General features: G+C 41.7%; 3 protein-coding genes, 1 non-coding gene and 4 pseudogenes across 4 annotated transcripts; 5 read left to right on the top strand and 3 right to left on the bottom strand.

Moving 5' to 3' along the window:
* Nucleotides 1-22,180: 22,180 nt before the first annotated feature.
* LOC106567861 (uracil phosphoribosyltransferase homolog) lies at nt 22,181-32,331 on the top strand (annotated as a pseudogene).
* A 15,596-nt stretch (nt 32,332-47,927) lies between these two features.
* LOC106568040 (retinoblastoma-associated protein-like) lies at nt 47,928-82,365 on the bottom strand (annotated as a pseudogene).
* Nucleotides 65,855-68,743, top strand: LOC106567862 (lysophosphatidic acid receptor 6-like). The gene has a single exon (XM_014137689.2). It carries the CDS (start codon nt 66,732-66,734, stop codon nt 67,947-67,949), a length of 1,218 nt encoding a protein of 405 aa, XP_013993164.1. The 5' UTR covers nt 65,855-66,731; the 3' UTR covers nt 67,950-68,743.
* Nucleotides 82,366-82,422: 57 nt separating the features above from the next.
* Nucleotides 82,423-90,924, bottom strand: LOC106568041 (sodium-dependent proline transporter-like; annotated as a pseudogene).
* Nucleotides 90,925-102,003: 11,079 nt separating this feature from the next.
* Nucleotides 102,004-121,600, top strand: LOC106567863 (ribonucleoside-diphosphate reductase large subunit). Its single transcript, XM_014137690.2, has 18 exons — nt 102,004-102,280; nt 103,989-104,077; nt 104,178-104,355; nt 107,299-107,459; nt 107,553-107,592; nt 107,784-107,946; nt 109,512-109,653; nt 109,903-109,986; nt 110,206-110,367; nt 110,502-110,581; nt 110,672-110,873; nt 116,465-116,614; nt 116,736-116,957; nt 117,092-117,168; nt 117,307-117,442; nt 117,576-117,671; nt 117,821-118,009; nt 118,298-121,600. The coding sequence occupies exons 1-18, from the start codon at nt 102,262-102,264 to the stop codon at nt 118,484-118,486; spliced, it is 2,379 nt and encodes a 792-aa protein (XP_013993165.1). The 5' UTR covers nt 102,004-102,261; the 3' UTR covers nt 118,487-121,600.
* LOC123726270 (uncharacterized) lies at nt 109,686-109,807 on the top strand (annotated as a pseudogene).
* Nucleotides 110,032-110,109, top strand: LOC123726257 (small nucleolar RNA SNORD83). Its single transcript, XR_006758648.1, has one exon. It is a non-coding gene; the product is annotated as a small nucleolar RNA SNORD83 (small nucleolar RNA).
* A 2,840-nt stretch (nt 121,601-124,440) lies between the features above and the next one.
* Nucleotides 124,441-133,531, bottom strand: LOC106567864 (short transient receptor potential channel 2). Its single transcript, XM_014137691.2, has 13 exons — nt 133,239-133,531; nt 131,493-132,185; nt 131,001-131,201; nt 130,654-130,818; nt 130,330-130,504; nt 129,960-130,160; nt 129,442-129,604; nt 129,200-129,292; nt 128,900-129,092; nt 128,561-128,688; nt 128,192-128,264; nt 127,971-128,103; nt 124,441-126,161 (listed from the first exon to the last, which is right to left on the bottom strand). Exons 1-13 carry the CDS (start codon nt 133,251-133,253, stop codon nt 124,972-124,974), a joined length of 3,423 nt encoding a protein of 1,140 aa, XP_013993166.1. The 5' UTR covers nt 133,254-133,531; the 3' UTR covers nt 124,441-124,971.
* Nucleotides 133,532-144,179: the final 10,648 nt, after the last annotated feature.

Here is a 144,179-nt window from a genome sequence, read left to right as displayed (position 1 = left end):
CAACATATATCTTTCAACTCTGCTGTGATGTTTAACGAACAATTTCAATCTATCTAATCGAATATAATCCAAAGATTGCGAGTTGAAGATAAATCATTTTACTAAGAATATTAGTATATTAGTAATTGACTGACCCAGTCTCTCCAGATCTCCTAACAGTACTATTTCTAGGGTCAATTTTAGATCAATGCTATGCATTTTCAGCCATTCCTGAACCTGAGACCAGAAACAGGCTACCTGAGGGCAATACCAAAATAAATGGTCTATTAATTCTGTGTCCTCATAACAAAATCTGCAGAGCTTTGATGATTTTATGCCCCAAATATTCAACATTTTGTTAGTGGCAAGAATTCGATATAATAATTTTAGCTGAAAAGCACATAGCCTTGAATCTTGCGTTGTTTTATATATCAACTCATACACCCTGTACCTTCGAATCAGTACATCAAAAGTCTCTTCCCAACTATTTTTCAATCTGTATGGCACAGTTGTCAACATCCTGGTCCTCAAATGAAACTGGAATACTTTCCTATTTATGCTATTTTTATTCCTCCACCAGTTTTGATCCTTTAAATTGGGCAGACAGACCAGTTCCCTACCTCCTCCCGCTGCCACCTGCCTCCTCCATTTTTGGGGTAATGCTGTAATCAATTGGTGGTACTCTTGGATTGAACAGACTTTCCCGTACAATTCTGATAACTCCATGAAGGACATAACACTATGATTCCAATTTACAATATAATTTAAGAACAAAATACCCTTTTCAAACATCTTTCCCATAAATACAGGTATTTTATGAACCAGCACATTTGAGTTTAGCCATAATATTTGTTGTAATATTTGTTCTATCTTTTCAGAGGGATGAAATTTAAATTGTAGCCAGCTCTGCAATGCTTGTTAGAAAAGAGAGATACTCTGAAAAAAGTATCATTTTCAATTAATCGAAAATGAGACATGGCAATCTGCACAAAGGCAAAAAGGACATTTTTAAACAATGGATGAGCTTTTCTTAGTGGTCTACTTGAGAACCATTTAGGGTTATAGTAAAACCTTTGAATAGGTGAAGCTTTAAAAGAGAGGTTTAGTGCTTTTATATTTAATAATCTCAACCCACCCATTTCATATACATTATATAGATAGGCACACTTTATTTCGTCTGGTTTAACGTCCCAGATAAAGTGAAATATTTTTTGCTCATATGATTTGAAAAACGAATCATCAGGAGTAGGCAGCACCATAAGTAAGTGAGTGAACTGAGATATGACTACAGGTATTTACCTCTCCATGGCTGCAGGATCTTGTCTATTTTTACGTTTTCTACTGAAATTCACTGCGGAGAGCTTATTTATATATTTTGTGATATGAATACCAAGTATGTCTACTTCACCATCAGCCCATTTTATAGGTAAACTGCAGGGTAATGTAAAAAAAGTTTTTTAATGATCCAATACGTAATATTGTACACTTATCATAATTAGATTTTAGTCCAGAGAGTACAGAAAAGTTATCTAGATCTTCAATGAGACATTGCAGGGATCTAGCTTGCGGGCTTAATATAAAACTTGAGTCATTGGCATACATGGACACCTTTGTTTTTACGCCTTGGATTTCTAATCCTCTAATGTTGTTATTGGATCTGATTTTAATAGCTAGCATTTCGATGGCCATAATGAATAGATTTGGTGACAGCGGACACCCTTGTATAACTCCTCTTGACAATTCAAAACTATCTGAGAAGTAGCCGCTATTTACTATTTTACACCTATACATTATTTTTAACCATTTTATAAGAGAATCATCGAAATTGAAAAAATCCAGGCATTTATAAATAAAATCTAGTCTTACTTTATCAAATGTCTTTTCAAAATCCACTATAAATACCAGGCCTGGCTTCTTAGATGTTTCATGATGTTCTATTATGTCTAGTAGTTGTTGTATATTATCTCCAAGGTATCGTCCATGTAAAAAAACCTGTCTGATCAGGATGAACAATACCTGGTAAAACCCTTTTAATTTTGAGTGCTATGCATTTCACTAGTATTTTTGCATCACAACATTGAAGTGTAAGGTGCGCCAGTTTTTTAGATAGACTGGATCTTTATATTTGCCATCTGGGTCTTGTGTTAATAATAGAGAAATCAGACCTCCTGCTGAGTACCTGACAGACTACAATTTCTATAGGAGTAGATGAAACAATCTAACAATGGATCTTTTAGTATATAAAAAAGGATTGATATACCTCTACCGGTATGCCATCAAGCCCTGGGGGTTTTCCAGACTGAAAGGATTTAATAGCCTAAAAAAGACAACATCTGCCTACAATATTTAGCTTCCTCTTTTAAAATATAATTTGGAGAATCATAGATGACTCCGTCTTCAGTAACAAGTTTCTGCAAATTATTTTTGTTAGCATTCTTGTATTGGAGATTCAGGAAGAATTTTGTGCATTTTTCTCCATATTCCATCCAGTTTGCTTTATTTTTGTAATAGATTACATTAGATCGTTCTTGAATAAGTTCCTCAAGTTCTTTTTGTTTTTACTCTAACTTATTTTGTATCTCTGTAGTATCGTTTTTATTGCTATCTATTAGTTAATGTATTTCCCTTGTTAGTCTTGTCTCTTTAGCCAGAAGCTGCTTTTTCATTATTGATGAATATTGAATTGAATGACCATTTAAACGTATCCCAAACAATAAGGGGATTTGCTGAACTTATATTATACTGGAAAAATTCAGTTATAAATTGTTTTGTTTTTAGTTCAAAAATAAGTTGTCCTCCACTAAACTTTGATTAAATTTCCAATATCCCCATCCACGTGGAAATTCTGAAAGAGTTATGTGAAGCCCAATTAGATGATGATCCGATCGCATTCTGTCTGCTATAAAAAAAATGTTACCTTTGATGCAAGAGAGAATGAGACAAGAAAGTAGTCAAGAGGACTACCTTAATTAAGTCTCCTCCATGTATATCTCACTAGGTCGGGGTTTTTTAGTCTTCAAATATCAACTATTTCTGTGTCCAGAATATTTGTGATTTCCTTAAGGGCACGGTGGTGATAGTTTGTAGTGTGATTACCTTTACGGTCTATTGAGGTACTTAACACTGTGTATTATGACGGTCAAAATTAGAGCTTTCAAATGTCTGATATTTAGAATTCAAGAAATAGGTTCTAGCAATATTTGTTTTATTCCCCTGCCTGTTTGCCTGTGAGCAAATGCCACAGATTTTAGAAAATTGAGACAAGATATTATTTGCGCAGTAAATCTGAGTAGGTTGATGTGTATGACATTGGATGTGATTTAGTGAGAGTGTGTACAATGTCTGTATAATGTTAAGACTGTAATGTTTGCTGTCCAAATAAATAATAACTCTGCCAATTTGCATGGTTGAGTGTCTATGTGTGTAACACGTAGTGCGTATAGCCTTAATATTCATGATGATAATTGTAATCCATATTGTATCACCGTCAAAGTTGCATCATAATTACCTTTAACATCATTGAAAAACACATCCCAGTATTTCCATAGCAATTGACATTTCACATGATCATGAAAGAGACCTTGCATTACTTTGTACTACAGTACAAATGTATTCCGTACAATATGTTATTATTCCCCAATGCCCCTATTCTGATATCTTCCCCTTGCTTGTTGTAAACATATATAAACTTGTAGACAAATACATAAAAAAGACAGTGTCACGTTCTGACCTGTAAAGGTGTTATTTGTTAGTGTTTAGTTTGGTCATGACGTGGCAGGGGGTATTTGTTTTATGTGGTTCAGGGTGGTTGTGTGTTTGTGTCCATGTAGAGAGGGGTATTTGATTTATTAGTCCAGGGTTTTGGTTATTGTTCTATGTTAGTTTATTTCTATGTTCTGTCTAGTCATTTGTATTTCTATGTTTAGTTAATTGGTGTTGGGGCCTTCAGTTGGAGGCAGCTGTCTATCGTTGCCTCTGATTGAAGGTCCTATAATTAGGGGTGTGTTTTGTATTGTGGATTGTGGGTAGTTGTATTCTGTTTTGTGCTTGTCACCTGACAGAACTGTTAGTGTCGTTTCTGTTAATTGTATACTTGTTTATTTTTGTTTCTCCTTTTTATATATTAAAAAGAGAAGATGAGTATACACTTCCCTGTTGCGTCTTGGTCCTCCACACACGACACTCGTTACAGACAGACAAACAAGAAACATATTAAATTATAAACCAGTTCTCGACAATAGAGAGAGAGGAGGGAGAGAAGAGAAAAGAAAGAAAGAGAGAGTGAGAGAAGAGAGCGAGATTAGGTGTGTGTGTGTATGTATAAGTCCGTATGTGTAAGCGAGCATGTAATTGAGTACGTGTGTGTTCATATCCACTTCATAGTGTTCAGATATTTTTACAGTTCCCAAACTTCCTTTTTTTTGTAACCTGAAGTCCCGGTAGAATTTAGTACAGCCATGGTGTTATGGAGCTGTCTCGAAAAAGCTGTCCATCTATAAAGAGTTTGTCCACAACGAGAAAGGCACGCTTACCTTTCTCCCTCTGTTGTCTCTGTGCCAGATACAGTCTCTTAGGACGTTTGTTTATCTCCCTTGGAAATTGGTAATTGAGACCGAATTTGGTCCCTTTATGCTCCTTTCCCCTGCTTTTGATCAGCTCCTTTTGTTGGTAGTGTTCAAATTTTGCGATGATTGGTCGGGGACCCTTGGTCTTGTCGCTCCAAGTCTGTGTACTCGGTGGAAAGCCACGTTGTTGACAGTCTCTATAGGAAGTTTGAAGGCGGATTGCATGAATTCTCTGATCGCACCCTCTGGATTATTGGATGCGTCCTCAGGAATCCCAGAAAAAAAATGATTTTCACGCATGCTACGACTTTATATGTCTAGTAGCTACTCCTTCATCACCCTGTTTTCTTGAGTAGACAATCCATGTTGGAATCGTGGATTTTAACCTGGGCTGTGTGTGCCTTGTTCTCTCCTTGGAGCTTGAGAATTTCACTCTGGCTAAACTCCGAATTCCCCTTCAGCCCTGCTACCTCCTCACACAACTTTTCCAGTGTTGCATGGATTCCAGCCAGAGCACTAGCCTCTACTTCAATGGTAAGTAAATCGTCTGTGTCTGTAGATGAATCTGTTTGAATTTTTTTGTTGGGTTAAACTTATTTTGTGAGGTAGTCGGATCTTTCCATGATGGAGTATGTTGTTCCTCCATAGAGTAAAGCTGTTGGTACTCGTCGATTTCCCTCAGGATCTCCTTAGTATCCAGGTTGGCTCTTTACTGCAACCAGCTGTTTTACGAAAGATATCAATGAGTCTTTCCCACGACGACGACAGGTACAGCCAGCTAGCACTCGCGGAATCCACACAAATTACGTTTGGTATTTGTATTTCATTAATAGCGGTTTCGTTTTAATCAAAACTAACAAACCGAGTGTTTTTCCAGCATACAGTGTTCAGCCTGTTGTAAACTTTAATTCATAGGCTAGGTTGTAGCAACTTCATGATGGGTATAGGGAAAATGTGAGTATCATGTAGTAGCCTAAACCTATCGATATTACATTGAGTTGGGGGAATGGAATATGAATGACAGTCATCCAATATGGTGTAATAGAAATAAGGCCATGCTTGTAAAAAAAAAAAAAAAGATTGTCCTCCCTCATCTTAAACGTCACCGACCGCCACTGTTTCTAATGCGACATATGTTAATATATGTTATTTTTAGCCCTTTCCTGGGTAGCTTATCAGAGCTAGACATATGGAAAAGAACAAACAAAGCAACAAAAAAAACAATTCAGCAGTCCATCAACCAGTTGGTGTGTGTAAGTGTTTGTGTGTTGTGATGTTGACATTACGAACCCACAAACTTGGCTCTCTCATCCCTTCCAGGCTTTTGGGAGGGAGGGTGGACAATGAGCCTGTCATAGCGATTGCAAGCAATGTCCCCACGTGCTCTGGCAGCTTTTGTGGCTGGGATAAGTTCTTCCTCTTCTGGAAAGAAGAGAAAATAGACCCCTGGACTTGGCACCCTCAACTCAGACGATGATAATTGTCGAACAACTAGACCTGCAATTAGGACTATGTTTGGAGAGGCTGCAGGATCCGCTTGAATTAAGTGAACAATAAATGTATTTATGTCACGTAATAGCACTCCATACTAATCTATACTAACCGTTCCTCTAGCTAACAACCTTTCTTTCCTTTAAGCAGCCTTTTTCCCAGGTATCCTTGAGAGTTCACATGAATGTACAAGGCAACTGAGCTCTCCTCATCAATGATGCCTCACTCACTATAACCACATGATACATATTTTATAGAAATAACACCAAGAGAACTGAACAAGCAGTTCTGATAACCTGCAGTGACAGTTTGAGGAGAAAAAATATATATTGTGCAGATCCGTTGTATCCCATTTTATGATGACAATACATTAATATATTAGTCCTACTGAATGATCATCTTAGGGATCCCCCATTTCTTTAGCACATTCAATGCAAATATCTTTTTTAATGATTAATTCAAATGACATTTGAAAGAAATGAAAGGGTCTTGGATCAATGAGCGGAGCAAAGGAAAGCAACTGGTTGATGATATTGGTGCTCAAAAGCTTCGGATTTCAATATCATTCACCAACTGATTCAGTTGCATTGCAATCCTCCTCGTTTTGGTTAATACATCAGCTTTGTGTATACTCCAACACACCAGAAATCTTTTCATAAATAGGAATCACCATGAAATCGATGATTCAGCATTGCATAATATCTCTAAACTGTTGTTATTGTGATAACGCTCGCTAGACCACCAGCGTGATGCTGCCACCCTCTTTGTTTGACCGGTATGGTCCGGTGACAAAGGATAGGACACTAAAACTCAACACAGATATAGCAAACAATGATCTTTATTAACTACACAATTTCATAAGACAGTGTGCTTGCAATACTAGGCAACCTACTAAATACCTGCAGTCTCTGTAACCCAATCTGAAGAAGGTGTAAAGCACTCAGGCTATTAAGTGTGATAACACACTTAAACATGACACTACACACACTAGTGAGTTATACGGTTAAGTAGAACTGAACATCCAAGGTTCTACTACCACTTCACTCCAAACCGAGCCTAGCCCAATGAAACGCAATTGTACACACATGCAAATTCACTGCACACAGGTGCATAATAACCTACTCACAATCCAGACCCCCCCCCCCATGGGGTCTGGGTGTGTGCACCACCTTTGGGTTGGTCAGCTTGGCTAGTGGCAGACCGGCAGTGAATATGGTGTACTGAATAGGCTACAAACTGGACAGGAACAACAACTAGGCTATACTCGGATTCAGGCTAATCACCATAGGTTGTAGCCTGATTGATTACGTAGAAAAGAGGAGCGCACTACATTCACAGCGCGCTCTGTTTACAAACACTGATAAAGCCTAGCTAATTCATTTGAATATCCAAGAACACGCTACAATGCGCAGCGCAGTCTCTTCCCAAAAGCTCACACTCTTAGCAACCCCACTAGTTTATCTGGTTTCCAAAATTCCCCCTCACAACCTGTCTTCATCACCGGCCACCCTACCCAGCAGTGAACGACAACCTCCCCCGTTAAGTTGAGTGCAATGTGGATCCTTGCAAAGGCTACAAGCCCAACATTCATCAAAGCACAGCTCCCCCACCAAGACCTACCTAAACTCTCTGCCTTATATCAGATTCCCAGAGTCCAAGGCAGTCTTACAAGCAGGCACAGGTGCGAGCAATTAGTTCATGATCTAGTGGCGACCTCCCTTACAAGCTGTCCCACAGCTTCACCACACTATGTCGCCATGTACTTTCTATATATTAACACTCCTGTTGCTAGCAGCGCACTCCCATTTGGGTTCAAAGTAGGAAGCTGTGATTCAGGAACCCATGCGGGGCACAGCGGGAAGTCATCATGTGACCTCCATTAGTTTCAATACCATGGTATACTTTTGCCAAGCTGGCTGGGCAAGTCTCCAAGCTCAGTAAACAAAGCTGGCTGCTCAGTTCTCACCTCCCTGTGGAGAGGCTGGAGAGGGAAATTATTGCCCTGTCCTCATTGGCAAACATGCTCTGTCCACTCAATATCATGTTCACTGAGGCCGTGTCTAGACTTGACGGTTCATGCAGCTTTAGTATTCAGAACTATATGATCGTGGAATTCCGAACGTGCATCTACACCTACATTTAAATGTGTCTACCGTGTCCACAGTGTGTCCGGATGACCTTTTCCGCGCTATATTCAAATGCCAGTATGCATTCTACAAAATATGATAATAACACAAAAACAACTGATGGCAGTTGCTAACTACTGTTGGTTACTAGCCAGCTAACATCTGTAGCTAGTCAGCAACCTAGCAAGCAATGTTAAAGAGATTGCAAATGGGTTAGCATAACTAGCCTCTCGGGCCCAAAACACAGGTTTTCTGGAGACTTCTGGGAGGAGTGCTGATGACATCGGCCACTGTATGAGCTATTGGTAGCCTGATTGCGTCCAGACTGAGGAGAAATCTGTACACAATGCATCCCTGACCACCTCCTGAAGTGGTCAGCCAGATCGGAACACACCCGTCTTTTCAATGCAATCTTCGTATTCTGATAGCAGAAGTGTCAAGTGTAGGCACAACCTGACTGACACAAGGCCTTGTGGTGTTCTAACTGAAGAAAATTGACAGAAGGAACAAGGCTATTGCTTATGATGAAGCTGCTATAGAGCAATGCATGCATAACCCATGAACCTAGCCTATGCAGAACTATAGGAAGAATAGCTCAGCCTTCTCTTTGGAATCATGCGAGTAGGAAACAGATGCCTGCAGGTTCAATAAGTGACCTTGGATCTATTTATCTCTCATTCTGATCAAGAATGCTGCTTCTCCTACTCACAGCCAATAAATGAATCTTGTCTTTAGACTCCTTTTTGAAATGTTCCATACTGAATATCTATGCATTGTTATCAGAAAACAACAGTAATTCTGATGATTTATTGAAAGAATGGTTGAAATATACTACTTGTATACGTGTTATTCATATCTTTCTAAAGTGGTCACATTTTTATGTTACTTTTTTGTAAAGGTGATAATATGTTTTCTCACATGCCGGAGGAATGCTATGTCTGACTTCACAGAAATCCATTGACCGGGTATGAATTCATAGGCCCTTTAGTTGTGACTCTCACCATGCTGCTCAGGTTATAAACTGTCATCTAAACCATCAATCCCATCCTCTCCCCATTATTTTCCACTTGTCTGATGTGTTTTTATATGTCAGGGGAACAATTAAATGGACTTAATAGAGCTTAGTAAAGGCTCAATTCTGACTGTTGACTGAGAAAGACAACTGAATTTCGGTTTGAAATCAATCCATCGCTAAAATGTTATTAATAACAATGTCATAACTCAATTTAGTTGTATGCTGCATAGCCTAGACACAGATATAATCAGTCTATTTTGTCTGAGTAAGATTATCCTTATGAGATATCTTATGAGAGAGATGGTCCTGTGGAACAGAAGCAAGCCATGCTGGCAGACTAGGAGTTTGGGTTTACAGTCAACCTGCCCCCTAACCTTCTCCATATTTAATTTACTGAAAAGCACCACTCAAACATCTGCTATATTCTGTACCACAGATGCTGCAGGTGCTCTCTTCATACCATGCCCTGAGTAGTGGCCTGTCTCTTTTGGGAACTTTATTTAATACTGCCATGCTGTTGTTGTTGTTCTTATACTGCTCTGCCAAACTATAAGTGTTCATACTGTTACGATACTTTTCTGCCCAACTAAGTGTTGGTTCTCCCTTCCTCATTACCCCACAGAGTTACACAGACTGTGAGTGGGCGGCTGGCCCTTTACAGTGGCAGCTTTAAACTGGGTCTTTAAACCTGCTCAGCACTTGGATGGGGGCAAAACAAAGCCTTCACTGAGGGAACAGTTGCTTCTGAGATCACAGATGCAGAGTGGGAGAAAGGAATGATTGAGCAAGTAAAAATGTATGTATCCCTGTATCTACAGTGTAGTTACATATTTCTGATTGTCTGTCTATCGATTCATATGATTGACAACAATAATGTCATATATCATAACAGCACATGGCTTATAAAATCTATCAAGTTACAAATTCCCACCGAATTCTGGTCCAGTGTTTCTTGTGTGAACTCATAAAAACATGTACATATTGTTAAAGGCCCAGTGCAGTCAAAACTAGATTTCCCTGTGTTTTATACACATTTCCATACTGAGGTTGGAACAATACTGTAAAACTGTGAACATGCCTTTTTAGTGTAAGATCTTTTTTTAAAGACCGTCTGAAATTTCTGCCTGTTTTGATGGGATGGAGTTTTGGCCTGCCGGTAAATTAGTTAGATATAAAAACCAAGAGAGTCACAAACTCTATGTATAAACTCTGAAGATCCTGAAGAAGGCACAGTTATGCAGAAATGTTGGTGGTTTCCCCAATAAATTACTGGGAGTTTATACATAGAGTGTGCGAGTCTTTGTTTTTATAGCTTATAGTTTATTCAGCATTAGTCAGCACCTCTACACCAAATAATTTTCTCTGGGTGTGCGCCAGCTCATGATTTTTATTGGTAAATTAGTTAGACAAATAAGGCGAGTTCCAAACCTCTTTGCCAATAACAGCTAGTTTTAAGTTTCCCCCTCCCCACTCAGACCACTCCCAGACAGTCCTATCAAAATTATTTCTTTAGAAATTGATCTTCGATAGGAAGCTATTGTCTATTTTTGATTGTTTTCAATAAAAACAATCACAGTATGTACTTAATTGCTATCCGGAAATGATTTAATATTGAGATAAAAACTGCTGCATTGGACCTTTAAATACATTTGTTAAACTATACATGTAACCTCCCCCTCAAGGCGACACAGCGATTTTACTAATAACTGGGCTCACAACAGGCTACCCTCTGGTTACCATGTTCCTAATCCTTAATGATCTAAACTTCCATAGACATTAATGCAGAGTTATCCCCAAAGGCTTAGACGTATAATGGCAACTTACGCGTTAAACAGCCATTTTAAATAGCATATATTTATGATGTTCAACTACCAGTAACCACATGCAGTTAGTTTATGCCGTGTCCTTTGTAGAAGAGAGTTACTAAAGCCTAACAAAAACCTGGTTGAAATGTTGCACTCAATAAAACAGAAGTAAAGGACTAGGACGGACTGTAAGGTAGGTTCAGGACTGTTTCTGCCACCATGGTGCATAAGTCAGAATGCTAATCAGGAGATGGAGCATCAATCCAGGTTTAGGGGAATTTATTACACAGAAATGAACAGAGGCACATGGGGAGGGTTTGGAACAGAGGTATGGCTTGTAAGGCCGGTAGGAAGGATATGCTTTAGGATGTGGCTTGTAAGGCCTTGGGGATTGGATGTGGTGGTCTGGTGGTCTGGAAGGGTGATACAAAAGAGAAACAGTTGGAACACATCAACATAAAGGTGCAGACATGACAAAGTAGTGCCAGGTGACTTACAGGGAATGGGCTTAGCATAACTACAAACCAAGGAGGATGCCAGAACTAAACATAAAAGTGGCATTAGTATAGCATGGATATAAAGAATACAACATAAGTAATACTACAATATAAGGCACTTACTTAAGCATATCATGCACAATGGAAGGCGGAAGGCTAGGGCCACCCTGTGGCATCACCAAGCAAACTATTCTAGTGTATAGGAAGGAGCATGATGCTTAAATAGGGAACTGAAAGGGGTAAAAAGGGCAGAGGAGAGGTGATTTGGGAGTGGAAACAGGTGTGGAGGAAAGGGGCGTGGTCTAGGGTAATTGGAAGCAACTGGAGTCCTGTAGGGATACGATGACCCTTCACAACAAAAACAAAGAATGCATTCAACAGCGTGCAGGGAAATGGGAGAGATGGCGGAAGCGGAAGTGCTGGTTGATGGTGTGCGGTTGAGTGAAGTCGGTGAGAATGAATGGCAGACAGTGGCAAAAGAAAATGGAGCAAAAAGAGCAAAAGTTTCTTGTAGGAGTGCGATTCATAAACAATGATGTATTTCTGGGTGATCCATTTGAGGTCACAAAGATGGTTAAGGAGGCACTAGGAAAGCTAGAGTGAGTCAGAGTGACCAGGAGTGGTTTTGTTTGATTTCCTGGGTCTCAAAATTGCAGAAGTCATTGTGCCTCCATAAATTATCAGGACTTTTGATCACAGATAAAAGGTGTTTTTACTGCAGTCTCGTTGGACATTGTGACTAGTTATCGGACGAAACAGATTCCAGGAGGGATTGGAACACATCATCTAAACCATGTACTAGATGAATAGAAAGAGAAAGTCAATCGGTGTTACTGATGTTTGAAGAAGAGTATCTGCCTACTCATATGAAGCTGGGATACATAAGATACGCAGTGAGAGCATTTGTGAATAAACCTTTACAGTGTCGAAATTGCAAAAGGTATGGTCATGACTCATGTATCATGTGTGTGCCTATGGAAGCAATATCTTGGTGAAGTAGGTGATGATCTAAGGTGTTGCAATTGTGGTGGAAATCACGTTGCTGAATTCCCAGACTGCCCTGCTAGGGTGAAGGAGTTTGAAGTAGCACGGATCCGGCTGTACAGCAGGTCTCCTACACGGAGGTGCGGGAAATTGTTGAAGGAGTGAGTAGAGCTGAGGAAGTTATGACAGTGGATGCTCAGCAGCCAGTTGAGATTCAGAATGTTGTTCATCAGTTGAAGGATACATATACATTGATAGTGAAGAAGGTGGATTTTGTGGTGTTTATTGCGCAAGGGATTAATTGTACTGGCCAAATGAGCAAGAAGTCCAAGAAGCTGGACATTATTGTATTTGCAGCTGCAAGGTTTTGGGGTATTTAAGAATTAACAGCTGAAACATTGCAGGGAATACTGACTGAAGCGCGTCGTTGTAGACCTCAGGCTGAAGCGCTTCGCTGTAGACCTCGGGCTGAAGCGCGTCGCTGTAGACCTCGGGCTGAAGCGCGTCTCTGGCTGCGCCGATTCCGGACTGTAGGGCGACTCTCGCTGCGCCGATTCCGGACTGTAGGGTGACTCTCGCTGCGCCGATTCCGGACTGTAGGGTGACTCTCGCTGCGCCGATTCCGGACTGTAGGGTGAATCTCGCTGAGCCGATTTCCGGACTGTAGGACGACTCTCGCTGCGCCGATTCAGGACTGTAGGGTGACTGACGCACTGGAGGCCTGGTGCGTGGTGCTGGATTTAGAGGCACAAGCCTAGAGACACACACCTCAGGGATAGTACGAGGAGCAGGAACTGGATACACCGGGCCATGGGTAAACACTGGAGGTCTGGAGCGCACCGCCTGCACAACCCGTCCTGGCTGGATGGTAATAGCAGCCCTGCACGAGCGGAGTGCTGGCATAGGGCGAACTGGGCTGTGCAGAGGCCTGATGGTTGCCGTGCGTAGAGCAAGCGTAGGGTAGCCTGGGTCTAGGAGGTGCACCGGTGGCCAGATGCGCTGTGCAGGCATCCTCCTTCCAGGCTGGATGCCCATTCTAGCACGGCACTTGCGAGGGGCTGGGATCGCTCGCACCAGACTGTGCGTGCGCATGGGCGACATCGTGCGCACTTCCGCATACTCCGGCACTCTCCACTCCATACGCTTCCCATAATAAGCACGGGGAGTTGGCTTAGGGCTCACCCTTGGCCCAGCCAAACTACCCGTGTGCCCCCCCAAAAAATGTTCTTGGGGGTGCCTCTCGTACTTGCACCTCGGCGTGTATAATGCCTCATAACGTCGTCGCTCCGCCTTGGCTGCCTCTATTTCCTCCGGTGGGCGACGGTATTCACCAGCCTGGTGCCATGGTCCAGAATTTCCTCCCATGTCCATGATTCCCCATAGTCCATATAATTCCTCTGCTGCTCCTTACCCTGCTGCTTGGTCCATTTGTGGTGGGAAGTTCTGTAACGGTGGTCGTATGAAGTGGACCAAGGCGCAGCGGGTTGAGTGCTCATTTTAACTTTTATTTGAACACTGACAAAACAAAACAAGAAAACAAACGAACGAACAGGACGTGACAAGGTGTGATTTGGATTTGACTAGGATGTTTATTTTTTAATCTATTTATGTATTTTGTGTGATGTTGTTTTATTTTTCCTTTGCGCAATGGATTTCTCCAGTTCACTACCTGTACATTTGGTGGCGGCATGCACATTAAATTAGTGCAAACGCCATTATACAGAGAAGAAGAAGAGTGTGCAGGTATGTTATTTATTTTTTCAGGGTGGAAGTTAATAAGCCCAGGTATAAAATATGAGCCAGGGAGTTTTTCTGTCTATTATACTCATTTAGTAGTATAATCAGAAATAGGTTGGAGCTGCAGAGTTCCATACCCCATTCCGAGGGGTTATTTCTTAATAACGAGGGTTATCCATCCACATCAGATTTCTTAGAAACCCAGTGTACAGACAGACAGACAGACAGTGAGAGCTACAGCAGTCAGTCAGGTGACACTGGTGAACCCAAAGCTCGTTATGACTGGAGCAGCAGGAGCTGTTACAGGAGGTGGGACTCAGGTAACCTCTGACCCTGGATGTTGTCTGTACACAGTGTCCACGCAGGGGCCTTTTGTAGACAAGGCTCCTGTAGTCAATATCATTGTCTACAAAGGTCAATTTAATGCAGATTTTTTTCACAATCATTCAATTTCTTTTGCCATTTTCAACATGTCATTTAGAAGGCTTAATTCACAGTCAACTAACATGGGATGTAAGGCAAGGTTACTATAGTAAACAAAAACTGAAACTAAAATAAATAAAAAGTAATAAAAAACATTTGAAAAACTAAAACTGTTCTGAAACTATTATCTTTGACTGCAAAACTAACTAAAATAAATAAAAACATCATAAATGTAATTTATTTTTCTAAACCTTGGGCAAAAATCAAATGGGTTTTCCAGCTTCTGAATCTGGCGGGTAAATGCTGCCAGTAAATGCTGATGTTTCAAATAGCTCTAGCTTGTGCAAAACTATCACTAGCTATAACTAGCTAATGGAAGAAATCTGAAGGCGAGCATAGGGTGACTGGGCCAAACTAAAACAGCTTGTGAAGTTGCTGTAGCCGTTCACAATCCACACCGACTAACTTCAAACTGACAGCCAGTCGCTGTCTGATGTGGTACCGTACCTTCTCAACCTTGGAGGCACACTTGCAGTCAACTACTGCTGCAAAACAGTTGGCACAGGTCCTACTGAAGTCACTGCATGAGGGCTTTGCATGCATACTGGGCCTCCCTGTGGCTCAGTTGGTAGCGCATGGTGTTTGCAATGGTGTTTGCAATGCCTGGGTTGTGGGTTTAATTCCCACGGGGGGCCAGTACAGAAAAAATAATAATATATATGAAATGAATTGAAATGTATGCATTCACTACTGTAAGTCGCTCTGGTTAAGAGCGTCTGCTAAATGACTAAAATGTAAATGTAATACTGAATCCTCTGGCAGCCAATTTCAAGCCAACCGATGCAGCAGCTTGCCTGACGGACCCAAGTGTGTCTCTGGCACTTCACTCAACAGAGATGGAGCCACTGACGAGGGAAGCAGAGTCTTTTGTATGTACTTTAGCAAATCTGAGAGTACAGCCGCAGGAACCCAGGAAGATGCCAGCACAATGAATCCAGCAATCATCTTGACCACAGTGCTTCATAAATATAGTTTCCTCGCATCAAAGATTGTGTCTGAGGTCACTGTGCAGCTGGAGGGTCAACCTGACAGTGCATTAAGTGCCCAGTGTGAACTGCGAAAATACCTGGAATAGGTAAAGGGTGCATGTTTACAGAGTCACCTCTCCAGATCTGGCAGGCAAGAATGGCTATTTATCCAAAGCTGTACCCTGTGGCACTGGATCTGGATTCTGCATCTCAAGCGTTTGCAGAAAGAATATTCCATGACACGGTTGGAGTCGTGATAGCCGGGTCATCGGGAGGAATCAGCCAATTAATTTTACTTTTGAAGAAAATTGAATAATTCAAGATAGAGATGGCCTCAAAAACACTATCCATGCTCTCACAGACGCCATCATGACACAGATACAGAGATGCTATGTCTATCTAAGTTTATGGTCCTGGCCCATCACCTTATGAATTACAGTCCCCCAGTGGAAAGAAGTGACATCCAAACTAAAAGCCACATAAATGGCTCCTAGCCTCCCACGCATAGGCTATTTTCTGTCCTTAACACTAAAACTGAAACTAAATAATATTCAAACAAAACAATTTTTTTTTATCAAACTGAAACTAAATAAAAACTAGTAAATCAAGTTTGAAAACAAATTGAAACTAAACTGAATTTCAAATACATTTCAAAACTAATTTAAAAAAAAATGAATATTAAATCACAAAACCATAATAACCTTGATGTAAGGGCACTGAAGTTGTCCTATTATGTAGATATGGGATTGGCTGTTGGGATACTGTAAGTGTATTCACTGCTGACTTTGGGACTGCCTTGCCAGATATGGTTACTCAGACCTGGTCCCATTGAAGCCAGCCAGGATTTTTGCATCTCTTTTTGCTTTCAGTGTTGATGGTTTATGGAAATCTGAAAACCCACAAGTTTCTACAGGACCAGTGTGTGATGAGATTTCATACTTTGTATGGCTCACTGTGCCCAGTGTTTTATTGCACAAATGTAACATATTCAGACATGAAACACACAGCATGCTGACATAATCTGACAAAATAAACTCTCCTGTTTACTGTCATTAAAGAACAGAAAAGTCAGCAGCACAATTCCACTCAGATGCTGAGGTGATTTGGAAGCATTTCAAATAAGCTGCTTACATGAATTCTATTTGAGGAGCCAGGCTTTCTGTCATATGTAAAAAATTCCAAATACATGTTTTGCCTTTGTTTCCAGCAAGAGCCATTCCTCCCTTTTCACAGAACCAATTAATCTCCACAGAGTTCCATGAACAAGACTTAAAACGGTTTCATAAAAATATTCAGCAAAGGCAAAGATTGAAAGTGAGGCTGCTGTGCTGCATGTTATTCTACAAAATACTCTTATACATCAAGAAATACTGCTGTCGATAGATGCTGTTTAGAATGAATTTAAGGTATTTGAAATTAACAGAATACTATTAATTTAAACGTTACAGAATTTATTGAATGCATGCACAGATGCTACAGTGGGTGTCTTTATTGACCTCCATGTATATTGCCATCCAAATCAAATATACAGTGCATTTGGAAAGTATTCAGACCCCTTTGCTTTTTACACATTTTGTTACGTTACAGCCTTATTCGAAAATTGATAACATTCATTTTTTCCTCACCAATCTAGACAAAATACCCCATAATGACAAAGCGAAACAGGTTTTCAGAAATTTTTGCAAATGTATTTCAAATAAAAACAGAAATACCTTATTTACATAAGTATTCAGACCCTTTGCTTTGAGACTCGAAATTGAGCTCAGGTACATCCTGTTTCCATTGATCATCCTTGAGATGTTTGTACAACTTGATTGGAATACACCTGTGGTAAATTCAATTGATTGGACATGATTTGGTAAGGCACACATCTGTCTATATAAGGTCCCACATGTGCATGTCAGAGCAAAAACCAAGCCATGAGGTTGAAGGAATTGTCCATAGAGCTCCAAGACAGGATTGTGTCAAGGTACAGATATGGGGAAGGGTATCAACACATGTATGCATCATTGAAGGTCCCCAAGAACCCAGTGGCCTCCGTCATTCTTAAATGGAATACGTTTGGAACCACCACGATTCTTCCTCGAGCTAGCTGGCAGGCAGAACTGAGCAATCGGGGGGAAGCGCCTTGGTCAGAGAGGTGACAAAGACCCGATGGTCACTCGGACAAAGCTCTGGAGTTCCTCTGTGGAGATGGAAGAACCTTCCAGAAGGACAACCATCTCTGCAGCACTCCACCAATCTGGCCTTTATGGTAGAGTGACCAGACGGAAGACACTCCTCAGAAGGCTCATGACAGCCCACTTGGAGTTTGGCAAAAGGCACCTAAAGGACTCAGACCATGAGAAACAAGATTATCTGGTCTGATGAAACCAAGATTGTACTCTTTGGCCTGAATGCCAAGAGTCACTGCAGGCACTGGGAAACTAGTCAGGATCGAGGGAAAGAAGAACGGAGCAAATTACAAGAGATCCTTGATGAAAACCTGCTCCAGAGCGCTCAGGACCTCAGACTGGGGCAAAGGTTCACCTTCCAACAGGACAACAACCCTAAGCACACAGCCAGGACAACGCAGGAGTGGCTTCGGGAAAAGTCTCTGAATGTCCTTGAGTGGCCCAGCCAGAGCCCGGACTTGAACATCTCTGGAAACCTGAAAATAGCTGTGCAGCGACTCTCCCCATCCAATCTGACAGAGCTTGAGAGGATCTGCAGAGAAGAATGGGAGAAATTCCCCAAATACAGGTGTGCCAAGCGTTTAGCGTCATACTCAATAAGACTTGAGACTGTAATCGCTGCCTAAGGTGCTTCAACAAAGTACTGAGTAAAGGGTCTGAATACTTATGTAAATGAGAAATTTGCTAACATTTCTAAAAACCAGTTTTTACTTTGTCATTATGGGGTATTGTGTGTAGATTGATGGGGGACAACAACAAAAAACAATTTCATCAATTTTAGAATAAGGCTGTAACGTAACAAAATGTGGAAAAAGTCAAGGTGTCTTAATACTTTCCAAATGCACTGTACATCTCTAACCAAAACAGCAAAAGAGAATTGGATAGTATATAAAAAGCCAAAGCCACTTATTTCCCCATGTCTACAGGTACATTTGGCTTTGAAACCGAACAACCCTGCAGTCACAATGAAGCACATTAACAGGTAGGTGAACAATTGGCAAGCCAGACCCATGCTATATTAAGTGACAGGAAAGGGACAGAAATAAGAGCAACATTAAAATTACTTTTTTGGAAGAAACCAACTGTTGCGTAACATTCAGGAACCTTTTTGAGAGGAACCAGCACCTGCCAAGGGACAACTAAGCTAAGCTGGCTCCCCAGCCATGCAGCCAGCCAGGGGAGAGGTTGTCATGAGCAATGCGGTTTTGGTGACTTGGTGCCAATCCAGTGTATTTCAACATGACATCTGGAACTGGCCCTTCACTGCCTGCAGATCAAAACATGGCAGGCACCATGCTGATCACCTCTTGAATAGAAATCAATAAAACAGAGGGGGATAGTTTTCATTCCCTGACACAAAAACATGCTTGTTATCTCTCTCATTCGCTCCCTTTCTCATTACATGTATACACCCTGCTTAAGATGAACCATAGATCGAGACTTTAATTAATATCTTTAAAGACATGTTCAACTAAATTAAAATTGGGCGGTGAAATGGTGAAAGAAAATGGTTTAGGAATATGTTGTCTTTGTGATTATTGGCCAGGTCAAATGAAGACCTTTCATTGAAACAGAGCACAGGTCTATTCACAGGCTTTTCACACACATGCAGTATGGTGTTAATCGTTTAGGAGCTACTGCGTGATTGGGGCCATAGGAGCCTTGGGCACATTCTATGGTGTTAATGGTCTGTCGTCAATTTTCATTTGGCCCTCTACTTTGGCAAGGCGCTCTACGGATTTATCACACAATAATCTCACGCCATGAACAATACCTCCCACATTCTTGAAATTCAGTCGCCACCTTTTTCCATACAATAAACATTCATACAATTCAATCATGTCAGTCAATTTGACAAGAAAGGTTGACACCACATGAAAGTAAAGGACAGGTGAATGGAATGTAAGTTTCTCTTATCACCAGAGTGCTTTGAAAAGCACTAACTCCCACTCTGCCAATGTTGCTGTCACATACTGGGCTAATAACCCCAGGGGGATGACATCTAATGCTTTAATATTGGTTTGAAAAGGATATACAAACAACTGTACCGTGAGCAGACATCCTACTCAAAACAGTAAAACAGTTAATTCATCAAAAACATGAATGTTCATCATACATTAAATATTTAATAAGCATTGTTTGTGATACGTAAAAGGGAACTGTTTGCACTATCGTGGCATTCCATCAGTATCAAATCAAAAATAAGCTTGATTTATATAGAACATTTCAGACATGAATGCAGTGCAATGCGCTTCACAGGAAAAAACGAGGAAAATAAAAACAGAAATATCAATGGCCTCACATTATATCAATCAAATGTATTTATAAAGCCCTTATTACATCAGCAGATGTCACAAAGTGCTGTACAGAAACCCAGCATAAAACCCCAAATAGCAAGCAATGCCGATGTAGAAGCACGGTGGCTAGGAAAAACTCCCTATAAAGGCCGGAACCTAGGATGAAACCTAGAGAGGAACCAGGCTCTGAGGGTCCTCTTCTGGCTGTGCCGGGTGGGGATGAGCATTTACCAATTAAATAAACCACAACAGTAACCTTCCTTCCCCTCACTGACTACAACTCTGAAGGACACAACCTACAGTCTGGTCCAAAAGATCCAACACCATATTTTACAGTAGGTTTGGGGTTATTTTCTGCTTCTCACATCCTTCTTTCGACGCCAAACCCACCAAATCAAATCAATTTATAAAGCCCTTCTTACATCAGCTGATATCTCAAAGTTATGTACAGAAACCCAGCCTAAAACCCCAAACAGCAAGCAATGCAGGTGTAGAAGCACGGTGGCTAGGAAAAACTCCCTAGAAAGGCCAAAACCTAGGAAGAAACCTAGAGAGGAACCAGGCTATGAGGGGATGGGCCAGTCCTCTTCTGGCTGTGCCAGGTGGAGATTATAACAGAACATGGCCAAAATGTTCAAATGTTCATAGATGACCAGCAGGGTCAAATAATAATAATCACAGTGGTTGTCGAGGGTGCAACAGGTCAGCACCTCAGGAGTAAATGTCAGTTGGCTTTTCATAGCCGATCATTCAGAGTATCTCTACCGCTCCTGCTGTCTCTAGAGAGTTGAAAACAGCAGGTCTGGGACAGGTAGCACGTCCGGTGAACAGGTCAGGGTTCCATGGCCGCAGGCAGAACAGTTATATCTCTCTGGTCACCCCCAAAGCCAATTCCTCCTTTGGCCGTCTCTCCTTCCAGTTCTCTGCTGCCAATGACTGGAACGAACTACAAAAACCTCTGAAACTGGAAACACTTATCTCCCTCACAGATCACTGCACCTGTACATAGCCCATCTATAATTTAGCCCAAACAACTACCTCTTCCCCTACTGTATATATTTATTTTGCTCCTTTGCACCCCATTATTTCTATTTCTACTTTGCACTTTCTTCCACTACAAATCTACCATTCCAGTGTTTTACTTGCTATATTGTATTTACTTTGCCACCATGGCCTTTTTTGCCTTTACCTCCCTTATCTCACCTCATTTGCTCACATTGTATATAGACTTATTTTTCTACTGTATTATTGACTGTATGTTTGTTTTACTCCATGTGTAACTCTGTGTTGTTGTATGTGTCGAACTGCTTTGCTTTATCTTGGCCAGGTTGCAATTGTAAATGAGAACTTGTTCTCAACTTGCCTACCTGGTTAAATAAAGGTGAAATAAAAATAAAAGTTGAAACTGGAGCAGCAGCACGGCCAGGTGGACTGGGGACAGCAAGGAGTCATCAGGCCAGGTAGTCCTGAGGCATGGTCCTAGGGCTCAGGTCCCCCGAGAGAGAGAAAGAATTAGAGAGAGCATACTTAAATTCACACAGGACACCAGATAATAAAGGAGAAATACTCCAGATATAACAGACTGACCCTAGCTCCCCGACACAAACTACTGCAGCATAAATACTGGAGGCTGAGACAGGAGGGGTTGGGAGACACTGTGGCCCCGTCCGACGATACCCCCCGACAGGGCCAAACAGGCAGGATATAACCCCACCCGCTTTGCCAAAGCACAGCCCCCACACCACTAGAGGGATATCTCCAACCACCAACTTACCATCCTGAGACAAGGCCGAGTATAGCCCACAAAGATCTCCGCCACGGCACAACCCAATGGGAGGCGCCAACCCACCACTGGTGTACATGGCTAAAGAGTTTTATTTTCACGTCACCCAACAAATGTAAACGCCTGGAGTTTGCTAACGACATTGGCACTTGGATTGAAACCAGTGGTATGGTCTGATGACATGAAAATGGAGCTCTTTGGCCACGCACACCAGTAGTGGGTTTGGCGACGAAAGGATTTGATAGGCAGAAAATAACTCCATACTTACTGTAAAATATGGTGGTGGATCCTGGGGCCCTAGTTAAAGTTAACAGCATCATGATCTTTACCCAGTACCAGGACATTTTAGCCAAAAACCTGGTTGTCTCTGCCGGGAGGCTAAATCTTGGCCACAAGTGGATATTCAAGCAAGACAATAACCCCAAGCACAAAGTGTTCTCCATGTATATTGAAAAAGGCTCAGTGCCGTTAGCTCGCAAGGTGAGGTATATTGAAAGATATTGAAAACGGGTGCAAATAATTTTGACCCCTATCTTTTTTAGAAGAAAAAAAGATTACTTTTTAAACAAAACCTCTTTCTCTGCGCAATTGTATTATTATAAAATAATACAATTTCCCAATTTTTTGGAGCATACAGTATAGCTCAGTATTTTTATTATTTATTTTATACAGTATTTTTTACTAATCTTTATCAAGGGTGTAAATCATTTTGGACTTGACAGTAGGTTGTTCCTTGCTTCTTCTTCTAGTGTGGCAGCATTCCAAATCAGATTTTTCAAACACACACACACATGTTTGATTTACTATTCTTGTGGGGACCAAAGAATTGATTCCCATTCAAAATACTATTTTCCATAACCTCTAACCCCAAGTGGCTCCCCAAGTGGCGCAGCAGTCTAAGGCAATGCATCTCAGTGCAAGAGGTGTCATTACAGTCCCTGATTTGAATCCAGGCTGTATCACATCCGGCCGTTGCGCACAATTGGCCCAGCGTCGTCTGGGTTTGGCCCCCGGCCTATGCCGTCATTGTAAATAAGAATTTGTTTTTAACTGACTTACTTAGTTAAATAAAAACATGTAAATTAAAATCCTAACTCTAACTATAGCTAAATAGCCTTTTTCCTTGTGTGGACCAGCTCATATTGTTTTGTTTTACTATACTTGTGAGGACTTCTGGTCCCCACAAGGAAGGTAAAACCAAACACACAGTTAGCAAAAGGTGAAAATATGGCTAGGTTTCCATCCAAATTATAGCTAGGTTTCCATCTAAATTGCAACAGATTTTCATGCGAATATTCTCATCTACCTAAAACAATATGAGCATTTTCCCACCATGTGTTTACATTAAATTACTGTTTGCGGATAAAAGCATGTGCGTGATGACGTAGTGCACATAAAAATAACTTTGACAGTTAAATTCCCATATATAGAATGAAAAATAGAAATTAAATGGGTTTCCATCACATTTTTAACTCTCCTGATGGTTTTGCCACAAAAACTGTTGGTATATTGCAAATGTCCTCACTCTGGTCTTGGCACATGCATTCTAGCCAACAGCTCGTAGATAAATTGCGGGAAGGCTACCTACATTATGAGATTATTATGGATAAGAGAGATATTATTTGTATTTGTCAAACGGCAGCCAAGCATCGATCATGTCACCAGAATAATTGTAACGGTCGTCATACGTAGTGGACCAAGGCGCAGCAAGTTGAGTGCTCATAATGACTTTTATTGAACACAAACAAAACGATCGCACGAACAGGATTGCAGGCTAAAACACACAGCTATGCAACCACAACTTCCCACAAAGGGACAGGTGAAAACAGGCTACCTAAGTATGACTCTCAATCAGCAACAACGATGTACAGCTGTTCCTGATTGAGAGCCATACCAGGCCAACAAAGAAATACACAACATAGACACAACATAGAAATACGAAATAAAGAACATAACCCAACCCCGGAATACTCTAACCAAACACCCCTCTACATAAACACATATACTAACAAACCCCGAACCACATAAAACAAATACCCCCCTGCCACGTCCTGACCAAACTACAATAACAAATAACCCCTTTACTGGTCAGAACGTGACAATAATACCCTCGATATTTATTCCAAGCTCATTACCTTGCACATTCACCACCCTGTGAAGTTCATCATCATTTATTTCATCTGTAGCCTAATAAACTGCATGTTTTCCCAAGTCGTAGTGGTAGGACCACACAACATAACATCGCGTGACTCCAAGTTTGCTTCGATATGATGGTTATTAATGTGTTTATCAATATTTGCGCATAAAGGCGTTTCCACCGCCATTACTCGCATAATTAATTTTACCGACACATAAAGATCCTACCATGTCGAACGACCAAATTATCCTACGGCATTTATAAATTGTACCGGCATTTCATGTTTCCATCAGCCCGGTCGTGACTTTTTTCGTGGACAGATAATTCATCTGGATAAAATGGTTGGATGGAAACGTGTTTAGTGAGCTTCAACCGAAAACTCATCAGTTGTGAGAATATCACCAGTACTAATGTCCTTTCTGAAAGTTGAATCCGTAGTGCTACAAAACAGAACAGCAATTCAGGTTCCAGATGATCGGGGTACTTGTCTGTTAATAGAGACACAAGCAAGCAGGCAGGCAGAGGGATACCAACATGACTATATACTCTGCCGCCTATTGTCTAACGCAGCTGCCACTGGGACGACTGCGGTCGCAGATGCAAGTGCAAATTCCTCTAATCCAGGCAATATGGCACCCTACAACTGTAACACGGTGTTAATATATCTAATCTAAAAATAAACTAATTTACGAAAGCACTCCTGAAAGAAAACGAAACCTTCTAAACTAAACCTCCAAAGACCAAACATCACTACTAAATTAAGTGATGATGAGTCTATTTTCCTCAAGCGGGTAGAGATTTGTTGAACTATTGTCAGGTGATCAATTTGAAAGATCTTCCATTTTCATTATTGGAACCATGTTACAAAAAAATACTGATCGTTTTTTCGAGAGTACATTTTTGTCCATGATTTATGCCGCGTTCAAGTGCTAGTCGGAACTAGGAAACTCGGAAATGTCCGACTTGCTAAATGGTTGATCGCCTCTAACCATACTTTTTCAATAAACGTTATTCAAATCCAACCACCGACTGTTTGCTGATTGTTGTTGCTCTAAGACAGAGAAGGGGCGAAGCGAGAGGTTTCACTTTAGCCTAAATCTGTACTAAATAAGCCCAATGCGTTTCTATGGACCTTATTTTGGACCGAAGCTTGTGGACCTTTGGCAAATCGTTGTAGGCCACTTGACTATCACTATCATCATCATCATCATCATCATCTCTCCCATTGTATCGTAGGCATTAAAAATAGTCTCATGCACTCATTGACAGAATGCAAGCGGTCCAGACGGACAGTAATTCTGGTCATTCAGAGGTGAGAATTAGGTGTGACCTAATTTCCTGTTTATGTGCCTGTAGCTTCATGCTAATAAGGGTATTTTTTGCTACCTCCACCCAGAAACGATGAAGACAAAAAATGTCTACCAAGACATTAATATGAATAGCAAAAGGATATAGCGCTTAAACTGCTTTATTTAACGCGTTCTTTATTCAATGAGAACGTATTTTGACAACGGATTCCTAGTACGGAAATCCAAATGCCTTGCAAAATCAGCAGCTGAACAACAATGACAGTCAATAGCACGCGGCAATGAGCAGCACCAAGCAAGTTCGGTTTAATATCTGCGGCATCAGCGTCCTGCCAGTATCGCATAGAGATGCAGAGGTCTCTGAAATTTGAGATCATGTGTTCAACAATGAACTACCGAGGAAGATTGGACCGAATGACCAAATACGAGAATTACAGACCATCATTAGAGACAAGTGAGCAATCTTTTGTCAGTACATAATAATACCGCAGAGTGCGTGTCTGGCACTGGGTATTGATCTGTATTATCATGCACCATGACTGTTTAATAATGTGGAAATTACACATTGTATACCAAGTGAATGGCCAATCGACACCATGTTATTATTTATAACTGTCATATTACACTGGACTTATAGTACCAGTCAAAAGTTTGGACACACCTACTCATTCAAGGGTTTTCCTTAATTTTTTACTATTTTCTACATTGTAGAATAATAGTGAAGACATCAAAACTATGAAATAACACATATGGAATCATGTAGTCACCACAAAAGTGTTAAACAAATCAAAATATATTTGATATTTGAGATTCTTCAATGTAGCCACACTTTGCCTTAATGACAGCTTTGCACACTCTTGACATTCTCTCAACCACCTTCATGAGGAATGGTTTTCCAGCAGTCTTGAAGGAGTTCCCATATATTCTGAGCACTTGTTGGCTGCTTTTCCTTCACTCTGCGGTCCAACTGATCCCAAACCATCTCATTTGGGTTGAGGTTGGGTGATTGTGGAGGCCAGGTCATGATGCAGCATTCCATCACTCTCCTTCTTGGTCAAATAGCCCTTAACTTCTCAGGGCTGTGTGGGACGCTACCGTCCCACCCACGGTTCACACTATTCGACAGCCAGTGAAAAATCAGAGCGCCAAATTCAAAACAACAAAATGTCATAATTCAAAGTTCTCAAACATACAACTATTTTACACCATTTTAAAGATAAATCTCTCCTTAATCCAACCACATTGTCCAATTTCAAAAAGGCTTTACGGAGAAAGCATAAAGTTAGATTATGTTAGGACAGTGCCAACACAAGAAAAACCACACAGCCATTTTCCAAGCAGGAGAGGGATCACAAAAACCAGAAATACAGCTAAAATTAAGCACTAACCTTTGACGATCTTCATCAGATGACACTCCTAGGACTCAATGTTACACAATACATGTATGTTTTGTTCGATAAAGTTCATATTTATATCCAAAAAACCCATTTTACATTGGCGCGTGATGTTCAGAAAATATTTTTCCTCCAAAACTAGCGGTGAATCAGCACAAAAATGTACAAAAATACTCATCATAAATGTTGATAAAATATTAAACTGTTATTCAAAGAATTATAGATAAACATCTCCTGAATGCAACCGCTGTGACAGATTTCAAAAAAGCTTCACGGGGAAAGCACACTTTGCAATAATCTGAGTACGGCGCTCAGAAAAATACAACAGGCAATACAGATACCCGCCATTTTGGAGTCATCTAAAATTATAAATATTCACTTACCTTTGATGATCTTCATCAGAAGGCACTTCCAAGGATCCCAGGTCCACAATAAATGTTGTTTTGTTCGATAAAGTCCATAATTTATGTCCAAATACCTCCTTGTTGTTAGCGCGTTCAGTAAGCTACTCCAAATGTAGGAAGCGCGCCAATAATTTCACGACGAAAAGTCAAAAAAAGTTATATTTACGTTTGTTGAAACATGTCAAACGTTCTATAGCATCAATCTTTAGGGCCTTTTTAACATAAAACTTCAATTATATTCCAACCGGACGATTCCAATGTCTTTAAAAACGTTATGGAACACAGCTACCTCATCACGTGAATGCGTGCCACAAAACTCATGTCATTTTCTGAGTCACCAACTTCCCGGGCCTTCTTATTCGCTCTGTGTTCACCGCAAAAGCCTGAAACTAGGTTCTAAAGACTGTTGACATCTAGTGGAAGCCTTAGGAAGTGTAAAATGAACCCTAAGTCACTGTGTGTTAGATAGGCAATGACTTGAAAAGACTACAAACATCAGATTTTCCACCTCCTGGTTGGATTCTTCTCAGGTTTTTACCTGCCATATGAGTTCTGTTATACTCACAGACATCATTCAAACAGTTTTAGAAATGTCAGAGTGTTTTCTATCCAAATCTACTAATAATATGCAAATATTTGACTCTGGGCCCGAGTATTAGGCAGTTTACTCTGGGCACGCTTTTCATCCGAAATCAAAAATACTGCCCCCTATACCTTAAAAAATTTTAAGGCTTGCCATAACAAAGGGGTTGAATACTTATTGACTGAAGACATTTCAGTTTTTTGTTTTTAATTAATTTGTAAAAAATTCGATAAACAATTCCACTGACATTATGGGGTATTGTGTGTAGGCCAGTGACAGAAAATCTAAATTGAATCCATTTTAAATCCAGGCTGTATGGCAACAAAATGTGGAAAAAGTCAAGGGGTGTGAATACTTTCTGAAGGCACTGTATGAATGAATGACATTTTATTTTTTGTCAAATCGCCAGTTGGCAACCCATCCCTTATGTGATTGATTGACAAACAAACTTCACAATAATTCACTATGATAATTCAGTGATAATTCGTCTTCCAGTGTTCTCTGCCGTGTGCATCGCATAAAGAGTGATGTGCACCACGTCATTGCTCACTCTCTTGCTCTGCTTTGTGTGTATTTTTCTAGCTGTCACTCAAAATGGTGAGGAGCTGAAGCTCATTGGCTAGAACCGTAATGCTAAGGGGCTGGCCCACATTGGGGAAAATGGTGTAGCACAGCTTCCAGAAAAACAGTCGCTTTCAAATTAGAGATTTTGTGAATGACTCATTTGTATAATTGTTTTGACCCACTCTGTTTTTTCACAGATCAGAGTAGTGGTTGAAGAGGGACTCAATCAGCTGCCATACAGCGAGTGTACAGTGACCACTCCCACAGGTTAGACATATTGAGTGAAATTCGTTTGAAATTATAGAAATTGGGCAAATATTATGCATTACTGTAAAATGTCTCACCAAGACCAGAACTGACTATTTTAATCTCTCTCTCTCTCCCAACTCTTCCTTCAGGGCATAAGTATGATGGCGTGAAGTTTGAGAAAGGCAACTGCGGTGTCAGCATTATGAGAAGCGGTAAGACACTGATTATATAGGAGATTAAAGGAAAATTACATCTGAATTGGTCTCTGACTAGAATCGCTGACTGGTAGATTTGCCTATAAGCACCTGACATACATAGTACTATCAGTCACTGTTTGAATTATCAGTTGCTCATCATTACTACGTCTTGTATGAGGTTTCATTTGAAGGAACTGAGTGGAATTCAACGTCTATCCATTTGTGTGTGTTTGTGGGTGTGTAGGCGAGGCCATGGAGCAGGGACTCGGTGACTGCTTCCGGTCCATCCGTATCGGTAAGATCCTCATCCAGAGTGACGAGGACACCCAGAAGACCAGTTTACAACGCCAAGTTCCCCCTAGATATCAACATGAGGAAAGTCCTCCTAATGTATCCCATTCTCACTAAGTATGGATCATCATGTCAAGTATGGATCACCAACAGACTCAATACAGTACTAACTCCTCCTCAGGACAAAGAGTTCAGGTGAAGTGTCGCTCTGCCCTGGGCCCAAGGAACTGTGCTGTTGGAGTCATTTTTTGAATGAACCAGAAATTAGGACTAAATTGCTCCCATTAGCAAGGCAATAGTGTAGTAGTCATGGGCATCCCCTGTTTTTATGAAGAACACTTGACAGTGAGACTTTTCCACATGATTTGCTCTTTGCAACACGATTTCTGTTAAATTACACCTTCCAGCTAAGATAATTGTGGGAAGGTGTCTTTTATTCAGCTCTGAAAATGACCTTGGTAGGTAGCGTGCTTCATATTTTTCAGCATCATTTACCCCAGGCAGATAATTACACGTTTCTGAGGGAAACCATAAAGAGCTCACTGGACGGCAATGAAAATTATGAATAGGCCAAATGGAGCCACTGAGAGTGAAGTAATGGTCATCTTTTTGTCCACTAACTAGCATCCCTCTCTGGGAGGATGAAAACCTGCCTTGAGACAGATCAAAATGACATTTTGTTCTTTTATAGAAAGTATCAGCAGATGAGTCGTAGTAATGATCACTCAAGGCTAATACTAAGCACAGACTTTTCTTCAAAACTTCATTAATGTTGCCTGTTCCTCAGTCAAGTCACTGTGATGTCTGTCCTGTTTTTATGCTATCTAATATACATAATGTTCTGCCTTCAGGTACAGGTAACACAGTGATTGAGGCTGTGAAAGTTTTGACTGAACATGGTCTCCGGGCCAAACATATCCTCCTGAGCCACTTCTCCACCCCTCACGGTGCTCCTCACCTATGTAACACTGCCTCACCTATAGTCCCTAGCTTAATATGGAAGTAGACTCCATAAGGCTCAACATTCTAGGGTTTCATTCTACACCCTGTTTTCCATTCATTCAGGGCTCTATTTGTAACTGCGCAAGTGTGAAGCGCGTGTTATTTCGCAATTTCATCATGCAAAACTGACACAGTGGCATTTTCCAGCCTTAACGCCAGGTTCGGCAATTTACCCTTTTAACATCAGCTTGCTTGCGCTAAGGTGGGAGGGGTGGCCATATTTGAGGCTTGTTTTTAAGGACACACCTCAAATATGGCCATCGGGCGAGGGGCACTCTATGAAAATAGGGATGGATAGCCTACTTGAAAAAGCCAAATGCAGGCATGTGAATTGTGAATAATTAAAAAGCATTAGAGCAAAAACCCTCCAAAATATTTCAAAGCACTCGCAGTAGACCATTTGAACCCCCTTTTATTTATAGGCTACTTTTGGCTAATGGCCAGGACAAAAAGACACACCTATGCGTTGCTGCTAAACCAGCCTTAATTAAGGGGGAGGGCAGGCTATGCTTGGCTTTTAATCAAATTAAGCGAAATTGGGGGAAACCAATAGTATTTTTATGTTTCTAATTACGAGATTCACCAGCAAAAAAGGCACACCTCTCCTTCCATGGGCACCGTGCTTTTAAAACTTCCCATTAACGCTGCTTGAAATTGTAACTTTTGTGCTTGTTTTTAAGGACATACCTGTTCAAGTGCAATGCTTTTATCATGTTGCCCCCGCTGCCGGTTGTCATGCACACCTGTCTGTCTTCGTGCGTCTTTGAGACCCTGGGCTATTGTTTCACTGGTATGGTCATCGGGGAAGTATGACGTCTTGAGGCATACATTAAGCAATGTCCATTTTTCATCTATATAGTGGACTGTCAAGCTTAGGTATGGCTCCGACATTCTGCTCGACCATAGATCGGTTGTGGTAGAAAAGTAAGACACATTAGCCAGCTTCTCAGTGACTCTTTGGCGGGTAGCTATGTATAACCGCGGCAATGCTTCTTCCGCAAAATACTTGCGGCTTGGTAGCTGATATTTGGGGTCAATTGTGTTTATCAGCTTTTTGAAGCCAGGCTTCTCCACTGTATAGATGGGGACCATATCTTTTGCTATGTGATAGGTCACCGCATCTGTTATCTCCTTCCACCTCAAACTTTTCTTGTCATATGGGATGATGTTTGAAAATTATGCGGCTATGGTATATTTAAGCAGTAAGGCCCGAGGCTAAAGGCTGTTCTTATGAACGACACAAAATAAATGTACATGTTATTCAATAATTTCATTCAAACTGCTTGCGAGCGTCTGTGTAGCCAGGCACTAAAATACAACTTGGTTCTATTTTTTATGCTTGATGCGCCGCAAGTCCCGCCTCTCCCATATCCTCATTAGTTTTTAGGAGCATATACCCACATGGGTGATTTTAAATCTGAACTGAGGTCCACACTCCAGCCCAGTTGGTGGTGGTAATGCACCTTAAAGTTGGTTGCCAACTGCCATATAAAGTCAGAAAAAGAAGAGAATGAAGGAGGAGAGATGACTAAAAACGAACTAAGTATCTGTGGATTAATTGTCGGAGTAGAGGACCTTGTGCATTTCAGGTAAAATAACAGCCCAACGTTTATATCCCAGGACAAATTAGCTAGCAAAAGCAAGCTTGCTAAATGGCCATGAATGTTTAATGCGTTTCGACCTATCCCAAAATAAATATAGGTGTTTCAGACTTCGTTTGATATTTCAACCTGCACGTCCTGATCACATCTGGTGTGGATGGACAAAATCAACATGCGCGCGATGGCATGCGTGCTCGGTTTAGTCAGCATGTTAGCTGTGCTGCCATATTTCGTAGCAATTGTCTTTCGACACACTTTGCACAGGACATTGGTTTGCTGAACATGTAACTTCTCAAACCCGAACCACTTCCTTATTAAAGAACAAACATTGCTACCCTTTTTGGGAATGATTTCATTCTCACGAGAGGCTGAGCTGGCTTCCTCATTGTAGAATGCCTGCCGCTACACTTCATGGGCATGGTTACAACTTGGGGAAAGGCTGTTCAGGATTGTGATTTGTGGACAACTTTTGTGCATGTGTTGTGACACCTTTGGGGCATGGTTCGGTTCACTATGGGTTGACAGAGCAAGATATCGCATTTGCCAACGTTATAACTCAAACCCTCGTAAAAACAACAAAACCTTGATTCTTGCCATACAGCCATTTGGTATATCGCACAAAAACATACAGTACTAGTCAAATATATTGATTTAATTTGAATGTACAGTACCAGTCAAAAGTTTGGACACCTACTTATTCAAGGGTTTTTCTTTCTTTTTACTATTTTCTACATTGTAGAATAATAGTGAAGACATCAAAACTATAAAATAACACATATGGAATCATGTAGTAACCAAAAAAGTGTTAAACAAATCAAAATATATTTTATATTTGAGATCCCTCAAAGTATCCACCCTTTGCCTTGATGGCAGCGTTTCACACTCTTGGCATTTCAATTAACATGTGTGCCTTGTTAAAAGTTAATTTGTGGAATTTCTTTCCTTCTTAATGCGTTTGAGACAGTCAGTTATGTTGTGACAATGTAGGGGTGGTATACAGAAGAGTACCCAATTTGGTAAAAGACCAAGTCCATATTATGGCAAGAACAGCTCAAATAAGCAAAGAGAAAACGAGAGTCCACCATTACTTTAAGACATGAAGGTCAGTCAATACGGAACATTTCAAGAACTTTGAAAGTTTCTTCAAGTGCAGTCGCAAAAACCATCGAGCGCTATGATGAAACTGGCTCTCAAGAAAGGAAGATCCAGAGTTATCTCTGCTGCAGAGGATAAGTTCATTAGATTTACCAGCCTCAGAAATTGCAAATAAATAAATAAATGCTTCACAGAGTTCAAGTAACAGACACATCTCAACATCAACTGTTCAGAGGAGACTTCGTGAATCAGGCCTTCATGGTCGAATTGCTGCAAAGAAACCACTACTAAAGGACACCAATAAGAAGAAGAGACTTTCTTGGGCCAAGAAACACGAGCAATGGACATTAGACCGGTGGAAATCTGTCCTTTGGTCTGCTGGTTCCAACCGCCGTGTCTTTGTGAGACGCAGAGTAGGTGACCGGATGATGTCCACATGTGTGGTTCCCACCGTAAAGCATGGAGGAGGTGGTGTTATGGTGTGGGGGTGCTTTACTGGTGACACTGTCTGTGATTTGTTTAGAATTCAAGGCACACTTAACCAGCATGGCTACCACAGCGATACGCCATCCCATCTGGTTTGGGCTTAGTGGGACTATCATTTGATTTTCAACAGGACAATGACCCAACACACCTCCGCTGTGTAAGGGCTATTTTACCAAGAAGGAGAGTGATGGAGTGCTGCATCAGATGACCTGGCCTCCACAATCTCCCGACCTCAACCAAATTGAGATGGTTTGAGATGAGTGCTCAGCATATGTGGGAACTCCTTCAAGACTGTTGGAAAAGCATTCCAGGTGAAGCTGGTTGAGATAATGCCAAGAGTGTGCAAAGCTGTCATCAAGGAAAAGGTTGGCTATTTGAAGAACCACAAATATAAAATAGATTTTGATTTGTTTAACACTTTTTTGGTTACTACATGATTCCATATATGTTATTTCATAGTTTTGATGTCTTCACTATTATTCTAAAATGTAGAAAATAGTAAAAATAAAGAAAAACACTTGATTGAGTAGATGTTCTAAAACATTTGACCGGTAGTGTATTTAGCCATGGAGCCTGTTCTGATTGGCCAGTGAGGGGCCAAGCATTGACACAAGCCTTGACACACCCACAACTTGTTTATCAAAACCCAGCCCTTTCGCGCCATCACCAGCTACTGCACCCTTAATTCCGGTTGGGAAAATAGCAATTATTACTGACACACTCCCAAACCTATAACGCATACCACCAGCGCTAAGATTTACCATGGCATTAGGTTTGTTAAAATAGAGCCCTCAGTCTTATTGAAAGCACTGCGAGTCTAATGGTTGTGTCCATCATTCAAGAGTTCCCAGAGATCACCATACTGGCCACCGAGGTGTACCCTGTGGCTCCCACACACTTTGGCAAGAGGTACTTTGGGAAAGACTAGTCAGCCCTCCAGGGCCATTCATTGGGATACCATACTATGAGAACCAACCATTTAATGGTCCCTCTCTCTGTCTGATGTCAATTTGTCCACTTATTTCAAAAGGACTTGTTACCCTGCTGAAGAATGCTGCTTTGCTGTGTACGCCGCCTTAACCTGTGCTCCTCAGTCTGACACAAACAATGCAAAGATTTTCCTGGAAACAAGAAAAGTACATTCCATGCAGGACTTTTAGGAACTAGTCTAGCGAGCTTGCATGTACTGCTGCCATTTTATTTATTCAGTTATGGTAGTTAATTCTAGGTTGTTTTCCCTCAACAGAAAGCCTAAAAAAGTAAAATAATTTAAATATTTTTTCCCCAATGTATTCCATTGTCGTCATTATTATTGCCACAAACTGTTTTAATGTATCATAAAACTCAGAAGAAACAAACCACTCGAGAAACGCTGACCAGATCTAAAGTGGAATTTGATGGTATGCACAATTTGGACATTTCAGAGTGGAAAAGTCGAGAAAAAGAAGCTCAGACATACATTTCCCTTTTGACAAGGAATACACAGATAAAACCCATAGAAATACAACAGTGAATGATTAACTACATTCTGACAAAATTCTTCAGTCTATTGGATGTATTGACAAAGCATGCCCCTTTTCTTTCAGAGCAGGTTTGAGGATGGAATATATCACATTTGTAGAGGATACGGAGTCATCTTCATGTACAGTGCTGTGAAAAAGTATTTGCCCCTTCCTGATTTCTTATTTTTTTTCTCATTTGTCACACTTAAATGTTTCAGATCATCAAACAAATTTTAATATTACACAAAGATAACCCAAGTAAACACAAAATGCAGTTTTTAAGTGATCATTTTATTTATTAAGGGAAAACAGCTATCCGAACCTTCATGGCCCTATGTGACAAAGTAATTGCCCCGCCCCCATGAATTTACTGTGGTTAATCAAATTTTTTGGAAAGCTGAGTTCAATTTCACTAGCCACACCAAGGCCTGATTACTGCCAGACCTGTTGAATCAAGAAATCACTTCAATAGAACCTGTCTGACAAAGTGAAGTAGGCCAAAAGATCTCAAAAAGCAAGACATCATGCTGCGATCCAAAGAAATTCAGGAACAGATGAGAAACAAAGTAATTGACATCTGTCAGTCTGGGTTACAATGCCAGGGTTACAAAGCCATTTCTAAAGCTTTGGGACTCCAGCGAACCACGGTGAGAGCCATTATCCACAAATTGAGAACATTTGGAAGAGTGGTGAACCTTCCCAGAAGTGGCGGGCCTACCAGAATTACCCCAAGAGCGCAGTGACGACTCATCCAGGAGGTCACAAAAGAACCCACAACAACATCTAAAGAACTGCAGGCCTCACTTGCCTCAGTTAAGGTCAGTGTTCATGACTCAACCATAAGAAAGAGACTGGGCAAAAATAGCATCCATGGCAGAGTTCCAAGGCGAAAACCACTGCTGACCAAAAATAACATAAAGGCTCGTCTCACTTTTGGCAAAAAACATCTTGATGATCCCCAAGACTTTTGGGAAAATATTCTGTGGACTTACGAGACAAAAGTTGAACTTTTTGGAAGGTGTGCGTCCTATTACATCTGGCGTAAAAGTAACACAGCATTTCAGAAAATGAACATCATACCAACAGTCAAATATGGTGGTGGTAGTGTGATGGTCTGGAGCTGCTTTACTGCTTCAGGACCTGGACGACTTGCTGTGATCGATGGAACCATGAATTCTGCTCTCTACCAAACAATCCTGAAGGAGAATGTCCGGCCATCAGTTCGTGACCTCAAGCTGAAGCGCACTTGGGTTCTGCAGCAGGACAATGATCCAAAACACACCAGCAAGTCCTCCTCTGAATGGCTTAAAAAAACAAAATGAAGATTTTGGAGTGGCCTAGTCAAAGTCCGGACTTGAATCCGATTGAGATGCTTTGGCGTGACCTTAAAAAGGCGGTTCATGCTCGAAAACCCTCCAATATGGCTGAATTAAAACAATTCTGCAAAGAAAAGTGGGCCAAAATTCCTCCACAGCGATGTGAAAGACTCATTGCCAGTTATCGCAAACAAAATGATTTCAGTTGTTGCTGCTGAGGGTGGCACAACCAGTTATTAGGTTTAGGGGGAAATTACTTTTTGACATAGGACCATGAAGGTTCAGATAGCTTTTTTCCCTTAATAAATAAAATCATCACTTAAAATCTGCATTTTGTGTTTACATGGGTTATCTTTGTGTAATATTTAGTTTGATGGTCTGAAACATTAAGTGTGACAAATGTGCAAAAATAAAATAAATCAGGAAGGGGGCAAATACTTTTTCACAGCACTGTGTGCCTGGCCGAAATTCTGTTGAGACAACACAAACAGAAGTTACTACTAGCTAATAACTAAAAAGAAGTAAAGGTTTTGAACATATTCCTCATCATGCAAATAATTTTTATTTTTAAGTACACCATTTTTATTGACACTGATACAGAGTGAAGTCACCAGATTCTACCTCATGGAATGTCTCTTTCCCTAGGACGTCAGGGAGGTCTCTCGAGCTGAAATCATGCAATAAATCAAATGAAATGTCAACACGGCAAACACCGACAGAAACAATACCTCTGCTCTGCAAACACATTCACTGAGGCGCTCATAAAAATGTTCAGAGACATAATAATACTAAGTGCTCAACGTGATAAACCCTCTGGCCACTAGGTGGCACTACAACTGCATCCTTTCTGGTGCACTGGCATGATTTTCAGGCACATTAATTACATTGTGGTGAATGTCATTCCAAAATGTGTTAAGTGGCAAGGATAGAGAGCATGTTTGATTTCAAACAGTCACCAGTTTATCATGCATTCTGCCAGTCTGGAATATAGTGAGGGAAAAGGAACCACTATTAATTTGAACAGTTAATCAAATCTAAGAAGATTAATATTGGGAAATATGATTCAATTCCATATCCATGAAGAGCTTAGAGAGCAAAAGCTGTCTTGTCCACAGACCATTTAGCAAGGCTGCCTGTCATCATACCAACCAACCTAACCTATTTCCGGACTGCTGTGACATGTAGATGACCAATAGGTACACCAGTGAGCGAACATGTGGGGTGTCTTTACAATGATTGAGTGAGTACCTGTAATTAGTGCAAATCAATATGTACAGTGGCTTGGGAAAGTATTCACCCCCCTTGGAATTTTTCCTATTTTGTTGCCTTACAACCTGAAATTAAAATAGATTTTGGGGGGGGGTTGTATCATTTGATTTACACAACATGCCTACCACTTTGAAGATGCAAAATATTTTTTATTCTGAAACAAACAAGAAATAAGACAAAAAAAAACGGAAAACTTGAGCGTGCATAACTATTCACCCCTCCAAAGTCAATACTTTGTAGAGCCACCTTTTGAAGCAATTACAGCTGCAAGTCTCTTGGGGTATGTCTCTATAAGCTTGGCACATCTAGCCACTGGGATTTTTGCCCATTCTTCAAGGCAAAACTGCTCCAGCTCCTTCAAGTTGGATGGGTTCTGCTGGTGTACAGCAATCTTTAAGTCATACCACAGATTCTCAATTGGATTGAAGTCTGGGCTTTGACTAGGCCATTCCAAGACATTTAAATGTTTCCCTTAAACCACTTGAGTGTTGCTCTAGCAGTATGCTTAGGGTCATTGTCCTCCTGGAAGGTGAACCTCTGTCCCAGTCTCAAATCTCTGGAAGACTGAAACAGGTTTCCCTCAAGAATTTCCCTGTATTTAGTGCCATCCATCATTCCTTCAATTCTGACTAGTTTCCCAGTCCCTGCCGATGAAAAACATACCCACAACATGATTCTGCCACCACCATGCTTCACTGTGGGGATGGTGTTCTCAGGGTGATGAGAGGTGTTGGGTTTGCGCCAGATATAGCATTTTCTTTGATGGCCAAAAAGCAACATTTTAGTCTCATCTAACCAGAGTACCTTCTTCCATATGTTTGGGGAGTCTTCCACATGCCTTTTGGCAAACACCAAACGTGTTTGCTTATTCTTTTCTTTAAGCAATGGCTTTTTTTCTGGCCACTCTTCCATAAAGCCCAGCTCTGTGGAGTGTATGGCTTAAAGTGGTCCTATGGACAGATACTCCAATCTCTGCTGTGGAGTTTTGCAGCTCCTTCAGGGTTATCTTTGGTCTCTTTGTTGCCTCTCTGATTAATGCCCGCCTTGCCTGGTCTGTGAGTTTTGGTGGGCGGCCCTCTCTTGGCAGGTTTGTTGTGGTGCCATATTCTTTCCATTTTTTATTAATGGATTTAATGGTGCTCCGTGGGATGTTCAAAGTTTAGATATTTTTTTATAACCCAACCCTGATCAGTACTTCTTCACAACTTTGTCCCTGACCTGTTTGGAGAGCTCCTTGGTCTTCATGGTGCCGCTTGCTTTGTGGTGCCCCTTGCTTAGTGGTGTTGCAGACTCTGGGGCCTTTCAGAACAGGTGTATATATACTGAGATCATGTGACACTTAGATTGCACATAGGTGGACTTTATTTAACTAATTATGTAACTTCTGAAGGTAATTGGTTGCACCAGATCTTATTCAGGTGCTTCATAGTAAAGGGGTGAATACAAATGCATGCACCACTTTTCTGTTAATTCTTTTTTGAAACAAGTTTTTTTTTCATTTCACTTCACCAATTTGGACTATTTTGTGTATGTCCATTACATGAAATCCAAATAAAATCTATTTAAATTTAAAAAATAGGAAAAATGCCAAGGGGGTGAATACTTTTGCAAGGCACTGTACCTCATAAGTCAATGAGTACGCGTGGTTGTTACCGTACACCCAGTAGTCATACACTTACGTTGTTGAATTAGACATTAACAACGGACATGGTGATATCCCAAAACAAGGGATCAGATTCAATCAAGACAGAGGCCCCATTAGAACAGCTTAAAATATTCACCAATGGGAGACTGCTTTTATATACAGTCATTTATTTGTTCAGTGACCAGCACCAAGACATGACGTCATTACTGGTAATTGTCAGTGCACCTAAAGAGCAACTTCGGTTTCTACCAAGTGCTATAATTACCTATTAAATTATCAGAGAGAACAACATAGCTTCCAGTTGCCATAGATACATAGAAACTACAGTATTCACCACCATTCACCATCCTATTGCTCCAAGAGCTCACTGAATGTATGGGCCATTCATCCAGTCACAGGCAGATGAACAGTAGCTGGCTATGCGATCCTCAGAAGTCAGGCACTACAGAGCTTTTCCCTGCTGGAGTGTTCAGCACCGCTCCAAGATGTTCATCTACATTAGATTCCTTTCGATTGGCTGAAGACAATACTATGGGACAAATACCCAAGCAAACAGACATACTGTTCCATAAAATCACACCCAAACCCCTGCATGTTGTGAACAGATAAGAATATGTACAAAATGTAGTTCATGCTTAAAATGATCTTAGATTCAACTAAATGAATGTTAATCTCACATGTCAAGCTGCAGTTTGATGTAGCTATAAAGGCATTTGTACTTACCCAATGTGGATCTGTTTTTGGCCACCAGCCAGTAGTGGTACCCAGAAACAACAGTCACCAAGAACATCAGAGCCATCAGCATGAGGAAGAGAACATGTAACTTAGCAGGCCTGTGAGAGAGAATAAATGAATGAATGACTTCTTCTACAGTAGATCAGCATTTGGCAGTTCGAGTATATAATGGAATTTTCGAGATCCTGAGGCCCATTGTCGTGCCATTCATCCACTGCCATCACCTCATGTTTCAGCATGATAATGCATGGCCCCATGCAAGGATTTGTACACAATTCCTGGAAGCTGAAAATGTCCCAGTTCTTCCGTGGCCTTCCACTCACCAGACATGTCACCCACTGAGCATGTTTGGGATGTTCTGGATCGACGTGTAAGACAGCGTGTTCCAGTTCCCGCCAATATCCAGCAACTTCACACAGCCATTGAAGAGGAGTGGGACAACATTCCACAGGCCACAATCAACAGCCTGATCATCTCTATGCAAAAGAGGTGTCGTGGTGTATGAGGCAGTCACACCAGATACTGACTGGTTTTCTGATCCACACCCTTGCCTTTTCTGTATTCCCAGGCATGGGAAATCCATAGAATTGGGCCTAATGAATTCATTTCAATTGACTGATTTCCTTATATGAACGATAACTCAGTAAAATCTTTAAAATTGTTGCATTTATATTTTAATTCAGTATCATTTATGAGAAATATACATAAAATGTATTCGAAGTATATATTTTTTGCTCTAATATACTATACTAAGAATATATTTAAGTCACAGCACAGTTGAAAAATATATGGCAAATAGAAATCAAAACTGGATGGTGTTCAGAGACAGATGGGAGTGGTTAAGTGGAGCTGAAGGATGGGACTTAAAAACAACAAGATAACTAATGTAAAACATACAGTGTCCGTAAAATGTATAAAGGTTCAAAACTTTTGTGTAACAGCACAGTTAGAAATATATGGCAAATACAAATTCAAACCAGATGCTCTTCAGAGACACAGTAGATGGGAGGGGTTGAGGGTAGCTGAAGGATGGGATTAAAAACATACAAAAGATAACTATTGTAAAATATACTGTGTCTGTAAAATGTATACAGTTTCAAGTTTTAATGTCACATGCACAAGTACATATAATATGTATAAGCAGGAAGTTGAAGTCTAAGTGTTGTTGTCCATTAGTTTACTCCAATTAGGGAGGGGTGGTAGTGTTAGGGGAAAATAATAAAGGAAAATATATTTACAAAAATAAAAATAATGCATATATACACACAAAAAAAACATATAGGGGGGATTGGAAATGATGCAGAAACTTACATTGATGGAAGCTACAATCTGCAATATTAAAGCTGATCTACCCCCTCACCCCAAAAAGAATATACTTATAAGTATAAAAGTGTCCCAATTTAGATAATTGTAAGTTTATTTAATATACTTAAATGCTATACACATAAAGTTGACATTCCGATTGGGATTAAAAGGCAGAGAAATGAAACAGAGCACTTAAATTCAAGCCACAGCTAATACAGTATGCTGTAGATGGGATGTAGTAAGACACAGAGCATCTGCTTCCTGCCCTCATCAAACACCTTTCCAGGATTTCTTGTGTTGACACAGATAAATGTTGCGACCGTTTTCTAGGGCTCCGGACACAGGCACAGAGAGAGAGAGAGAGAGAGCGATTGATCCTCTTTTTACTTCCCCTGCGAAGAGGAGAGGGGGGCAAAAAACAAGGACAGTTGACTTATATTTCACAGGCGGAGCAATGGTGGCAGCGTTGGCACAACCTGATAGCTGCAGATGCACAGCATTTAGATCATTGTAAGTTTATTTATTATACTTAAATGCTATACAAATAAAATTGACATTCCGCTTGGGATTAAAAGGCAGCCAGAGGGGGCTATAAGATCCCACACCCTACACTCCCTTCCACCCCATGATACAAATGTTGCAAACTGATCCCTAAGCACAGCTAGATTACTGCTAGGTAGCTGTGCTAGGTAGCTGCCATGCTTTCCTGCCCTCTGATGTCACACAGCACTTCATCTTTAAATCATAGAGCCCTTAGGGCCGGAGTGGGAGGAAAGAGGGAAGCATGCTCAGATTTCTCTGTCAGTTAGGATATTAATTTGCCAAATTGAGTGTTTTGAGCCCTGAAATGAAAGAGGAAGCTGTGGACCATAGTGGCTCAGCTACACCTGAGGGGAAGAGGTGTTGGGACACAGACAAACATGAATTACTATGGGGATTAGAGATATTATTTGCCACATTGTAACGCACCCTCCACACAAGAGGTGTCTGTCCCATTAATTGTATCCGTTTACTGTAGGTGAAGTATACCTGAACCTCGAGGGAAAACATACATTGAGGAGAGTATCCATTCAGGGCTATAGTGCTAGGTTAGGAGGGATGTGAGACTCTTTCAACAGATCATGCGCCTTCGAGCATGATTTTAGTCCAAGGCTTAATCTGTGTCCAGGTAACCAGACTCAAATGGCTGGACTGAGGTACTCTGTTTTGTATTTCTATTGTATCATTGTCATCAGCCTGCTTACTGTACCTCCGGACGCAGAGCGGGAGGAAACGAGAAGTCTCTGTGAGATCTCCAGGAGGATCTGCTGTTGGCTCTCTAGTCTCTCCTTGATGTGGTAATTCAAATAATATATCATAAAAAAAGTCCTCAGTTTGAATTACCTTATCATACTAGTTATTACAATTGTTAATATAATATATATATATATTCACCGAAAGCTGAAAAAGTCCTCAGTTTGAATGACCATATCATATTAGTTATTACAATTGTTAATTATTATCAATCTCCTTTGATATGTATGGCCCCAGTTCCATCTCTCTTATTCAGACAGACCGAGGTATGAGATCGAGGAGAGACTAGAGAGCCAACAGCAGATCCTCCTGGAGATCTCACAGAGACTTCTCGTTTCCTCTCGGTAATTCAAACTGAGGACTTTTTCAGCTTTCGGTGAATATATATATATATATATATATATATATATATATATATTAGTCAGAAGTTTACATACACCTTAGCCAAATACATTTAAACTTAGTTTTTCACAATTCCTGTCATTTAATCCTAGTAAAAATTCCCTGTTTTAGGTCAGTTAGGATCAGACACTTTACATTAAGAATGTGAAATGTCAGAATAATAGTAGAGAGAATGATTTATTTCAGCTTTTATTTCTTTCATCACATTCCCAGTGGGTCAGAAGTTTACATACACTCAATTAGTATTTGGTAGCATTGCCTTTAAATTATTTAACTTGGGTCAAACATTTCGGGTAGCCTTCCACAAGCTTCCCACAATAAGTTAGGTGAATTTTGGCCCATTCCTCCTGACAGAGCTGGTGTAACTGGGTCAGGTTTGTAGGCCTCCTTGCTCGCACACACCTTCTCAGTTCTGCCCACAAATGTTCTATGGGATTGAGGTCAGGGCTTTTTAATGGCCACGCCAATACCTTGACTTTGTTGTCCTTAAGCCATTATGCCACAACTTTGGAAGTATGCTTGGGGTCCTTGTCCATTTGGAAGACCCATTTGCGACCAAGCTTTAACTTCCTGACTGATGTCTTGAGATGTTGCTTCAATATATCCACATAATTTTCCTCCCTCATGATGCCATCTATTTTGTGAAGGGCACCAGTCCCTCCTGCAGCAAAGCCCCCCACAACATGATGCTGCCACCCCCGTGCTTCACGGTTGGGATGATGTTCTTCGCCTTGCAAGCCTCCCCCTTTTTCCTCCGAACATAACGATGGTCATTATGGCCAAACCGTTCTATTTTTGTTTCATCAGACCAGAGGACATTTCTCCAAAAAGTATGATCTTTGTCCCCATGTGCAGTTGCAAACCGTAGTCTGGCTTTTTTATGGTGGGTTTGGAGCAGTGGCTTCTTCCCTGCTGAGCGGCCTTTATGTTGATATAGGACTTATTTTACTGTGGATATAGATACTTTTGTACCTGTTTCCTCCAGCATCTTCACAAGATCCTTTGCTGTTCTGGGATTGATTTGCACTTTTCTCACCAAAGTATGTTCATCTCTAGGAGACAGAACACGTCTCCTTCCTGAGCGGTATGACGGCTGCGTGGTCCCATGATGTTTATACTTGCGTATTATTGTTTGTACAGATGAACGTAGTACCTTCAGGCATTTGGAAATTGCTCCCAAGAATGAACCAGATTTGTGGAGGTCTACAATTTTTTTCTGAGGTCTTGGCTGATTTCTTTTGATTTTCCCATGATGTCAAGCAAAGAGGCACTGAGTTTGAAGGTAGGCCTTGAAATACATCCACAGGTACACCTCCAATTGACTCAAATTATGTCAATTAGCCTATCAGAAACTTCTAAAGGCATGACATAATTTTCTGGAATTTTCCACGCTGTTTAAAGGCACTGTCAACTTAGTGTATGTAAACTTCTGACTCACTGGAATTGTGATACAGTGAATTATAAGTGAAATAATCTGTCTGTAAACAATTGTTGGAAGAATGACTTGTGTCATGCACAAAGTAGATGTCCTAACCGACTTGCCAAAACTATAGTTTGTTAACAAGAAATTGGTGGAGTGGTTGAAAAATGAGTTTTAATGACTCCAACCTAAGTGTATGTAAACCTCCGACTTCAACTGTGTGTGTGTGTGTGTGTGTGTATGTGTGTGTATATATATATATATATATATATATATATATTTAACTGTGAATAATTGTTCAAACTAAATCATATGAGACCTTGATGCATGCCAGCATAAAGAAAAATGACAATACTCGATTTAGCATGATGTTTAAAAGAGCATAGGCAAACTCCGTATTACTTTTTTTGGGGGTGAAGACAGAGGAGTAAAGATTAACTTCCAGGAAATCCAGATTAACATCCCAAAACACACATGGAACATCAAAAGGTATGCCACTGTAAACAAAAGTTAAACATGGATTAAATTCAATTTCAGACTAAGGGTACCCTAAATATAGTTTACTCAGATTTTCCTTGCAATTCTTCTGCTTCCATTGACAGAAAACATCAAACCAAAAAACTGGTTTATGTAAATACATCATGCATGAGCCTTTCAAGAACCCACAGGGCACCAGTGTTTTTCCTTCTAGAAAATGATTGATGTTGTTGAACAAAGTAAAATGGATGTAAAAGGTTTTTGGGAATTCAAGGGATTACACCACCTCAGCAGTAATTCTGAAAGGGGAACAACTATTACATCTGGAGGATTATTACACTTGAATTAGGAATAAAGCCTACTGGGGCGGCAGGTAGTCTAGTGGTTAGAGCATTGGGCAAGTAACCGAAAGGTTGCTAGATCAATCCCCGAGCTGACAAGGTAAAAATCTGTTGTTCTGCCCCTGAACAAGGCAGTTAACCCACTGTTCCCCGGAAGGCCGTCATTGTAAATAAGATTTTGTTCTTAACTTACTTGCCTAGTTAGATAAATAAAAAAATATTTACACCTCATCCTAGTTAGATAAAATGAATCAATTTTACATAATATGTTCTTTTGAGTTATGTAGACTCTTATAATGGGATGTTGTGATGATGACTGCATGAGTGTGGCAAAATATATTGAAAACCCCTTTTCTTGTCCTTCTTGCCAGTTGTTTTACCTTCCTTGAAATTGACAGATTTAAGCAGATATTATTTGACAATAACCAAAATATTTCAAATATTGTATGGTGAAAAAACAATGTACATCCAGTAGGCTAGGCTACCAAAGTCTTAATATAATATTGAACTACACACAACATTCACTCTCAACCTTGACTCTTACATGAGAATTAAAGCAACATTCGGAATACTGAAAGCACATGTTAGAAGTACTGATAGCAACTAAGTTGAACCAGGTAGGCATAATATGACCTGAACACCACAGAGGTGATGATGATGACAGGAATCCAGGAGAAGATCCTCACACAACACCTGAACATCCCTGATGGAATCATGTTTTCCCTCTATCTGACCAGTCCATTACATTCAACAGGTGGCTGCCCACTGTAGTTTGCATAGGCAAAGAATGGTTCACATTTCAGGACTATGTCAGACTGAGACAATATGTCATGTATGTAGCACCCCCTGGCAGTGTAGAAAGTTGGAATCATGATGTATTAGTGGGTAGATGTAAAGTGGGATCCTTGGGACAACACTACCCTAAAACCTAACCATAACCAGAGGTTGTCTATTATATTGAGAAGATATTGGAGTGACCACTGTCATGACGTTGGCCTCTTTGAGTACAGGGAGGACAGTTGACCCCCTCCCCCCCTTGCACCATCCCCCAACCTACCTCCCCCCACCCAGGCCCTGTGTGAAAGGGTTGTAAAATTCCAGAGGAGAATCTTACAACCACATGGCCCAGTTGAGACACAGAGGGGTCCCATAGAGAGACACAGGAAATTCTTCCAACTCACAGAATTGGGGAACCGAATGACATTTGTGTTCTGGAGAAGGTATGGAAGATTGGTAAAGATTCCAGCTACGAACTGGTCCGCTTGGTACAATTTTGTGATACTCAGAAGAGACAATATAGCCATATTACCATAAAACGGTTTATATAATTGCTTCAGCCTTGACACTTGCATCCACATGGTTGTATAGAATGTATTAATAAGGATAAAGCTATTTGTAATACATTGAGATGCTATGTACTGATGTTAATGTGATAGAATTATATTTCTGTACCAAGCTTAACTCAGTCATCGGCACGCCCCCAGGGACACAGACAGGACCAGGTGTCATGTGACATGTTCACTATAAAACCATAGCCTGATCTACTTTCTTCAGACCCGGCCTCCACTCCATTGCGAGTTGGCCAATAGGTTTGACCATCCAAGTACTCTACTGAAAGTGAACTATACCACGTGGTTAACTTTTAGACTATCGATACCGACAGAATAAGAACAAGTCTTTGATATTAATTATTAGTCTGCAGCTAAGTAAATTATATCATTGAACGCGAAGACCAACGAAACATCCATTCTATGACGACATTAATGAATGTCGCTTTGAAAGATCCATTCTAACCGAGAGAGAGAGAGAGAGAGAGAACGCGGACAAAACTCTCCAACCGAACGACGCTCCAACAAGGATCCCGACGACACACTGAGCGTAAATATATATTGATTGCAATTGTTCCCGAATGAGTGAGCGTTCAATTATCAATTGTTAATATTAATGAACTCTGTAGGGTCTTCTCAGCTGCCCTTTATGACCCATTGTTCAACAAGACACCAGCCATGCCTGTTTTAGACCACTAGGGCACATTACTCTACCAATTATTTGTGACGATAATTACTGTTTGTATACTTTCTGTGAATTAATTAGTTTAGTAAATAAATGATTTTAAGACAATTGATGTATGGATGATTTTAGTAAAGACTGGGTTCGTGCAGATACAACAATTTACGACGTTTGAAATGAGACTGGACGCGAGGTAAAATACACCATTTAAACCAGAAGATAATCGGCCTATACTATACTATAATAGAATATATAATGTTATAATATAGGAAAGTTATATTAGGAAAATTATAGCTTTGTAATCTGAATATTTTCCTTGGTGCCCCGATCTCCTAGTTAATTACAATTAAACGATTAATCAGTTTAATCGCGTGATAATAATTACAGGGAGTTAATTGATAAACGTGTCTTCAGTTTAATGGTACCCCAAAGACACGACACCACTCCAACATGTCATCAAAGATGGAAAGCAGGTGGAAGGCAAGATCAGGTGGGACCATTCTAGCCAATGAGAGTGCATACACGCGTTTGAACAGGCCATTGTGATGGAGGACTCACTTTGTATCTTTGCCATTATAAAGTAGCGTCTGCAGCATGGGCAGCGCCATTGAGGCTCTCCATTTTAAAGAAGTCAATTTTCTTCATTGGCTGATCGCTCCTAATTTATAGGAATCCCCACCCAGTAGGCTACTTTAAAATGGTGTCAATGCTAAAACGGGTTATATCCGTGATGATTCCTCTCTCTATGACAACAGGCACAACTCAAATTGTTTTTTTCTTCAAAGTTGCCGAAATGCCACGTGTCCATTTATACAGAGAACACCAAACATTAGTAACACCTTCCTAATATTGAGTTGCACATTTACCCAAAGTGTTATTTATTAGTTTCTTCGGGATTACTTGGTCTTTTCTGTACTGTAAAATAAAGTGCTACCTTTGAATTGTAAAGAATGTCCTTAATACATAAAACCAAACATTCCTCTGTAGCCATTCAAAAGTCAATGTGGAAAGGAGATTTTAATACAAGTTTATGGATTTGATATATTGAAAAGGTAACTAATGTTACTATAGCAAGACTGCAATCTTTAATGCTTTAGAAAGCAAATTGAGTTACAGGTTGTATGATTTATAAAACATGTCAGGATGTCCATGAACTTAAGATGCGCATAGTTTGTCAAAAACATACGCAGGTGTGCCTGTTCAGAATTATGAGGTTACTTCAAGTCACCTTAAAGATGCACTCCGGGATCCTAAGCCCTACAAATTCGTATGATATTGCACAAATTGGATTCATAACATGTCACACGAAATTGTATATCATACAAATTGCTAAATTTGTAACATCACACAAAATGGATGACATAGTACTCCAAAAAAAAGGGTATCCGTTTTGGCTCGTGAACACCACTTTCAAAACTAGTGGCTGAAATTATACAAAATTATACACCCTGACTTTTCAAGAAACAAGGATTTTGTATACAGTTGCGACCAAATATATTGGCACACTTTCACTTTTCTTAAAGAAATCCCCATTTCTTCTCAAACACCTGGTTATTGGATTCTTTGTCTATTTAAATGTTCATATTTATTTTAGAAAATAAAGATAAATGGCATGGACAAAATGATTGGCTCCCTGGATTTAGTTGTTGTTTGCACAGCCTTTGGCCAAGATAACTCCTGACAAATCCTGCTTCTTGTAGTCATCAATGAGCTTGGTGCTCCTTTCAACTGGCAATGAGGCCCCTTCTTCAGCAGAAAACTGCTATAATTCTTCAACGGTTGAGGGGTGCCTCCACCAACTGCTGTTTTCAGCTCTTGCATCCTTCAACAGAGACCCAGTTTTTGGACATTGGGTTGAACATTTCACTCCAAAACACCTTGATAATCTACAGAGTTCATGTCTTGTACACATTCAAGGCCCCCAGTACCAGAGGCAGCAAAGAAATTCCACAGCATTATCGAACTTCCTCCATGTTTTATTGCAGGGAGGGTGCTCTTTTCTTTGAATGTTTCATTTGGGTCACTGGTAAATATAGACCACAATACTGAAGGATACACAATAAATCCTCATTAAACTTCTAAATCCTGGGAAAAATGTTCTGTGGACCAATGAAAAACACAGCTCAGCTGTTTATCGACGATCATATTAAGCATTCAATTAAAAGAAAACCCTACCCAGAATCAAACATGGGGAAGATTGATAATGCTGTGGGGTTGATTTGCTGCCTCTGGTACTGGAGGCCTTGAACGTGTGCAAGGAATAATGAAATCAGCAGATTATCAAGGTGTTTTGGAGTTCTATCCAGTGTCCAAAAACGGGATCTCCATTCAAGGTTGTGACCCCAAACACACCTCAAAAAGCACCCAGGAATGGTTCAAGAAGAAATACTGGACTGTTCTGCAGTGGCCAGCAAAGAGTCCAGATCTGAATCCCATCCAAAACCTATGGTGAGATCTGAAAACAGCAGTTGGTGGAGGCCACCCCTCAAACATATAGCAGTTTGCTGCTGAATAGTGGTCCAAATTGCCAGGAGAAATGTACAACAAGCTCCTTGATGGCTACAAGAAGCGTTTGTATGCAGTTATGTTGGCAAAGGCTGTGTAACCAAGAACAAGCTCCATGGGTGCCAATAATTTTGTCCAAGCCATGTCTTACTTTTCAAAAAAAAAATAAGTTTACAAAAATAAAATTGGTTCTGCAATGTTGAAAAAATCCAATAACAAGGTGTGGAGACCAAATGCATTTTTCAAGTTCAATTTATTTTAGAAGAAATATGAAATAATTTAAGAAAAGTGCAAGGGAACCAATATATTTGACTGCAACTGTAGCAGACCCTTAAAACTTGTGTCTCTCTATAAAACATGGTAATATTCACAGGATATCCCATAACAATTTATTTCAATAACAAGGATACAAATATATTAAAAGCACTCATCTAAAGCATCCACAGCAAACAAAGAGAAAACACTTTTTTGAATTCACAAAATTACTCTCTCAAAAGAGTATCACTTAAATATAAAAACGGGCAAAAATGTAAAAAATCTAATGTACAGAAAAAAAGTATTAATTTTTTTAAGAGGTGGAAGGGATAGGGAGTATGGGGTAGAAAGTACATTTTTACATTTTAGTCATTTAGCAGACGCTCTTATCCAGAGCGACTTACAGTAGTGAATGCATACATTTCATTTCATGCATTTTTTGTAAAAACATTTTTTGTACTGGCCCCCCGTGGGAATCAAACCCACAACCCTGGCGTTGCACACACCATGCTGGCGTTGCAAACACCATGCTCTACCAACTGAGCCACAGGGAAGACGTATCTGGCACCTATACTCTCAAACAATGCTGGACAGTAAGTCCTTCAGTTAAATTCAAGGCTTGTCCTTCTCTGACTCTGCATCCTCCTTCATATTTTGTTCCTAAATGCAGGTCCAAGTGGAGCCTGGAAACAAACAGAGACATTGAGTTTTATTACAGTTAACAGAGACTTCAGCACTTGAGGATGAAAATAAAACGCTAACTCACTTAACTCTGCAAGCTTCTGTATCAGTGTCGAATCTTTATCAGGTTTGCTGTGATGAGAAGTGAGCAAGAAGAGAGCAACATATACCAACCATGCCTCATCTCTGCATGAACACAACATTCTGCTGTCAAGTATAACCGTAATTCAAGCTAGTTAGCTGGGGAAGTGTCCTACCTCCCGTCGGCTTCGTCCTGTCCATCAATGTCAACGCGTAACCTCTTCAGGGGCAGAGCTCATATCCAAACTCCTCTTCAAGGACCAACCACTGTTGTTCACCATTGCATTAATCTTCTGGAACTTAGAGGTCTGCAGAGGAAACAAGACGTAGAGAACGTCATTTTCGTGCACTGGACACAATTTATGTTCTGGTCCATTTTAGGAAAGAATCTTTTCTACTACGTGGATGAAAGTGATCACGTACCCCAAAGGACTTGCCGATTGATACCAGGATTCTAAAAAAGGAAAAAAAGAATGATTCATATAATTCGAAAAAAAGAAAAAATAATAATTGATAAGGCTAAAATCAAACATGGTCATAACCATAACAAAATAAGATAAATAATATAAATTCAAATTGATACTTGTATCTTTGCCAGTTTGGAACTGAAAAGTCTGTACAATGAGCTGTGCCTCAGCCATATCTGTGCATCTCACTGAGCGCATACAAACAAGCCCCCCCCCCCCCAGTGAGTCAGTCTGGTTCATGGGTGGTAGGGTACTGACCTGGTGCGTGGGGTCATGACCCCAGGAGACATGCACGATGGGCTCTTCATGGGAGAGATATACAGGTCGTTTCTGCCATGCACTCTCATGGGGGAGTTGGGGAACTTGTAGGGTATGTGATGGTTGGAAGACATTGTGGGGGGCTGGGGGAGAGAGAACATAGTGAGTGTGTCAGTGGAAAATACCAGCACATTAGGTAAGCAGTCACTTTGAACATGCATGTGAGAGATCAGGACCATGTGAATTATGTTATGATGCCACATGAGGGCACTGACTGTCTGTCTCACCCTTGGAGAGGCGTACTGCAGGATGTTGGTCGTCAGTTTCTGCATGAACACCAGGTTGTAGAAAACGATGATGGACACATACTGGCCCTGCCGGAGAGAGAGAGGTGTGTCCGTTTATGAGGGAGACAGAGTGTGTGAGGAAGGGAGGAGGGACAGTGTCGGTCTGTGTTAAGGGTAAAGGTTTCATGCAGTGTTCTCCCTTTACTACCACAATGACATGTAGATCATTATGCATGTACAGTGGCAAGAAAAGGTATGTGAACCCTTTGGAATATCTGGATTTCTGCATAAATTGGTCATAAAAGTTGATCTGATCTATGTCACAACAGACAAACACAGTGTGCTTCAAGTAATAACACACAAGGTATTGTATATCTTTCTTGTCTATATTGAATGCATCATTTAAACATTCACAGTACAGTGTAGGTTGGAAAAAGTATGTGAACCCCTAGGCTAATGAATTCACCAAAAGCTAATTGTAGTCAGGAGTCAGCTAACATGGAGTACAATCATTGAGACGAGATTGGAGATGTTGGTTAGAGCTGCCCTGCCCTATAAAAAACACACACAAAATTTGAGTTTGCTATTCACAAAAAGCATTGCCTGATGTGAACCATGCATCGAACAAAAGAGATCTCAGAAGACCCAAGATTAGGAATGCTTGACTTGCATAAAGCTGGAAAGGGTTACAAAAGTATCTCTAAAAGCCTTGATGTTCATCAGTCCAAGGTAAGACAAATTGTCTATAAATGGAGAAAGTTAAGCACTGTTGCTACTGTCCCTAGGAGTGGCCATCCTGCAAAGATGACCGCAAGAGCACAGTGCAGAATCCTCAATGAGGTGAAGAAGAATCCTAGTGTCAGCTAAAGACTTACAGAAATCACAGGAAGATGCTAACATTTCTGTTGACGAGTCTATGATATGTAAAACACTAAACAAGAATGGTTTTCATGGGAGGACACCACAGAAAAAACATTGCTGCACGTCTGAATTTCACAAGAGCAGCTGGATGTTCCACAGCGCTACTGGCAAAACATTCTGTGGACAGATTAAACAAAAGTTGAGTTGTTTGGAAGGAACACACAACACTGTGTGGAGAAAAAAGGCACAGCACAGCAACATCAAAACCTCATCCCAACTGTAAAGTATGGTGAAGGGAGCATCATGGCTTGGAGCTGCTTTGCTGCCTCAGGGCCAGGACAGCTAGCTATCAGAATGTAAAGCTATAGAATATAAGGCTATCTGTCCGCCAATTGAAGCTCAACAGAAGTTGGGTGATGCAACAGGACAACGACCCAAAACAGAAATAAATCAACAACAGAATGGCTTCAACAGAAGAAAAGCCAGAAGAAGAGTCCTGACCTCAACCCGATTGAGATGCTGTGGCATAACCTCGAGAGTGGTTCACACCAGACATCCCAAGAATATTGCTGAACTGAAACAGTTTTGGAAAGAGGAATGGTCCAAAATTCCTCCTGACCGTTGTGCAGGTCTGATCCACAACTACAGAAAATGTTTATTTGAGGTTATTGCTGCCAAAGGAGGGTCAACCAGTTATTAAATCCAAGGGTTCAAATACTTTTTACACCTTGCACTGTGAATGTTTACACGGTGTGTTCAATAAAGACATGAAAACGTATAATTGTTTGTGTGTTACTAGTTTAAGCAGACTGTGTTTGTCTATTGTTGAGACTTAGATGAAGATCAGATAAAATGTTATGACCAATTTATGCAGAAGTCCAGGTAATACCAAAGGGTTCCATTTTTTTTCTTGCCACAGTATATTTCTACCTCCCATTCCTCCAGACAAATCACAGGTAGGCCTTTGCAAATATTATCCATTATATGCAGAATTCTATTACACAGTGAACAGTGTGAAGTTAAATTCAATATGTGTTGTATTGAGTAGAAGTGTGAATATCAGTGACGGGTGTTGTGTAGCACATGCACATAACTTTAAGAAAACGAGAACAAGTGTCAGGGGACATGGTGAACAGGACACCAGGCCACTGAATCCCCCCTGTGGTATTGCGATACTACTCAGCATCGTGACACTTGGCCTGGTATCGTATCGTTAATACAATTTTGGAATCATGACAACACTAATGTCTAGTGTGTTTTGATTGCATGTCGAAATTGCATTTGAGTATGTGTGTGTGTGTGTGTACACAGTACCTGGTCCAGGTGGCGGTCTCTCATCAGTTCATACTCATGTTGTAGTGTGTGCTGAAGCAGAGTCCACATGATTGGCTCCTGCTCAGGGTGAGAGGTCAGCAGGTGTGTGTAGAGCATCTTCAGCCTCATGTAGGCCAGATGGTACACTACAGAACACAGACAACAAGTTAGAAACCTGTTACAAAGACAGACAGACAGTCATACACAAACACCTCACAGAGGACTACTGTAGACCCAACTATTATCTAGTGAAATGTTTACATTTTTTTGTAGAAGAGGCTGAGCGAGTTTGACTTGGGGTGCCAAGGGGTCTGATGGTTTGCCGTGGCAGGGGGCTGAGAGGAGGTAGGGCCTGGAGATTCAGGTGCTGACTGGGGTCGGTTTCTGGGGCGCACAGGGGAAAGATAATATCACAAGCATTAAGTCATAACATTGAGATGGATCAGTGATGCACGTCGATTTCTTGAACCACGTTGTAAAAGGTTAAATGGTCATTATCCTAGAGAAAACTTTGAAAGGTTTTCAACCTGACTTCTGACCAGTCTTTATTAAAGCTCAGGGCTTTGATATGTGTTACAGTCGGTCAGTGTTCATGTGGCCAGACAAGCCTATTTCCCCCCCACCCTTTTCAATTCACCCACTCACATACTTAACATTCCACAATTACTCAGTTTCTGCTTTGTCAGGGCTCAACAACTTTAATAAAATGCCATGTTGTTCCTAAATGCAGTTACAAGAGGACAAGGCTGAAGAATGCGTACAGTGCCTTTTTGTGAGAATTCAAGTGCAAATCAATGCATCGTTTCAACCTCAAATTGGTGATTATCAATCAGTTGGGCAGAATTACAACACTTGCCTGCCATCCCCAGCCTGGAAGGTATGCCACTTGAAAAACAAACATTTACTACTCAGATCTATGGCACCCATCCCAAATACACAGCTTGACCCCATCTTACCCCAGCTTTGTTTACATGCTAACATTCATTGACTGCATGTAAACAAAGTTTGTGAGTGTTTGAGCCAATCGCTTATAAGCCAGCATCAATTACAACTAACGGGCGATTCAGAGCATGTCTAAACCAGATAAGAACGCACAGGCCCAAAGCTGCTAACAGAGTGAGGGGCAGCCAATAGGAGTATGGGTAATGAGTTTTACTAGTCTACATAAGTTGGGTTGACATAAGATTAGGGTTGGGCGATGTCAACTTTTGTCCATGATCGCCTGGTAGACAATTATCGCCCCTAGTGGCCATCCAAATTTTTTAATAAAAAAATAATAAAAAATAAGAGTCAGCTAGCACGAGCTCGCATGCTATGAGAGGCACAAGAGGAACCATGACATTGACAAAAACTTGGGAGTATAGTGTAGCCAAATATCTTCTAGTAACCTATAACACTCTGGTGTAACCGTGGCACGAAAGAGATAAGTAGGCCTGAGCAGGGGCGAAAATCTGATATCAACTTTGGAGGGGACAATTACATGAAATTTTCTCAAGAGCAATTCCTGAGGGGGACACCAAAAGTAGTGCTGTAACACATAGCCTACATTGTAATATGGTAAATGTATATTGAGGAACCAAAGAAATAAGGTGTTTGCCATACTCCTAACTACCGGTACCCAAAACTACACAACAGCAATACCATTGCCTTTAACAAATCTTAGTTCAGTCACCAGTTTAAGTTGAGAGTGGGGGTATCCATGGCATTTTCCAATTATGTTCCTATTTTACAAGTCAAAAAAATGTAGAACCTTTCATAATGTTGCCAAACAAAGACTCAACAAACGTACCTGAGACTCCCTGTCTCTGCCAGTCTGTCCCTGCATATCTGTCCCCAACTCTGCTGTCTGTGTGCCATCTGTTGCCTGCTCTGCCTAATGACATCATTGTGAAACATTTCCATTAGAATTTCATTTCTTTCTTATGAACATTTTATCAACTAGTCTTTGAGATATTAGGCTACTAGGGTTCTTACTATGCGTTTTGGTGTACTGAAAAATACTCTGATGTCTGTCTTTTATTTTTCTGCCATTTTTCTACGTGGCTGGCTGGCTACACACACACACACACAGTGTGTAGGTTATTTACAGTAGGAGATGGGCTTCTATCATCTTATCTTTTATCATTCTATTTGGGCTTCGATCTAAAAGGTAGCTAGCAAATGTGAAACGGATTAAAATGACAAGAGTTGACAGCTGTATGAGTTCACCATTTACACAACATATGCTGCAACCTTTTGTAATTTTAATAGTTTGTTTCATATTGGCTGGCTTCCAACAATAGCTGAATTTGCAAAGCTAGCGAGCACCAATTCCGTTTCAGTGGTGTTTGCTATAATCTTTGCTACCCGGGTTAAATAAAGGTGAAATTAAATAAATAAAAGTTCACTTGCGACAATTTAGCTTTTGCAACGAGACCATTAAATATATTTAAGACAATGGTAGAAGAGAGTGTAGTTCTGTTCAGTTTGGATTTCAGTTTATCGCTAACCTTATCACAGGGACTTTGAAGCACTAACTTACATCATCTGCATGCTGATTCCATCTTTGACGACGTCACATAAATGGAATAGGTACTAGCTAGCTTAATAGTTAATATTTGCGCGCTAGCTCTGCATATTCAGCTAGTGTGTGTGTGCGATTGACTGGATTAACCTCACGTCAGTTACGTAATTTGAGTGCCTTTCAGACAGTAGATACGACCTCGCTGTTACCTAGCAAGCTAAGGAACTGGCAGTGGATCAAACCATTGTGAGGCAAAGAATGGGGGGGTTGCAATCTTTTGAAACTTAAAAACGCGCTATTAAGTGTCTATAATCAGCACAATTGCTTTCATTGCGTATTATTAATATTATTTAAATTACATAGTTATGTTTCAGTGATATATTGGGGGGGACAAATCATATTTTTTCCAGGATGGGGGGGTCGTGTCCCCCCCCGTCCCCCCCGGGATTTCCGCCACTGGGCCTGAGTGCCAAAGCGTGCGGATGGAGCGAGTGATATGCAGTCAACGGAACTCGCTGGTGCTGCCTGTGAGTCGTGTGATGGGTTGTAAATCATGGGCTACAGTCTGCAGAGCAAGCAACTCTGCTGTCCATAGAACTGTATAATTAAACTGACTCACATCCTCCTCTCTTATTAGGCCTAGGCTACTATGCAATGGAGGTAGGTTGCACATTTCTAAAATAATATGGGGGGGCCCCAGTGTTGAGGATCAGCGTGGCAGACGTGTTGTTGCCTACCCTTACCACTTGGTGGCGGCCCATCAGGAATTCCAGGATCCAGTTGCAGAGGGAGGTGTTTAGTCCCAGGGTCCTTAGCTTAGTGATTAGCGTCGTGGGCACTATGGTGTTGAACGCTGAGCTGTAGTCAATGAACAGCATTCTGACATAAGTGTGCCTTTTGTCCAGATGAGAAAGGCAAGTGTAGTGTGCGATTGAGATTGCGTCATCGGTGGATCTGTTGGGGCGGTATGCGAATTGGAGTGGGTCTAGGGTATCCGGGAGGATGCTGTTGATGTGAGCCATGACCAGCCTTTCAAAGCACTTCATGGCTACCGACGTGAGTGCTTCGGGACAGTAATCATTTAGGCAGGTTACCTTCGCTTCCTTGGGCACAGGGACTATGGTGGTCTGCTTGAAACATGTAAGTACAGTTGAAGTCGGAAGTTTACATACACCTTAGCCAAATACATTTAAACTTAGTTTTTTACAATTCCTGACATTTAATCCTAGTAAAAATTCCCTGTCTTAGGTCAGTTAGGATCACCACTTTATTTTAAGAATGTGAAATGTCAGAATAATAGTAGAGAGAATGATTTATTTTAGGTTTTATTTCTTTCATCACATTCCCAGTGGGTCAGACGTTTACATACACTCAATTACTATTTGGTAGCATTGCATCAATTAGTATTTGGTAGCATTTAAATTGTTTAACTTGGGTCAAACGTTTTGGGTAGCCTTCCACAAGCTTCCCACAATAAGTTGGGTGAATTTTGGCCCATTCCTCCTGACAGAGCTGGTGTAAATGAGTCGGGTTTGTAGGCCTCCTTGCTAGCACACGCCTTCTCAGTTCTGTCCACAAATGTTCTATAGGATTGAGGCCTTTGGGCTTTGTGATGGCCACTCCAATACTTTGAAAGTATGCTTGGGGTCATTGTCCATTTGGAAGACCCATTTGCGACCAAGCTTTAACTTCCTGACTGATGTCTTGAGATGTTGCTTCAATATATCCACATCATTTTCTTTACTCATGATGCCATCTATTTTGTGAAGTGCACCAGTCCCTCCTGCAGCAATGCACCCCCACAACATGATGCTGCCACCCCAGTGCTTCACGGTTGGGATGGTGTTCTTCGGCTTGCAAGGCGCCCCCTTTTTCCTCCAAACATAACGATGGTCATTATGGCCAAACAGTTCGATTTTTGTTTCATTAGACCAGAGGACATTTCTCCAAGAAGTATGATCTTTGTCCCCATTTGCAGTTGCAAACCGTAGTCTGGCTTTTTATGGCGGTTTTGGAGCAGTGGCTTCTTCCTTGCAGAGCGACCTTTCAGGTTATGTTGATATAGGACTTGTTTTACTGTGGATATAGATACAAGAAATTTGTGGAGTGGTTGAAAAACGAGTTTTAATGAATCCAACCTAAGTGTATGTAAAATGGTCTATTTGCATATAGGCCTACTGCAGCTCTGATTGGTTATGCGGCACCGGTCTGTGTAGAGTACGGGCTGAGTCATGCGTGTCAATGCAACAGAATCCTACTCCAATGCGCTCTGCCTACAACAAAATCTCTTGCATTGTTAGTTTTGCATACTAAGTCTAGTTCGTTTTTGTTTTGGTATGTTGCATTGAAAGTGGCTAATATTGCGTTGATTCGATCCCAATTCCCACAGTAAAGAGAAATGTTGATAATGTGAACTAAGAGGGAAAACACCAGAAAGTTGAGTGAGGTTCAATCTCATGCTTCTCTGCGCGGGCTGATATTTATTCTGTGTAGCAGTCTGCACATGGGCGCAGTTTAGGGGGGAACATTGCCCATAAACTACCAAGGAGAGTTCAGAGTAGGACTAGAGGCTACTTTCCTCTCAATACTTTCCTGTATGAAGTCCCAGGCCCCCTCTCCCTTCATCCTACCTACAAATAATCCTAGAAAGAGAAAGAGGTGGCCTACTGTCATGACTGTCCTGATCAGGAGACCACAACCCTACAGATTATCTCTCAACCCCCAACAGAGGAGGAGAGATCTAGGGGTCTGAAGATGTGGGGGTTTTATGACCCCTCACGCCCATGATAAATCTTAGGCCACAGAGAAATTCCTTTGTCCTCACTATGGAGAACCAGCCTCAGAACATTAAACATGCAATAAAGGGACTTTGGAACAATGGTTTCCGTCAGCCACAATGGTGGTCATGACGATAGATGGAATATGAAAATGTATGTAATTTTTGTTTTGTTATTAAAGGTTAACAGATGACGTTATTACGAAAACATTGTACCTTTAAGAGTTTTCCCAGTATATGCCTGATACATTGTACGTGGTGTGGAAAATGTCCAAATCAAAGAGAATGTTTTTGTAAAGATGAAATGTGAAGTTAGTTGTCTAAAATTGGATGAGTAAAATCTAGGCCTTGCCTCTTAACTTGGTACGCCCAGAGAATTGCCCTAAAGGCGGTTACGCCCACTTCTGACCCGAAGGTATAAGACAGGGGAGTGAAGAATGAACAGATAAGACTAAGTGACCCCAGGCTGCAGCCAAGGTCTAAAAGTTCAACGAAATCCAAAACAAGGTTGAAGACAAAGAAATCTTTTTCTACCCAAGCTACGGATGAGTAGCTGTGTCTAAGCGGGTGAATTCAAGCCGAACCACCTAGCCTCCACTCTCCATTGAATCGTGGTATCTACACCGTTTCATTCCTACGCTGTGAGCTCTGAGCTACAGAGCTGTCTGTCCTCAGAAGCCCCCTTCCAAAGCAAGGACGAGGAATCAGACCACTAAGCCAAAAGGGACACTGACATCGTGAGGACAACCAGAGAGTTGCGTTGGAGAAGTGCGTCCTTGAGAAGCCTAAACGGCCCACGCGGAGCTTCCCATCTGAGACCTCCAACACCTAATTACATCATTATATTCTGACCCATAAGAGCGGCAGTTCAGGGCAAGGCAGGGTTAAAATAAGCATAGCTGACTAATGCACCCAAATGTAGATTTCTCTCGTGTACTTTCTTTGTTTCTCTCTCTTTTAAATCCCCATTTTGGGTAACACGCGCCATGTGTGTTGGCCCGTTATACTAAGTCCTAATCAATAGCCTAGACTGTGTTTTGTGTGTGTATCTTTTATCATCATTTTAGCTTTCTAGTAAATAAATAATCAACTAAGATTGGTGTGGTACGAACTCATTGGTGGGACCCGGGTCCATGCAGATTCCCGGATTATGCGACGTTCAGAATGAGACTATAGAGGAAATTGATTAATTAGCAACTGTTGTAAAATCGATATTCTGATATTCTTTGAGTTAATTTGGGAAATAGAAACTCAATAAAACTAATTTTCCCATGGTGCCCCAGGTTAATGAGTTAATAATTGCTTGATTCATTGCTTGATTCATTTAATCATGCAATTATAAACCGTTAATCATTCGATGAGCAACAGTCGTCACATTAACTAATACAACGGCACGACACTACACAGTTTTTTCTGACCAGTAAAACTCAGGGCCCTACAAATAGTTGTACCACAGTCACACCATTAGACTTGAGGAAAATCAATGGTCTTGGCATAAGACGTCTTGGCACTTCCAGTGAAAGGTTAAGATGATTACTGTACAGTACCAGGCTTTTCTCCAACACCAGAGAATTGTGTAAACAACTTTTGCAGTCAGGGTGTGTCTTCTCCGACCTCATCTGCCCTGTATTTTGTAAAGCTTTGCATCTCAGGCTTTTCTCATACAAATAAAACCTCAAAGCCAAGATGCTCCTCTTAGAGGCAGAGTTCTTATTCACTGGCCTATTTACAAGTTTAATTCACACAAACTAAATGACAGAGGGGCAGATGAATGGAACCATAAGGCTGGTTTAAATCACATCAAATGTCGATGAAGAAGTCTAATGTGACACACTTGGCATATAAACTACATGTTAACAGTCAGACAGTCTCTCAACAGACATCGTCATATTTGCCAATGGGGACGACTGTGGATGAGGTGTGTCAGTGGTTGATGAGGGACTGGGGACTTACAGGTCAGCTGCAGTGTGGTTGTGCTGTAGGGTCTGGTTGAGGGTGGCAGGGGGCTCAGCCTGCTCCACTGGACCCTCCTCATGAATTTGTCTCAGCAGCTCAAACAGTGGAGAGTCCTGGGGAGAAACACACATGGAAGAGCATTCATAAGACAGGCACTACAGCATTTCACACAGGCATTAAAGCATTATGAACACATCAACACTATGTAATCCCAAGGTCATGGAACTTGTTCCTAAAGCACAGGGGCCATGTTAATGCAGAATTTTTATTTTTACACACAGGAAAAAAACTAAAACCAGGGAGGGTCTATGTGGCGGGAGTCTGTCAGTGGCATTTGCAACGTGTTTCCAGCACACGCTCAGCTTGCAGCCGTTGCTGTGGTCCTCCCTTTGTCCAGTATTCCCGCTGAAAGGGGGTTCAGCTGCCAGAGGGAGATGAGGAAGTAAGATGGGCTAACATGCTGACCACAAAATAAATTTACACATACATGTTATTCAATCATTTTATCCAAACTGCTCGCACGCGTCTGCGAAACCAGGTGCTGAAATACAACTTGGCTCCATTTTTTACGCTCAATGCGCTGCACGTCCCGCCTCTCCCATCTCTTCATTGGTTTTAGGAGCATATACCCACATGAATGATTGAAAGCTGAACTGAGGTCCACACTCCAGCCCAGTTGGTGGTGGTAATGCACCTTAAAGTTGGTTGCCAACTGCCATACTGAAGGAGGGATTACTAGAAACTAACTAGGATTAACTGTTGGAGTAGGATGACCTTCTACATTTCAGATAAAATAACCTAATGTTTATATCCCAGGACAAATTAGCTAGCAACAGCAAGCTAGCTGGCTGGCTAAATGGCCATGAATGTTTCATGCGTTTCGACCTCTCCCCAAATGAATATAGGTGGTTAAAGATCTTATTAAAGATCAGTGATACTATCAAGAGCAGTGTGCGGTTTTTCCTTCATCTTGTTCAACTGTTACCATGCACCTGCAAAAAAGATTGCTCAGATGTGCGAGTGCCTTTTGAATTTTTCATAATGAATTAATCAAATGCATATGGCGAGCTTGTAATTTTTCCAACGCACCTATAGCGTTCATATGTCATCAACACTGTTGAGTACAAGCATAGAGGCTATTATATCATTCAGATGAATGAATGTTGTGATTACAATGACTTAGGTTAAAGAATACTAAGTTGTTTTCACATAGCACCCTCTTCAAATGACCCATATTTTCCTGAGTGGGCCCATGTATTTATTGTCAGTGTGTTTAATTGGAACGCAGGTGAAATCTATTAAAAACACAGATTTCCAGAAGGGTCTACAATTGGAAAATGCAGAATTTTGAAAACTAACCCCTGAAGCGTAGTGACCATGAGTTCATTTGAATGTGTGCGCTAATGTATGAGAGCAGTGAGTGACAGTTGTTTGGAATTAACCTGTGTGGAATTAAACTGTGTTTTCACTGTTATGTGCTCCACTGGTCCACATAACAGGACTGGAAATTAGACACGGAACCGCCTTCTTAAATGGTTATTCTACAGCCCAGCTGTGTCCTCAGTCTGCACTGAGGGAAGAAAACACTGAATGACTCTGGTTTCAGCTATTCCCTCAATCTTAAGTATGCTGTCCTGGCAAAGGGTACAACTGCAGGAGGGGAAAGAATGTGTCTGTTTTGACCTTACAATCCTGAACATTATGTGTGTTCTTATGGAACAAGCAGTTTATATTGCCCTAACCCTTCCAGAACAAGTTTTGACTATTGCCAGAGCCACTCTCAGGGTCAACAACGTTGTTGAGCCTTCAACGGACTGTCAAGAATAGATGAATTCACCATTGACACATTTGAAAAATTGTTACCAAATGTGTTCCTTCCTATAATAACAAACAAGAGAATTTTATACCCCTATCCAATGAGGCTAGATTAATCCACAGGGTTAACAACCCCTGTTCCTTGTTGCCATTGGTCGTGTTGGGTTTGACCGTTGGAACATGGACACACCCTAAGATTCATTGTCAGATATTATCAGAAACATTATTCACTTTAATTACACTACTGGTCAAAAGTTTTAGAACATCTACTCATTCAAGGGTTTTACTTTTATTTTTACTATTTTCTACATTGTAGAATAATAGTGAAGACTTCAATACTATGAAATCACACATGGAATCATGTAGTAACCAAAAAAGTGTTAAACAAATCAAAATATATTTTATATTTGAGATTCTTCTTTGCCTTGATGACAGCTTTGCACACTTGGCATTCTCTCAACCAGCTTCACCTGGAATGCTTTTCCAACAGTCTTGAAGGACTTCCCACATATGCTGAGCACTTGTTGGCTGCTTTTCCTTCACTCTGCTGTCCGACTCATCCCAAACCATCTCAATTTAGTTGAGGTCGGGGGATTGTGGAGGACAGGTCATCTGATGCAGCAATCCATCACTCTCCTTCTTGGTCAAATATCCCTTAGACAGCCTGGAGGTGTGTTGGGTCATTGTCCTGTTGAAAAACAAATGATAGTCCCACTAAGTGCAAACCAGATGGGATGGCATATCGCATCGCTGCAGAATGCTGTGGTAGCCATGCTGGTTAAGTGTGCTTTGAATTCTAAATAAATCAGACAGTATCACCAGCAAAGCACCCCCACACCATAACACCTACTCCATGCTTTACGGTGGGAAATACACATGCAGAGATCATCCGTTCACCCACACCGCAAACAGGGCTATCTTCTGTATACCCCCCTCCCTACCTTGTCACAACATAACTGTTTGGCTGAAACGCATTAAGGAAAGAAATTCCACAAATTAACTTTTAAGAAGGAACGCCTGTTATTTGAAATTCATTCCAGGTAACTACCTCATGAAGCTGGTTGAGAGAATGCCAAGAGTGTGCAAAGCTGTCATCAAGGCAAAGGGTGGCTATTTGAAGAATCTCAAATATAAAATATATTTTGATTTGTTTAACACTTTTTTGGTTACTACATGATTCCATGTGTTATTTCATAGTTTTGATGTCTTCACTATTATTCTACAATGTAGAAAATAGTCAAAATAAAAGTAAAACCCTTGAATGAGTAGGCGTTCTAAAACTTTTGACCGGTAGTGTATATTCCTAACTGTATGGAAGAGTTTGTGTGTTTATGAAAGTTAGATTTTTTTTTAAAAATGTAACCTTTATTTAACTAGGCAAGTCAGTTAAGAACAAATTGTTATTTACAATGACAGCCTACCAAAAGGCCTCCTGCGGGGACAAGGGCTGGGATTAAAAATAAAAAAATATAGGACAACACACACATCACGACAAGAGAGCCACCACAACACTGCATAAATAGCATGTCAGCAACACATGAAAACACAGCATGGTAGCAACACAACATGACAACAACACAACATGGCAGCAGCACAAACATGGTACAAACATTATTGGGCACAGACAACAGCACAAAGGGCAAGAAGGTAGAGACAACAATACATCACGCAAAGCGACCTCAACTGTCAGTAAGTGTCCATGATTGAGTCTTTGAATGAAGAGATGGAGATAAAACGATCCAGTTTGAGTGTTTGTTGCAGCTCGTTCCAGTCGCTAGCTGCAGTGAACTGAAAAGACAAGCGACCGTGGGATGTGTGTGCTTTGGGGACCTTTAACAGAATGTGACTGGCAGAACGGGTGTTGTATGTGGAGGATGAGGGCTGCAGTAGATATCTCAGATAGGGGGGGAGTGAGGCCTAAAGAGGGTTTTATAAATAAGCATCAACCAGTGGATCTTGTGACGGGTATACAGAGATGACCAGTTTACAGAGGAGTATAGTCCTATAAAAGGAACATTGGTGACAAATCTGATGGCCGAATGATAAAGAACATCTAGCCGCTCGAGAGCACCCTTACCTCCCCATCTATAAATTACGTCTCCGTAATCTAGCATGGGTAGGATGGTCATCTGAATCAGGGTTAGTTTGGCAGCTGTGGTGAAAGAGGAGCGATTACGATAGAGGAAACCTAGTCTAGATTTAACCTTAGCCTGCAGCTTTGATATGTAATGAGAGAAAGATAGTGTACCATCTAGCCATACTCCCAGGTACTTGTATGAGTAAGCCTACATGGTTATTTACAGTAAGACTTCATCAACTATATCCACCCACAGAGACACAATGAGGCTGTTTTTCAAGCAGCATTTTGAGTGAAAATCAAAAGGTGTGATATTTTATTGAACACATGCATTTCCACATGTGCACAGAAATACAAGCATACAGCACATCTCTGTATCAGCGTCAGAGAAAACCGCACCTAGTCCCCTGCCTCATCTCATTAGTCTACACGCTCAGGCTTGCCATCACTGGAAACTTCCCCTTCCTGTCGTTCTGAGGCCGCTGCCCACTGACACCATTGACTAATAGAAAGTATTAGTCGAATAGAGAGTACACTGTGCTCTGGGGCTGACAGGAGAGTATGACTTAATTTACTCCTTTCACCAAATAGAGAAGTCAACTGAAAATGTCCACTGTCCACTGAGTAGGCTAGCTCTTAGATGAAAATCCAATATATAAAGGAATTTCAAAGTTTGAACAAAACAATACTCTACATACATTTAATTGATATTTTCATGAGATCCTGAAAGAATGCTAAGGGCACAAAAACAAGCTAACAAATGCTAATGTTTTTCCCACACAATATCTAGAGCTACTTCAGCATGGGGATATAAAAGGGCCAGTGGCACTCCAGTCTCCTTTTCACCTAACACCTGATTTACTCAACAAAAAGGCAAATCAATAGGTAGTCCAGGTAAGTCATGACATGGCACAAGTGTGGAGGTGGGCCTTTCCCCTTTTGTTCTCTATTGCTCCACTATTGTTCCTCAAGCAAGGGGGGAGGCCGATGACATCACAACTTCATCAAACCAACTCCTTGAAGTATCCAGTTGTCTAAAAAACTATTTATCTCAAAACATATTGTTTTACCCTTTAGTGTGTGTACATTAGTGATATCTGAAGTATAAATAAACTAACAGGAGAAGTTATTTAAAAAATAAATAATTACTGGAGGACGTCTTTAAAACATTCAGAACCCCACATCATCAACTTCACCCGTCTCCCGCCAAGCCCAGCCAGAGACAAATCTCTAAGGTGATTACATAGCTAAAGCAGTCAGATGTGGGAGGGCCTTGGATGGGTGGTAGCCTACTCCTCCCAGTGTGTAAGCAAGTAATCAGTTAAGCTTCAGTCTGTGGTAGAGCTTCAGAACAGAAGACTGACTCCACTGACTGTTAGGCCTGGAAAGGCTGTATTTTCTGGTGGACAGAACAGACAGTCTACAGCAGAGCCGTCTGTCTACAAGTGTAGGGTCAGTAGGAGCACCATGCCCCCAGGGGCTGCAGCGGGATCAGACAGGAAGAGGGCTGCCAGAGGCCTGGAGGGACCCAGAGGGGCAGCAAAGAGCCTCTCAGACACTCAGCTCACAGACCCAAGGAGAGGCACATGACTCCCCCCTCTCTCACTGAAGCAAGAAACACTGCTGACTCTGGAGTGAGAGGAGAAATGATCCAGACTCCGAGAAGCCAACATCAAGGCTGTTCACAGAGGACATAAAAACAGGCTTGGGATCTTAGAATTACGTGATGCATCATACGCGTACAAATGGATTAACAGGGGACTGGTCTTGTCTTTTTGGATACAAGCACAGGTATTGATGGAATTACTTGCTGTTATTTTTAAAAACACTGGACATGGTGGTGTTCACATGAGGACATTATGAACATTGGATAGGAGTGAAAGTGAAGTTGTGGTTTTTTTTTTGAGCTAGTATTCTCTTATGCTGGGGGAAGATCGGAAATTACATAGATAACTGATGTGCACCCATGAAATTAAGGACACTTCAGTGCTCCATTCTTTGGAATTATCTTGTACAAGTGATTGATGCTTTCCACAAAAACATTTCCATTGTTGTATTGACATTCATAAACACTCCCATCCTCTACTCCTCTCTAAAGATGTATAACAGCACTCTAGAGACTGATGGCATCAGTGCTCTTGGTTTGACCCAAACCAACATGAGCTGTATTAAGAGTGATGGCTTTAAGTACACCCTGTACACAGCGATTTTCAGCCTGGTCTTCATAGTCGGGCTGCTCTTCAACATGGCTGCCATGTACATCTTTGCCTGCACGCTGAAGTTGCGCAACGAGACCACCACCTACATGATGAACCTGGTGGTGTCCGACCTGCTCTTCGTCCTCACCCTGCCCTTCAGGATCTTCTATTTTATCAACCAGGATTGGCCGTTTGGCAGGGGGCTCTGCCAGCTTTCTGTCTCCCTATTCTACACCAACATGTATGGTAGCATTCTCTTCCTCACTTGCATCAGCGTGGACCGCTTCCTGGCCATCGTCCACCCATTCCGATCACAGGCTCTGCGGACGAAGCGGAACGCCAAGCTGGCCTGCTGCGCTGTTTGGGTGTTGGTGCTGTCTGGCAGCCTTCCGACAGGCTTCCTCCTCGACACCACCTCGCTCAGGTACAAAAACTCCTCCGTCAACTACTGCTTTGAAAACTTCTCCAACAAGCAGTGGAAGTCCAGTCTGTCGAAGGTGGTGGTGTTTATTGAGACAGTGGGATTCCTGATTCCGTTGTTACTCAACATCTTCTGCTCCGTTTCGGTCCTCCAGACACTGCGCCAGCCCCAGGTCATCAGCCGTGGGGGCCAGCTCAACAAGACCAAAATCCTGAGGATGATCGTGGTCCATCTCCTCATCTTCTGCTTCTGCTTCATACCCTACAATGTCAACCTGGTGTTCTATGCCCTGGTCCGCACCAAGCTGCTGAAGGGCTGCGCTGTGGAGTCGGTGGTGAGGACCATCTACCCCATCGCCCTCTGCATTGCGGTCAGCAACTGCTGTTTCGACCCAGTCATCTACTACTTCACCTCCGAGACCATCCAGAACTCCATCAAACGTAAATCTATGGCGGTTCGCAACAAGAATAAGCTGGACAAGGGTCTTCAGACAAACATGCTGCAGAGCCAGGGCCTCATTCAGAACAACCCAAGGACTCGATTTTACCTCGAGTCCACCGTGTGACGTCCTCACCCACGAGCCACCTTAATGAGGCATCAGTGCGATATTTGACATCAATATTTCTGTGAGTCAATATTTGGTGCAATACGCCCAGATGATCAGCCGTAACAGATGGGAGATGAGTGGTCTTGAGTGGATTCTATAGGAACCATGGCATCACAGGAACAAAGTGAGCAAACCCTAAAGAGCGGTTGCATTAAGGGTACCATCCTCGCACTAAGTACAGTGATTGAGCTCTGAGTGTTAAAGGGATACTTTGGAATTTTGGCTAGCATGCTAGCAGATGCCCATAGACTTCCAGTCATTGTGCAAATCCTAGTTAGCGTTGGCTCGCGAAACTACCTCTTACTTCTTTCATAATGGACACAGAACGATAAAAATGGTATCCACAAGTTCATCTGACACTGGGGAAGTAGATAAAGGGCCTCATTAACAAAATCCCGAAGTATGCCTTTAAGTATTGCATCAACAGCAGTGTTGAGTGTGAGGATTAGCCTACATGATGCAGGTCTGGGGGGGGAAACCCTGGAGCATGGTGCTACGGATTTACAAAATAAAAAAAAAAGTAAAACGTACCCACAACACACTTTGTGACTTGTGACTGGGGTCTCTAAATGTTGCTCTATTGAAAGACTTGATACCAGGCAGTTGTCAAACAGTGTTTTACCTGTGACTAAATACAGTAGATTAACAACCAAAATGATGAAATAGCACTATAGTGCAAGACATTTGACTTGCAACCTATTTCTCCCAATAGTGATGGTGCCTTGAATGAATAAAAAGTAAGCAAACACGTTCTCATCTGTTTTGTTAAGTCACTATGAACAGATGGTGGTAAATGTATGACATTAGCCAGGTTTAGGTTGGCACGCCATATATTGATTTGTGGGTAATAAATAGCTTGAGATATTTAGAGCATTTTACAAAGGTAGGTGGTTATCAGTCTTTCAGATTTATGACATTGCCTCACTAGCGTAGCAATAATACATTCTCCCTTGCTCACATGAATCATACAACTTTAACAACAAATAGCTAGTGCACACAGAAACACCTCAAACCATTACCAAGCATGATAAAGGATGTCTGGCTAGCCAATGATAACTGGTTGAATCATTATTTTAACGAGTGGCACACCATAACCAATGTCGCCATAGAGACCATAACAATGACCAAGAGTGTGAAACAAAAACAAAGTAAGAAAGTGGATTTAAGCCTGATCTAAGATCACTGGTTGGCTATTTACATAGAAAACCCCCAAAGTTAATCCAAAGAGAAAAGGCTATGAATACATTCTGGCCCTGTTAAGATAAAAAGAAAACCAGACAACCACATCCGAGGGCTATAACCAGAATACTGCTCTTCAACAGCATCAGCCATGTGGGAAATGTGAGAAACATCTGGGCTCTGTTATATTTATTCATAGATTGGGTTTCAACTCAGTATTTCATATCAGGGTTTCTTTGTTAACACAATGTAAGGTGATACATATGAGCAATTTATGGCTTTACTATGAGAATATCTATGTTGGTAAACTTCCCATTCTCTCAGCTGAAAGATCACCATGCAGTTACGGCCTGGGGGTTAAACTACATGACAGACACACTGCTCTTCACTACTCACTCACGTGATGGGAAGGATTGTGAAACCAAAGCAGTCAAGTGAGCACACGCTTTTGTGGGGAAAGTGTGCAGACTTGGGATTTGACACCAATCCTCAAACATACAAGAGGTGATATAAACACAAAACAAGTCAAACAGGCCTACACATCTATAAACACTGGAAGAGTGATAGGTTGTTCCTGCCTTCCCTGTGGCTCAGTTGGTAGAGCATGGTGTTTGCAACATCAGGGTTGTGGGTTCAATTCCCACGGGGGGCCAGTACAAAAAAAAAAAAGAAATGCATGAAATGGAATGTATGCATTCAATACTGTAAGTCGCTCTGGATAAGAGCGTCTGCAAAATGACTAAAATGTAAAAATGTAGTTACAGTACTCAGCATACAGCCTAATTAAAAACACTGAAACTAGATCAAGTGTAAATGTATAGAAGACAACAGGCACCAGAGAAAAATTGTCTTACAGTATGTAGACTTTACTAGCAGCTCCGGCATATTGCCTTGCTTTAATTATAATGCCATACTAGTTAACTGGTCAATGAGACACATTGAGAGGGTTGTCTGGGAGCTGGGACGGTGAGGTTAAACACCACTATTGATTCAGTTTAACCAGAGGACAGAATTTGTGTGTGTGTTGGAGAGAGACTGCATATACTGCATGTGGGTATCAAGGTGTCCGAACATGGGCATAAACTTAAATGGTTACCATAGACCATTTAAAATGGACCAAGAACACAGTCAAATCAAACCAAGCACCATTTCAATAGAGGACTGAGGTTGGACACCAAAATACAATATTTCCTTTGAAAACTACTTAACGTGGAATAAGAGAATCTTAGATCACAATCTTTCCAAAACATAAGTGACTGTCTTCATGTACTCAATACCCTGCTTGCGCTCAAAAGATGACACTTTACACACATTTCTTATAGCCTCAAAAGATGGGAAAATCTGAAGTGTCATTTAAGACAGTTTTGTGCATGGGATTTACAGAAATATCCTTGTTTGAATCTCAAATCCCTGAAGACAATATTAAGATATTGGGCAGCTAAGAATATTAGGCTATAGAAGTTCTAGTCTACAGAGATTGTAAGAGTTCCTTTCCCAAGGAACTAGGAAGGAGAGACACTAAAGAAAAGGCTTGTTCTCCAGGGTAATGCTAAGTGCATCAAGTCTGGGCATTTCTAAATATTTTCTCTGCCTGGAGCATGTGCTTTAGTTTTTCTAAAAGACACACACAATACTCTTGGAGGAATTTGACTGTCATCTTCTTTCCTAGTAAATCACAGACAAACTCTATATAGTCCTAACTTAAGGTATGGCAAATAAGTCTGGCAGCCCAACTGATTGGCAAGCGTACTGCAAATTAAGAAATCATGTGACTAAGCTAAATAAAAACAACAACAAACTATTCTATGACAAATAAATTATATAAAAGAATGATAGTAAAAAGCTTTGGAGCACAAATAAAATTTTGGGGGAAAAAAAGCCAACTCGTGTCCATCATTCACTGAATCAGATGGCTCATTCATCACAAAACCCACTGATATTGCCAACTACTTTAATGACTTTTTCATTGGCAAGATAAGAAAACTTAGGGATGACATGTCAGCAACAAACGCTGACACTACACATCCAAGTATATCGGACCAAATTGTGAAAGACAAGAATTGTACTTTTGAATTCTGTAAAGTCAGTGTGGAAGAGGTGAAACAATGATTGTTGTCTATCAACAATGATAAGCCACCGGAGTCTGACAATCTGGATGGAAAATGACTGAGGATAATAAGGACGGTATTGCCACATCTTCAATTTAAGCCTACTAGAAAGTGTGTGCTCTCAGGCCTGGAGGGAAGCTAGTCATTCCGCTACCCAAGAATAGTAAAAGCCCTCTTTACTGGCTCAAATAGCCGACCGATCAGCCTGTTACCAACCCTTAGTAAACTTCTGGGGAAAAAAATTGTATTTGACCAGATAAATTGATGATAAGATTATTGTGGGGGCTGTCTTGTTAGATTTCAGTGCAGCTTTTGACATTATCATATCAAATCAAATGTTATTGGTCACATACACATGGTTAGCAGATGTTATTGCGAGTGTAGTGAAATGCTTATGCTTCTAGATCCGACAGTGCAGCAGTACCTAACAGGTAATATCTAACAAATTCCACAACAAAACCTAATATCTAACAAATTCCACAACACAACCTAATACACACAATATAGTAAAGGAATGGGATGAGAATATATAACTATAAAATATATGGATGAGCAGTGAGAGCGGCTAATATGCAATAGATAGTGAAGGATACAGTATAGATTATATACATATGAGAAGGTAGGCAGCCGCCTCTGTGCTAGTGGTGGCTGTTTAACAATCTGATGGCGTTGAGATTGAAAAGCTTCTATCTCTCTGTCCCAGCTTTGATGCACCTGTACTGACCTCGCCTTCTGGATGGAAGCAGGGTGAACAGGCAGTGGCTCGGGTGGTTATTGTCCTTGATTATCTTTTTTGCCTTCCTGTGACATTGGGTGTTTTAGGTGTCCTGGAGGGCAGGTAGTTTGCCACCGGTGATGCGTTGTGCAGACTGCCCCACCCTCTGGAGAGCGTTGTGGTTGTGGGTGGTGCAGTTGCCATACCAGGCGGTGATACAGCCCGACAGGATGCTCTCAATTGTGCACCTGTCGCTGTTGCGCCTTCTTCACCACACTGTCTGTGTGCGTGGACCATTTCAGTTTGTCAGTGATATGAACACAGTGGAACTTTCCACCTTCTCCAATGCTGTTCCCTTTGCTGTTTCCTGAAGTCCACGATCATCTCTTTTGTTTTGCTGACATTGAGTGAGATGTTATTTTCCTGACACCACACTCCGAGGGCCCTCACCTCCTCCCTGTAGGCTGTCTCGTCGTTGTTGGTTGATTCGCTATCGATCATAGTCTGCTGCTGGAAAAACTTGTGTTATGGCTTTACACCCCCCTGCTATAATGTGGATAAAGAGTTACTTGTCTAACAGAACACAGAGGATGTTCTTTAATGGAAGCCTCTCAAAAATAATCCAGGTAGAATCAGGAATTACCCAGGGTAGATGTTTAGGCCCCTTAGTTTTTTCAATCTTTACTAATGACATGCCACTGGCTTTGAGTAAGGCCAGTGTGTCTATGTATGCAGATGACCCAACACTATACACGTCAGCTACTACAGCAACTGAAATGACTGAAACACTTAAAGACCTGCAGTTAGTTTCGGAATGGGCAGCAAGGGATAGGTTAGTCCTAAATATTTCTAAAATTAAAAGCATTGTATTTGGGACAAATCATTCACTAATCCCTAAACCTCAACTACGTCTTGTAATGAATAATGCGGAAATTGAGCAAGTTGAGGTGACTAAACTGCTTGGAGTAACCCTGGATTGTAAACTGTCATGGTCAAAACATATTGATACAACAGTAGCTAAGACAAGGGAGAAGTCTGTCCATAATAAAGCATTGCTCTGCCTTAACACTATCAACAAGGCAGGTCCTACAGGCCCTGGTTTTGTTCAGTAGTGTGGTCAGGTGCCACAAAGAGGGACTTGCTTGGGAAATTGCAGTGGGCTCAGAACAGGGCACCACGGCTGGCCCTTAAAAGTACACGGAGAACTAACATTAATGACATGCATGTCAATCTCTCATGGCTCAAAGCGGAAGAGAGATTGACTTCCTCATTACTTTATTTTGTAAGGTGAATGTACCGAGTTGTCTGTTTAAATAATAGCACTCAGCTCAGACACCCATGCACACCTTGAAGCCTTGAGTGCTGTAATTATACGTCCTAATTTATCTTTATGTGACGTGTACTATGTAGAGCTGGGCGATATGGCCATAATATCATCACAGTATTTTCCCAATTTTTGACGGTATTTGATGTTTCTAAATAATAAAATTCTAAACATGCTTTATGGGTAGTACATGACAACAAATCAATTTGAAGTGGTCAATGGGCTTTCTACATTATGATTGCTTTATACTGTTCAACCAAACTTCAACCAAAAATAATGACAAAACTGACAGTGAAGTAGTCCAATTTGTAGAACATTACATAGGAATCTAAATCCTCTTTTGTAGCCTCAATCTTGGTACTCAACCAATGGTTTCCATATGCATAGTTATTTGTTGAATTACAGCATTCATTTTTATTTTCTTAATTTCCTCTACTCTTTTATAATTTACACGCGGTGTCATGTTTCTTTTGTTTTAGTATTCATTCCTCTATCCCCCCACCCCCACCAGAAAAGGGGCACTGAGGTCATTTGTGTGCGACTTTCAACCCCTGAACATTACTTGTAATAAATAGAAGTCATTGACAGACGTGTTAGGCTTCGACATGCTTTCCCCCTTCGTTTCTTAACCCCTCTCAAACTCCTCTCACGAGAGTCACGTGAAAACATAAAATCACATCTCTCCTTGTGGTATTCAGGGTCATGCGAGCTGATCCCATTCATAAAGAGCATGGGTGGAGGTGATTAATTAAGAACCCATTTCATATCTCCAGGGTTTTTCTATGAATAGCTCTATGTTCTGTAGTATGAAGCAGCTTGATGTACAAATGTACAAGTACACCGCCTGGACTGGACTCTCAAACATCAGGAGTAAACATCTGTCTGTCCAGGGGAACGCACTGTTCTAGGCCAGTTAAGGAGGGACAGTCAGCTGGTGGTAAGGAGTGGAGGTCAGAGGGTGCTCACCTGACAGGCATCTGTGGGGGATGAGAACAACATCCTTCCTCTTCAGGCAGGTTCTTCCTCTGTGTCCTTTCCACCAGCACTCTGAAAGGAGAGGGCATTATACTGCACTGTTGGTTAAGGGCTTCTAAATAAGCATTTCACGTTAAGGTCTACACTTGTTGTATTCGGCGCATGTGACAAAGTTTGATTTGAGACTATTTCTTTGTCAAAGGAATGACTTAAAAGATATGTAAATGTCATTGTTTGAGGTTCTACTTACAGTTCTACTTTGGGAGTGAGAAGTGTCTCATCATTATCCAAGAATAGCCTGCTGTCAAAGTCTCTGCTCTTGAGATAAAGCTCCTCATACTGCTTGCTGAGGTCAGTCGCCTGAAAGGAAAACAAGAGGTTGCAACAGGCTCTGACAGGAATGAAACAACATCATGGATAGTCCAGGTAAATTTCACAATCCTACAGAAACGTCAGCACTTTAGTATGAATCATCAAGGACTCACACACCCCAGCCATGAGCTGTTCTCTCCCTTAACGTCAGGCAGACGGTATCGGAGCATGAGGTCTGTTAGAAACTGTCTCTGAGACGGTTGGTATCTACAAGCCATCAGACTGCTGAACACATGAAATGGACTGACCACCTGCTCAAATTCTCCACACCGACATCAGAAGTGCTGCTACCAGACTTATTATACTGCTCAATTTATACACTTCGTTTATTTCCTCGCCATAGCTGCCCCTGTAATATACTGTCCTGAGATACCACATCTAATGAAGATTTAACTGCCCATCTACCTGTTTCCATAACACTGTCCTTTCAAAAGACAAAAGTTGCAGTATACCACATCCTGACAGAAAAGCTTTCAGACAAACAAAACTGTCTGAAAAAAACATTGAATAGCCCACCGTTTTCCGAAGGCTGTCTTAGAGTTAAGACATATGGTGGCGCTGTTAGAGATATTACTACTAGCAACTGGCCACTGATTGTTGAATCAAATTGCCGAATACAACAAGTGAAGACTTTACCGTGAAATGCTTACTTATGAGCCCTTTCCCATCAATGTAGTTAAAAATATATATATATATATTTGAACTACATTGATGGGAAAGGGCTTGTGTATATATACACACAGTTGAAGTCGGAAGTTTACATACACTTAGGTTGGAGTCATTAAAACTCGTTTTTCAACCACTCCACAAATTTCTTGTTAACAAACTACAGTTTTGGCAAGTCGGTTAGGACATCTACTTTGTGCATGACACAATGTTTTTTCCAACAAATGTTTATAGACAGATTATTTCTCTTATAATTCACTGTATCACAATTCCAGTGGGTCAGAAGTTAACATACACTAAATTGACTGTGCTTTTAAACAGCGTGGAAAATTACAGAAAAGGATGTCATGGCTTTAGAAGCTTCTGATAGGCTAATTGACATCATTTGAGTCAATTGGAGGTGTACCTGTGGATGTATTTCAAGGTCTACCTTCAAACTCAGTGCTTCTTTGCTTGACATCATAGGAAAATCAAAAGAAATCAACCAAAACCTCAGAAAAAAAATGATAGACCTCCACAAGTCTGGTTCATCCTTGGGAGCAATCTCCAAATGCCTGAAGATACCACGTTCATCTGTACAAACAATAGTACACAAGTATAAACACCATGGGACCATGCAGCCGTCATACAGCTCAGGAAGGAGACGCGTTCTGTGTCCTAGAGATGAACGTACTTTGGTGCGAAAAGTGCATATCAATCCCAGAAATACAGCAAAGGACCTTGTGAAGATGCTGGAGGAAACAGGTACAAAAGTATCTATATCTACAGTAAACGAGTCCTATATCGACGTAAACGAGTCCTATATCGACGTAACCTGAATGGCCGCTCAGCAAGGAAGAAGCCACTGCTCCAAAACCACCATAAAAAAGTCAGAATACGGTTTGCAACTGCACATGGGGACAAAGGGTCTTTGGAGAAATGCCCTCTGGTCTGATGAAACAAAAATAGAACTGTTTGGCCATAATGACCATCGTTATGTTTGGAGGAAAAAGGGGGAGGCTTGCAAGCCAAAAAACACCATCCCAACCGTGAAGCACGGGGGTGGCAGCATCATGTTGTGGGGGTGCTTTGCTGCAGGAAGGACTGGTGCACGTCACAAAATAGATGGCATCATGTGGGAGGAAAATTATGTGGATATATTGAAGCAACATCAAGACATCAGTCAGGAAGTTAAAGCTTGGTCGCAAATGGGTCTTCCGAATGGACAATGACCCCAAGCATACTTCCAAAGTCGTGGCAAAATGGCTTAAGGACAACAAAGTCAAGGTATTGGAGTGGCCATCACAAAGCCACTACAGTCCCTGGTTCATATCCAGGCTTTATCACATCTGGCCGTGATTGGGAGTCCCATAGGGTGGTGCACAATTGGCCCAGCGTCATTCAGGGTTTGGCCGGGGTAGGCGTCATTGTGAATAAGAATTTGTTCGAACTGACTTAAATAAAAAAATAAAAACTTAAGTTGATGTTTAGATGTATCTGTTACTTGAACTCTGTGAAGCCAGTTTCATCATAGCGCTTGGTTTTTACGACTGCACTCAAAGTTCTTGAAATTTTCGGGATTGACTGACCTTCATGTCTTAAAGTAATGATGGACTGTTGTTTCTCTTTGCTTATTTGAGCTGTTCTGCCATAATATGGACTTTTAACAAATAGGGTATACCACCCCTACCTTGTCACAACACAACTGATTGGCTCAAACGCATTGAGGAGGAAAATTAATTTTTAACAAGGCACAATTTAAATGCATTCCAGGTGACTACCTCTGGTTGAGAGAATGCCAAGCGTGTGCAAAGCTGTTATCAAGGCAAAGGGTGGCTACTTTGAAGAATCTCAAATATAAAATACACTTAGATTTGTTTCACACTTTTTTGGTTACTACATGACTCCATATGTGTTTTCAACAAGACAATGACCCAACACACCTCCAGGCTAGGTAAGGGCTATTTGACCAAGAAGGAGTGATGGAGTGCTGCATCAGATGACCTGGCCTCCAATCACCCAACCTCAACCCAATTGAGATGGTTTGGGATGAGTTGGACCACAGAGTGAAGGAAAAGCAGCCAACAAGTGCTCAGCATACGTGGGAACTCCTTCAAGACTGTTGGAAAAGCATTCCAGGTGAAGCTGGTTGAGAGAATGCCAAGAGTGTGCAAAGCTGTCATCAAGGCAAAGGGTGGCTACTTGGAAGAATCTAAAATATATTTGGATTTTTGTTACACTTTTTTGGTTAGTACATGATTCCTTATGTGTCATTTCATAGTTGTGATGTCTTCACTATTATTCCACAATGTAGAAAATAGTATAAATAAAGAAAAACCCTGGAATGAGTAGGTGTACAAACTTGACTGGTACTCTATGTATGTATGTATGTATGTATGTATGTATGTATGTATGTATGTATGCATGTATGTATGTATGCATGTATGCATGTATGTATACACTACCATTGTAAAGTTTGGCGTTACTTAGAAATGTCCTTGTTTTCCATGACAACATATATGAAATGAGTTCCAAAATGAATAGGAAATATAGTCAAGATGTTGACAAGGTTATAAATAATGATTTTTAATTGAAATAACAATTGTGTCCTTCAAACTTTGCTTTCGTCAAAGAATCCTCCATTTACAGCAATTACAGCCTTGCAGACCTTTGACATTCTAGTTGTCAATTTGTTGAGGTAATCTGAAGAGATTTCACCCCATGCTTCCTGAAGCACCTCCCACAACTTGGATTGGCTTGATGGGCACAACAGCTCCCACAACAGCTCAATAGGGTTGAGATCCGGTGACTGTGCTGGCCACTCCATTATAGACAGAATACCAGCTGTCTGCTGCTTCCCTAAATAGTTATTGCATAGTTTGGAGCTGTGCTTTGGGTCATTGTCCTGTTGTAGGAGGAAATTGGCTCCAATTAAGCGCCGTCCACAGGGCACAGCATGGCATTGCAAAATGGAGTGATAGCCTTCCTTCTTCAAGATCCCTTTACCCTGTACAAATCTCCCACTTTACCACCACCAAAGCACCCCCAGACCATCACACTCTGCCTAGAAGGCCAGCATCCCAGAGTTCGCCTTTTCCCTGTTGACGTTGAGACTGGGGTTTTGCGGGTATTATTTAATGACGCTACCAGTTGAGGACATGTGAGGCATCCGTTTCTCAAACTAGACACTCTGATGTACTTGGCCTCCCAGTTTGCGCTGTTCTGTGAAGGGAGTAGTATACAGCGTTGTACGAGATCTTCAGTTTCTTGGCAATTTCTCGCATGGAATAGCCTTCATTTCTCAGAACAAGAATAGACTGACAAGTTTCAGAAGAAAGTTCTTTGTTTCTGGCCATTTTGAGCCTGTAATGAACCCACAAATGCTGATGCTCCAGATACTCAACTGGTCTAAAGAAGGAACCTTTTATTGCTTCTTTAAATCAGCACAACAGTTTTCAGCTGTGCTAACATAATTGCAAAGGGTTTTCTAATAATCAATCAGCCTTTTAAAATGATAAACTTGGATTAGCTAACAACGTGCCATTGGAACACAGGAGTGATGGTTGCTGATAAATGGGCCTCTGTACGCCTATGTAGATATTCCTTAAAAAAAATTAAAAAATCAGCCGTTCCAGCTACAATAGTCATTTACGACATTAACAATGTCTACATTGTATTTCTGGTCAATTTGATGTTATTTTAATAAACCAAAAATGTGCTTTTCTTTCAAAAACAGGGACATTTCTAAGTGACCCCAAACTTTGGAATGGTAGTGTATATTCTAAAATAGTAACAATAAAGAGGCTATATACACAAGGACCGACAGTGTACTGGGGTATGAGGTAGTTTGGGGGATTGATTGAGGTAATATGTACATGTAGGTTTGGTTAGGTGATTGATTGATTGATTGAAGTACTATGTAGGTAGTGGGTGAAAAGCAGAAAGTCCGGGTGGCCGTTAAATTAACTGTTCAGCAGTCTTATGGTTTTGGGGTAGAAGCTGTTCAGGAGCCCTTTGGTCCCAGACTTGGCACTCTGGTACCGCTTGCCAAGCGGTAGCAGAGAACAGACTGTGACTTGGGTGGCCGGTGTCTGACAATTTTTAGGGCCTTCCTCTGACACCGCCAGGTGTAGAGGTCCTGGATGGCAGGGAGCTCGGCCCCAGTGATTTACTGGTCTGTACACACTACCCTCTGTAGCACCTTGCGATCAGATCCTGAGCAGTTTCCATATCAAGCGGTGATGCAGCCAGTCAGGATGCTCTTGATTGTGCAGCTGTAGAACTTTGAGAATCTGAGGGCCTATGTCAAATCTATTCAGCCTCATGAGCGGAAAGAGGCATTGTCGTGCCTCTTCACAACTGTGTTGGTGTGATTGGACCATGATAAGTCCTCAGTGATGTGGAAACCGAGGAACATGAAGCTCTCGAACGTCTCCACTACAGCCCCGTCGATGTGAATAGGGGCGTGCTCGGTCCTCTGTCTGTGTGTCTCCGTCCCATAGAGGCCATTGTTTGTTGACATATTTCTATATAACTTGGGGCATAGCAATAAGCTCCAGCATTTAATGCAGTGTGTGCATCCTACCTGGGGAAGGTCCTGAGTCCCAGAGAGGCCTATGGAGTCCAGGAAAGCAGAGAAACTGGTCTGGTACACATTCTTCACCTGGAACACAAGTACAACAGACGACCAATGAGATGACAGACACAGAAAACCCAAACACAGAATTCTCAGCCATGTAAATTTACTGTCTGAACCTCACCTATTCTGTGTAACAAATGACAACGTCTCAACCTTATAAGTGGATGGATTGGGTGTTTGTCTTAAGTAAATGTAAGAGAATGTCAATGTGAGGGCATGAGGCTTGCAGTAGTAAGGGGAAGTCCGGGACTGAAGGTCAAAAAGTCTTATTGTAAAGTGGCTGCAGCAGGCTAGGAGGTCTGTGCCTGATGAAGAACTCCAGAACACACACCATTAGATGGAAGGATATGACCAGGTCATCCTCCATCTGCAGAACCCTTCCTGCAGATAGCACAGACAATGCACATCAGCAGCAGTATCATAACACAGGCCTGTCTTAACAGCGTCATGGGAGAAAACAGACCCATGGATAGAAACCTGCTGCTCATCTCGCCAGAACTCTGACTAGACATGAAGAGGGAAAGTATATGTCTTTGTTGTTCTTCGCCTTGCAAAAAAAAAAAAACATTTGCAACATTAGTGATCAACAACCACTGACCCACCTTTTGCCAAAAGGAACATTATCCAGCAGCCCTGCAGGATTTCGTTCCACCTGGAACAAAGAGAACTGATCTGATCTGGGCACTGGCGCTGACAAAGGCCCCACTGGTACTCCTGGATCTACTACTTACTTCAGATCCACTGCCTTCTGGACTTGAGTGAAGGTAAAACTTGCAACTTCCAAGTTGGTCACAGCCACCAACAAACAAGCAACCCAAAGCCTTTTTTGAGTGTCCTGTTTTGATAAGAGAGAGAAGAAAATTGAATGTATCGTCAATCTCTCTGTGAATAACCTTGAATAATATTTATATCAGAGACAAATAGTTCTTGTTCAGTTTTTTATTCACTTGTTATATTCTATCCATCAGAGCAGACAGAAATGGTATTAGTAGATTAAAAAAATATATATATTTTCTACTAGTAACTTGAGGACAATGAGTGGATACGTACAGGAACTTTGTCCACTGAGGACTGAACTGCCTTCCATATTGTCCAGGCACGATCACACACTGCATCTGTCAGTCACAAAGTCGGCATCCTTCAATTTGTGCCTGATGGTTCAAAAAAAGAAAGTTAGACACATTTAGATAAACCATACATGGTGCACTCGGAATAGTAACAAAATCACTGTTTTGACAGTCATGATTTGTGAGGGGAGCAACAAGTACAGGTAGTTTGTTGTTGATGTGGCATTAGGGTGTTTTTAGTCATTGTCTGTAAACCTTAGTTGCTACATGCCTTTTGGACAAACCTTAACAATAAATACCCATTGATTTTAGTTCAACTGTCATACCCCACCAGAACACAAAATATAAGCTTGTTTTCCTCCAATGTTTAAACAATGTAAACGTAAAATGCCTTAAAAAGCTATACTTTTGATATCATTGATAGCCAGTCCTTGCATCCATAGCTGTTTCTGAATTTGAGAGTGGTTACATGTAGGCTCTGCATTTCTCCAGGCCAACCCCTCAGCTTTTTACCAAAAACAGAGGCAGGGTAACTGCTTTGTTATTGTTTCAACTAAGGATTATAGCTAGTTTTAAGGCCATAATTCTAACACTTAATGGTAGGAAATGTAATCCAGACCCAAATGTTGTGTCCATGCTTACTTACTAATGTTGAACAAGATTACTGAAGTGGGAAATAATATCTATGAACCGAGATCAAATCGACTGGAGTCATTTTAATGGGGGGCCTATGAAAGCCCCATCATATTCGCTAATTTATTTGGCAAGACAACAGTACCCAAGATCCTTAGCGTTCAGTAGTTAACAAAACAAGGGGCATGCCACATATTCTCAAATGCTGTAACTACTACAGTAACATGTTTTCCCAGCTGTTCGACTCGACCTGTTTTCGTATGGAATGTTGTTGGTAGCTAGCTCGCAAACAATTAATTATAATTTTACGTATAGAAAATAACGTCATATTTTAGCCAGTAACATAACAGGGTAGCTAGTGTTTTACACAATCAATTCATTTGACTCGGTATCTTGTTAAATACGACGGATAGATGGGAAGTTTACCATTCTATCGAAAAATCAGGTTTATCCTTGTCCGGGGAGGCATTTTTTATGCTGGGTTTAATTTCCTTGTTTTGTGCTGCTCCAGAGTTGCGTTTTCTGGGTGGCATCTTGGTGTGTTATCAGATTATTTAAACTAAATACAAATCAGTAACTGTATCGGTTTTCTATTTTATATCTCACTCCGATATCGTACAACCCCGATTTTCACTTGTCCGCTGACTCGCGGCAGAAAGAAACCGCGGAAAAAGGTCTCAGACGCACATCCACCAGACGTCACCCCTCTCCCCCCTCCTGAAGTACAACATCCCCTGGCGGCCATGTTTGAAGACCACCGCATCAATTCTTTCAACAACTGCATTATAACAGTACCTAAAACTGTTATTTGTGCAGGATTTGGCTGCTCTAACAAGAAAGACAACAGGAATAACATATTCTTTACAGATTAGCCGTAAATTATTACATCAGAAAAGCAAATCGACTTTTTTTGCAAATCAAGACCTAAACCCAGACAGCTGTGTTACATCCATGCTATGTTGTTGTTTTAGGGCTCTCTTTATGTAATGTGTTGTCGTGATGTGTGTTTTGTCCAATATTTATTTGTATTTTTTTTTAAATCCCAGCTCCCGTAGCCTTCATTGTAAATGAGAATTTGTTCTTAACTGACTTGCCTAGTTAAATAAAGGTTAAAAAAAGAAACAATGTGCAGTAATATTACAATTATATACATTTTATTATTTTGTCATAAAAGAGTACCATAGCACTGCTAGTCCTCTGGTGAGCTACATATCAGAGATGAGATGAAGACCACACAGTCACACAGCGACATGCGTCCTATAGCCAGTCTTTGTCAACGGACACAAACAGCTCTGCCCTGCACCACAAATGGCCTTTAGGCTACATACACAAACTCCAAATAAACAGAGTAAAAAACATTTAAAAGGATAAATAAAAACACAAATTCACAGTGTCCTAAAGGACAACCCGATACTTCTTCTAAGCAGTCTTTCTTATTAAAATAATATTAGAAGTCTCATTACAGTAAATTACAAAAAAGTATCCTTCTGGCTGGCAGGGCAAGATGCCTGGACAGTGAAATCCATTCTCGGTCTCTTCATACACACAGCTCTGCAGGCGATGATACACTCTCCACCTCCACCAGTGAGGAAGGGTCATGCCTCTACCATTTTCCCAGGTCATAGCTGTGAAATCCACCTCTTCAAGGTTGAACGTGTCTCTGTCAGGTTTACCATGAACGGTGCCTTCACCCTCTACTCATTCCTCTCCCCCTCCATTGTTGTTCAAGTTGTTCACCCTCCAGGAATTTAGAGGTCAAATAGATTTCTTAAAATGCTGAATGGAGAGAGAAAGAGATTAATAAATAGATTTTTATAATGAATGGGATTTGACTTTGTATATTTTCTATTTTCCTTACTGATGTAAACCCAGGGTTTCACAATAGGTGATCGACGGGTGATTTTTCTGAGCAAAAACACATATACAGTACCAGTCAAAAGTTTGGACACACCTACTCATTCAAGAGTTTCTTTATTTTTACTATTTTCTACATTGTAGAATAATAGTGAAGATATCAAAACTATGAAATAATGTAAATGTAAATGTAAATAACACATATGGAATCATGTAGTAACCAAAAAGTGTTATATCAAAATATATTTTATATTTGAGATTCTTCAAAGTAACCACCTACTGCAGTCAATTTGCAGTGTACAAATTATTTAACTATGTTCTGGCCTCCCGACCATCCGCTCGAGGAAATATTGGCCCACGGCTGAATGTAATTTGTGACTCCTGTCCTACATTATTTGCACACTGGCAGCCTTTAAACTATCAAGAGTTTCATGTGTTCTTAGTGTGGCTCCAGTATTCAAGCCATTTCAATACAGCTTTATTTGTCCCCTTAGGGCAAGGGTGGGGGACGTTCGGCCTCCGGGCCGTATACGGCCTACAACACCGTTTAATCAGGCCCCCGAGCCAATTCATAAATACGTTTTTTTTATATAAAAAAAAGCTCTAGACATCATTTTTCCACATAAAAATCATTTTTCCAAATCCATCCACCTCACCCAAAGCCTTGGCGCTACCAGACAGCTCATCATCATTGAGCACCTGTACATCAGAAAAATGGCTACAGTAAAGAAAAGTAAATGCAGAGTGTAACATTTTCCAAGACAAATGAATATAGAAAGGCAAACCTGTATGCCTAGTTTGTGGGGATGCACTTGCAAGTAATGAAGTAGCGTCATTACAGCTCGAAACATGCTAAACTGAGTGAGTTGCAAGGACAACCTTTTGTGGATAAAGTCATTGCTCTTCAGCGGGGTTTGGGTGCCCAACAAGCCGCCTTTACAAAACCTTGTTTGGATGGGGAAAATGTTATGCAAGCAAGTTGTGGTGAGCGAGCTTATCGCAAAGAAGCTGAAGCCTCATTCGGAAGGAGAATTTGTAAAAGAGTGTCTCCTTGCCACTGCAGAGTTGCTAGCACCAGACAAAGTTAAATTGTTCCAAAGTATCAGTTTGTCTGGAAGAATCGTCACGGAGCGGATAACTGACATGGCACAAAACATTGAAGGACTTCGCAAGAAATTGAGTTTCTCTCTTTGGCATGTGATGAAACGACTGACATAACAAATAATGCCCAATTTGCCATTTTTGTGCGTGGGATTACAGCGGAGTTGGACACAAGGGAGGAATTGCTGTCTTTGGAAGCCATGCATCGCACCACCAGAGGTGAGGACTTGTCTTGGCTATGAGCAAATTTGAGCTACGGTTTGAAAAATTAAGTGTCCTTAATACAGATGGAGCACCAGCCATGGTTGGCTCGAAAAAGGGGTTAACCGCATTAGTGAATAAATAAATGAGTTGTCTCCGTCTTGATCCAAGTGATTTAATTGTATGCAACTACATCATACATCAAGAAAGTCTGTGCACAGTCCCTGAAGCCGAACAATGTAATGGCAACTGTAGTGTCGACCATCAATTTTATCAAAAGCAAAGGGCTGAACAACCACTAGTTTAAGGAGCTATTGAGTGATCTTGAATCGGAGTATGGTGATCTGGTTTACCACTGTCAGGTGCGATGGTTGAGCCGTGGAAACATGCTTGCGCGGTTTTATGACTGAAGGATGCCATAAAACAATTCATTAAGGGGGAAACCTGTTGCGGAACTGAGTGATGACAAGCGGATGTGTGATTTGGCCTTCATAGTGGACATAACCAAGTATCTGTCTGACTTGAACATCAAGCTCCAAAGGCCGAACCAGCTTCTCAGCGATCTGCTGTCAAACGTGATATCATTCGGAGCTAAATTAAAGCTGTGGCAAGTCCAACTAGAAAGGGGTAACACAGTGCATTTTCCTACTCTGCAAGGACAAGAGCCTGAGATTACGTCAGAATATGCTGCTGAGTGTGGAAAGCTCACAAAGGAATTTTGTGAGCGGTTTAAAACCTGTTGGGGCTACAGGTTAGCAATGAACCCCGAGTCGGGATTGCTAACAAGGCTGGAAATTCAAAACATCAAAAATCTAATAATTTCAATTTCTCAAACAATCAACTATTTTACACAATTTAAAAGATAAACATCTCCTTAATCTAACCACATTGTTCGATTTTCAAAGAGGCTTTACGGCAAAAGCATAAAGTTAGATTATGTTAGGACAGTACATAGCCACAAAAGTACAAACATCCATTTTCAATTCAAGGTCAGGCGTCACCAAAAGCAGAAACCAGCTAGAATTATGCACTAACCTTTGTCAATCTCCATCAGATGACACTCCTAGGACATTATGTTATACAATAGATGCATTTTTTGTTCCATCAAGTTCATATTTATATCCAAAAACAGCATTTTACAGTAGCGTGAAATTCAGATTTTTTCTTCTCTGAAATGCTTCCGGTGAACATAACAAAATTACTATTCGAAAACATTGGTAAATTATAATATTGTCATTCAAAGAATAATATATTATCATCTCGTAATTGCTACCGAATGGCCAGATCTCAAAATAACTTTACTGGGAAATCACATTTTGCAATAAACGGGGTGCTATGCTAAGAACAATAAGCTATGCTATACAGTTAGCATCATCTAATATCGATAATAACATTGTAAATATCCCCTTACCTTTGATTATCTCCATCAGAAGGCACTGCCAGGAATCCCAGGTCCGGAACAAATGTGGTTTCTTTTGACAAAGTTCATAATTTATGTCCAAATAACACCAAGTAGTTAGCGTTCATTATGCTCCCACAAAACGTGGTGGGGGGTTGTAAAATCACGCCGAAAAGCTAAAAAAACCTAGTAAATAATCTATTTACGTTCGTTCAAACATGTCAAACGTTGTTTAGCATTAATCTTTTGGTCCATTTTTAACGTTAAACATCAGTAATATTTTCACACAACCTATCCTATGTCTAGATCAACAATAATGACAAACTCACGCTTCTCAGATTTGTGTGCAGGCGCAAAAAAATAAAGTGATGACATGTCAACTTCCTTGCATTCTAATTTGCTCTCTGTTTATCATAGACGCTTCAAACAACTTTATAAAGATCGTTGACATCTAGTGGAAGCCGTAGGTGTTGCGAAATGAATCCTTTCTCACTATGGTATCTATAAAACAATGACACTAAATAGTACAGTCACAAAATTCACTTTTTTTTTTAAATCTATTTTTCACAGGTTTTTGCCTGCAATATGAGTTTTGTTATACTTACAGACACCTTTCAAACTGTTTTAGAAAATTCAGAGTGTTTTCTATCCGAATGTGTTAATAATATGCATATCCTAGCTTCTGAGTTGGTGTAGGAGGCAGTTAAAAATGGGCACATATTTTTTTCAAAATTTCTCAATACTGCCCCCGAGCCCCAACAGGTTTTAAGGATGTGAAAAGTAAACTGGAGTTGAGCATATTTGCAACTCCGTTTAATATCAAACCAGCGGATGTGCCAGATGGCCTACAACACAAAGTCATTGAGCTGCAAAGCAATGACAAGCTCAGGCCCAGGTACAACAACCTCCCTCTCCTTGAGTTCTACAAAATGTATGTTAGCACTGAGCATGTTCTTGTTCTGAGGAGACATGCACTTAAATTCGCATCTGTGTTCGGGACGACCTAAACTGACCCTTGCAAAGACTCGATTCCGCTCAAGACTGACTGACACCAACCTGGAAAACCAGCTGCGAGTAGCGTCATTTTTACTGCCAGCTGACATCAAACGCCTCGTCAAAGATAAGCAGTTTCAGCCATCGCAGTAGAGGTGAGTTTGAATAAGTAATCCTAATAACAACAACATTATTTACAATACTAATATTTATTTAAATAGGACTAGCACTTTTCTAAATACTCAAGCACACAAGAAACATCATAAAAGTAATATTTAAACTATAAAACCAATGTCAGTGATTAAAGTCACATTAAAACATGAATAAAGCAGAAAATAGCACATGTTAATAATACGGCCCCCAAATTAATTTATAAATATCCAAATGGCCCTTGATGGCAAAAAGGTTCCCCACTCCTGCCTTAGGGCAATTACTATAGCCGTGTAACATGGCCTGGGTGATGACAGACAGGAGGAAAATGGGGTGGACGATACTGATGTCTTTCAGTGTCCCAGACTCTTTGCTGATGGCCATGATGGCCCATATGTGGATCTGCAGACAACAGGTGGCGCCCATGCACACACCCAGCTCCTTGCCCCTGCGGGATACACATAGGCACCATAGTGCAGCTGGGTGTTGTACATCTCAATGAAGATATAGGTCAGGATGAACTGGAAGCACAGGGACACAGAAACAGAGAGGTGGGGTGAAACAAAGGCAACAGAAATGAAAACATCAGCAATAAGACTTTGCTCATAAAATACACATATCAGACATACTGAGGGGTGATTGAAAAGAAACCCATAGAGAACACAGCCAGGGTGAAAGGGGATAGATGTCAGTTTCTTTCAATTATTCACCACTGTGAGGGTGCAACAAAGGGTGGATTTCAGACAGAGAGGGATGCTTTCCCAGAGACATAATGTAAAGGTCAAGGGTCAAATAAATTTGCCTGACTCGCCAGTAGGAGAAATGGGGTGCAGAATACCCAGCATGCTTTGAAGTAGAGCAGCACTTTGCGGCACCAGGGAGGACAGAGACAGATCATTGCAATGATGTCCTGGCAAAACTGGTTCACTCATGTGAATATTAAGGAATGCAGACACACACACACTTATTAGTCAAAGTATCTGAAGACACTAATGACATACAGTAAGTGTGTGGCATGTCTGAATAGGGGTTAGTATGTGTGCTTAGTATGTGAAATGTAGCATGCAGGGTATGGAGTTAGAGGTGCATGTTGCTGTGTACCATAGAAGAAGGAGATGCCAATGAAGAGGGTAATGATGAGGCCGAAGCTAGTGGTGAAGGAGTCGATGAGGTTGAACCAGTAAATCCCTCCCTATGGAGAGAAGGACACCAGCACTAACATACACACGCCTTCCTCACTAATAAACAAGTCAAGACACACACACACGTGATCAACAGCATTCCCATTAGACAGAAGCCGAAACACAGCAGTCCCAGGAACGGAGACTTCTGCTTCATGTTAGCTCTGAGCTGTGGGAACTCATCCAGCATGGCCATGGTGATACCCTCCATGTCACCAAACTACAGGGGTGAGGGTCAGAGAGACAGGGAGTGGGGTGTTAGATGTCTGCGTTTGGTTGGTTTAAAGCGCTGTGGTTCAATACAGAACAAAACTGTGGTTTACCAGAGTGTCGACCCCCAGCATGAAAAAGAAGAGGATCGACCAAAACACAGAGCCTGGCAGTCGAGCAAGAGGTTCTGAGTATGCCACAAACGCCAAACCGGGACCTGGCGGAAGAACAATAATGAGCTTATATTTCCCATAAAATAACTTTATTGCCATGATAATAACTGGATGTATTGTGATTACCATGTCATAAACGTAAAATAAATGTATTGTTAATACAAGAGTGATTTTCTCATTGAGCGCTACCAGTGTCTTCCACCTCTCTAACAGGCACTCCCTTCCTCCAAGCCATGTGACCCAGGATTGAGAATATGGCAAACCCCACAAAGAAGCTGGTGCTGCAGTTCCCTATGGTGATGACCAGACAGTACCTGAAAGCAGAACAATGTTAGAGTAGACTCCATTTCCCAGCATGCCTATAGCCTCAGAGTGCATAGAAGAGTACTACTGACCTAATGACATTGTTATTAAACCTATTGTAGGAGGCCATGGAGAGTAGCCCACCAACACCAATCCCCAGTGAGTAGAAGATCTGGGAGGAGCATCGTTCCACACCTACATGGTAACGGTGACAGTTAAGACATGCTGTTTACTTTGTTGGCCAGCAGCAAGGGCCTTGATACACATCATTAAAGGTAGGCACACACACACAAAAACACACAACCTATACTTGACTAGATATTATACCAGCCTGCCTCCACTACGGGACGTACCTGTGCACTGGTCAGCCGACCCCAGTCAGGGGTCAGGTAGAAGGCAACACCCTGAAGTGACCCCTCCGGTGTAGCACCTCTGATGATCAAAACGATCAGCACTAAGTCACGTAAACCACCTACAAAGTTAGAGTAACAGCTCTTAAGTACATAGCTGTTTTCAACCTTCTCTCTCTCTACCGCACCTGCTATTACGACCTCTGAATGCCCGGCTATGAAAAGCCAAGTGACATTTACTCCTGATGTACTGACCAGTTGCACCCTCTGTGATTATTATTTGACCCTGTTGGTCATCTATGAATGTTTGAACATCTTGGACAACAATCTGGCCTTAATGGCCATGTTCTGTTATAATCTTCACCCGGCACAGCCAGAAGGGTACTGGCCACCCCTCAGAGCCTGGTTCCTCTCTAGGTTTCTTCCTAGGTTCCGCCTTTCTAGGGAGTTTTTCCTAGCAACCATGCTTTTACATCTGCATTGCTTGCCGTTTGGGGTTTTAGGCTGGGGAAACTGGATAATTCAAGTGGAGACAACCCTCATTCGTTTCATTGTTTATACACTGAGCTGATGCACGTATACACGGCCTGTAAGGACAGTTCCTACAAACAGCACTATGGCTTTATAATCACTTACAACATCTGGAATGCTGCCAGCCAACACAAGAGGATTCATCATTCAACTATGTGCTAGCTTCACATGGAGAGCTGAAGGAGACTCACAGTAGACTAACTAAGGTGTGTTTGCGGTAGCAGAGGTGGGGAAACCTCCACACGTTCCCCAGTCCCACACAGTAGCCGATACAGGAGAGCAGAAACTCATACTTCCCACCCCACTGCTCTCTACTGAGAATATTTGGGTCTGTTGCGGGTGCAGGGGGTGGGACTCAAACTGTGGCTGGGATGAGGGATTGGTGACATCATGAGCTAAATTAAACCCATTCAGCTGTGCTGGACTCTAGAACAGATATAACACATTTAAAACTGTCAGACAGATCCTATAACGGTGTCATGCCTTGATTTCGAAGAGTATAATTCCATGTCACAAGTGAAGTACTGCCTCTCAATTTTAACTTGTATGAGACACTGGGACTGCACATTGTTTAGGGTAAATACAGTCAGTGACAATGGTAGGAATTGCTATGTAGTCCAGATTAACAGATATGGGTGTGGTTCACACATCAGGAAATGTGAGTGAGTGTGTGTGTTTTCAGTGGACCTGAAAAGACAGCAAAGAGATTAACTAAGGACAAGAAGTGGAAGTAGGTCAGGTTAAAATGGCAGTTCAGTTTTTGGAACAGCAAATCATTTGATTTAGGCCACTACCATCTGCCTCCCTTCATCATCAACATCATGACACATTGTAAGTCATACAAGGGGAATAAAGAGTACCCTACAGGTAGTTGATATCAAATGTTTAAAAAAATAAAAGGAGAGCTGCACACTCTAGGAGCTCAGATGCTAAAATACACTGCTCAAAAAAATAAAGGGAACACTTAAACAACACAATGTAACTCCAAGTCAATCACACTTCTGTGAAATCAAACTGTCCACTTAGGAAGCAACACTGATTGACAATACATTTCACATGCTGTTGTGCAAATGGAATAGACAACAGGTGGAAATTACAGGCAATTAGCAAGACACCCCCAATAAAGGAGTGGTTCTGCAGTGGGGACCACAGACCACTTCTCAGTTCCTATGCTTCCTGGCTGATGTTTTGGTCACTTTTGAATGCTGGCGGTGCTTTCACTCTAGTGGTAGCATGAGACGGAGTCTACAACACACACAAGTGGCTCAGGTAGTGCAGCTCATCCAGGATGGCACATCAATGCGAGCTGTGGCAAGAAGGTTTGCTGTGTCTGTCAGCGTAGTGTCCAGAGCATGGAGGCACTGCCAGGAGACAGGCCAGTACATCAGGAGACGTGGAGGAGGCCGTAGGAGGGCAACAACCCAGCAGCAGGACCGCTACCTCCGCCTTTGTGCAAGGAGGAGCAGGAGAAGCACTGCCAGAGCCCTGCAAAATGACCTCCAGCAGGCCACAAATGTGCATGTGTCTGCTCAAACGTTCAGAAACAGACTCCATGAGGGTGGTATGAGGGCCCGACGTCCACAGGTGGGGGTTGTGCTTACAGCCCAACACCGTGCAGGACGTTTGGCATTTGCCAGAGAACACCAAGATTGGCAAATTCGCTACTGGCGCCCTGTGCTCTTCACAGATGAAAGCAGGTTCACACTGAGCACGTGACAGACGTGACAGAGTCTGGAGACGCCGTGGAGAATGTTCTGCTGCCTGCAACATCCTCCAGCATGACCGGTTTGGCGGTGGGTCAGTCATGGTGTGGGGTGGCATTTCTTTGGGGGGCCGCACAGCCCTCCATGTGCTCGCCAGAGGTAGCCTGACTGCCATTAGGTACCGAGATGAGATCCTCAGACCCCTTGTGAGACCATATGCTGGTGCGGTTAGCCCTGGGTTCCTCCTAATGCAAGACAATGCTAGACCTCATGTGGCTGGAGTGTGTCAGCAGTTCCTGCAAGAGGAAGGCATCGATGCTATGGACTGGCCCGCCCGTTCCCCAGACCTGAATCCAATTGAGCACATCTGGGACATCATGTCTCGCTCCATCCACCAACGCCACGTTGCACCACAGACTGTCCAGGAGTTGGCGGATGCTTTAGTCCAGGTCTGGGAGGAGATCCCTCAGGAGACCATCCGCCACCTCATCAGGAGCATGCCCAGGCGTTGTAGGGAGGTCATACAGGCACGTGGAGGCCACACACACTACTGAGCCTCATTTTGTTTTAAAGGACATTACATCAAAGTTGGATCAGCCTGTAGTGTGGTTTTCCTCTTTAATTTTTAGTGTGACTCCAAATCCAGACCTCCATGGGTTAATCATCCAGCGATCATACACTGTTTACCAGGGGGCAGGGCTACCGACGTTAAGGCTAATCTAAAGACGGTGCTGGCTAAAGCTAAAACTGGCGAGTGTAGAGAGTATAGAGATATTGTTATCCACGTCGGCACCAACGATGTTAGGATGAAACAGTCAGAGGTCACCAAGCGCAACATAGCTTCAGCGTGTAAATCAGCTAGAAAGATGTGTCGGCATCGATTAATTGTCTCTGGCCGCCTCCAAGTTAGGGGGAGTGATGAGCTCTACAGCAGAGTCTCACAACTCAATCGCTGGTTGAAAACTGTTTTCTGCCCCTCCCAAAAGATAGAATTTGTAGATAATTGGCCCTCTTTCTGGGACTCACCCACAAACAGGACCAAGCCAAAACTTAATTGAGGAAAATAAGAACAATCCGAAATTTCTTTTTGATACTGTCGCAAAGCTAACTAAAAAGCAGCCTTCGCAAATGGAGGATGGCTTTCACTTCAGCAGTAATAAATGTATGAACTTCTTTGAGGAAAAGATCATGATCATTAGAAAGCAAATTACAGACTCCTCTTTAAATCTGGGTATTCCTCCAAAGCTCCATTGTCCTGAGTCTACACAACTCTGCCAGGACCTAGGATCAAGGGAGATACTAAAGTGTTTTAGTACTATATCTCTTGACGCAATGATGAAAATAATCATGGCCTCCAAACCCTCAAGCTGCATACTGGACCCTATTCCAACTAAACTACTGAAAGAGCTGCTTCCTGTGCTTGGCCCTCCTATGTTGAACATAATAAATGGCTCTCTATCCACCGGATGTGTACCAAGCTCACTAAAAGTGGCAGTAATAAAGCCTCTCTTGAAAAAGCCGAATCTTGATCCAGAAATTATAAAAAACTATCGGCCTATATCGAATCTTCCATTCCTCTCAAAAATTTTAGAAAAAGCTGTTGCACAGCAACTCACTGCCTTCCTGAAGACAAACAATGTATACGAAACGCTTCAGTCTGGTTTTAGACCCCATCATAGCACTGAGACTGCACTTGTGAAGGTGGTAAATGACCTTTAATGACGTCAGACCGAGGCTCTGCATCTGTCCTCGTGCTCCTAGATCTTAGTGCCGCTTTTGATACCATCGATCACCACATTCTTTTGGAGAGATTGGAAACCCAAATTGGTCTACATGGACAAGTTCTGGCCTGGTTTAGATCTTATCTGTCGGAAAGATATCAGTTTGTCTCTGTGAATGGTTTGTCCTCTGACAAATCAATTGTAAATTTCGGTGTTCCTCAAGGTTCCGTTTTAGGACCACTATTGTTTTCACTATATATTTTACCTCTTGGGGATGTCATTCGAAAACATAATGTTACATTTCACTGCTATGCGGACGACACACAGCTGTACATTTCAATGAAACATGGTGAAGCCCCAAAATTGCCCTCGCTAGAAGCCTGTGTTTCAGACATAAAGAAGTGGATGGCTGCAAACTTTCTACTTTTAAACTCGGACAAAACAGAGATGCTTGTTCTAGGTCCCAAGAAACAAAGAGATCTTCTGTTGAATTTGACAATTAATCTTGATGGTTCTACAGTCGTCTCAAATAAAATGAATGAAGGACCTCTGCGTTACTCTGGACCCTGATCTCTCTTTTGAAGAACATCTCAAGACTGTTTCAAGGACAGCTTTTTTCCATCTACGTAACATTGCAAAAATCAGATATTTTCTGTCCAAAAATGACGCAGAAAAATTAATCCATGTTTTGTTACTTCTAGGCTGGACTACTGCAATGCTCTACTTTCCGGCTACCCGGATAAAGCACTAAATAAACTTCAGTTAGTGCTAAATACGGCTGCTAGAATCCTGACTAGAACCAAAAAATTTGATCATATTACTCCAGTGCTAGCCTCCCTACACTGGCTTCCTGTTAAGGCAAGGGCTGATTTCAAGGTTTTACTGCTAACCTACAAAGCATTACATGGGCTTGCTCCTACCTATCTTTCCGATTTGGTCCTGCCGTACATACCTACACGTACGCTACGGTCACAAGACGCAGGCCTCCAAATTGTCCCTAGAATTTCTAAGCAAACGGCTGGAGGTAGGGCTTTCTCCTATAGAGCTCCATTTTTATGGAATGGTCTGCCTACCAATGTGAGAGACGCAGACTCAGTCTCAACCTTTAAGTCTTTACTGAAGACTTATCTCTTCAGTAGGTCCTATGATTAAGTATAGTCTGGCCCAGGAGTGTGAAGGTGAACGGAAAGGCTGGAGCAACGAACCGCCCTTGCTGTCTCTGCCTTGCCGGTTCCCCTCTTTCCACTGGGATTCTCTGCCTCTAACCCTTTTACAGGGGCTGAGTCACTGGCTTACTGGTGTTCTTCCATGCCGTCCATGGGAGGGGTGCGTCACTTGAGTGGGTTGAGTCACTGACGTGGTCTTCCTGTCTGGGTTGGCGCCCCCCCTTGGGTTGTGCCGTGGCGGAGATCGTTGTGGGCTATACTCGGCCTTGTCTTAGGACGGTAAGTTGGTGGTTGGAGACATCCCTCTAGTGGTGTGGGGGCTGTGCTTTGGCAAAGTGGGTGGGGTTATATCCTGCCTGTTTGGCCCTGTCCGGGGGTATCATCGGATGGGGCCAGTGTCTTCTGATCCCTCCTGTCTCAGCCTCCAGTATTTATGCTGCAGTAGTTTGTTGGGGGGCTAGGGTCAGTCTGTTACATCTGGAGTATTTCTCTTGTCTTATCCGTTGTCCTGTGTGAATTTAAATATGCTCTCTTTAATTCTCTCTTTCTGTCTTTCTCTCGGAGGACCTGAGCCCTAGGACCATGCCTCAGGACTACCTGGTATGATGACTCCTTGCTGTCCCCAGTCCACCTGGCCGTGCTGCTGCTCCAGTTTCAACTGTTCTGCCTGCGGCTATGGAACCCTGACCTGTTCACCGGACGTGCTTGTTGCACCCTCGACAACTACTATGATTATTATTATTTGACCATGCTGGTCATTTATGAACATTTTAACATTTTAACATCTTGACCATGTTCTGTTATAATATCCACCCTGCACAGCCAGAAGAGGACTGGCCACCCCTCATAGCCTGGTTCCTCTCTAGGTTTCTTCCTAGGTTTTTGGCCTTTCTAGGGAGTTTTTCCTAGGGAGTTTTTCCTAGCCACCGTGCTTCTTTCACATGCTTTGCTTGCTGTTTGGGGTTTTAGGCTGGGTTTCTGTACAGCACTTTGAGATATCAGCTGATGTACGAAGGGCTATATAAAAATAAATTTGATTTTGATTTGATAAATTGGATTTCCATTGATTATTTTTGTGTGATTTTGTTGTCAGCACATTCAACTATGTAAAGAAAAAAGTATTTAATAAGATTCTTTATTTCATTCAGATCTAGGATGTGTTGTTTAAGTGTTCACTTTATTTTTTTGAGCAGTATATTTATGTCCAACGTTGACAGACAAGCTGTCTTCATCAGGGTAGAATGACAAACACTGCAGGATGACTCATTTATATAGTGTCAAAAGACACAGGTGTCTGTAATCATGGCCGGGTGTGGCCTGATATCATTGGTTAATTTTCATATTAAAATAGCATACAAAAAACATAAATGGATAGCGTACAATCACATATCCAATTTGGCTACATAAGCCTACAAACATTTACAATAGCAAAATCACAATAATCACAAGAATGGCTTCAGATCAAAGTCTACGTTAAGACCAAAGGGAGCAAGGGTCTTTAAATTAAAGATCCAAGCAGCCTCTCATTTTAACAAATTGTCGAGGTCACCCCCTCCTAGGGAGGGTGGTGACATGTTCGATGCCAATATAACGTAGAGGCGAAATCGAGTGGTTTTCTTCCAAAAAGTGGGCCGCAACTGGGTAAGTCGAGTTTTTGCACCTAATGATGCTACAATGCTCCGAGATATGTACTTTGAATTTGCGCTTTGTTTTACCCACATCATTTTTACCACAAGGACAAGTTATAAGATAAATAACTGTCTTAGTGGGGCACGTGATAACACCTTTGATTGGGATCTGTTTCCCTGTTTGGGGGGGTTTGAAGGATCTACATTTATAAGTGCCATTGCATTGAGCGCAGCCATTACACTTGTAGTTTCCATCCAGGAGGGGCGCAAATACACGTGCAGAGATATCTTGGGGTGGTAAATCAGAGCTTACCAGTTTATCTCTGAGATTTCTGCCCTGCGAGAATACGACCAAGGGAAGGTTCGAAAACACATTACCGATACTATCATCGGATCTTAGAATGTGCCAATGTTTGAACGATTCCCTTGATTTGTTCAGAGCACTTTGAATAGCGGGTAGTTAGAACGCAAGAAGGCTTATTTTTGCGAGACTGACCTTAAAAGGTCATGTCTCGTTTTGAATTTTCTCAATGACAGAATTAATCTGACCATTTTTGTACCCACTCTCCTTGAATTTTCTTTGCGTCTCAGCCATATTTCTGTCGAAATCAGATTGTTTTTTTTTTACAAATTCTTTTGATTCGACAGAATTGGCTGTATGGCAAACTGTTTTTTAAGGGAAGTGGGTGACAACCATCAGCCCTCAAACTGTTACGATCAGTAGGTTTCCTGTAAAGATCATTGTATAGAACATTGTCTTCAAACAAGATCAGAAGATCAAGAAAACTGATTTGACGTGTATCAGATTGCATAGTAAATCTCAGATGCTCAGAACAGGAGTTAAGAAAAGCATGGAACACCTTGAGCTGTTTTTCATAACCCCTCCACAGAACAAAAATATCATCAATATACCGTTTCCAAATGATGTTAGGAAAGAAAACATTTGAGGATTGAAAATAGACTTTCTCCATGTAACCCACATACAAATTAGCATAGTTAGGAGCCATGGGGGATCCCATAGCAGTACCCTTAATCTGAATAAAAAATAATGTATTAACATGAAGTAGTTGTGTGTGAGTACTAATTCAGCCAATGTTATAATGCAGGCACTGGAAGGTAGTTCATTCGGGTCACGTTGTAGAAGAAAATGTTCCATAGCTTCAATACCGCCCTCGTGTGGAATATTTGTGTATAACGACTCAACATCAAAAGTAATTTACAAAGTGTTCTCTGGGAGAGGATCGAGAGATTCAATGATAGAGATCATACTGCTGGTGTCCTTTACAAAGGAATGGAGCTGTTCTGCGAGTGGTCTAATAAAAAAGTCAACAAAAGTCGGTAGAGGGGCCGTTACTGCATCAATACCCGCTACAATAGGGCGCCCTGGAGGTTTTGTAACATTTTTGTGTAATTTCGGCAAAGTATAAAAAATGGCAATTATAGGGTGTTGAAAACCAAAAAAACAACACGACTTTTTGGCTAATCTGACCAGAACTTAAATACCCATCTAGGACAGTAAAGATCGTGTTCTGAAATTGGGCAGTGGGGGTCACTTCTGAGTTTCTTGTAAAAGGTATTGTCAAACAGTTGTCTATGACACACATTTACATAAACTGTCCTATCCATGAGTACAACTGACCCACCCTTATCAGCAGGGCGGGTAAGGACTGACGTATCGGATTGTAAATCAAGTAAAGCATGTTTTTCATCCCTAGGTAAATTCTGAAAAGATATGTACTCCTGTTTGTTCTGAAGGAGATGAACAACTTTTTCAACAAGTCTGCAATATGTGATTGGCTGGAGGTACAAAATAACTCTTACTTCTAAAAGGAGTCGGAGTACGTGCAGATGAGCAACCCACATGTTCAGTAGAAACATCACGATTAGGGGAGCTGAAGTATTCCCTTAAACGGATGTTTATAAAAAACTTAAACATGTCGACCTTAACATCAAAATCGTTGCACTGAGTTGTAGGCATAAAATATAACCCTTTATTAAGCAAGGAGATATGGGCAGGGCTCAATATCTTGCTTGATAAATTAAAGACACTCAGTCCTGTGGGTTCTGGGAACCTCCGCCTCTGGGAGTAGTTTCTTCTTATCCCGTTGGGTGCGGCATCTCATCGGTGCGCGTGCCCGCGGCCACCTCCGCCCTTCTATCGCCCTTGTCTCTCGTTGGATAAAATTTTTTGGCACTGGAAGCAGATGAGGCGCAGGTTGTAGAGTGTTGGTCAGACGGGGATGGATAGAAGTAAGCGGCATCCCTCCTGCGTCTGTCATGGAGAGGAGGAGCAGGACCTCTTTTGTCAGGGTTTCTCCAGAAGTAGACTTTGTCCTCTGCCTTGTCTTTTTTGTCTTGATTGAATTTCTTGATTTTAAGTTCCTTTATTTCTGTAGACAACTTGTCCTGGAGCGCTGGGTTAGTTTATCAGTTCATTGAATATGCCATCATCAATAACAGCACCTTGCAGAGCTGTGCGTTTCTCTTCAATCGTGTTAGCCATTTCAATAAGATCCTTTTCAACTGGTCAACAATTAATGTCATTAAATCAATAGAGCATTTGTTCAGGATGGCACACCAGCACTCACAGAAATCTGTGCGCTGTCCCAATGATAGTTATTTTTGTCACCCGAGTCCCCGTGGAATAATGCCTTGACGCACATAATCACTAAGAGTGATTATATGTAGATACATTCTCGTCTGGCGCTTAGATAAATGTAATAGTTCTTTCGAGAGGTCAGAATTACCCCCGGCATGTCAAAAAGGAACTCCGATACAATTATCTTATCACGTTCCCTTTGGCTATATTCAAAGTAATCTTGTTTAGGTCTTTGACCAGTGTCAGGAAAATAATTATCATTCGGCATCATTGTATAGCTTTTTGTCGGTAGGGTGCTGTTTACTGTGTAACAGAATAATCTAGAGGCGAAAGAAACGCACAGTTATATAGCGAGGTGCTGGCTAGCGGAGTGGAACACTTTTTAAAAATAAAGGAGAGCCGCACTCTCTAGGAGCTCAGATGCAAAAACATATTTATGTCCACAGTTTCGACAGACAAGCTGTCTTCATCAGGGTAGAATGACAAACACTGCAGGATGACTCATTTATATAGTGTCAAAAGACACAGGTGTCTGTAATCATGGCCGGGTGTGGCCTTATATCATTGGTTAATTTTCATATTAGAATAGCAGCCTCTCATTTTAACAAATTCCTAGGGAGAGGGGGGGGCAGTGCCCCTGTGACAACAATTTTGGAACCCTTGTGGCCCCCCCTAAATGTGGAGTATGAAATAATTTTTACATAACCATTTTTTGCTATCATTCTTTTTTTACATCCATTATTAGACAGTGGCAACGCAGAACATGGTCTTTTGCCTGCTAATGCCTGCAATGCAGTGAAGAAAACGATATGACAACAATAACGTCTAATGTAACTGGCACCTCTAACAGTACAACTGGCCCCAGCTTGGCCACCCCAGTTGAAATGGTCTAGAACCGCCACTGCCCTACAGGTAGTTGATATAAAATGGGCTATAATATGTTATGCAAAACTAACAAATGAGAGCATAAAACGTTGAATATGTCTTTGAAATAAATATATATTCGATACATTGCTCAGAGGAAAGTTCCATAGAAATCTATGTGGTTTGGATATTTTTGTCAATGATGATTGAAATGGGCACTTTTGTTAATGACCGGGAAATTACAGTTGAGCGCAGAGCGCAGGTAGTCTTGCTAACGTCAGCCAAGCTAGAGCGCAGGTGCAGTCATTAAACAAAGATAAAAAAATACATAATTATATATATAAATAAATAAATAAACACGCCCTCTTTGTACAGACTCACCTTTACGGTTGGTGCACCCGATATATGTGACTTCGGGACAAGTCTCTGATTGTCCTTGAGTGGACCAGCCAGAGCCCAGACTTGAACCCGATCGAACATCTCTGGAGAGACTTGAAAATAGCTGTGCAGCGACGCTCCCCATTCAACATGACAAAGCTTGAGAGGATCTGCAGAGAAGAATGGGAGAAACTCCCCAAATACAGGTGTGCCAAGCTTGTAGCGTCGTACTCGGCTGTAATCGCTGCCAAAGGTGCATCAACAAAGGACCGAGTAAAGGGTCTGAATACTTATGTAAATGTGATATTTCAGCAAAAATGTAACAAAAAAATATATATATATCGTTTTTGCTTTGTAATTATGGGGTATAGTGTGTAGTTTGAGGGAAAGAACTAATACATTTTGGAATAAGGCTGTTACGAAACAAAATGTGGAAAAAGTCAAGGGGTCTGAAAACTTTCCGAATGCACTGTATATCTATTTGGGATTCTTGCGGTTATATGATTTGTAATTATGTTCTGCCCTCCGACCATCTGCTGAAGAAAAAAATTGGCCCGCGACTGAATCTTGTTGATGATGCCTGTCTTAACCCATCCGCTACGAGTCTGTAACCTCTGTTGGGGACAGCCAGCTGATGAAGATGAAAAGCCCAAGAATGACCTAGCAGCAAACTTTTGAGCCTGAGCTCATGACCAGATAAGACTCACCTAATCCAAATAGCCCAGGACAGGAAGAGATGGGGAGTCATTGTGGAAGATATGCTTATGAAGGTTATAATATATTTATATTAGTACTTTATATTATAAACTTGTATTGTACATTCATCATAAAATTACTGTTCCCAATTTATAGTGTGGATATAATGTTTTATTTCAAAGGGTCTCTGACAAGCCAGGCTTCTATACAAACAGGGTATTGAAACATACAGCAGAGGGTGCTATAGCCTATCTTTCTTTTGCATATGGACTGACTGTGCCATTTTTAATAAACTGTTCATTTTGTCAAAACAAGGAGGAGCAATGCAGTCACTTTGAGTTTTTTTATTCACCATAACCACATTGTCTATCGTAATATACCCATTTTTAGATAGAATAACAAAGAATCTAACAATTCATGTATTTGCTGGGAAACATTTTAAAGCACACTTGTGCCAAGGTGAATACCAGTATGTTGTTCAAGAGTTTAACTTATTAAAATATTTTTATGGTCCTCTTACTGTAAGATGTCCTCTAAGAAATGTCTCTGAGCATTCATCATACTTAATTGATCCGTCAGTATTGTAAAGAGTAGGTTGATGTAGTCTTATTCAGTGTTTGCCAAACAAAGCCAACCAACCCACAAAGCAAATGACCTAGCCTACGTTTCCAAATATCCCGCCAGATTTTGTTTATGGTGACAGCTGACTGGAACACGGAAACTAACGAGAACAAGCCGCTGTAATTGGTTTAAACAAATATTATGGATAAACTGACAAGATACGAATGGGAGTCGTCCACAAAACGGCACGGCGGGCTGTCTAGCGCCCGCCTATAATTTCTTTGGATTGGTGGATACATCTCATTATTGTAAACCGTCTGTATTCCATGGAGAGATCCTTTCCTACTAGCCTCATGCCATGAATATGCTGCAGAATGTCACGTGTCTACTTATATCACTACACTCGTAACAATTTAAGCATCACGAAACTTATTTTTGATCAAATAAACATCACGTAGAAAACAAGCCATTCATTTTTTTGTTGAACAAATTCGACACTCTCATTGACCTCCATACAACAGCTCCTTGCTTGGTGGACGAAAGAAATACCACTTGCAGGAGGGTGAAAGCTTTTCCGCGGAGTTGGGCCTCTCCAAAGATGTTTATAACCAATCATTGTTCTGTGGCCTCGGTCTTCCATTTCCTCTTCCTCTGATTGGCTACAAATTTGAAGCAAAAGAGTTTGTGGCGGGTTGTTTCAGTTATTCGCGCTTTATCCTCCATTTCAAGTCAGCGGCGGTTGCTACCGTGAAATACTGTGTCATTGTACCGCCACGTTCTAAGCTATATACAGTATTAGTGTTATTCTTATATTTCGCACTTTCTCTGGAAAGAAAACAACCCTTGTCAACATGCATGTGATAAAGCGAGGTAGGTCCTTTATAGTAGGAATGATAGCAAGTTACTGTACTTGTCATTTGTGTGTGTTGAGCTCATGTTTCTTCGTACAAACAAGCTTGAGTATTTTACTGTAGTTAGTATATACTTTCAAATTAACCACGTTGAATGTCTTCGCCTAGTTGGGTTGCTAGTTACTGTCAGCTGGTTGGCTAATCTAGCTTTCTGCGTAGCTATAATGCTAACCTAGCTAGCTAAGGTTAGTTAGCTAAAATATAACACATGTAAAGTTGTTGGCTAACAGTAGGTAACACATGTCAGTATTAATTGAAAATGATTTTGGAAGACCACGTAGCTAACTTAGTTGCTTAGGTGTCTTCCCCCACCAATTCAGAAATCAAACTGTTAATGTGACTGAACGCGTTAACTAGATCAAGACAGGAATGTTCAGTCTGTCAAACTTGGCGCCTAATTGTTAGTTTTTGTTTAACTAACCTCTACATAGGTAATTTAATTGGAAGTGATTTATTATCCCATCAATTAAGTAGTCATATATACAGTAGTTAACTAACATTTTCAAGTATTTCAATTTTGTTACTTTTCCCCAAAACAGCTTTCTGGTTTACGAAACAGGATGTTAGCTGACTGAACAAACATAAACGCAACATGTAAAGTGTTATAAGAAAATGTACATATGCACCAAAAAAAATGTCACAAATTTTGTGCACGAATTTGTTACCATCCCTGTTAGTTTTGCAGAAGTGTGCAATTGGCATGCTGACTGCAGGAATGTCCACCAGAGTTGTTGCCAGAGAATTGAATTCTCTACCATAAGCCACCTTCAATGTCGTTTTAAAGGATTTGACAGTACGTCCAACTGGCCTCACAACCGCAGACAATGTGTATGGTGTGTGGGTGAGCGGTTTGCTGGCGTCAACGTTGTGAACAAGGTGCCCCATGGTGGGGTTATGGTATGGGCAGGCATAAGCTACTGACAACGAACACAATTGCATTTTATCAATAGCAATTTGAATGCACAGAGATACCGTGATGAGATCCTGAGGCCCATTTTCTTGCCATTCATCGGCACCATCACCATGTTTCAGCATGATAATGCACAGCCCCATGTCGCAAGGATTTGTACACAATCCCTGGAGGCTGAAAGTAACTGTTCTTCCATGGCCTGCATACTCACCAGACATGTCACCTATTGAGCACGTTTGGATGCTCTGGATTGTCGCGTACGGCAGCGTGTTCCAGTTCCCGCCAATGTCCAGCAGCTTCGCACAGCCATTGAAGAGAAGTGGGACAACATTCCACAGATCACAATCAACAGCCTGGTCCACTCTATGCGAAGGAGATATCGCGCTGCATGAGGCAAATGGTGGTCACACCAGAAACCGACTGGTTTTCTGATCCATGCCCTTACTTTTTTTACATTTTAAGGTATTTGACCTACGAATGCATATTTGTATTCCCAGTCATGTGAAATCCATAGATTAGGGCCTAATGAAGTTATTTCAATTGACTGATTTTCCCTTATGAACAGTATCCCAGTAAAATCTTTGAAATTGTTGCATGTTGCGTTTTTATATTTTTGTTCTGCATAGATACTAGTCACTAGTTTTAAAGCTTTGGGGAAATATGACTGACATTCACTTCAATGTTCTTTTTCCATGGCACACATTCATGTTATTGAAGTGATTTCTGACTAACATTTCAGTCTTTACATAATTTTCAGATGGGCGCCAAGAGCGTGTCATGTTTGACAAGATCACCTCCCGCATCCAGAAGCTGTGCTATGGACTCAACTCTGACTTTGTCGATCCAGTAAGTTGACATTTTATATTCAATGTATTTCTATTGTTTGTCAATTGTAGTGTTTTCTGTGTGCACCATAACCCTGTACTCTGCCTGTTACACCTTTTAGACCCAGATCACTATGAAGGTCATCCAAGGTCTGTACAATGGGGTCACAACAGTGGAGCTGGACACGCTGGCTGCAGAGATCGCTGCCACACTCACCACCAAACACCCCGACTATGCCATCCTGGCTGCCCGCATCGCCGTCTCCAACCTGCACAAGGAGACCAAGAAGGTTTTCAGCGGTAAGTCTCTCTCGCACTTGCTTTCTCTCAAACTGTAATTCTTCTAACCTTTGTTCTAAAAGTTATGCATACTGCTCAGTTATCAGGCTCAGTCAAAGTAGTCTATTTAAGCCACCAGATTCACTGGCACAGATGTCCAACTTGCCAGTGAGCTGACAATCCCACTTTGGTTATTGAAAAACATGGTGTGTAAAAGTAATGTCTAAGCCATGGGCGTGTCCTGGGTATATCTCTGCTTATTTCATGGAAGAAGGGGAAAAAAAGCTCTGACCAGGTACTCGTTTTCTGTTCACAAATTGACTTTTATTTTGACAGGAGGTAAGCAGAGGGGAAGATGGTTTATAACAGACCCATGCTTGGAAAGTCGGTTTAATAATACACTCCTTTAGATATTGACTCAAATTCTCTGCACCATATTGATCAACAATCCTGCCCACCAATCCTGCCCACCGGTGCAATTGAAATGGAATTGTATTTAATTTCTGGCTTCCCACTGACTGTTTTGTGAAACCCAATACAATTGAAACCAATGCTAGTGTATGTACAGTGCATTCGGAAAGTATTCAGACCCCTTGACTTTTTCCAAATGTTTTTATGTTACAGCCTTGAATTAATACTTTTTTTACCCTTATCGATCTACAAACAATACCCCATAATGACAAAGTGAGAACAGGTTATCAGGATTTTTTTGCTTAAAAAAAAACCGTAACCCTTATGTAAATAAGTATTCAGACACTTTGCTACAGTATGAGACTCGAAATTGGGCTCAGGTGCATCCTGTTTCCATTGATCACCTTTGATGTTTCTACAACCTGTGGTAAGTTCAATTGATTTGGAAAGGCATACACTTGTCTATATAAGGTCCCACAGTTGACAGTGCATGTCAGAGCAAAAACCAAGCCATGAGGTTGAAGGAATTGTCTGTAGAGCTCCAAGACTGGATTGTGTTGAGGCACAGATCTGGGGAAGGGTACTAAAATATTTCTGCAGCATTGGAGGTCCCCAAGAACACATTGGCCACATTCTTACATGGAAGAAGTTTGGAACCACCAAGACTCTTCCTGGAGCTGGCCAAACTGAGCAATGGGGGGAGAAGGGCATTGTTCAGGGAGGTGACCAAGAACCTGATGGTCACTCTGACAGAGCTCCAGAGTTCCTCTGTGGAGATGGGAGAACCTTCCAGAAGGACTCCACCAATTAGGCCTTTATGGTAGTGGCCAGACTGAAGCAAATCTTCAGTCAAAGGCTCATGACAGCCCACTTGGAGTTTGCCGAAAGGCATGTAAAGGACTCTCAGACCATGAGAAACCAAGACTGGGGTGAAGGTTCACCTTCCAATAGGACAACCACCCTAAGCACTTAACCAAGACAATGCAGGAGTGGCTTCGGGACAAGTCTCAATGTCCTTGAGTGGCCCAGCAAGTTTCCGGACTTGAACCTGTTTGAACATCTCTGGAGAGATATGAAAATAACTGCAGCGACATTCTCCATCCAACCTGACAGAGCTTGAGAGGATCTGCAGAGAAGAATGGGAGAAACTCCACAAAAACAGGTGTGCCAAGCTTGTAGCGCCGTACTCGGCTGTAATCGCTAAAAAAGGTGCTTCAACAATGTACTGAGTAAACGGTCTGAATACTTATGTAAATGTGATTTAAAAAATCTAATTTTGAGTTGTTTTTTTTGTCCTTGTGTGGTATTGTGTGTAGATTGAAGGGGGGAAATTATTTCATAAATTTTAGAATAAGGCTGTAATGTAACAATATTTGCAAAAAGTCAAGTTGTCTGAATACTTTCCCGAATGCACTGTAAATACACCCGTGTTGCTAGAAGCACCTAAGAGTCCCTATGGCTGAAGTCAGGCCTAGTGCTCAAGTCCTGGTCCAAGTGCTCAAGTCTGAGTCATTGGGTCTAACAAAGTATACCACATTAATATTGGTTTAACAACTTTGTTCTTTAGACATTTGATATTTGGTTAGGCCTACTGCTGTTTTCTTATTTTTTTGGCTTGTTTGCTGGCTTGATGCTCATCTGTTGCTAGATTTGCGCCTGTATTGATTTGGCAGAAATCTGTCTCAACAACTAGTGGCGGGATGATTTTTCATGTGAGCATTTCCTTCTGTTGCACTATGGTCATAATTGCCTGAAATATGCAATAGTATATGAAAAAAAAAGTCCTTAATACACATTCTCACATACATATATTTTAATATAATGTTCAATAGTTGTCAAATTTGTACAGGTGTTTTGACGGAATGAATGTTCTCTATATTGAGTTGGCTATTTCTCCTGTCAGATTGTTCAGATTATTATTTGCAATAATTGTAACAGGCGCTCAGCTACTTTTTTTTGTGATGGCCCACTGTTTTTTTTTTTTGTTTATTCGAGTGAAAACTAAAGGGAGACATGGGAAAGTGGGAGGGTAGAGAGACACTACACATTCCAAGATGGCCTACTTTTCAATACCCATGGGAAGAGACGGTTTTACTTTTAAACTCAAGAAACCAACTGCTTTATGAAACGTAAAACAATAGTATTAACTAGGCATTGCTAAATGGTAGGCTGGTGGTTACGGAGACGCGAGTTGCTTGCGTGATGTCTAGCCTACGATTGGTGACGGAGTGGAGCCTGTCTGCCCACACTCATCGCTTGCGTTGTCGTGGCTCACCTGATATGGGCTGCGTGTGCCGGTGTTGTGCATCAGTCCCATTACTAGCTAGAGAACAACCCTCGCTGCTCTGCGTAACCAGTTCTGCTAATATTCTGCTTATCATAGTAGCCTATCCAGTCCAAGTGCAAATGCAAGTCCGATTCACCAATGGTAGTCAAAAGTCATGAAAATCAGAACTCGAGTCAGTCCTGGGCTTGCGTACTACAGCACTGCAAACTAGTGTATTTGAAAATCTATTTTTAACCATCTTATTTTCTTCGTCAATGCTGTTGCAGATGTGGTGGAGGATCTATACAACTATGTCAACCCGCTAAACAAACTGCACTCTCCCATGGTCGCCAAGGAAACACTCGACATTGTCCTAGAAAACAAGGACCGCCTCAACTCGGCCATTATCTTTGACCGGGACTTCTCCTACAACTTCTTTGGATTCAAGGTCATTTTTACAGTACATGGTTTATGAGAAATGGCAATTTAAGTCAATTCTGCAATGGTAGTAGAGTAAACAAATTTGTATTTTTCTACATAGACACTTGAGCGGTCCTATTTGCTGAAAATTGACGGGAAAGGTGAGTTGGCTCCAAGATGCATTACCTCCCTGTCAGAATTGACATCTTTTCATGACATGAACATATGCTACATTGGATTAGGGCTCATCACCAGTGGCACCTGGTCAAACACACACATTATCGGAGCAGCTTTTTTTATGTGGTTCAGATGAGCTCCATCCGTCATGCTGACCTGTCCTGTTCCTGTGTAGTTGCTGAGCGACCACAGCACATGCTCATGAGGGTGGCAGTTGGGATTCATAAGACTGACATTGATGCTGCCATCGAGACTTACAACCTGCTGTCAGAGAAGTGGTTCACCCACGCTTCCCCCACACTCTTCAACGCTGGCACCAACCGCCCACAGCTGTCTAGGTAAGCGCTTACTAACAGCCATCCTACTATAAGCCATTCCTCAGTGTAATGGCTATGATTACTGAGTTATAAACTCAGCAAAAAAAGAAACTTCCCTTTTTCAGGACCCTGTCTTTCAAAGATAGTTTGTAAAAAATCAAATAACTTCACAGATCTTCATTGTAAAGGGTTTAAACACTGTTTCCCATGCTTGTTCAATGAACCATAAACAATTAATGAACATGCACCAGTGGAACAGTCGTTAAGACACTACCAGCTTACAGACGGTAGGCAATTAAGGTCACAGTTATGAAAACTTAGGCCACTAAAGAGGCCTTTCTACTGTTTCTGGAAAAACACCAAAAGAAAGATGCCCGGTGTCCCTGCTCATCTGCGTGAACATTCCTTAGGCATGCTGCAAGGAGGCATGAAGACTGCAGATGTGGCCAGGGCAATAAATTGCAATGTCCGTACTGTGAGACACCTAAGACAGCGCAACAGGGAGACAGGACGGACAGCTGATCGTCCTCGCAGTGGCAGACCACGTGTAACAACATCGGTACATCTGAACATCACACCTGCGGGACAGATACAGGATGGCAACAACTGCCCAAGTTATACCAGGAACTCACAATCCCTCCATCAGTGCTCAGACTGTCCGCAATAGGCTGAGAGCGGCTGGACTGAGGGCTTTGTAGGCCTGTTGTCAGGCAGGTCCTCACCAGACATCACCGGCAACAACGTTGCCTATGGTCACAAACCCACTGTTGCTGGACCAGACAGGACTGGCAAAAAGTGCTCTTCACTGACGAGTCGCGGTTTTGTCTCACCAGGGGTGATGGTCGGATTCGTGTTTATCGTCGAAGGAATGAGCGTAACACCAAGGCCTGTGCTCTGGAGCGGGATCGATTTGGAGGTGGAGGGTCCGTCATGGTCTGGGGCAGTGTGTCACAGCATCATCGGACTGAGCTTGTTGTCATTGCAGGCAATCTCAACGCTGTGCGTTACAGGGAAGACCTCCCTCATGTGGTACCCTTCCTACAGGCTCATCCTGACATGACCGTCCAGCATGACAATGCATGATTTCTTGCAAGACCGGAATGTCTGTGTTCTGCCATGGCCAGCGACGAGCCCAGATCTCAATCCCATTGCGCACGTCTGGGACCTGTTGGATCGGAGGGTGAGGGCTAGGGCCATTCCCCACAGAAATGTCCGGGAACTTGCAGGTGCCTTGGTGGAAGAGTGGGGTAACATCTCACAGCAAGAACAGGCAAATCTGGTGCAGTCCATGAGAAGGAGATGCACTGCAGTGCTTAATGCAGCTGTTTTATTTTGACCCCCCCCCCCATGTATGTGACTAACAGAAATTGAATGTCGTCTGTGGAACTTGTTCAGTTTGTCTGTTGTTGAATCCTGTTATGTTCATTCAAATATTTACGCATGTTAAATTAGCTGAAAGTAAACGCAGTTGACAGTGAGAGGAACTTTTTTTGATGAGTTTAGAAACTATAGACATTGACCGTTCTAGGTGCAAACCAGAAAAGTGCTTGATGTGTTTTATATGGGTTGTCCTTGTTGATTTTCAGCTGTTTCCTGCTGGCCATGAAGGACGACAGCATCGAGGGCATCTACGACACCCTGAAGCAGTGTGCCCTAATCTCAAAATCAGCAGGGGGCATCGGAGTGGCAGTCAGCTGCATCAGAGCCACGGGCAGCTACATTGCTGGGGTGAGGATCACACGGTCGCATTTATAAATAAGACTGCCCCTTGAGGCGTTGCAGTCTGACTGTAAGTGTCGAGCCTGTGTCATGAGGGGCAGAGAGTGATGGCTATGTCTACTCCAACGATCCAGAACAGTGGACGATTGATTGCTCCGACATGGTGGGGGAAAGTGTTTTTATAAATAACCAAAAATGCCTTTTCATTGTAACGCTTGGCAAGTCTCATTGACTGAGGCTTTTTACTTTTTTTTTCAGACAAATGGCAAGTCCAATGGGCTTGTTCCCATGCTCCGAGTGTACAACAACACAGCACGCTACGTGGACCAGGGAGGCAACAAGGTGAGAAAGAAATGAGATTGGCTAGAGGTTGTGTTATTGACTCTGGCCACAGGATGACCTCACAGATGTGCATTAGCGTTCTGCGCAGAGATGACCCACCCTCTACACCCAAGGCTGATGGCTCTGAGAACATGCATACTGTCTTTCAGACTCTGGCCTGTGTTTACTGTACCTTCATCAGACAGTTAACGCCCTCTCTCATTCCCCTCTCCTTCTCAGAGACCTGGTGCGTTTGCCATGTACCTGGAGCCGTGGCACTTTGATGTGTTTGACTTCTTGGACCTGAAGAAGAACACGGGGAAGGAAGAGCAGAGGGCCAGAGATCTGTTCTACGCCATGTGGATCCCTGACCTCTTTATGAAGAGAGTGGAGAGCAACCAGGTATGCAGCAACATCTGCGTACAAACTGAAATGTTCGAACCAGATATGGAATTTAGTGATAAAGTAATATGGAATGGTTCTATTTAGATGAGTATCTTCAAGATATCAGTACTCATGGTGTATCGTACCCACAGGACTGGTCCCTGATGTGCCCCGGTGACTGCCCTGGACTGGACGAGTGCTGGGGGGAGGAGTTTGAGAATCTCTATACCAGGTAAGACTGTGGCTCCTGAGCCTGTATAACACAGCTACATACCGGTCTCAGCTTTGTGTGGAGTGTCTCACTGGTCCTGTCTCACCCCAGGTATGAGCAAGAGGGTCGTGTGAAGCGGGTGGTAAAGGCCCAGCAGGTGTGGCACGCCATCATTGAGTCCCAGACTGAGACGGGCACCCCCTACATGCTCTACAAGGACGCCTGCAACAGGAAAAGTAACCATCAGAACCTGGGAACCATCAAGTCCAGTAACCTCTGTACCGAGATTGTAGAGTACACCAGCCATGATGAGGTGAGGGAAACAGATTACCTAAACGGTTGGAACTACTGAGGCTGTGTCCGAAATGGCACAATATCAATATCTTGGCCGATTTTTAATTAGGGCCGATTTCAAGTTTTCATAATAATCGGTAATCTGCATTTTTGGACACCGATTATATTTAATTCCACGAGGAAATTGCGTGGCAGGCTGACCACCTGTTACACGAGTGCCGCAAGGAGCCAAAGTAAGTTGCTAGCTAGCATTAAACTTATCTTATTAAAAAAAACTATCAATCTTCACATAATCACTAGTTAACTATACATGGATGATATTACTAGGTTAACTAGCTTGTCCTGCGTTGCATATAATCAGTGCGGTGCCTGTTAATTTGTCATCGAATCACAGCCTACTTCGCCAAACGGGGGATGATTTAACAAAACACTTTCGTGAGAAAAGCACAATCGTTGCACGAATGTACCTAACCATAAACATCAATGCCTTTCTTAAAATCAATACACAGAAGTATATTTTTTAAAACCTGCATATTTAGTTAAAAGAAATTCATGTTAGCAGGCAATATTAACTATGAAAATTATGTCACTTCTCTTTTGAGTTCATTGCACGCAGAGTCAGGGTATATGCAGCAGTTTGGGCCTCCTGGCTCATTGTGAACTAATTTGCCAGAATTTTACATAATTATGACAACATTGAAGGTTGTGCAATGTAACAGCAATATTTAGACTTAGGGTTGCCGCCCGTTCGGTAAAATACGGAATGGTTCTGTATTTCACTGAAAGAATATACGTTTTGTTTTCAAAATGATAGTTTCCAGATTTGACCATATTAATGACCAAACGGCTCGTATTTCTGTGTTTATTATAATTAAGTCTATGATTTGATAGAGCAGTCTGACTGAGCGGTGGTAGGCAGCAGCAGGCTCGTAAGCATCCATTCAAATTTTACTGCGTTTGCCAGCAGCTCTTAGCAATGCTTGCTTCACAGCGCTGTTTATGACTTCAAGCCTATCAACTTCTGAGATTAGGCTGGCAATACTAAAGTGCTTATTAGAACATCCAATAGTCAAAGGTATATGAAATGGTATAGAGAAATAGTCGACGCGTCATAATTCCTATAATAACTACAACCTAAAACTTAACTGGGAATATTGAAGAACTGGGAATATTGAACCACCACCTTTCATATGTTCTCATGTTCTGACCAAGGAAGTTAAACGTTAGCTATTTTACATGGCACATGTTGCACTTTTACTTCTCCAACACTGTTTTTACATTATTTAAACCAAATTGAGCATGTTTCATCATTTATTTGAGACTAAATAGATTTTATGTATTATATTAACTTAAGTGTTCATTGTTCATTCAGTATTGTTGTAAATGTCATTATTATATATCAACGGCGATACCGATTTTATTGGATGACCCAAAAAAGCCAATACCGCTTAATCGGCCTATTTATTATTTAATTTTTTTGTAGTTCAAAAAATATATAATTAAAATAAATATCATTTTTTATTTATTTGATATATATTAATTACACACACACACACAGACAGACAGTTGAAGTCGGAAGTTTATATACACCTTAGCCAAATACATTTTAACTCAGTTTTTCACAATTCCTGACATTTAATCCTAGTAAAAATTCCCTGTCTTAGGTCAGTTAGGATCACCACTTTATTTTAAGAATGTGAACTGTCAGATTAATAGTAGAGAGAATGATTTATTTCTGCTTTTATTTCTTTCATCACATTCCCAGTGGGTCAGAAGTTTACATACACTCAATTAGTATTTGGTTGCCTTGCCTTTCTTTGGGAAGGTGTGCCGCTAGCGGGACACCGACAACATCCGGTGAAATTGCAGAGCGCGGAATTGAAATTACAGTATTATAAATATTTAACTTTCATAAAATCACAAGTGTAATGCATCAAAATAAACTTAACTTCTTGTTAATCCAGCTGCTGTCAGATTTCAGAAAGGCTTTACGGCGAAAGCAAACCATGCGATTATCTGAGGACAGCGCCCCGCATACAAAACCATTGAAAACATATTTCAACCAGGCAGGTGCGACACGAAAGTCAGAAATAGCGATATAATAAAAGCCTTACATTTGATCTTCTGTTGGCACTCCAAAAGGTCCCAGTTACATCACAAATGGTCCTTTTGTTTGATAAAGTCCTTCTTTATATCCATTAAAAACTCAGTTTAGCTGGCGCGCTTCAGTCAATAATCCACCGGTTTCCCTCCATCAAAATGAATCCCTAACGTTACTAATAAACTTTCCAAAACAAGTCAAACAACGTTTATAATCAAACCTTAGGTACCCTAATACGTAAATAAACTATAAAAATTTAAGATGGAGAATCGTTATTGTCTTTACCGGAGAAAAATACCAAAGAACGAGCTCTCTTCCACGCGCTTGGAAACACTACAGCCAAAATGGGAGTCACCTTGAAAAACTACAGTTTCTGGCTCATTTTTCAAAAAACCTGCATGAATCTCTTTCTAACGACTTGACATCTAGTGGAAGCCCTAGGAACTGCAGTTTGGGAGGATTTCGCCTTATAATAAAAGTGACAGCCATTGTTTTTGGAGGGGGGGGGGGGTGGTTTGTCCTCAGGGTTTTGCCTGCCATATCAGTTCTGTTATACTCAGACATGAATTTAACAGGTTTTTTTTGTTGAAACTTTAGAGTGTTTTCTATCCAAATCCACCAAGGAAATGCATATCCTAGCTTCTGGGCCTGAGTAACAGGCAGTTTACTTTGGGCACGCTTTTCATCCAGACGTCAAAATACTGCCTCCTATCCCAAGGAAGTTAACTTGTTTAACTTTGGTCAAACGTTTTTGGTAGCCTTCCACAAGCTTCCCACAATAACTTAGGTGAATTTTGGCCCATTCCTCTTGACAGAGCTGGTGTAACTGAGTCAGGTTTGTAGGCCTCCTTGCTCGCACACGCTTTTTCGGTTCTGCCCACAGATTTTCTATAGGATTAAGGTCAGGGCTTTGTAATGGCCAGTCCAGTACCTTGACTTTGTTGTCCTTAAGCCATTTTGCCACAACTTTGGAAGTATGCTTGGGGTCAAGACCCATTTGCGACCAAGCTTTAACTTCCTGAGGGATGTCTTGATATTGCCTCAATATATCCACATCATTTTCCTCCCTCATGACACCATCTATTTTGTGAAGTGCACCAGTCCCTCCAGCAAAGCACCCCCACAACATGATGCTGCCACCCCCGTGCTTCACGGTTGGGATGGTGTTCTTCGGCTTGCAAGCCTCCCCCTTTTTTCTCCAAACCTAACAATGGTCATTATGGCCAAACAGTTCTATTTTTGTTTCATCAGACCGGAGGACATTTCTCCAAAAAGTATGATCTTTGTTCCCATGTGCAGTTGTAAACCGTAGTCTGGCTTTTTTATGGCGGTTTTGGAGCAGTGGCTTCATCCTTGCTGAGCGGCCTTTCAGGTTATGTTGATATAGGACTCGTTTTACTGTGGATATAGATACTGTCGTACCTGTTTCCTCCAGCATCTTCACAAGGTCCTTTGCTGTTGTTCTGGGATTCATTTGCACATTTAGCCCCAAAGTACGTTCATCTCTAGGAGACAGAACGCGTCTCCTTCCTAAGCGGTATGACGGCTGCGTGGTCCCATGGTGTTTATACTTGCGTACTATTGTTTGTACAGATGAACGTGGTACCTTCAGGCATTTGGAAATTGCTCCCAAGAATGAACCAGATTTGTGGAGGTCTACAATGTTTTTTCTGAGGTCTTGGCTGATTTCTTTTGATTTTCCCATGATGTCAAGCAAAGAGGCACTGAGTTTGAAGGTAGGCCTTGAAATGCATCCACAGGCACACCTCCAATTGATTCAAATGATGTCAATTAGACTATCAGAATCTTCTAAAGCCATGACATCCTTTTCTGTAATTTTCCAAGCTGTTTAAAGGCACAGTCAACTTAGTGTATGTAAACTTCTGACCCACTGGAATTGTGATACAGTGAATTAGGAGTGAAATAATCTGTATGTAAACAATTGTTGGAAAAAATACTTGTCATGCACAATATAGATGTCCTAACCGGCTTGCCAAAACTATAGTTTGTTAACAAGAAATTTGTGGAGTGGTTGAAAAAATGAGTTTTATTAAGTCCAACCTAAGTGTATGTGAACTACCGACTTCAACTGTGTGTGTGTGTATCTATGTGTGTTATGTATATACTTATATATAAAAATCGGCATATTAATCGGTATTGGCTTTTTTTGGTCCTCCAATCGGTTTCGGCGTTAAATCATAATCGGTCGACCTCTAATATCAACTACCCATTTGCGCCATATTTTTCGTGGCGTCATGTCATCTACCTACGTTATATAGGTATGCATGTCATTTTTAGCGAATATCTTCTGATATGCTTACGATATGTCAAGCATCCCTAATAAATACTGACCGTATTTTCAGACTCATTAAGCATGCATGTATGCATCAGTGTTTCCGTTGGGAAAATGTGGCTCCGTATGTTTTGAAAAGTTGACCTATTCTATCGGTCAGCTTGTTGAATGAAATAGCCTATTCCAAACAGACTCTGGGACAGTTGTGGGATGATGGATCGCAAATTCATACAACCAGTAGGCCTAGGCTACATACAAAATGTAACTTTAAAAAGCAATGAGTCTGATGCAACCGATCAGAATGTTTAGCCTAATGTTGATAAACTTTTTATTCACATAAGCGCAGCAGTTCGCACAAGGCCATAGGCTATGCGCGAATGTTTGTTCCATAATGCAATTAGAGGAAAACCTTTCAAAAGCGTACACACATGCGAGTGGTTTCATGTGACCAAGATGAAAATAGCCATTAGAAATTTAGAAAAATGGGCGATCTAATATGCAACAACTAGCATGGGCTGCTAATATGACAAGGATTGTGCCTTTGGCTACTGGACAATGAAATACAATTTATCAAATTTCCACCATGGATATGGTCTGATTTTGGCTACACTACTTTGAAGCAAGGTAAGACATGCCTCATATGTAGTAAAAATGTTCAGTTGTGTGATGAAGCTTGGCACACCCAAATATAAGTGTGCCAAGCTTGTAGCGTCATACCCAAGAAGCCTTGAGGCTGTAATCGCTGTCAAAGGTGCTTCAACAAAATACTAAGTAAAGGGTCTGAATACTTATGTAAATGTCATATTTTTATAATTTGGCAAACATTTCTAAAACCTGTCTTTGATTTGTCATTATGGTGTATTGTGTGTAGGTTGATGAGAAATATTTAATCCAATTTAGAATAAGGCAGTAACATAACAAAATGTCAAGGTCAGAATACTTTCCGAATGCACTGTAGATTTTATGTAATTGTTTTGGCTCTAGTACTCTGGAAAAAATGATGCGAGTACTTAGTCAAAAATGTAAAATACCCATCCCTACTATCTATCACCCAAGGCTGATGGCTTTCTGAGAATATCTATACTTAATCCCAAAACATTTTGAATGACATCCTTCGATCTGTATATTTTGAAAATAAATATAAATGTTGATCACACAAAACAGCTGTTTTTAAAGTGGGATGCTAATCTATCTGGCTCCTGTTTCCCAATCTCAGGTGGCAGTGTGTAACCTGGCGTCAATCGCCCTCAACATGTACGTCACCCCAGAGAAAACATTTGACTTCAACAAGCTGGCCTATGTCACCAAGGTCATCGTTAGGAACCTCAACAAGATCATCGAGATCAACTACTACCCTGTGATCGAGGTAAGGTCTATACTTAAATGTAGTGCTACTAATAATGATCAGCAAGACAGATGATTCTACAAGTTATGTCTTCATGTTGACCTGTAACTTATTTCCCATGCCGGTTGTTCTTTCTAACCAGGCAGAGAACTCCAACAAGCGCCACAGGCCCATTGGTATTGGTGTCCAGGGTCTGGCTGATGCCTTCATTCTGATGCGTTTCCCCTTTGAGAGTGCTGAGGCCCAGAAGCTCAACACTCAGATATTTGAGACCATCTACTATGCTTCCCTGGAGTCCAGCTGTGAGCTGGCTGCTGAGCTTGGTGCCTACCAAACCTACCCAGGCTCCCCCGTCAGCAAAGGAGTGAGTACCACCACGCTATAACCTAACTGGGATGTTAGATATCGTGTGTAGGATTTCTGTTTTTGGCTAACTTGTTACTTTCAGGCCTTTCTGGTTGGTGTCTTGGGCTTAAACTGTTATCATTTTTTTCTCAGATCCTTCAGTATGACATGTGGGACAAAACCCCAACTGACCTGTGGGACTGGAAACTTCTCAAGGAAAAGATTGCCAAGTAAGTTGTCAACCTTGTCCTCCATTTTACCAATGCAACTACAGTTAGTCTCAACACATATATTACCAACCAAGCCCTCTGTGAACTTATGTCCTAGCCTTTGTCTCATCAACACTTCACTTACCCCCCCCTCTCCAGGCATGGTGTCAGGAACAGTTTGCTGCTGGCCCCCATGCCCACGGCCTCCACAGCTCAGATCCTGGGCAACAACGAGTCCATCGAGCCCTACACCAGTAACATCTACACCCGCAGAGTCCTCTCTGGAGAGTTCCAGGTCAGTATCACTCTCTGGGGGTTCCACAGACACTTAGACCTCTGCTGACATACACAGCCTACTCAAACACTTGAAGGGTTTGAGTAGGGGGGTGTGGGTGAGTGCTAATGTTTTGGTTTTGTGTCACCTGCAGATTGTGAACCCCCACCTGTTGAAGGACCTAACAGAGCGAGGGCTGTGGAACGAGGAGATGAAAAACCAGCTGATTGGTCAGAACGGATCCATCCAGGTGAGGACCCATCACATTACAGCTCTAATCAATGAAGAGCAATTGGAGTGCAATTATGCCCTATGTTATGTCATGTGACTTTTTGTTAGATTTTAAGTGTTATCCTTTTCAGTAGTCACTGTTATAATTCCATTGTTACTTGTCTTTAGGGCATTGCTGAGATCCCAGATGACCTGAAGGAGCTGTATAAGACTGTGTGGGAGATCTCCCAGAAGACTATTCTGAAGATGGCTGCTGACCGCGGGGCCTTCATAGACCAGAGCCAGTCTCTCAACATCCACATCGCTGAGCCCAACTACGGCAAGCTCACCAGCATGCACTTCTACGGCTGGAAGCAGGTGAGTCTGCTTGACTATTGAAATCTATAGAACACTACTTGGTCCCAGCCCAGGGCTATCCTCAACGGCTGCTTGAGGCGTTGCAGTCCGACTAAGTGTCGAGCCTGTGTCATGAGTGACAAGCCGACATCTACCCCGAGGACCCTGGACAGCTGGCACTTGGAGTGATTGATAGCACTTACAAAAGAGAGGGGGGGAGGGGGGGCTGGCTAGAGAGGATCAAAGCAGTGCTCAATATAAACCGAACGCCGCTGTTCATCAAGATAAAGCATTAACCTCTTTTCTCAGGGTCTGAAGACGGGCATGTACTACCTGAGGACCAAGCCTGCAGCCAACCCCATCCAGTTTACCTTGAACAAGGAGAAGCTGAAAGAGTCTCAGTCGGTTAAGAACGAAGAGGAGATCAAGGAGCTCAACAGAGCCGCTATGGTGTGTTCCCTGGAGAACCGTGACGACTGCCTGATGTGTGGCTCTTAGACCGGCCCCTAACTCCTCCTATCCTCGCTCTTGGTTAATTAACCATTGCGGTGGACCACTGAACTCCTCAATATCATTGAACCCCACTCTGATTGTGTTTAGGTCAGTTAATATCATAGTTATCTGCCCTGATGTCAGATCATAGGCTCACGCTTGGGGTTTATAGATCAGGCTATTATGGTTGTTTTGTGGGCGTGCTACTCTAGCCTAAGTAGTACTGTACATGGTGCGTGTCGGTCTGCTTTATCACAGATTATTAACTGTCGGCAGTTTTCTATTTATCGCTCTTGGGTACACTGTCTGCTTGATTTGTATAGAATTCAGTGTTTCATTTTTTTTAAGTGTGAACTCCGTTGTTAGTATGTAAATCTAAGGATTTCATAATTTGAATTTCATTCAAGAAGTTAACTTCAATGGTGTATTCTTTGTATTTTACCTGTGTGGGGGGGGGGTGTTTTGTAATTAAGTTTTGACATTCATGCAATATCCTGTGGTACTTATGGTAAGGTATTCAGTGGCCAGTTTAGCATGTAAATCTTGGTGGGGCAAAAAAAAATGACATAACACTAAACAATACATTTAATTGGACTATTACAGTGCCCACAAACTGTTAGGGCCTATATAAAGCTGCCCCAACAGCAGTCCCAACATTTTACCACTGGTACACCTGGCTATCAGCGGAGCCTTGTCTGGCAGCGAAACAGTTCATTCAGCCTCATTTACTGCCTTTAAAAAAAAAAAAAAACATAGCTGACTTGCTTAAACAAATGTGGGTTCTACTGACAATTGAGATGTACAAACTATGGCATAAGGGGACAACGAGCGGATAAGAGGCAATCCATCATTTTGATTAAGACAATGATCAAGCTAGAATGGACGTAGTCAATCTATTTGCGCAGCACTTTTGAAATGTACAGCGACAGAACTCAAAACATGGGCCGTTCTTAGTGTTCTCCCTGTGCACCAAGTCAGAACCGTAGGATAAATAAAGGGGACATATAAGTAGACCATGAAAGCTCTTACAATATTTGATTATATTACTCTAAAACAGGCTATAGGTTACATGTGCACCACCAAGTCAGAACTAGGTGAAATTAAGAGGTGAAAATAGACCAAATTATTAGGGTGAGAAACATGGGCTACTAACAGCTTACTACAAAACATGCACTTAAGTATACTGAATCTAAGAAAGTAATACTATCTCCCTGACATTACATTTATGCAGTGGTATACAATACATTTTTGTACTCACCTTATTGTACTCTGCTCACTTGAACAGAAAGGTGGCGTGGCGGTCCTTCGTGGGCAAATTGTGTCAAACTTTGTCAAAAGTCTGGCATTCTCTGGATTTATGGTGCTTTCAAGACAACTGGGAACTCGGAATAAAACAAGGTCGAATCATGACTTTAGTGATCTTCAGATCTGAGCTCTAGAAAGAGATTTCCCAGTTCCGAGTTTCCAATTTTGGAAGCGGCTGAAGTCATGATTGAATGACAGCATGGCCAATGTTGAATGTTTATCCTTTTAAGATTGGAAAAGAGACCCATAAACCCAGACTTGGACCACACATCCACTCTACTGAATAGCATGTTAGTGATTGCTTTGCAATGCTTGCAGTTAGCTAATGATTCCTTCGAAACAACTCATTGTTGAATTTGCGATTTCCAACTTGTGTAATGTTTATTGCCGATGAGCACTGATACGTTTTATCTATAATTTCTCTTCATATGACGAGGATTGAAAAGGATTTGCCAGTAGATTGTCGACTTGTTTCAAGATGACAGCTAGCTTGCTAGTTAAGATTTTGAAAGTATGATGTTGACATGATCAGTCCAATCAAACCTACTGTAGATATGTAATTTTATCTGTGGCCAATGACCTTGTGCCTTCTTGGATGGGCACTTCTAATGTAACTCTGGCAGCACCCATGGTGCTTGCTTGAATATTCAAGCTCTCCCTGTAGATTTTGCAGTGACGTAGTGTCCCCATGAGTGACAGAGCACTGAGCCAATCACGGCGCAACTAGAGAGCATTACCAACCCCTTCGCTCTGTATTTTCCTCTGGCTGCCCCACCACCACAGAAAGCACTGCGGTAGGCTGAAACACATGCGTTTTGTAGTTGCCTTACTCAAGAAAACAAAAAAAGAGACCATGTTTATGTGCAGCTTTATTAACTCAATATTTTTTGCACTATTTGCAAACTGATATGTGACATGTATTAATGCCAAAAGAACATGTGAAACAGGTAACAAGAAAATAAAGTGAATTTTAATGATTATTTATTACTTTAGCTAAACAGGTGGGGCTCTGCCCTGAATGACGGGTCGCCATTGCAGTAGTTTAGCAATAACAGTACATAGGCACAAGGTGACTATTTTGTACTTGATTGGCATTGCATTAGGAAGATGGGGCTTCTTTCACTCTGGATCTTCTAATCCAGAAGTGTTATAGTGAGTGTTGGGTCCAATCCCAAATGGACCCCTATGCACTTGTGGAGATCTGATACTTTTATTGGTTTTAGAAATGTAGTGGGGAAATTCTTACACCGGGACACTCAGTCAGTCGTAAATGAATAATTGTCAGCCGGCTGGAGAGGTTCCAACCAACTCAATGCACCATAGTACATGTCTGTCAGAAGCTCTTCCTGGGTAGACCCAGCAGTTGTCTTATATATGGCTATAAACAGACAAGTTATATTTGCATGTGATGGGATCGGATTTCTGAACTTTAAATATTATTAATCATTAGTTATGTTAGATACATGAACGGTGCCATAGTCTAGGGTTTACACCAGAAGTTAATGGTTATCTGTAGGAGGAATGTATATGGTGGGTGCAATTAAGCTTGGAATGTGCTGAGTGCAGGGAAAAGGATCACGTGGCAGCACTGACAAGGGGAGAGAGCTGTGGATTAGTGAGGAAGGGGGTAGAGGTCAGGTCGCCTCAAGGGAGAAGGAACAGTTTATTGCCTGTATAATAATTTCCTGCCTAGTAATAAAGATGTAATGTTTAAAGAGGAGACCACTAAAATTGGGGTATATATATTACCACTGGTGGAGATATCTTTGTTCAGCTGTTCGATCCTTTGGGGTGAATAAACTTGGTTTAAGCTTTCATAGTGTCTGTAGAGTTCTTACTCTGATATTTAGAACATAACACATGATTTAGCATAATTAATTCATCATTAACGTTTTGTTTCATTCATGCGACCGACCAATACTGTTTCATAACATGTGAGTTTGTTCTCAAAACAAGGTCTGGGCGTACTACCAAATTGCAGCTACTGATAAGAGGAGGATTTGTTCAGTCAACCACTTGCATGAACATAGAAATTGGTTTATAGAACAGCACTTAAACAGAACACAGAAATTAGTTATAAGAAAAGCACAAACATTGAAATATGGCAAAACTTCCACCTAGAATATCGGAGGGCAAGTTGGCGCTATTACTATATTGCTTACACTAGTCAAATCCTCTGATCTTCACAAGTGGTTAGGGATCCATTTGGGATTGGGCGTTAATTTATATGACAAACCCCTAACAAAGGTATTCAAATAACTTTATCAAGCACATGTATTTTTTTATGTTTAAATGCAGTTTAAGGTGTTTAGCAAAAGTAAAAAGTGAAACCACTTCTAAATAAAAAAAATATACAACTGGACCTGAGAGACCAATGCAGCAATAAAGATAAACATGGATTAAGTAGATAATGGCTATGACAACGATGCACCCTAGGTAAAAGCCAAGAATTGTGTTAGACATCCTACAAGTGGGACTCAACAGAATGTACAGATGGCGGCATCTCCTAGAAATGTATTGTAAGATGTCCTATTGGTTGGAAATGATGTATGCATCCGCATATGAAGGTCTACAATAATTCAATACATAGTAGTGCAAGTGCTGATCAAATCTAGTGAGGGTCTAGATGTTTAGCTAGAGCTCCGTGATGGGAACAGTGGGATGATATCACCCCATTGCTGATGCTACATCAGCCTACTGTGCCACTGGGAGCTAAAGGTCAGGTGGGGTTTTTTCCACAGTGGAGGAACTCTGGTGTGTGAAGCCTGGGGACAGGAGGGAATGTGATGCTCCAGGTGATGAATTAATGAGCTGCTGCGGGAACCTCTGGGGAGAGGAAGGTGTTCTGCAAGCTGAGACCTGCGCATAGCAACATAAAGATACAAACAGACTAACACAGCCTGATGAGGGGGCAAGGGGGACGGAGGAAAGATTAATCATCTTTACCAACAGGGAAGAGACTGTCAGAGCTGTATACAGCTCCCTTGACCTTTTCCACATTTTGTTTCGTTCCAGCCTTATTCTAAAATTGATTGAATAATTTTCCCCTCAAACATAACACAATACCTCATAATGACAAAGCAAAAACTGGTTTTTAGAGATGAAAAAAAATAACTGAAATATCACATTTACATAAGTATTCCAACCTTTTACTCGGTACTCAGCACCTTTGGCAGCGATTACAGCCTCGAGTCTTCTTGTATATGACATTACATGCTTGGCACACCTGTATTTGAGGAGTTTCTCCCATTCTTCTCTGCAGGTTGTTAGGGGAGTAGTGCTGCACAGCCATCTCTCCAGAGATGTTTGATCGGGTTCAAGTCCGGGCTCTGGCTGGGACACTCAAGGACATTCAGAGACTTGTCCTGAAGCCACTCCTGTGTTGTCTTGGCTGTGTGCTTAAGGTCGTTGTCCTGTTGGAAGGTGAACCTTTGCCCCAGTCTGTGGTCCTGAGCGCTCTGGAGCAGGTTTTCATCAAGGATCTCTCTGTACTTTGCTCCGTTCATCTTTCGCTCGATCCTGACTTACTTACTTACTTTATTGTCCTCATGGGGAAATGTTGTTGCAGTGTCATGTACACGTTTAAAGTGTCGTTTAAATACAAAACAAAATTGACAATACAATTTACTGACTAGTCTTCCAGTCCCTGCCACTGAAAACATCCCCACAGCATGATGCTGCCACCACCATGCTTCACCGTAGGGATGGTGCCAGGTTTTCTCCAGATGTGACGGTTGGCAATCTGGCCACTCTCCATAAAGGCCTGATTGGTGGAGTGCTGCAGAGATGGTTGTCTTTCTGGAAGGTTCTGCCATCTCCACAGAGGAGCTCTGTCAGAGTGACCATCGGGTTCTTGGTCACCTCCCTGACCAAGACCATTCTCCCCGGATTGCTCAGTTTGGTCGGGTGGCCAGCTCTAGGTAGAGTTGGTGTTTCCAACCTTCCATTTAAGGATGATGGAGGCCATTGTGTTCTTGGGGACATTCAATGCTGCAGACATTTTTTGGTACCCTTCCCCAGATCTGTGCCTCGACCCAATCCTGTCTCGGGCGCTCTACGGTTAATTCCTTCGACCTCATGGCTTGGTTTTTGATCTGACATGCACTGTCAACTGTGGGATCTTACATAGACAGGTGTGTGCCTTTTAAAATGATGTCCAATCAATTGAATTTACCACAGGTGGACTCCAATCAAGTTGTAGAAACATCTCAAGGATGATCAATGGAAACAGGATGAACCTGAGCTCAATTTCGAGTCTCATTGCAAAGGGTCTGAATACTTATGTAAATAAGGTATTTCTGTTTTTTATTTCTAATACATTTGCAAAAATTTCTAAAACCCTATTATGGTGTGTTGTATGTAGATAACGTAACAATGTGTTAAAAGTCAAGGGGTCTGAAAACTTTCCGAATGCACTGTAACAAGTCTTCCTGAAATAATTTACTTTATATAATGAACACACAAGGACACAATGTATATTTTGGGTATTTTAATATTGGTTTGAAAAGTTGTATTTAAAGTGAGATAGCTTTTTGTAATATATACTGAACAAAAATCTAAACGCAACATGCAACTATTTCAAAGATTTTACTGAGTTACAGTTCATATAAGGAAATCAGTCAAATGAAGTAAATTCATTAGGCCCTAATCTATGGATTTCACATGACTGGGCTGGGCGCAGCCATAGGTGGGCCTGGAAGGGCATAAGCCCACCCACTTGGGAGCCAGGCCGACCCACTGGGGAGCCAAGCACAGCCAAACAGAATGCGTTTTCCCCCTTAAAAGGGCTTTATTACAGACAGAAATACTCCTCAGTTTCATCAGTTGTCCGGGTGGCTGGTCTCAGACCATCCCGCAGGTGAAGAAGCCAGATGTGGAGGTCCTGAGCTGGCGTGGTTAAACATGGTCTGCGGTTGTGAGGCCGGTTGGACACACTGCCAAATTCTGTAAAACGACGTTGGAGGTGGCTTATGGTAGAGAAATTAACATTCAACACTTTACATGTTGCGTTTATATTTTTGTTCAGTATACATGCCTTCGAATGGTTTGTACCTCCTTTTACAGCGAAATGTTCCTATGCTACCAACTGCAAGTGTATATTGCTGCGTTGATGTAAAACATCTCCTGTGGTCAACCAATTACTGTACTATGGATTTGACTGAAACAATGCTAACTGGCTGACACCTCTAATCTGGAGATGATGCACTCAGATATGCGGGTCTCATTGGTCCTCCATTGATGGACCCCTCCCCTTCCTGTGAGCCGAAGCCAGTGTCCTGTGAGCTGCTGCTACCGGTCGGGGAAGGAACCACCTTCTCCCCCAGGATATTCACCCCAGCCCTGGCAGTATTCTCCACCACCACCATGCCAGCCTTGGCAGCCTTCTTTTCAATCACATTCTCCTCCACTGCCCTCCCCTCCCCCTTATTCCACCTCTCTGCCACGTTGATCTTCCCCACCACTCTTTTCTCCTTTAGTTCCATCGCTTTGACCTTCCTCTCTACCTCTTTCACATCTTCCAGTCCCATGTCTACTTTACTTTCATTCCCACATCCTCCCATTTCATTAACTGTTTTGTCACCTCCTACAACTCCTTTGTCCCCGATTGTATTATTCACACTGCTATCTACCTTTTTCCCTTTGTCTTTCACTTCCATCCTTACTTCTGCCTTACCCGGACTGGACTCTCCCTCCACCCTTTTCTCCACCGTCTCATTGTTGCGTGCCTTATTTATCCCCTTCTCCCCCTTCCCGTCACTGTCTCCTCTCCTTTCCATCTTGTGCTCTCTTACCTCTCCCTTTTCTCCATTTTCCATGTTCTGCTCCGACTCCTTCACTACCTCCTCCGCCCTTCTCTCTCCCTTCCTTCCATCAGCTCTCCCCTCCTCCATCTTCACAACATCCATGTCTCCTACCTGCTTCGTCCCCTCTGCTCCATCTAGCCCCACATCCACCTTTACTTCCTGTTTGACCACCATCTCTCCATCCTTAGCCTCCTTTTCCATCTCCACTTTTTTGTCTAGTCCCATTGCTGTCCTTCCATCCTTTCCTATCTCCACCTTTCTGTCGTGTTCCACCTCCATCCCTTCGTCATTTAGCATCACCACTGCTCCAGCCTTCTCTTCCGCCACTTTTCCCTCTTGTCCCATCTCCACAGTCACCCGTAGAGGTGTGTGTTTGTTGTCCAGCCTGTTGTCGAACCCCCTGAAGTTGTTCTTGGCTCCCATTATGTATTTCCCCAGGATGGATGAGCCATCAGTGTTGGGGATGTCTCCTGCAGCCTGGCCAGAGTCCACCAGAACCTGCATGATGGCCTTCATCTCAGCATGCAGCCTGCCCACCACCTTGTTTAGCTCTGTGATCCGATTACCCACATCTGAGGAGGTAAGAACAGACCAAACCAATGACACTGAATGCACCACAATGCTATTTACAAACATACAGTGAGGGAAAAAAGTATTTGATCCCCTGCTGATTTTGTACGTTTGCCCACTGACAAAGAAATTATCAGTCTATAATTTTAATGGTAGGTTTATTGAGAGAGTGAGAGACAGAATAATAACAAAATAATCCAGAAAAACGCATGTAAACATTTTTTTTACATTATTTTTATTTTAATGAGGGAAATAAGTATTTCACCCCTCTGCAAAACATGACTTACTACTTGGTGGCAAAACCCTTGTTGGCAATCACAGAAGTCAGACGTTTCTTGTAGTTGGCCACCAGGTTTGCACACATCTCAGTAGGGATTTTGTCCCACTCCTCTTTGAAGATCTTCTCCAAGTCATTAAGGTTTCGAGGCTGACGTTTGGCAACTTGAACCTTCATCTCCCTCCACAGATTTTCTATGGGATTAAGGTCTGGAGACTGGCTAGGCCACTCCAGGACCTTAATGTGCTTCTTCTTGAGCCACTCCTTTGTTGCCTTGGCCGTGTGTTTTGGGTCATTGTCATGCTGGAATATCCATCCACGACCCATTTTCAATGCCCTGGCTGAGGGAAGGAGGTTCTCACCCAAGATTTGACGGTACATGGCCCCGTCCATCGTCCCTTTGATGCAGTGAAGTTGTCCTGTCCCCTTAGCAGAAAAACACCCCCAAAGCATAATGTTTCCACCTCCATGTTTGACGGTGGGGATGGTGTTCTTGGGGTCATAGGCAGCATTCCTCCTCCTCCAAACACGGCAAGTTGAGTTGATGCCAAAGAGCTCCATTTTGGTCTCATCTGACAACAACAATTTCACCCAGTTGTCCTCTGAATCATTCAGATGTTAATTGGCAAACTTCAGACGGGCATGTATATGTGCTTTCTTGAGCAGGGGGACCTTGCGGGCGCTGCAGGATTTCAGTCCTTCATGGCGTAGTGTGTTACCAATTGTTTTCTTGGTGACTATGGTCCCAGCTGCCTTGAGATCATTGACAAGATCCTCCCGTGTAGTTCTGGGCTGATTCCTCACCATTCTCATGATCATTGCAACTCCACGAGGTGAGATCTTGCATGGAGCCCCAGGCTGAGGGAGACTGACAGTTCTTTTGTGTTTCTTCCATTTGCGAATAATCGCACCAACTGTTGTCACCTTCTCACCAAGCTGCTTGGTGATGGTCTTGTCGCTCATTCCAGCCTTGTGTAGGTCTACAATCTTGTCCCTGACATCCTTGGAGAGCTCTTTGGTCTTGGCCATGGTGGAGAGTTTGGAATCTGATTGATTGATTGCTTCTGTGGACAGGTGTCTTTTATACAGGTAACAAACTGAGATTAGAAGCACTCCCTTTAAGAGTGTGCTCCTAATCTCAGCTCGTTACCTGTATAAAAGACACCTGGGAGCCAGAAATCTGTCTGATTGAGAGGGGGTCAAATACTTATTTCCCTCATTAAAATGCAAACCAATTTATAACATTTTTGACATGCATTTTTCTGGATTTTTTTGTTGTTATTCTGTCTCTCACTGTTGAAATAAACCTACCATTAAAATTATAGACTGATCATTTCTTTGTCAGCGGGCAAACGTACAAAATCAGCAGGGGATCAAATACTTTTTTTCCCTCACTGTACAGTACTAAACAGAGTATGCGTGTGTGAGGCCAAGTCAGTAGTTCCTCTCTGTTTAACTGACCTTTAACACATAAACATGTCTTAACTGAAGACTTGAAGGCCCTAAGGCTGGGTCGGGAAACATGATGGGTTACCTTTTCTCTTGGTCTCCTCAAACTTCCGACGTTCAGACTCAATGTAGCGCTGCACCAGAGCCCGTATCACCTGCTGGCGATAAGGTATCTGGTTCTCCCCCGACCCTCCACCATCCATCTCCTTCCCGTTCGACTGGACAACGAAGGGAACAGACACATTCTCATTGGTCTGCATTCTGTATGTCAAGGCCATGTCAAATGAGCTGAGGTGGAGTTCTTACCATGGAGGTTATGGGGGGATAGTCTGGTGTCGAGTTCAAAGTACAACAGCAGCAGATCTTACGAAAAATACCCCTGGGATAAACATAAAAACAGGAAATATGAGACAAAACTGACCTTTGAGATAGAGGTTGTTCTATTGTAGGTAGAGGAAGTTGGCTGTATAACAGTATAACCTACCGTAGGGCTCTCCAACCCTGTTCCTGGAGAGCTGCCGTTCTGTAAGTTTTCACTCCAACCCTAACCTAGCACACCTGATTCTAATAATTATCTGGTTGATAAGCTGAACCAGGTTAGTTATAACTGGGGTTGGAGCGAACACTTACAGAAGGGTAGCTCTCTAGGAACTGGGTTGGAGACCCCTGACCTACCGTATGAGGTAGAAAAAGGCCTTAGGTGAGGGGATGATGTTGAAGGGGACAGGCATAGTGAGACCTTCTCGGAAGTAACTCAGATAGAGCTTGGATCGGGCAAATTTCCACTCAACATCAGCATCATCCTGAGAGAGGACAGGTACAGAAAGCAGCAGTCAGGGCACATTCTAGAATCCCTTCTAAACTTTACTGTGTAATCATAAAGGTCTAGAGTTTGAGCTTTGAAACACTTTAATCTGCTGCAGTGGAATGCAGTTTCTTCCATTCAAAGGCATCTGTCCTGCCCTTGAGGTGGACCAACTGAGAGCCAAGTTTCCTGAGTTCAATCTTTCTCACCTCAATCTTCTGGAAGGAGTTGGTGATCATTGCAATGAGCATGTTGAGCAGCACGATCACAATCACCAGGGTGAAGATGCCGTAAAGGATTCTGCCCACAAACTCTGCAACCACAAACTCAGGCATGTCCACATAGTCCTGGTTGGCCACCCCAAACATGGTCCAGAACAGGAAACGAAAAGTCTCGTTAAACCTAAGGAATGGAGTTAGGGTTGGGAGTTTTATGATTGTCATAATGATTTAATAAGATAAGTATGGAGCTATGTAGTTAAGTATAGTTTACTTTAAAATATTCTTTACCTTCCAAGATATGGTTGGGTGACATAAGGAACATAGATGTTATTGATACCACAGAGGAAAGCAGTTCCAATAATCATCAATATGAACATGAACCTAGGGAGAGAAAAGAGACTCGTATCTATCAACCAACCAATATTGGTTTGTTTTGTGAGGAAAGCAGCACAATCACAAACAGACAGTACCTCACAGTATATATTGCACAACATCTCAGTGGACAGCATAGCCTGAGCATTTCATCCTACCTCATCATGTCATCGATCATCTTCCCTATGGAGATCTGGAGTGTACCCAGGGACTCCTGTGCAGGCAGGATGTAGGCCAAGCGGGTGAAGCTCAGCATACTGGTCACTGCAAACAGTACCTCAGCTATGAGCTGGGGGTCCTCCTGATGCCAGTCCTGGCGCACTACAGGGCAGTGGCAAACAATATTAGCCAGTTTACCCCAGGAAACATGAACATGTATTGCAGGATTGGGGTCAATTCCATTTCAATTCGGTCAATTCTGGAACAGGAAGTAAACTGAAATTCCTCTGTTTACTTCCTGAATTGAAGTTATTTGTATTGCTCTTAAATCTTTTTAATGAATTTTAATCTTATTAACACTTTGTTCTAGCTAGCTATTTGTGTAGGTAGCTATCAAGTAAACACAATGTGTAAAACACAATGTTTTACCATCCTGGTAAAACATCAACTTCAAATCTAACACCATGATAATGACCCAAATCCATGTCTCTGGTTGAATAAAGCCTCTTTCTCTCACCAGTCTGGGTGAAGTAGGCACACTCCTCAGTCCCGTCAGGGGCCTGGCACAGGAAGTGACCTTTTAGCATGATGAGGACGCGCAGAGTGAAGGAGGCCAGGTACATGCTGAGTACCATCATGTCCATGCAGTTCCACCAGTCCAGGAAGTAGCTCCGCAGACCTTCAATCCACACCTCCTTACATTCATACCAGAAGAACCCTGTAGATGATAGATAGTACAATATGGAGGACTTGTCACTCGACTGATAACTGCTGTATGCCCAATTGTCAATTTCCCCATTCGACCATAAAGGAAAAACTGTATTTATGGTATTTCAATATTCATAGTAATAACAGAGTCTGTGTTAAGGGAGAAATAGCTAACCCACCGACCACCCACACCATGTGGAATGAGCTGTGCAGAATATTCTGCTGACGCGAAGCAAACTGATCTCTATACAACTCCATGGTGATGGACTCTCCCAACAATGTGATGAGGAACCACATGTAGGAGGCAGAGTGAAGAAGGAACTTTATCACCGGAATCTTCAGTATCTTTCCCACCTGAGAGAAACACAGTAGAGTACATACAAAGCCAAAATCAAATACATGAGAAAATGTACCCATACATCTGCAGGCCCAAGACAGACCCACACAGAGTCACACAAGGCACATACAACATCAATACTTTACAGAACTTGAGGCCATCTGACCTTGGACTTGGGTGCAATCCAGTAGACGAGGCAGAGGAGGGGCATGGTGAAGAAGATCCCCACAGACACCAGCAGCTTCCAGGTTGTCTTGCTGCCTCTCCAGCCAGACAGGTTCCCACACCAAATAGAGGACAGCACCTGCTGGCAGATAGGGTGGGCTACAAACTAGAAAGAGAGAAAGAGCGGCCACAACTCACAAACAGGACATATGGAGAGGAATGCACCTTTCATCTCACTGAACATGTTCAGCAACCCAAATAACACCACTCAAAATCTAGGTCTATGTACTGTATAAAATACCCAGGGATGGTCTTGTCTATTAGCTCCGTATATTACTGTGGCTCTACCTGTTTTTGATTGCAGTTGACGGCAAGCCTCAGGCGGGTCAGGTTGGGGATGCCCTCCTCGAAGGCCTGCTGGTCAAGGGCGTCCTGGCTTTCATCTCCACAGCTGTTCAGGATGGTGGTGACCTCACTCTGGTTACGGCACATCCCCAGCAGCTCCACCGCAAACTCCTGGCACAGCTCCTCCAGACCCAAGTACTGAGGCTGGGGGAGAGAGAGAACACAAACAATCACGCAGATAAACAATCTAATAGCACTTCACATTACAGCACCGAATACAATGGTATGGTAACAAGTTATAGTTACTCACAATGGAAAAATGTATTTCCCAGGATAGTTATATTCATGTTCCAGGGTAATCTCAGAGAACCCAGAACTACATTTGTGCGTCATTTATGTTTACGTAGTCTGTCCACGTGAGATTTGTTCCCGGGTAATACACCACATACTTTGTGCAGAGGGACTATATGGGCATAAGCACAAACAGGATCTAACCTTGAACTCGGGTTCCTTCTTGGAGAGTTTGCGTAGCTCCCTGCTGAGGCCGAAGGCACTGAGCATGGCGTCCTCTGAGGTGATGGACAGATAGGCCCGGCTGGCAATGCCACGGTAGGTGTTGATGCGAGACAGGGAGAACTTCAGCAGGTCATACTGCCGCCCGTTCCTACACTCTAGACAGGCACAGGAGATCTTGTGTGGCCGTGGGATGATGTGGCCCTTCTGGGTCAGCATGGTGACAATCTCATACAGGTCCTTCTGACAGGCCAGGGTCAGCGGGGTCACGCCTGGGGCGAACTGCGAGTCATCGATAGAGTGGTCGAAGATGGCCAGGGAGAAGGATCGCACATCCATCTTGTTGCCCTTCTCCTGGTCCAGGCGGTCGAGGAGCCTCTTCACCACGCGGGCCTGGTTGGTGTCCACGGCAACCAGCAGAGCCTCATGGATCTGGCGAAAGTCAAACTTGATGCCCTGGAGGAGGGCGTCCATGGTATCCTCGTTGCCCAGGCGGATGGACAGGTTCAGGGCCTCTCTCCACAGCCGGTCCTCGGAGTCGTCCAGCTGGCGGATGATACCGTCACCAGTATTCAGCAGGCCACACACCATCACTATGTTCCCCTCCTGGATGGCACTGATCAGCTCCAGAGGGAAGCGCATCTTCTTGTTCACTATCTCCCGCCATTGCTCCGGCTAAAACCACAAGGAGACACAGAGACAGCTTATTGCTTTAATGTCTCCAAATCTAAACAACATTAATCCAAACTAGAATCCTTAGTTGCTACATCCATGTTTTTGACATATAAATTAATGATATATACCCATTGATTCTGGAAGAAAATTACTTATAAATGCCTCATGAGCTTAGTTCAACTATCGAACCCCATCAGAACCCTAAATATGAGCTTGTTTTACTCCTATGTTTGTAAACAAACGTAAATGTAAACAATCAGTGTATATCTTCAAAACATAGTAAAAACTATACATTTGATATCATGGGTGGTCAGTCCTTGCGTGCATAGCTCCGTCTATACATTTGGGGGTGGTTACATTTCTCCATCCAAATCCCTTAACTTTTTTGCAAAACAGGGGTGTGGAAAATGCTTTGTTATTGATTCCAATTAAGGATTCTAGCTTTAATTAATACAAATGTTTATTATACAATAGGACACAAATTACTAATAATTTGTCTGCCCTGAGTAGCCTAAATAAGAACATTGACATTCATAAATGGGATTACCAAGCAGGTACTATACAGTAGGACAATAGTATTATAATGCAATTAATCATTTAGCGCCTTGGGTGTGAAAAAAGCACTTTACAAATTAAATGTATTATTATTATCTGAGCATTTAACAGGAATATATACTATGAGAACACAAGTAGAAAACATATAATATTATTATGAGGCCCATCCCGAGATAAAATGGAAAGATATCGCCAAGATCATCAGTGATAATGGTTTCTATTCTAGTACGTCTGGTCATATTCATTCCTAATGCCCTTTTCTTTCATTCTTTGCATATGACAAATATTCACATCTTTTTAATCGTTTGTAGAGCACTTTGGGTTGCAAAGTACAAATAATGTAAGAAAGGAGCTTTACAATTGAAGTTTATTAGAGTATTATAAACAAACAAATTCTATTACATAATTGTTTTTATTATGTTAGAATACAGACACATATTTCAATCAATTGCTTAACATCTTTCTTTTCTATGAAAAGTTTATTTCAAATACACTCACTGTGAGGTTTTCCATGTTTCTTCAGTAAAATTGACAGATAATGGAGTAATTGTCCCTAGTTGTGAAGATGACCTCACATTATCGGTGGAAATCCAAGCTCCCTGGTTATTCTTGAGGCTGAGAAGGGTAGACGAGAACGGCAGTGGGGTCCGCTGACTGCTGTTTTGGGCTCCGTCAGTGTGCAGAAAAAGGATCACTGTGGTCATGTGCTCTCGGCTGACTACACAGAGCTTGGTTAGAATGACTCCCCACAAACCAAATAACACATCTCTACTCCCCTGCGACAGGACCAATTAAAAAGCAACCATTTCACTGTGTTTCACGCCTGGCTAGGTCCAAACCAGGCAGTGGCCCTTGCCTTCCTTACCAAGCCTCTATTCAAATGAACACTGCAGTGCTCCCCAGTGGAAACGCTGCAGGTGAGATGGCTGTTAACTAACAGGTAGCAGCAGTCATTAATGTTCCCTGTGGGACAAGTTCAGAGTGGTGAAAAAAAAACAAGGAGCAGCCAACAAGACAAGATAAATCAACAATGAATTGAATTGATCATTATGATTATGATTGATTACTTCCGAAATAAATGTACTGAACACAGTCTATTGTTGTTGTTTATACTATACAATATGTAATAGATAATAATCATTAGCAGACATATGTAAACGGTGCAAGCAAGAACATGAGCCTTCAATGAGCTCAGGAGAGAACCAAACACTCAGAGCAGAGTGGGGAATAAAGGTAGGCAGAGAGAGATTATTTTCAATGAGTATATAGCTACAGAACTAGTCAGTAAAATACTAATGTACCTACAGTATATTAAAAACGATAGCGTATCCACGTTTGCAGCACTGCCCACTAGATAAAAGCAGAAACATGTAAATATACAATGCAGTCATTCCTAGTCCACCCATATGACATGGGAGTCCACGTGGTCTCCATCTGGATGTGGGACAGAGGGAACCTGAAGGAGCAGAAAGGGCAGTAGTGTTGTCATGATACCAACATTTTTACAAACGATACCGAATAGTATCGCAAATACCACAGTGAAGAAAATAAAATTGGCCTAGTATCTTGTTCGCCCCGGCCGCTTGTTCACGTTTTCTAAACGTTCTCAAAAAACCTGGTCACTGAAATGTACACTTCTACTCAATACAACACATTGAATTTAACTTCACACTGTTCAGTAAATATGATACTGCATAGAATGGGTGATTTGCTCATTTCTGCAAAGTCCTACGTGTGATTTGGCTGGAGGAATGGGAGGAAGGAATATACAAGCATAATGATCTGCATGTCACTGTGTCAGTAAGGGGAAAACACTGAATGAAAGCTTTACGCTTCAGTTAACACAGACACTCTCCCTCCTCCCTTCATCACACACTCCCTCTGTCTACCTCACTTTCATAAACACACACACACCTCTCTGTCTCTCGTTAGGCACCAATCAGAATTGAAGGAGCGCAATAAATAAATCAAGTTTTTATATAGTTTAAGCTTATATTAGGCCTATATGAATCCTACCTTTGAATCACATCTCTTGAGTAGCAGACGCTCTGTCTTTCTTCCTGTGCCAATCAAATTTGCCTAAACCTACTGTCAAGTTACCAAGTTGTTAGATAGCTAGGTAACATGACTAAACAACGTTGTTTGTTATCAAATCAATAATTAGCGACCCAGGATTAGTTTAAAACGTCCCGAAGCATGGTTTAGGCTAGAGAAAAGCCATTCTTTGCTGTAAAGCTGCAAGCGTCCCTGTCGTAAATCGGTGCTCCATTTTCACTCTCTGACACTCAGAGGCTGCTTGACAGTGAACTTACAAAGTCTACTCAGACTGGTCTGTGCTCTTGGTTATACTAGGCGATGAAATGATACAATATATCAACATGGCTCGCTTTGCTCGTTTCTCTAATGTAACACGTACAAATCCAATGACTCATCAGGGTCTTGGTCTGCATCGGCACTCGCCATCATGGCTAAATTATATTTATACTGAACAAAAACATAAACGCAACTTGCAACAATTTCAAAGATTTTTCTGAGTTACAGTTCATAAAAGGAGATCAGTCAATTTAAATGAATTAATTAGGCCCTAATCTATGGACTTCACATGACTGGGGCAGGGGTGCAGTTCTTCCCTCGGCTGGGGCTCAGTCACTTGGGGCCCAGAGAGGGGAGAGGTCAGGCTTGTCTTTCACATGTCCTTGGTGCTATGCAGAATATCAGAAAGGGAATAGGACAGGATGGAACATTGTATTCATATGTGAATGTGTCTTTACCTATTCTTAAACCATGTGAAGGGATGGCGTGATTAATGGGGAACCAATTACTTGTCTCCACAATGTCTGTGCGCAAGTCACTCCCTCCTTTGGCATTGGGGGGAGGTGTATGGCAGTGTCTGGAACCATTGAATGTCCTCTCTGATGTTGCACTTATCCTGGGATAGTGTATGACCTAGAGACTCACTCCGCTCAGTGAGCTTGTCCAGGAGTGGGGTCAAGAAGGGGTTTTACTTGAGATTGGAGTATCTAGAATTTACAATTGAGTTATGCCATTGGATGAGTTGGTGTTTTTGTTCTATACCGTACCAGGAAGAGACAGTTCCAGTTTGGAGTAGGAGGACCAGACACTGGTCTATACAATGAAAACTGTTGACATAGCAGATGCTGTATGCTATGTATTATAGATATCTTTCATACAAATCTTAACCTTGTGACCATGTAGGTTGAGAGGGGTGTATCTTGGATATAAAAGATCTTTGTACTTTTGTGTTGTCACTCTCAACGGTTCATTAGAAATAGGGAATCGTTGAAAGTCATTGCTATTGCAAAGCTCTTATTATTAAAGATGTAGTTTAAGTATAACTCTGACTGGTGTGTGAAGTTTGTCTCTCCTCATTTGGTAATACAGAAATTAACCACCACACGCTCCACCAACGTTCCGTCAAAAATGTATCTAACATAAATAATGTAGCAGATATAGGATATGGTAGAAAGAGTATGTGGCCTTTTCTGTAGCCTACAGGCTGGAGATAAAATGAATGACAATGTAATGAAACTGACACTTTTTCCATCATGTTGCTCAATCAAATAAAAAAAATTGCTGTCATGTTAACAAACAGCAAATCCTAAAAACTGGACAGGTCAAAGTAAAATGGAAAATCACAACTGTTGTCCAGGAGTTTCACCCCATTGTCATGATCAGTGGTTTTGAGTTTGTATCTGTACATTTTTGACAAGCTGATCATAGCAAAAAACAAAATACTGTGTAAAAGTATTGTAAATAAAATCTAATTTTATTTGTCACATGCGCCAAATATAACCGGTGTAGACATTACAGTGAAATGCTTACTTACAATAATGCAGTTAAGAAAAATAAGTGTTAAGTAAAATAGATAAATCAAAAATAAAAGTTACAAATAATTAAAGAGCAGCAGTAAAATAATAATAGCGAGGCTATATACAGGGGGTACTGGTACAACGATAACTCCTAATAAAGTTGGTTAGCTACTAGCTGATATTCAGAGCTTAAATGGCCAAATTGATTAGTCACAGGAATCAGGACTAATAAAGCCAATGCAATGGCCTGTTTTACAAATGGTGGGCCTACCACATGGATGGGCATTCATAAAAATCCATTGTGGGCCGACATGGTAGGCTACACCCCAGTAAGCACGAGCCAACGTCTTTTTTTGGTGCAGTTCCGGACCGGCCTTAATTTCCACATCCACAGACATTGTTTTTTTAGGGGGGGGGGTAGATTGTTTTTATCCACAAGAGGGCTTTATTACAGAAATAAATACTCCTGAGCACCCTCCACCCTCACCTCAAAAAATCCTGCAGATGTAGAAGCCAGATGCGAAGGTCCTGGGCTGGCGTGGTTACACGGTTGTGAGGCCGGTTGGACGTACTGCCAAATTCTCTACAACGGCTTATGGTAGAGAAATGAACATTGAATTCTCTGGCAACAGCTCTGGTAGACATTCCTGCAGTCAGCATGCCAATTGCACCCTCCCCCAAAACTTGAGACATCTGTGGCATTGTGTTGTGTGACAAAACTACACATTTTAATGTGGCCTTTTATAGTCCCCAGCACTAGGCGCACCTGTTTAATGATCATGATGTGCACCTGTTTAATGATCAACCTCTTGATATGCCACACCTGTCACGTGGATGGATTATCTTGGCAAAGGAGAAATGCTCACAAACAGGGATCTAAACAAATTTGTGCACAAAATTTGAGAGAAATAAGCTTTTTGTGCGTCTGGAAATTTTCTGGGATTTTTTATTTCAGCTCATGAAACATGGGACCAACACTTTACATGTTGCGTTGATATTTTTGTTCAGTGTAAAAAGACTGACGGCGGAATAGACGCGCATGAAGAGCGGACAGAGAGAAGCAGGTGAGTAAAAGCCCATTTATGCTTGATCCGAAAATGTGGTCGGAAGGTGTGAATCGCCATAAGCCTCTCAAATTTTGAAACAATGTGCAGGGCTCCATATAGACCCCTTTCTGTCTTTGCAAACATTGATGCACGAGGGCAATGCACACAAGTTGGTGACAGAATATGGGGAGTTCTTATAGAATGCCAGGAAAAATGCCTCAATTTACATGTTGCTTATGAGTGCATTTCACATTACTTTCGAATTATAATTGGATTTTAAGGCTTGTATAAATATCCTGCTTAATATAATGTTTGTGTCATCATCACAAATCAACTGCATTATACTTTTAAACACTTCAACTTCAACCAGTAAAATGGCTCTTTGGCTAGCTTTTGCTACAGCCTATATTAATGAGTGTTAGCATTCAAGCTAACAACGTCTGCATCCAAAATAGTTATTTTGCAGAGATCACAGCCAAATATAATCTTAGCGACTGTTCAAGTAAGAATCAACACATCATTGTAAGCATATGAGAACCCCAAAAAGTGATTTTGTTTAGAAGTAATAAAAACATAAATCTAGGCTATGTTGAATGGGCACAGATGGCGATGGCTTTCTTACTGCAGCCAAGAGTCGTGCACATCTGTGGGTGATGTCAGTGTGTTGTGTACTGGAAAGGGGTCTCTAGCTCCGCATTGACATGATTGGTTGACATTAGGTGGGGGCGGGAGGTCCAGTATAAACACAAACTCACTTCCTTGACAACTTCCTTCACAACAGCTCTGCCCTGCTCTGCTAAGTGCAAGAAGTATGAAAGTCCTGGCATCTGCAGTAAATGCTGTACGGCCACTTCAGACATTGGATTGACCATGCAGCGCCTTTAAAAGCCAGTATATGCTTGATCCGAAAATGTGGTCAGAGTCTCCATATGGAGGGTGTGACGTAATTGTGGAACCTCTGGAGGCATGCAGAGACCAAAACAAGCTCCGTACAGCATCGCTGTGCAGAGGGCTCCGTATAACTCCGCATTGACATGATTGATGATGATTGGGTCCGGGTGTCTGGGCCAGAGCTACCTGGGAGGCCTCAGCAGGTGGGTTTGACGGATTCCCGTGCCTCGACCGAGGCAACTGGGGAGGTCTCAGCCGGCTCGTCAGCCTCAGCCGGTTCATCAGGTTTCTGCGCCTCAGCAGAGGCGACCGATCCGCTCCTGTTCCCCGGGATCGTCCCTGTGGTTGGCGTCCTGCAGCTGGAGCCGAACACGCTGGGGAGGGGGTACTGTCACACTGTCTCTCTGGTGCTCTAGGTGTCCTTACTATTTGTCCTTTACCTTGATATTGACGTATTATTGGAGCTAAAGGCTCCAGGGATACGGCAAATAGGAGGCTGGACGTTGGACAGCCTTGGCGAGTTCATCAGGAATCAAGGTAAGACCCAGATGAAGACACGTCGACTTAACAATGTTTTAATATTCCAACAGGGGCAGGCAATAGACAGGTCGAGGCAGGCAGGGGTCAGTAAACTAGAGGTGGGGCAACGGTACCGGACAGCAGGCAGACTCAGGGTAGGCAGAGGTCAAGAATCCAGAGGTGGGGCAAAGGTACAGGTCGGCAAGCAGGCTCAGGGTCAGGGGCAGGCAGAGTGGTCAGGCAGGCGGCTCAGAGTCAGGACAGGCAAGGGTCAAAGCCAGGAGGGTGAGAAAAAGAGACTGGGAAAAGCAGGAGCTGAGAACAAAAATGCTAGTTGACTTGACAAACAAGATGAACTGGCAATGAACAAACAGAGAACAGAGGTATAAATACAAAGGATAAGATGGGCGGCACCTGGAGGTGGGTGGAGACAATCACATGGACAGGTGAAACAGATCAGGGTGTGACAGACTTCCCAGTTTCCACTGCTTCAGAATCCAATGGTGGCGAGCTTTACACCATTTGAGCCGACGCATGGCATTGTGCATGGTGATCTTAGGCTTGTGGCTGCTCGGCCATGGAAACTCATTTCATGAAGCTCCCGACAAACAATTATTGTGCTGACGTTGCTTCCAGAGGCAGTGTGGAAGTTGGTAGTGAGTGTTGCAACCGAAGACAGACGATTTTTACGTGCTACGCCTTTCAGCACTCGGCGGTCCCGTTCTGTGAGCTTGTGTGGCCAACCACTTCGCAGCTTAGCCGTTGTTGCTCCTAGACGTTTCAACTTCACAATAACAGCACTTACAGTTTTCCGGGGCAGCTCTAGCAGGGCAGAAACTTGATGAACTGACTTGATGGAAAGGTGGCATCCTATGACGGTGCCAAGTCACTGAGCTCTTCATTAAGGCCATTCCACTGCCAATGTTTGTCTATGGAGTTTGCATGGTTGTGTTTTTGATTTTATAAACCTGTCAGCAACGGGTGTGGCTATTTTAGCAGAATCCACTAATTTGAAGGGGTGTCCACATACTTTTGAATACATAATGTCGGGAGGAGACGTCTCAGATTGTCTGACGCCAATCTACAGTATGTTTGACAAAACCGTTTGATCTGGGTTAACTATTTTGGATAAAAAAATGTCAAGACGTTTGGCTAAAATCTGAGGAAGAGAGGCCTATGACTTGAACAGAGAGTTGGGTCTTTACCTTTTTTATTTAACAGAGATAATTGCAGTATTAATATCTATTGAAAACCCCCATTTTAAGAGATGTTTGTACCATTTCTAATAATATCGGGCAAAGTTCAGACCAAAAGGTTAAATAGAATTCCTGTGGGATGCCATCCCATCCAGTGGATTTACCTTGGTTCATGTCTTTTAATGCATCGTGCAGTTCATTGAGCATTATAGGTGCATCATTGGAGGAGAGTTGCAGTAGATTCAAGCCCTTGAAAAAGGTATTTTGTACATCAGAAGTGTATTCTTTTTCATATAATCTTTTTTTATTGTAAATTGACTGATGGTGAATCTTGAAAGAGAACACCATCATCAGACTGAATGGAAATAATGTCAGCAAAACTATCATTATTGCGTAATTTACTAGCTAAGAGGAGGCTAGGTTTATTACCGTCCAGATAATCAGTTTGGCTGACTCTATGAATTCGAAATTCATAGAGGAATGTAACATTGATTTAATAATTCTGTCTCCTTCTCGGCGGATAAACTTTTATGCTGTTGACAAATTAGTAAGGATAAAGTGGACTCCAGTTCGGTAATATTTTTTTTAGTTAAGACTGCTGAGGAGGATAAATTTATGTAAATCAGACCTGAATTGCTTACAGAAATAAACATTAACTTCTTCAGGATTATTGGGTCCCCTGCAAGAAGGTTGAGCTAACATAAGCTAATGCGATTAGCATGAGGTTGTAAGTAACAAGAACATTTCCCAGAACATAGACATATCTGATATTGGCAGAAAGCTTAAATTCTTGTTAATCCAACTGCACTGTCCAATTTACAATAGCTATTACAGTGAAATAACACCATGCTATTGTTTGAGGAGAGTGCACAGTTTTGAACATGAAAAGTTATTAATAAACAAATTAGCCACATTTGGGCAGTCTTGATAAAACATTTTGAACAGAAATGCAATGGTTCATTGGATCAGTCTAAACATTGCACATACACTGCTGCCATCTAGTGGCCAAATCGAAATTGCGCCTGGGCTGGAATAATACATTATGGCCTTTCTCTTGCAATTCAAAGATGATGGTACAAAAAAATACAAAACAACTTGGTTTTTTCTTTGTATTATCTTTTACCAGATCTAGTGTGTTATATTTTCCTACATTCCTTTCACATTTCCACAAACGTCAAAGCGTTTTCTTTCAAATGGTACCAAGAATATGCATATCCTTGCTTCAGGGCCTGAGCTACAGGCAGTTAGATTTGGGTCATTTTAGGCAAAATTGGAAAAAAAGGGGCTGATCCTTAAAAGAGTGAGATTAAATCTCCACCTTATGGCATGATTTGGAACATTAGTTATACGTTTATGATTTGGAACATTAGTTATACATTTTGATAATTTGTATAAATTTGCATGATGATCAGACATAGACATATACAACTTTCACCTTCTGAATTAAATGCACTAACTGTGATGAAAGTAATATGTAATTTATCTTTGAAAATAATTGGTGCATAGTGGAGTAAAAAGTATATTCTTTCAGCTGTGGATTATGCACTCTCCATATATCTGCTAGTGCAAAATCAGAGACCATATTTCACAACGCTAAATGCCTACTGCTTGCAATTTTTTTTTAAATTACTTAAAAAATTATTTTTCTTTGCAGGACAAGGATTGTTCTGACTTTCAAGAATGCCTGAATTGCTTCGCCTTGCTTTTCTGGTTGGCTGGCATGTTTCACCATCCAATTTTTTCAGATCTACAGGAGTGCAAGTTTCACCATGGTGATATGTTTTCTGGAGAGACCTGAAAATAGCTGTGCAGCGACACTCCCCATCCAACCTGACAGAACTTGAGAGGATCTGCAGAGAAGAATGGGAGAAACTCCCCAAATACAGGTGTGCCAAGCTTGTAGTGTCATACCCAAGAAAACTCGTCTGTAATCGCTGCCAAAGGTGCTTCAACAAAGTACTGAGTAAAGTGTCTGCATACTTATGTAAATGTAATATTGCAGTTTTATATTTTTTATACATTTGCAAAAATTTCTAAAAAACAGTTTTTGCTTACTCATTATGGGGTATTGTGTGTAGATTGATGAGGAAAGAAATACATGTAATACATTTTTGAATAAGGCTGTAACGTTCCAAAATGTGGAAAAAGTCTAGGGGTCTGAATACTTTCCAAGTGCACTGTAGGTGGGAGTGCACACAGGCTGTCGCAATTTGCCTAAATGGGTAATGGAAACACTTCAACCACTACATTTTTATTCGACACTGACGTCATTACGTCCATCTGTTTTTATCGACACAAGATATTTAAATGGAAATGTACTCTAGCAGACAATTGTCACATCTATCTTCTAGGCGAACATTCTAAATATATATTTTTTTTCATCACTTGGTAAGTTCATGAAAACAACTATACTGAACAAAAACATAAACACAACGATTTCTAAGATTTTACTGAGTTGCAGTCCATATTAGGAAATCAGTCAATTGAAATAAATTCATTAGGCCCTAATATATGGATTTCACATGACTGGGAATACAGATATGCATCTGTTGGTCACAAGATACCTTAAAAAAAGAAAGTAGGTGCATGGATCAGAAAACCATTCAGTTTCTGGTGTGACCACCATTTGCCTCATGCAGTGCAACATCTCCTTCGCATAGAGTTGATCAGGCTGTTGATTGTGGCCTGTGGAATGTTGTCCCACTCCTCTTCAATGGCTGTGCGAAGTTTCTGGATATTGACAGGAACTGGAACACACTGTCGTATATGTCAATCCAGAGCATCCCAAACATGCTCAATGGGTGACATGTCTGGTGAGTATGCAGGCCATGGAAGAACTGGGACATTTTCAGCTTCCAGGAATTGTGTTCAGATCCTTGAGACATGGGGCTGCGCATTCTGAAACATGAGGTGATGGCGGCGGATGAATGGCACGACAACGAGCCTCAGGATCTCGTCACTGTATCTCTGTACATTCAAATTGCTATTGATAAAATGCAATTGTGTTCATTGTCCGTAGCTTATGCCTGCCCATACCATAACCCCACCTCAACCATTGGGCATTCTGTTCACAACGTTGACATCTGCAAACCGCTCGCCCACAGGATGCCATACATGTGGTCTGCGGTTGTGAGGCCGGTTGGAGGTACTGCCAAATTCTGCATAGAGAAATGCTTATGGTAGAGAAATGCACATTCAGTTATCTTGCAACAGCTCTGGTGGACATTCCTGCAGTTAGCATGCCAACTGCACACTGCCTCAAAACATGAGACATCTGTGGCATTGTGTTTTGTGACAAAACTGCACATTTTAGAGTGGTGTTTTATTTTCTCCAGCACAAGGTGCACCTGTGTAATGATCATGCTGTTTAATCAGCTTCTTGATATGCCACAACTGTCAGGTGGATGGATTATCTTGGCAAAGGAGAAATGCTCACTAACAAGGATGTAAACAAACTTGTGCACAAAATGAGAGAAATGGGGCACACATTATCCTGTAATTTCTTTCACTGTGTTGTTTTCCACATTTTGTACAGATATGGCATCTAGTGTGGCCTGATGTTCAATGTTTCCCTCATGTGAAAATGTGCAGTATTATTTATCTTTGATAAATTGGTGTTTAATTAATTACATTTGTGTCTAGTTTTCGGTCACAAAGAACCCATCACTCATTCACAGTGGCTCCCTGTTGGACACCATAATGAAAAACACATTTAAACACGAAGCTGCAAGCGGTCATGGTGGAGTTCAAGCTTCAATAAATTGGTGTTTAATTAATTACATTTGTGTCCAGTTTTCAATCACAAGGCAACTGTCACTAATTGAGTCACCTGTTGGGCATCATAATTCAAAACCATTTAAACAATATAGCTGTAAGCGGGGTTCAAGCTTATTCTAAACTCAACTAGTAATTTCCAGCTTAATCTAAATGTACTTTGTAATTTACAGTTCCTAGGGC

The sequence above is a fragment of the Salmo salar genome, chromosome ssa13, assembly GCF_905237065.1.
Source record: "Salmo salar chromosome ssa13, Ssal_v3.1, whole genome shotgun sequence".
NCBI lineage: Eukaryota > Metazoa > Chordata > Actinopteri > Salmoniformes > Salmonidae > Salmo > Salmo salar.
The sequence above is the reverse complement of the archived record's forward strand: the minus strand, read 5'-3'. Positions and strand labels throughout refer to the sequence as shown.

Bases quoted from the DNA above. Each gene is read 5' to 3' on its own strand.
- LOC106567862 (XM_014137689.2), top strand. From the start codon at position 66,732: ATGAAATTAAGGACACTTCAGTGCTCCATTCTTTGGAATTATCTTGTA.
- LOC106567863 (XM_014137690.2), top strand. The intron at 104,078-104,177 runs GTAAGTTGACAT...TACACCTTTTAG, and splicing joins ACTCTGACTTTGTCGATCCA to ACCCAGATCACTATGAAGGT. The intron at 110,368-110,501 runs GTATGCAGCAAC...TCGTACCCACAG, and splicing joins AGAGAGTGGAGAGCAACCAG to GACTGGTCCCTGATGTGCCC.
- LOC106567864 (XM_014137691.2), bottom strand. The intron at 130,819-131,000 runs GTAGAGCCACAG...CTCTCTTTCTAG, and splicing joins TCAACTGCAATCAAAAACAG to TTTGTAGCCCACCCTATCTG. The intron at 126,162-127,970 runs GTAACCCATCAT...TTACCTCCTCAG, and splicing joins TGAGGAGACCAAGAGAAAAG to ATGTGGGTAATCGGATCACA.